General features: G+C 55.6%; 7 protein-coding genes across 12 annotated transcripts; 3 read left to right on the plus strand and 4 right to left on the minus strand.

The window, feature by feature from the left end:
* The first annotated feature begins 5,857 nt into the window (after window positions 1-5,857).
* Onecut3 (one cut homeobox 3) lies at window positions 5,858-20,707 on the plus strand. The gene is made up of 2 exons (XM_057773097.1): window positions 5,858-7,046; window positions 20,418-20,707. The coding sequence occupies exons 1-2, from the start codon at window positions 5,858-5,860 to the stop codon at window positions 20,705-20,707; spliced, it is 1,479 nt and encodes a 492-aa protein (XP_057629080.1).
* Window positions 20,708-25,460: 4,753 nt separating this feature from the next.
* Window positions 25,461-45,773, minus strand: Atp8b3 (ATPase phospholipid transporting 8B3). The gene is made up of 27 exons (XM_057771656.1): window positions 45,635-45,773; window positions 43,005-43,096; window positions 41,844-41,957; window positions 41,027-41,125; window positions 40,725-40,786; window positions 39,928-40,000; window positions 39,551-39,621; window positions 39,137-39,219; window positions 36,534-36,692; window positions 36,130-36,218; window positions 35,389-35,579; window positions 35,090-35,298; window positions 34,853-34,884; window positions 34,585-34,741; window positions 33,839-34,027; window positions 33,646-33,758; window positions 32,839-33,003; window positions 32,604-32,715; window positions 31,916-31,991; window positions 31,732-31,831; window positions 31,239-31,605; window positions 30,915-31,138; window positions 29,849-29,932; window positions 28,980-29,219; window positions 27,492-27,630; window positions 27,226-27,353; window positions 25,461-26,235 (listed from the first exon to the last, which is right to left on the minus strand). Exons 1-27 carry the CDS (start codon window positions 45,771-45,773, stop codon window positions 25,729-25,731), a joined length of 4,014 nt encoding a protein of 1,337 aa, XP_057627639.1. The 3' UTR covers window positions 25,461-25,728.
* Window positions 45,774-46,575: 802 nt separating this feature from the next.
* On the minus strand, window positions 46,576-67,188 carry Rexo1 (RNA exonuclease 1 homolog). Its single transcript, XM_057772382.1, has 16 exons — window positions 66,873-67,188; window positions 54,715-56,432; window positions 53,869-53,970; window positions 53,142-53,355; window positions 51,710-51,873; window positions 51,295-51,426; window positions 50,881-51,004; window positions 50,149-50,262; window positions 49,839-49,976; window positions 49,594-49,707; window positions 49,258-49,331; window positions 48,923-49,033; window positions 48,478-48,593; window positions 48,257-48,395; window positions 48,058-48,178; window positions 46,576-47,978 (listed from the first exon to the last, which is right to left on the minus strand). Exons 1-16 carry the CDS (start codon window positions 67,018-67,020, stop codon window positions 47,890-47,892), a joined length of 3,618 nt encoding a protein of 1,205 aa, XP_057628365.1. The 5' UTR covers window positions 67,021-67,188; the 3' UTR covers window positions 46,576-47,889.
* A 6,138-nt stretch (window positions 67,189-73,326) lies between these two features.
* On the minus strand, window positions 73,327-83,108 carry Klf16 (KLF transcription factor 16). Its single transcript, XM_057772042.1, has 2 exons — window positions 82,535-83,108; window positions 73,327-75,360 (listed from the first exon to the last, which is right to left on the minus strand). The coding sequence occupies exons 1-2, from the start codon at window positions 82,983-82,985 to the stop codon at window positions 75,059-75,061; spliced, it is 753 nt and encodes a 250-aa protein (XP_057628025.1). The 5' UTR covers window positions 82,986-83,108; the 3' UTR covers window positions 73,327-75,058.
* Window positions 83,109-90,934: 7,826 nt separating this feature from the next.
* Abhd17a (abhydrolase domain containing 17A, depalmitoylase) lies at window positions 90,935-97,534 on the minus strand. Its single transcript, XM_057773128.1, has 5 exons — window positions 97,373-97,534; window positions 93,688-94,209; window positions 92,824-93,018; window positions 91,421-91,600; window positions 90,935-91,343 (listed from the first exon to the last, which is right to left on the minus strand). Exons 2-5 carry the CDS (start codon window positions 94,017-94,019, stop codon window positions 91,118-91,120), a joined length of 933 nt encoding a protein of 310 aa, XP_057629111.1. The 5' UTR covers window positions 94,020-94,209; window positions 97,373-97,534; the 3' UTR covers window positions 90,935-91,117.
* Window positions 96,809-115,467, plus strand: Scamp4 (secretory carrier membrane protein 4). 5 transcript variants are annotated; one of them, XM_057773133.1, is made up of 7 exons: window positions 96,809-96,866; window positions 109,436-109,480; window positions 109,797-109,925; window positions 110,024-110,180; window positions 111,096-111,197; window positions 112,428-112,545; window positions 114,279-115,467. In XM_057773133.1, the coding sequence occupies exons 2-7, from the start codon at window positions 109,474-109,476 to the stop codon at window positions 114,453-114,455; spliced, it is 690 nt and encodes a 229-aa protein (XP_057629116.1). In that variant the 5' UTR covers window positions 96,809-96,866; window positions 109,436-109,473; the 3' UTR covers window positions 114,456-115,467. The 5 variants fall into 5 exon arrangements, with proteins under 5 accessions (XP_057629116.1, XP_057629112.1, XP_057629114.1 ...); XM_057773129.1 differs by lacking the exon at window positions 96,809-96,866 and adding an exon at window positions 103,475-103,534; XM_057773131.1 differs by lacking the exon at window positions 96,809-96,866 and adding an exon at window positions 103,868-103,890.
* Window positions 103,476-110,052, plus strand: Adat3 (adenosine deaminase tRNA specific 3). Of its 2 annotated transcripts, XM_057773127.1 has the most exons (6): window positions 103,841-103,890; window positions 104,468-104,532; window positions 106,917-109,041; window positions 109,436-109,480; window positions 109,797-109,891; window positions 110,024-110,052. In XM_057773127.1, exon 3 carries the CDS (start codon window positions 106,933-106,935, stop codon window positions 107,980-107,982), a length of 1,050 nt encoding a protein of 349 aa, XP_057629110.1. In that variant the 5' UTR covers window positions 103,841-103,890; window positions 104,468-104,532; window positions 106,917-106,932; the 3' UTR covers window positions 107,983-109,041; window positions 109,436-109,480; window positions 109,797-109,891; window positions 110,024-110,052. The 2 variants fall into 2 exon arrangements, with proteins under 2 accessions (XP_057629109.1, XP_057629110.1); XM_057773126.1 differs by lacking the exons at window positions 103,841-103,890; window positions 104,468-104,532 and adding an exon at window positions 103,476-103,534.
* Window positions 115,468-121,595: the final 6,128 nt, after the last annotated feature.

A 121,595-nucleotide genomic window follows, 5' to 3' on the forward strand; every position in this document is an offset into this window, starting at 1 on the left:
GGCTGGGCGGACCTGGGAGGCCCCATTTGCCACAAATCTTTCCTGAGTCTCTAGCAAGCATCCCCAGCGGAGGCTGGGACGGTGCTAGTCCAGAAAAGGAGAAAAGGAGGCTCCACAGGGGTCCGTGGTCTGGGCCGCCTGTGAATGCTTGACTCTCTGAGATCAAATCCTAGGCAGCAGGGACTCCTGCGGACAGAGCCTGCGGGTCAGCTGGAACAGTCTCCCCATTGTTCCTGCAGGGGTGCAGGGCTGTGGTGTTGTTCCCCATGGGCCTTCAGTTGAGAGGTACCTGCTCTAGGAAGCAGGTGATTGGGTGTGCCTCAGTTACCCACCTGTAAAATAACCAAGAGGTTGCCTTATGTGCCCTGTCCCCACCACCCTGCAGTCTCCTAGAGGTGGAGGGAAGGAAGAGGGGAGCCAGGGGTTTGTCACAGGGATTGCGACTTAGCCTAGACGACAGAGCTTGTTGGGGAGGAGGGAGGAGGGGAGGGGGAGAAGAGGGAGGTAAGATGGGTCACCAGCCCCCCAACATGCCCGTGGTCTGTCTCTCTGCTTGCCCAGTGGGAGAAACTGAGGCCAGGGAGAAGGACGGCCCTGCAGCCCACAGCTCCGGGGTCTGTCCCCAGGGCCTCCTCTCCACTCCTCCCCCTGTGGCTGTGGCCCCATCGGGGGCTGATCCACCTGACAAGCAGGTCCAGGACATGGAGACACTGGGGACGTCTCATTTCAGGCTGCTGTCTTCCGACTGGTGGGTGGCGGGAGGGGGCATGGTGCCAGCCGAGACTGACCCACCAGCCTGGGTCGACCTGGATACCCCAGGGGGCCAGCGGTCCACCCCTTGTCCTCTGTGTGAGCTCGGCACCATGCAGAACCTGGCTCTCCGTCTGGCCCACCCCAGTCTAGTTCCTGGCTTTATCTGATTGACTCACTCACCAAACATTTCCTGACGTGGGCCGGTAAGATCCCTGAACTAGGCTGCTGGTAGACCTCTGCTTTCAATGCTCTTAGCCCCTTCTGCGGACCCAAACTCCTACACACCCTACAAAACCCAGCCACTAGGACCTCTGGCTCCAGAAAGGGAAAGGCTGCTGTCCTAGTCCTCTGGGGTGGAGGGGTAGTGTTTGTCCTCCCCTCCCCAGCAAGGGAGGGGAGAGGACCGTTCTCTACCGTGGGTAGCGACCTCCTCCGCCAACTCTGCAGGTGCAGTTCCTGTCCCACCGAACTGTACCCCTTTCGCTCAATCCCAAAGGGAAGACAGACGTAGGAGCCTCGCCAAGCTGTCCTCAGGGACGCGCCTTCCTTCCCCACCCGCTGGGCCGGCGGAAAGGGCCGGGTGTGTTCTGATAAATGACGCGTTGATGGCGCGTTCCAGCCGGGCCTCACCCGCTCTCTGCCTCCAGCCAAGCTGTGGAGGCTCAGGGACAGACGCCATCCGGGGTGGCCCACGTGCGCCTGGCTGTGGGTCCTCTCCCGGGCTAGGGCTCCGGCAGACCTCCCCAGCCACTGTGGGACACTTCAGGGTGTCTTTCCCGTGAGAGACCCGCGGGGCCAAGCGGGGCAGGACGCTGTGCTTTATTAACCTACGGGAGCCTTGCCTTGGAGGTGTGCGCAGGGGGTCTCCGGAGTCCCCTCAGCCCGGCACAGCGCTTGGTCCCGGCCTGGCAGCACCTCGCCGCGGGGGTTCCTTGTCCAACCCAAGTGGACGCGAACCCCAGAGTGGGGGCATCCAGGAGGCCCCTACATGGCCCCTGCTCCTGCCCGCCCTCCGGTAGCTCCAGATCAGGCCTCTCTCAGTTTCCCAACCCCCACCGTAAGGACAGTTCATTTTCCCCAAGCTCATGGTGGTGAGATTGGAGACAAGCGGGATCTGCATGCAGTCCTCACCCCAGGAGGAGGCTGGAAGGTCAGGAGCCTGGTTGAGGGCAGCCTGGGCTACAGGAGACCCTGTCAGAGAAGGAAGCGGGGAAGGACAAAGGAAGAGCGATCAGAGGAGGGAAGCATCAGGTGGCTTCCCTCTCTCTCTCTCTCAGCATTGGGCCCTCTCTCTCCTCTGGGGTCCCACAGAGCCAGCGGCTGCTTTCTGGGTGGGAAACCGAGCAGCAGGGTAGCGCGCAGATCCGGGTCCAGAATGGGGAATCTCTCTCCGCCACTGCGGTCCTGGAACCTGAGAGGTTGAGGGTCCTTGCACCGGCATGCGGTCGCGCAGCCCCTGGGGCCGCTGCAAACAAGCGGGTGTTTGCGCAGCGCCGCGGCCCAGAGCGATGCGGATTCGATGGAGACGCGGGGCCTTCGGGGATCGATCGGGCGCAGCTGTCGCGGAGCAGCCCCGGGGAGCTGCCACAGGCGAAACTGGCACAGGCCCGGGCGGTGCAAGGAATCTCGGGGTGCCGCGTGCGCCCTGGGTGAGCCCCGATGCACCACACTCAGAATATGTGTGCAACCCCACACCCGACAGAGAACCTCGGGACCACCCCAGACCCGACACCTCTCGTCTGTCCCCATCACATGCATCTCACACCCACCCTCAGCACATCCCCAACGGAAGAAGCCAGGCGCTGCGCTGTGGGGAACAGAACCGCAAAGCTTGCAGGTTTGGGGAAGGCTGGCCCGGGGACCTGAGGGCCATCCAGCTCTTACTGAACTGGAGAAGACAGTCGCTAGCGTCCCCGGTGAGAATAGCGGGGACAGGTGTGCAGCGGGTGAGATTCTCATTTCCGTGAGAAATAATAAACCGTGGCCTGTCAGAGGAGACTGGGTGACCCGGCTCAAGGCACAACTTTGGGTGTTTCAAGCCCCTGCATCCATTTTTAGCTAAAATGAGGACGTCAGACAAGGACCGGTGAGGAGTCCTGGAGGCTGAAGGGGCAGCCGACTGCTCCTCCCGCGCAGCCCGTGCGGGTCCCCCAACACTCTTGTCGCTTGTGCTCACTCGACCTTCACAGCCCTCCCGGAAATCGAGACCCCGAAACCTCCCATACTTGGGCTGAGCACAGAGACAGCTGGCGTCAGCCTGGAGCAGCCCAGCACACCCCAGACACCCAGAGCCCATTTTCCAGGGCTCCTGGACTCCACCTCTGATTTTCCTACTGGGAGCTTCCATGAGTTGTCTTAGGTCCCCACGGATATGGAGATGGGGGCGCCCTGCCCCCCTCCAGCCCTCTCCTCCTCCACCCTCAATTTGCTAATGACCCAAGATCGATCAGGCCCCAGCCACTCGCACGCCCCCGTGGCCCCACTCAATTCTATTTTACTAATTACTAACTGGGGTGGGGCAGTTCTGGGGCGGAGGGGGGTGATGAAGCGGTGCGGTTCTGAAGGGACCCCTAGATTTTTATTCCATCTCTCCACAGACCCTGCAGAGAGAAGATTTAAGCACAGGCTGGACACACGCCAGAAAAAGTCCCTTCGTGGGGCTGAGAGGCCCCTTCTAAATCTAGGCAGTTCAAAAGGGGGTGTGTGGCACCCGAGGGTGTTCTGATTCAACAGAAATAACCCCCTCATCTCAAAGTCACCCGTCAACTTCTTTTTTCCCTCAAAATGGATCCCTCCCTCAACAGGAGGAAAATCCACCTTGGTTATTACTTAAAACAAGAACCAGCACAGGAGGGAATGAAGACGGGGTTGTATCATCCTGACCCCCTCCGCAGGAGCCCCCCACCGCAGGTGGCTAGCATCGTCCCAACCCGACCCGTCCACAGGAGCATCCCTGGGTGGCAAGCCTTTAAAAGGGCTTCTAGCCTCCTCTTGTTTCTCCATTCATAAACACCCCAGTCAGCCCCCTGCCTGCTAAGCTCCCACGGCTCTGCTCTTCGCTTCCTGAAGCCCTGGATGTTATCGGCTAACGGTGGAGGATTGATTTCCACACCCCACGATTATTTTTAATTATCTGTAATGTGGCAGAGTAGACTTGGGGACCTCAGACTTGACTGTGAGCCTGGCCACAGCCGGTACCCCCTACCTCATCACCACATGTAGAGGAAACCCAAGTGGTGAGATCGGTCCCTATCCTCGCCTCCGCCATTCTATCTGGAAGATGTGTGTACCCCAAAATTGTCTAGACACCCCAGATGAGAACACCCTCAGGCTTCTGACCTTTGGGGAGGTGGCTGGGTAAAGACAGAAAAGAGTACACTCTGCAACCCTGCCCCACAGGAACCAAGTCAGCAGCAGGCAGATGTGATGGGTGGGGACCGGGAAAATGTGGAACTCTACCTGCTGATCCTCTTCTGCCCTGTCACCTGAGTCTGTGAGCAGGAAGCCCTGGGTCCGAGACACACACACACACACTAGTGGCTGTTCCTTCCTCCACAGCTCCTCTGCTCCCACGGGGTCAGAGTGGAAAGTCCTCTGGTAGGACCTGGAGCAAGGACACAACGTAGCTGTCTCACATCCTCTATTGGGATGGTCTCTTCAGTCCAGTAGCCCAAGACCAAGCCATTGCTGGGGGCAGGTGTGCTCAAGTAAGTGGGTACCTGTGATTTTAGGGCAGGGAAAAGAAGGGAGAGAGAGCTGGAACAAAGTTGGGGTCCCCTCCTGACCTAGACTCTGGACCCCCTAGGACCTGGCTTGGCCATTCTAGGGACTCTTTTCTACCCATTCATGAGGGATTTTGTTTCCAGGTGCCTTGGGCCGGAAGATATGCCCCCTGTGAGCCCTCCTCCCTCCCTCTCTGTCTAAAGGCTGCGGAAAGAGTTCCTAGGCTCCCTTAGTCTCAGGAAAAACCCAAGCAGGTCTGCATGCAGGTGACCTCAGCCAAGATATTCCTAGAACCCAGGCACAGTGTGGGCAGGAGGGTCGTCACAGTCTAGATTTAGAAGGAATTTCTTCTTCCTTCCTTCCTTCCTTCCTTCCTTCCTTCCTTCCCTCCTTCCCTCCTTCCCTCCTTCCCTCCTTCCTTTTGCTTTCTTTTTCTCTTGTAGGGTTTCTCTTGTAGCCCTGGCTGTTCTGGAACTCACTCTGTAAACCAGACTGGCCTCGAACTCAGGGATCCACCTGCCTCTGCCTCCGGCATACTGGGATTAAAGGTGTGCGCCAACATGTCCCCCTACCCACTGGGAAGGTTTTCTATTGTTTTGATAGACGGTCTTACTAAGTAACCCTGGCTGCACAACAATTCGCTGTGTAGCCCAGGCTGACCATGGACTCACCGAAATCCGCCTGCCTCTGCCCTGCCTCGAGTGCTGGGATTAAAGATACACGCCCCCCCACGCCCCCCCCCTCGCTCCAGAGGGATTTCTGAAAGTCCCGAGGCTGGGCAGTTCCACAACTGAGGAAACTGAGCCCCAGACCCGCTTCTCCTTGTACTTGAAGTCAATATAGATCGTGATTGTTCTGAGAACCTCCGCACTTCCCCACTTCACCCCCGCAGGGGTTTATTATTATTTTATGCATACGGGGTTGAGCCTGAAAAAGAGCCACGTCTTTCTTGTGGGGTATCAACTGAGTTCGGGGTACGTGTGATCATACCCCAAGGATTCACGGGGTGTGCCAGAAGGGCCATACGGGCCAGAGATTAAAAGGCACAAAGATGAGACACATATACCCAGCCTCAGCTAGGGCGCCTCCCCCAATCCCTCGGGTTCTCTTGGCAAGCAAAATGGGGGGACCAAGGAGCCAGCCCGGAGCTCCAGGGGGTTTGGCGGGTGCAGGCGGAGCAATGGGCGGGGGCGCTGACGTCAGACCCGGGCCCGGGCGCCGGCGGCGGCCGCCCCGCCACATCCTGGTGGCCGCTGCTCGCAGCAGCCGAAGCCGGGCGAGAGCACTGAGCGACTGGGACAGCAGCCGCGGCCACCTGGAGCGTCGGCCAGTGGGTGGGGAACATGCAGCGGCCTTGAGCGCGCACGGAGGGGCGCCCAGGATGGAGCTGAGCCTGGAGAGCCTCGGGGGGCTGCACGGGGTGACACACACTCAAGCTGGCGAGCTGCTGAGTCCCGGCCACGCGCGCTCCGCTGCGGCCCAACACCGAAGCCTGGTGGCATCGGGACGCCCGGGCCTGGTGGCGGGCATGGCTAGCCTGCTGGACGGTGGTGGCGCCGGGGGCGGAGGCGCCGGGGGCGCGGGAGCTGCAGGGGCCGCGGGTGGTGGCCCTGACTTCCGTGGGGAGCTAGCTGGTCCCCTGCACCCGGCCATGGGTATGGCGTGCGAGGGCCCAGGTTTGGGTGGCACCTACACCACGCTCACGCCCTTGCAGCACCTGCCGCCGCTGGCCGCCGTAGCCGACAAGTTCCACCAGCACGCGGTGGCCGGGGCGCACGGAGGCCACCCGCACGCGCACCCTCACCCGGCCACCGCGCCGCCACCGCCCCCTCCGCAGCGCCTGGCGGCCAGCGTGAGCGGCAGCTTCACCCTCATGCGCGACGAGCGGGCGGCGCTGGCCTCGGTGGGCCACCTCTACGGGCCCTACGGCAAGGAGCTGCCCACCATGGGGTCGCCACTGTCGCCGCTGCCCAGCGCGCTGCCCCCGGCTCTGCATAGCGCCCCGCAGCCGCCACCGCCTCCTCCGCCGCCGCTCGCCGCTTACGGGGCTCCAGGCCACTTGGCCGGGGACAAACTACTGCCACCCGCCGCCTTCGAGCCACACGCCGCGTTGCTGGGACGCGCGGAGGACGCGCTGGCCCGAGGGCTTCCTGGAGGCGGCGGCGGCGCGGGAGGCGGCGGGGCGGCTGGCGGGGCGGCCGCGGGTTTGCTGGCTCCGCTGGGCGGGTTGGCCGCGGCTGGGGCTCACGGGCCTCACTCAGGTGGTGGTGGCCCCGGAGGGGGCGGTGGCGCCGGCGGAGGCGGCAGCGGCCCGGGAGCCGGCGCCGCGGCCGAAGAGATCAACACCAAAGAGGTGGCCCAGCGCATCACCGCCGAGCTGAAGCGCTACAGCATCCCACAGGCCATCTTCGCGCAGCGCATCCTGTGCCGCTCGCAGGGCACTCTCTCCGACCTGCTGCGCAACCCCAAGCCTTGGAGCAAGCTCAAGTCCGGTCGCGAGACCTTCCGCAGGATGTGGAAGTGGCTGCAGGAGCCGGAGTTCCAGCGCATGTCGGCGCTGCGCCTGGCAGGTAGGGACGAGGGCCCCAGAGGCTTGGCCCTGGGGGGGACACACTTGGCTTAGGGTGAGGGACTATCTAGGGCCCCCGGAGAGTGCGTTTCGGTCGGCTGGGGGGGGGAGTTCCCCTGGCCTAGGAGGCTGACCTCGGGTCTGCACCGCCAAGATCGCACCGTCGTCCCCGTCCCTGGTCTTGGGGGACTGTGTAGGGTGTCTGGTGTCTTTGGGGGACTGTGTAGGTGTCTAGTGTCTTTGGCGCTAAAGTAAAACAGCCCTCGCATAGACCCGTGTATGCGCGCGCGAGCGTGGCACACTCCTTCGGTTCGTGATCCAGTGTGTCCCCCGCGACCAGAAGGTGCCACTCCCCTCCTCATAGCCACCTGCAAGAGGGCCCACCGGCGCCTCCCTGCACCCAGTCAAAAAGCGCCCGGTGGCTGACTATGCTCAGCCAAGGCCTGGCCACCGCTCGGCCCCCAGCCCCAGCACCGATCTCTCTTCCTGTGTAGCTCAACCCCTGCCACCGATCGATCCGCTAGTCCCCTCTCCCTCCCCCCTCTGGCTGCTGGCAAAGGTCATTTGAGATTGGGGGAGGGGCGACCCATGGGACCCTGGGTTCCGTGGCATCCAGCAGAGGCCTTCACACCCGCGGTGGCTCCCCGGGCCTTGCTCTCCTTGGTTTCTCTGTCCCCTTCCACCGGGACAAATGGCAGTCGCTCTCTTTGGACCGGCGCTCTCTTTATTCTTTCCTTCCCTCGTGTCTTGCCTGAGACTCTCCCACACACGCATACCAGCCAGCCCCTGGGGAACCAGTTCTCTCCTCCTTTGGTCTAATCTATCTGCTCCCACCCTATCTGTGAGTGGGTATGTGTCAAGTACCCTACATCCCGTCTGTTTGCGGGGTGCCAGAGAGCCGGTGGTCTAGGTAGAGCATGATGGGGAGGGAGTTGTGTACCCCGTTCTAGGGACAATAGCGGTTTCCAGAGAGTCATCGATCCCATTGCACACAAACACAGAGAGGGGCGGGGCAGCCGGGGCTCGGTAAGGCGCCCCTGAGGCACGAGCAAGCCAGCTAGCTGAGCACCAGGTTGACTGTATCCCCAGGCCACCCTGCAAGCATGGGGGGGCGCGGTGCAGAGAAGCAGGAATACTGGGTGGTACAGGGTGGGTAGAAGCCGACCTGGTTGAAGCCTTAGACACCTGCTCCTATCCCAACATTCCAAGCCAGCCTCAGTTTCCCCTCCCTCGGGAGTGTTCCGTGTGATGACTACTTGAGATGGGTAGGTAGGCAGGCGAGAAACACAGGTTTATCTGAGGGCCCTTGCTGGTGACCTGACTGGGATATCGGCACGTCTCAACCACAGCCCCTCTCCTTCACCTCGCTGATTGTCCTCAAGTGGGATCGCCAGGGACCAGTGCAGTCAGGGCCACAAGCTGCTGGGTGACTGTCCCCTCGTTCTGTGTTCTGTGACACAGGGACACTCCCTGCCCTGCACCCCTCAGCGGCCATGCTGGCCAAGGTAGCGTTTCAGTTGGTTTTTTGTGGACACCATACAAAAGGCAACCGCACGGCAGGTGCCTTGGGACATCTCTTGGGTGCAGGGTCCCGGAGCCTTAAGTCTAAATTCACATCAACACCAAGGCCGCTGGCCCTCTGTATTATTACAGACAGGAAACTGAGGCCAGACTCATCCTTGTCTTCTCCTCCTGGGGACTATATCACGTGAGGTGCTGGACGCTGAGCACTGGGCGCGCACTGTTGCGGATAATGAAGCTGGTAGACTTGGCCTATCCCAGACCTACCTTAGGGCCCACACTCTGGCACTGCAGCCAGAAGTGACAGCCAGCCCGGTCAGGGTCATTAGGGCCCAGTCTTTAGTTCTGGTCCTGCACAAATGGAAAGCAGTTAAGTGGCGGTAAATTGTGGTGTTTAGGGAGTGGGGGAGGCGCCAGGCAAGTCCCTTCAACATACTGTGTCTTGGTGGCAGCCCGAGGCTTGCAGGTGTCCCCACACCAGTGCCAGACCTGGAGCATCACCCCCTTGTGTGTCTACTTGGGGCAAAATGGACCTTGCTTCCATGAGCCCATGAGGGAAATTCTCCTTGCAAGTCACAGCCTCACTAGGAAAACATTGTCCCCAATGCTACCAACCTAAGAGTATCCTGCAAAGCAAAAAACAGTGAGAGAAAGGGATGGTGTGGGGACAAGGTGTGGAGGGTAGATGATAGAGGATGGATGGATGGATGGATGGATGGATGGATGGATGGACGGATGGATGCGACAGATAGATAGATGATTGATAGATAGGCAGATAGATGGATGGACGGATGGACAGAAAGACAGAGTAGAGAGAGATGGAGAAGAAATGAAAGGTGGAAGAGAAGAGACAGAGAAAAGAGAAAGAGATGGAGAGAAATGAGTCAAAGAGAGAGGGAGAAAGAGAGGTGGAGAGAGCTGAGTTGGAGAGACAGAGAAAATATAGAGGGATGGAGAGAGGGAAAGAGACCAAAGCAGAAAGAAACAGAAAGGAAGACTGGAGACAAAGAAAGGGAGGAGCCATGGCGCCTAAGGTGGCTGAGCTCAAGCCGGGGTCCCCTGGCTGCTCCTGCCCCCCAGCTCCAGGAAAACATCACAGCCTTCTCTTTCCTCATTTGGAGACCACTGAGGGTCATTCCTTTCTTTGTCCTTCCCAGGTAACACAGCAAAGAGCCCCAGAAGCCCATCCCTACCTCACTGTGCATTGTCCTCCCAAGCCTCAGTTTCCCCAATGTAAAATATCCATTGTGTGTATGGGGGGAGCCACTGGGGTCCAGACTCTGCCCCCCTAAACACTTTTCCCACCATGCTGGGGGGACATTTGTATCTGCTCCCATCCCACCCCAGAGTCCCCTCTCTGAGCTGCGCTCCCCCCACAGATACCCCAGCAACAGCGACTGTGACTATGGGAGCCAGCTGGGGGAGGGGAGGCTCCTGGCGGGTGGGGCGGTCGATGAATTCGAATTACCGTCTGTGATTCATCACCGTGCAGGTCGATAGCCTCGGCCGGCTTCAAATATTGTTTAAATTGCAACTCTGGACTGAAAAAAAATTCTTTTTTTGTAACTGATCAGAAAAAAATATACATATATAATAAGACATTCAAAGAAGGGGACAGGAATTCACACACACACACTCAGGCACACACACCACAAATCATACTCATCACACACTCACCATATGCATGCACACATACATGCATGCGCACCCCCCCCACAAACCATACACACCATACACACACATGCATGCACACACACACTTGCATGCACACACCACAAACCATACACAACATACACACGCCATACATACACATACCATACACACTCTGTATACACATGCATGAACACACACCACACCACCATACTTACACATAGACACCATACACACATGCATGAAAACACACACCCTTCTTCAGCCTCCGCCTTAGGTCGCTACACACTGGGAAGGGAAACAGAACCTGTGTGTGGACAGGCGGGAAGAGCATGGAGAAGAAGTTGAGGCAGGAAATGATGGTGGATCTGTGGGATGCTTGATTCTCTGGGAGGCCACAGGGGGCTGGGGCAGAGGCAGCTGGCCATCAGCAGTGGACAGGAAGGCCTGCGACCCAAGGAGATGGGGCCAGCTGCAGGGTCCCTTGTGTACCGCGTGAGACAGGGTTTCCTGGTAATCCAGGCTAGCTGAGGCTGACCCTGAACTCTTGATCCTCCCTCCTGCCTACACCTCCTGAGTGCTGGGATGACAGGCATATGCCATCATATCTGGTTTATGTGGCGTTGGGCTGGGCCTAGGACCCCATGCGTGTCAGGCCAGGACGCTCCCCACTGAGCTACGGTCCTGCCTCTCTTTCTTAAAGGCCAGGAGTCCTTGTGTAAACATCAGATGCTCTGACTGACAGACACCCCCCCCAGGGCCCCCCCCCCGCAGGGGTTAGAAAGACTGTTTTGAAGACTGTATTCACCTCTGTCTCATCCTTGACCGACTGTAGACAAAGGTCTCAGCCTCGGTTTCCTAATCTGAGAAATGGGAACAGTCGCACAAGCGCCTGAGAGAGCGGCAGGGACTCTGGGAAGGTACCGGGTGGGTGGGTGGCACAAGCCCACATGGGGAAAAAGTGAAGACACTATTTGGGCTGTGGTGGCACACTCTGATACCAGCACGTGGGAGGCAGAGGCAGGCAGATCTCTGTGAGTTCGAGGCCAACCTGGTCTACGGAGCAAGTTCCAGGACAGGCTCTAAAGTTACAGAGAAACCCTGTCTGGAAAAACAACAGCAACAAAAGTGGAGCCATTGCAGGTGCCACAGAGAATACACAGCAGCTGGAGGTCATGTCGCCAGGGCTAACCATTCCCAAGGGGATGCTGGAAGTCCCGAATCTGCTCAGGATAAGGACCTGCTGACCTGCTAGTTCCGCGAAGATTGCAATGGAAAGATTTACAGCTTCTCACAGCACAGAGACCAAGGCCTCCTCAGCATGCTAACACCCGACCGCGCCCCCAGCCCCTCACCGGGGCTTCTGGGCGGGGCTCCATCCTGACCACGCCCCCAGCCCCTCACTGGGAAAGACGTGGTCCTTTACGGAGCAGTAGCTGGTGGTCCTTGACACGCCGAGCAATCACAGTGGTTTTGAGGCCTGTGTTTGGCCTCCAGCTCTCACGAAGGTGACAGTATCCAGGCACTGGTGAGTTGTCCTGGAACACAGAAACACAGGTACACACAAACACATGCGCGCGCGCCTGCCCCTCGCACGCACATGCGCACACTGCCCAGGAGTCCTCAGAGACCCTCAGGGGAGAAGGACACTGTAACTTCCTGTCCCCTCCTGATGCCAGTGTCTGAGGCCAAGTTCACACCTTCCTTCAGACCCAATAGCCACTTCCTGTGGCCACACCAGAGTCTGGTAGACAGACAGGTAGACAATTGACCCCATGACTGCTTGGCAAGAGGCTGGGCTGACTTGACGGGGAGTTTACATGGCTCAGTGGGGAAAGGCCAAGTCTGAGGACTTGGGGTCAATCCTGGGGACCCACATGGTGGGAGAGAACCCACTCCTACGAGTTTGTGACCCCAGCCACATTCACATACACACAAAACAAAATGTAGTTTTAGCTGAGCAGAGGTGGCTGATGCCTTTAATCCCAGTGCTTAGGATGCCGAGGCAGGAGGATTTCTGTGAGTTTGAGGACAGCCTGGTCTATAATGCGGGTTCCAGGACGGTCAGAACTACACAGAGAAACCCTGTCTCAGAAAACAAAACAAAACAAACAACAAAAAGAACAGAAAAACTTAAGCCCCTTTCAACTAAATTCCTCACCTGAACTAAGGCCCTGTAGATCTATCAGCTACCCCCTGTTCAACCTGAAGCACAAACGACGATTTTCTCCCAGCTGATCCCTTGACTGCACTCCCCACCGGGCCAGAGCCCCTAAGTTGCCTGAGGCATCTTCCCAGGACAGCCTTTTGCCTGCAGCTTCCTCAGTCCTCCCGGAGGACAGGGCTGGCATGGGACAGGTGAGGAACAAAAGCCAGGAGGCAGCAAAGTCGCGGAGGCTGCCGGAAGCTGGCCGGCCCCGCGGCCCCTTTGTATTAGCCTGCACACAGCCTGCTTTAACCAGGGAGTTCAAGCTGGTTTGAATCAAGTTTTTAATTAAAAATAGGCCGTGATCAATACCCTAGGCTGTGCTGGAGGGGGGAGGGGCGGGGCTGGGCCCGGAGGGGGGTGGTGACTGAGAGAGTCACGTGATCCTGAGGCTGCTCTGTGACACCTGTGGCCCCAGTTTCCCCTAGGCAAAGTGACCCGGACCCTCCCTCATCTGGGAGCCCTGCCAGTGGAGACAGCGGAGAGACTGACAGAATTATGGTCACGTTGAAAAACCATAGAGAGAAAGAGAACCGGCTAAAGAGGCGGCAGGAGGTCCCTGGTGTGGACACCCCAAGGGAAGAGGCCTGGGGACCCTGTGTTGTTGGGGTAACAGGATTGATTATTCTATTTGAGACGCTGTGCCCAGGCTGCCAGTAGGCGATCCAATCCTCCGTTTACACCCAGACGCCCCACTCTGAGACGGTGCCCCCCACTCTGAGTCGGCGTCCCCCCCACACGTCCAAAGCCCTGGGCGCCTCCCCACGTCCAGAGCCTGGGGCGCCTCCCACATCTAAAGCCTGGGGCGCCCCCCATGTCCAGAGTCTGGGGCGTCCCTCACGTCCAGAGCCTGGGGTGCCCCCCACATCCAGAGCCTGGGCATCCCTCACGACCAGAGCCTGGGGCGTCCCTCACGTCCAGAGCCTAGGGTACCCCCCACGTCCAGAGCCTGGGCATCCCTCACGTCCAGAGCCTAGGGTGCCCCCCACGTCCAGAGCCTGGGCATCCCTCACGACCAGAGCCTGGGGCGTCCCTCACGTCCAGAGCCTGGGACACCCCCCATGTCCAGAGCCTGGGGCGACCCCTCAACACCGCCCTGCGGCCGTGGGGAAGTCGCCAGCTCTGGAGCCCGGAAAGCCAAGGCAGTTAGTGCACTGACTGAGCAGAGAGCCTGGGGATCCCCGCTGCTGGGAGGGGGCACAGCCCTCAGCCTACCCTCCTCCCCGCTGCACCTGCCCTTCCTCCTCCCTTTGGCTGGGCCGCACAAATCTCTCAAAAGTAATTCCGATTTGTTTTTGAGAGAGTCTCCTATAGACCTAACCCTAACCTTAAACCCCACCTCAGTGCAGTTGAAGATAAACTCTTGGCATGTGCATTATTATTATTGTTATTATTATTATTACTATTATTATTTTACTTTTCCGGATTCTGCAGGGTCCGGATGGATGCTCAGCTGGGGAGCGTCCTAGGTTCCCCAGAGCCAGCCGCCCGCGGCTTCTCACTGCTGGGCTCCAGCCCGGCCCACAGTCAGGTGTTTGAAAACTGTGGCCACCCTTGGGTGCCAGGACGTACTTCCGGGGATGCGGAGCCCTCATCAGTGGATTAATTCACAAACAATTGATCTGCTCACTCACTGCCCAGCCTGTTCTGGGTCAGCTTTTCTTTGCCTTCCTAGTCACCTGTTTCCTTTCCAGCCATCTTTTTCTAATTCTTCTCCCAGCTGCCACCTTGCCTCCTGCAAATGACTCTTTAAACTGCGGAGCTCAGGCTGGCGCGGTGGCACAGGCCTGTCAGCTTTGGGGAGACCGAAGGATGGCCGGGAGTTCTAGGCTAGCTTGGGATACAGGCATGAGAACATATATATATAAATGTGTGTGTATATACATATATATGTGTACATATATGTGTGTATACATATATGTGTGTATATATACATGTATATGTGTGTATAGTGTGTGTGTGTATCCAAGTTTTGGGGGGTGTGCTCTTCGCTGACTCGGTTTACCCCTGGCTACTCCCGGTGGGTAATCCCGCCCTGTGACCCTTCAGCTCCCAAGTGCCCCTCATCCTGGAGGGGTAGGCCAGGTGGGTGTGGACTGTTGGTTCCAGATAAGAGTTTGAAAAATGGAGCCCTTAAAACCCTTTGGAAGGGAAGGAGTGGGAGAGCGCAGGGAGAGCAGGCCGGCGGGAGGGCAGTGGGACCGACTAAGGCGCCTCAAGAGCCTTTCTAACCGCCCTGGGGACTTGTGACCCTGGCAGAGTCGCCCGCCAGGCTGGGAGGGTGGGGGGAGCGCAGCCCGGCTGAGTCACCCTGATGGGGAGGGATCCTTGGTCCCAACACCTGCCCCGATCCTGCAGCTGATGGTGGGGCAGGACTTGTCGCCAAGGAAACCGGCCATCATCCCAGCCGGAGACCAGGCTGGTATTGAGTTGTCCGCTGCAGGAGTGTGGGGAGGGAACAGGCACGCCATTGCTGCTGCTCACAGCCTTGGTGGGCAGTTGGGGGGAGACGGTGTGGGTGAGAGTGATTTGGGGCACCTGTGGGGCACGGTGCACATGGGGGCCTGGGAAGGGACACCTGCTTGCTTTTTTTTAAAAAAAAACTGGATTATGAGGCAGGGTCTCATATAGCCCAGGCAGGCCCCCAATTCCCTAAGTAGCCAAGGATAGACCTTGAACTGATTTGTCTTTGTCTTCCTCTCCAAGACTGAGAGGAGACCAGACAGGCATGCGTCACTGTTTTATTTAATGCTGGGAATGGAACCAGGGCTTCATGCAGGCTGGGCAAGCACTCTTCCCACTGAGCCCCAGGCCTGGGACCAGTTTTTACAGCGATGGAGCCAAAGCTTTTCAGGCAGCGACAGAAAGAGCTTCCTGGGGCAGGGGCCGATGCGGCTGGGCTTTGGGGTGCATAGGAGCTGTCCAGTCAGTTCCTGCGACTCCTAAGGGAAGATCCCAGAAAGCTGGCAAGTGTGAGACCTTGCTAATAACTGGTCCTCACGGCAACATGAGATATGAGACCCAGGTCTCACCTCTTCTCAGACACAGCCCCCCTGTGAATCTGGGGGGCCTCTTCTCTTCCCCATTTCATTAAATATTTTTCTTCCACTGCCTAGCAATGGAAAAAAGGGAGTCCTGCCTGGGAACCCCAGAACAGCCATGTGTCGGATCTGGACCTGGGGTGATCTGTGCACCCTAGTGTCTCTAGAAAAACAAGAAACCCAGGCACCCTCCGTGCAAATCCAGGATTCTAAGCAGATTCCCCCCAAAACTCCAAGGTATTCCTCCAGGACACAACCCGAAAGACGGGGGCGGCTTCCCTCTGCTGGACACAATGGGAACTGCAAGACGATGGGCGAGGTGGATGGGCACGCGAATGAATGAATGAACGAACGTAAGAAGGAATGAATGTAAGGTTTAAAGCCAGGGAGTGGAGGCACTTGGTCGTATTCTGTGTTCTTTAGACACAGCAACAGGAGATGCTGGGCCGGTCTAGCTAACCTACAAACTCCAGGTCCAAATGAGAGAGACTGTCTTAAAAAATAAGGTGAGGGGCTGGAGAGAAGGCTCCCTGTCTAAGAGAACTCGTGGAGGGGGTGGGTGGATGAATGGATGGGTGGCTGGGTGGATGGATGGATGGATGGATGGATGGATGGATGGATGGATGGTGGGTGGTGGGTAGAATTTAAAAGCTGGGGCTATTGATGCTCTCCTCACCTTGCTGGCTCCAGTTGTGCCCTCGTCCAGGGATGAGCACCTGGTCTCCTGTGAGCACAGTAGCACAGTCAGATCTGGAGGAGCCTCCCGCGAGAGTGGCCCCTTCCGTCCACCCTCCTGCTCTACCGTGACCAAATCTATGTGCATACATATGGGGCTCACCACGCAGCAGCTTGCATTGACAGCAACACAGGACCACGTGGGAGGGAGTCTCAGTGGAGGACCGTGTGGATCAGGGTGGCTGTGGACCAGTCTTGAGGCAAACTCTTTGTGTTTTATTGCTGTCTTTTGTTTGAGTCAGGGTCTCTGTATCATGTGCCCTTGCTGTCCTGGAATTCGCTCTGGCCTCAAACTCAAACCAGCCTCTGCCTCCTGAGTGCTAGGATTAAAGGTATGTGCTACCACCACAGGCAATGGGATTGTCTCTGTCCTGTTGTTACCTTAGGTGGGAAGACCTGTCCTTTGTGAATACCAACAGTCACCGGGTTTGGGTCCTGGACTGTGGAGATGCCTCAGTGTTTAAGAGCACCTGGTACTCCTCCAAAGACAGGGATTCGGTTCCCAGATCCCACAGCAGGCAGCTGCCTGTAACTCCAGTTCCAGGGGAAATCTGATGCCCCCTTCTGGCCTAAACAGGCATTGCACTTACATATGCCCATGTGTGTACGTGAGCGCACAAATCTAAAAATGAAATAAAAATTTAAACACAAAGAGTGGAAAAGGGCATTTGAGCACAAGCATCTTGCAAGCTGGGTAGTCATGAACTCGTTTTCCCCTCGAGTTTATTTTTCTCAGGGTACTTTATTACAGCCATAGAAATGAACCGCAGAGCTCGGTGCTTCAGCGCCTAGGCGCGTTATGTTCGCGCATGCGCACGTGAGGTCAGAGGGCTGCCTGAATCCCTCGCCACCTTGTTTATTTCTTTTTTTTTTAAATATTTATTTATTATGTATACAATATTCTGTCTGTGTGTATGCCTGCTGGCCAGAAGAGGGCACCAGACCTCATTACAGATGGTTGTGAGCCACCATGTGGTTGCTGGGAATTGAACTCAGGACCTTTGGAAGAGCAGGCAATGCTCTTAACCTCTGAGCCATCTCTCCAGCCCCCCACCTTGTTTATTTCTATTTGATACATTTGAGTATTTTGCCCGCATGCATGTTTGTGCACCACATGTGTTGTTGGCCCCATCGGGGGTTAGAGAGGATGTCAGGTCATTGGACACTTATGGTTTGATCATGGTTCCTGTGAATGCTGCCCTCGGCTGAGCCGCATGGACTGTTAGGATTGCCTTTCTTTTTCTTTCTTTCTTTTTTTCTTTCTTTCTTTCTTTATTTCTTTCTTTCTTCTTTCTTTCTTTCCTTTCTTTCTTTCTTTCTTTCTTTCTTTTCTTTCCTTCCTTCCTTCCTTCCTTCCTTTCTTTCCTATAGAGCATAGCTTTTTTTAAAGATTTATTTATTTATTTATTTATTTATTTATTTTGGTTTTTCGAGACAGGGTTTCTCTGTGGTTTTGGAGCCTGTCCTGGAACTAGCTCTTGTAGACCAGGCTGGACTTGAACTCACAGAGATTCGCCTGCCTCTATCTCCCGAGTGCTGGGATTAAAGGAGTGCGCCACCAACGCCCGGTTAAAGATTTATTTATTATGTATACAGTGTTCTGCCTGCATGTATTCCTGCAGGCCAGAAGAGGGCACCAGATCTCATTACAGATGGTTGTGAGCCTCGTTGGGGCTGCTGGGAATTGAACCTGGGTGTTCAGGAAGAGCAGCCAGTGCTCCTAACCTCTGAGCCGTCTCTCCCGTTCAAGACTGCATTTCTTCTTGTAAAACTCTCTACAGACCTGTAGTCACTTGGAGCCATGCCAATTCCCTCGACATTCCCAAACAGGATCCAAAGCCAACTCATTAAGACTTTTGGAAATAGGGGCTGGTGAGGCGGCTCAGAGGTTAAGAGCACTGACTGTTCTTCCAGAGGACCCGGGTTCAATCCCCAGCACCCACATGGCAGCTCACACCTGTCTGTAAGTCCAGTTCCAGGGTTTCTGACACCCTCACATAGACACACATGCAGGTAAAACCAATGATCATAAAATAAAAATAAATTTAAAATAACTTATGCCAGGCCATGGTGGCACACACCTTTAATTTAAAGATCTGTTTTGTTTGGGTTTTGGTTTTTCTTTTTTTAAAAAAAAAAAATTAGCCGGGCGGTGGTGGCGCACGCCTTTAATCCCAGCACTCGGGAGGCAGAGGCAGGCGGATCTCTGGGAGTTCGAGGCCAGCCTGGTCTACAAGAGCTAGTTCCAGGACAGGCTCCAAAACCACAGAGAAACCCTGTCTCGGAAAAAAAAAATATTTATTTATTAAGTATACAGTATTCTGTCTGTGTGTATGCCTGCTGGCCAGAAGAGGGCACCAGACCTCATTAGAGATGGTTGTGAACCACCATGTGGTTGCTGGGAATTGAACTCAGGACCTTTGGAAGAGCAGACAGTGCTCTTAACCTCTGAGCCATCTCTCCAACCCCTGGGTTTTGGTTTTTCAAGACAGGGTTTCTTTGTGTAGCCCTGGCTATCCTTGAACTTCCTCTGTAGACCAGGCTGGAACTCAGATCCATCCACCTGCCTCTGCTTTCCTAACTGCTTGGATTTAAGGGGTGTGCCACCACTGCCTGGCTCTTATTTTAAATTATGTGTATGAGTGTGTCTCTGCGTGTGTCAGTTCTAACCAAGGCCAGAAGAGGGAGGAGACTCCCCAGAGCACCCGTCACAGATCTGGAGTGTTGACTGAGACCTGGACTCGGGTCCCTGCGAGGGCAACAAGTGCTGCCTCCAGCTCTGGCCCTGGAATTTTTTCTCCTAGATTCTGAGCTCCCCCAAAGCCATCCTGATTCTGGATGTTTCCCTGCCTTTCCTTTTCAGAAGCTTTAGGAAATGTCTGTCTGTTCCCAGAGATGTCTGTCTGTGTCTTGTCCACTTGTGTTCTTCAGTCCTGGAGTCCTCCTTGCAAAGGCCACTCCAGGGAGCAAGGGTTCATCACCACGGGGAAGAGAGACTGTAGGCGCTCGGGGAGATGCTCACACCACATCCACAGCCAGAAGTCAGGGAACGCATGCGTGCTGGGACTCAGCTCACTTCCACCATCAGCCAGGATCCAGCCCAGGGGCCGGACTACCCATAGTGGGCAGGTGTCACCCCCCACCCCCCCAAACCAAGACACTCAGCTCCTGGGTGATTCTAGGGTCTGTCGATCTGACAATACTTCAACCATCAGGCCTATATATTTACATTTTATCTTATTTATTACTGTTGTGGTGTGTGTGTGGATACACCGGCCATGGCGCACAGACGGAGCTCAGAGAACATCGTTCTAGGGTTGCTTCTCTTCTTCTACCTCTGTGCAAGTTCCAAGGATTGACTCTGGTCACTAGGCCTGGGTGGCAAGTTCTTTCACCCTCTGCGGTATGGCCCTCTTTCCTCCCTTAGCCGATCGTCTGTTTGATCTGGTTGTGAGTGTCATCGAGACCCGATGACAAGCATGCTAACTCCAATGTGTAGGCCTTCTAGCTCTGAGCCACACTCCCCAGCCCCCTCCCTGGGGGGTTCTAGGCTAGCAGAAGACAAGGGCCGGGAACTCAGTGTCATCTGCTCCTGAGGGGGTCAGGTCTGTGTCTTGCTTGCTGAGACTTGAGGCCTAGAGTTCAACCATCTCACTGTCAGGAATCCCATCCTGTCCCCAACAGTCCCCAGGTGGGATTGTAGCACAGCAGGGGGCTATGCCCTCGGCACCTGCATCCAGTCTTTGAAGGAAGAGGTCATGTTGGGATCGACTGGATTGGAAGGATTGGCAGTAGGAAGCTGGGACTGGTCACCCCGGGAGGGAGGCTTTGCTGTGACATGCTTGTGTTGACTAGATGCATTGCTTGGCTCCGTCCTCCGTTTGTGGCTGCATATCTCCCACCCTGGTCCTGTTCACACTACTAACGACCCTTCTCTTCCTTCTTCTCCCCTCCTTTTTCTCCATCCTCTGAACCTTTCCGATGTGCGCCCTCTGCGCCCTGACCAACCCTTCTGCTCTGTGTTCCCTGACTCGTCCTGGCTCCTGCACCCTGCACCTCCCTGGCCCTGGTACTCTGGTCCGCTTCCCTTCCCTTCCTGGGTGACCCACGCCCCCTTCCTCCCTATGTCCCTTCATCCTGCCCTGTCCCCGTGCTCCGGTCCCCGTCCCCTCACTACCCCGCCCCGTGGTGTCCTCCCTCGCCCCTGTCCCTCCTACAGCCTGCAAGCGCAAGGAGCAGGATCAACAGAAGGACAGGGCTCTACAGCCCAAGAAACAGCGGCTGGTGTTCACCGACCTGCAGCGCCGCACGCTGATCGCCATCTTCAAGGAGAACAAGCGACCGTCCAAGGAGATGCAGGCCACCATTTCACAGCAGCTGGGCCTGGAGCTCAACACCGTCAGCAACTTCTTCATGAACGCCCGACGCCGCTGCATGAACCGCTGGGCCGAGGAGCCGGGTGCCACTCCGGGCACCGCGACAGCCACTGCCACCTTCTCCAAAGCCTGAGCCTTCCACCCCCCACCCCCACCCCAGCCCCAGGGAATCGCACACCCCAGCCCCGGGCATGGGGACCCCTCCCCCACCCAACCAAAGGAAATCCCACCCACCCAGGGGACAGGGACCCACCCGAGCCCCCTTCAGTTTTGGACACTAAAGGAACCTCTAGGGAAGAGTGGGTCAAGAATCAAGCACACCTTACAAACAAAACCCGGGTATTTAAAAAAAAAAAAAAATTAAATAGAGAACCTTTCCTTCCCAGATCCCAGACCTCCTCAAAAGGGGGAAAGCAGACAACTGCCTATTTCTCCACCCCCCCCCCCCCGCCGCCCTCCTCCAGGCCAGGTCTCTGTCCCCTTGCCCCTTCCCAGGAACTGAGACTCGTCCCAAGTGGCCAAAAACTGACAGTAAGCCGGATCCTTACAGCACCCATCCCCAAACCTTGCTCCAAACCAAGCCCTCTCGAGGCAGGAAAGCCCCTCACCGTGGAGACCCTGGCCGCCACCCCCACCTCAGCGGCCTGCAAATCCTGTGCCAACAGTCCCCTGCCTTAAGCTGGGGAGGGGAGCTACGCAAGCCCCCTGTCTCCAAGGAGACAGTGGCAGATGTGGAGATGAGGGTCGCCATGGCCACCTCGCCTCAGCGCCCCTGGTTGAGTTCGCTATGAGCACCTTGCTACGTGAAGAAAGCTACACAGGGAACAATGTCACCAGAAAGCAAAAAACGACACCTCAGATCTTGGGGGCACATCAGAGTCTCCAGATCTGGGGGGCCCTTGGATGCAAAGCTCTGGAAATCTCTGGAACTCATCTCCTGGTTTCTGGTTGCTTGGGGGTGCACACCTGGGCACCCCACACACCAGAGGACATTCGGGGTAAGCCTCGCCTTGGTGACGCCTCTCTCAGAGGAGAAACTGCTTGCTCCGTTGTTTTGCCAAAAATGTACAATGGGGAAGGGTCAGAAGCAAGGGGGCACCCCCACCCCGCTGCTCAGTCCTCCCCTTGCCTGGGAGTCAGATCCAGGAGGCTGCCTCTCCCCCTCCCCCTCTGGGGGTTCAAGATCCTGGGAACTACTCTCTTCTGAACCCTATCCCATGGCTGCTCCCAGGAAGGGCATACCCTCCGTTTCCCTAGAGAATGCAAGAGACCTTTCTAGTGAGAAGAAGAAAAGGAACCTCCCGTCCTGTAAAGGCTACCTCACTGAGTCCATGCTGTGATTCAAATATCACGTCTGATACCAAAGATTCCCCCACCCCCCAAGGGTTTGTGCTGGAAGCCAGGGTGTCCCCACCCTCACCCCATGGCTGTCCCCACCCGAGAGAGAGAGAGAAAGAGAGAGAGAGAGAGAGAGAGAGAGAGAGAGAGAGAGAGAGAGAGAGACAAGAGGACAGCGAGGTCGGTGAGTGCCTTTTTATTGAACCAAAGATGTGTGTAGAGAGTCCTCTGTCCTTAATGACTGGCTGCTCTCCCATGGAAGCAACTTGGATGGATGCTTCTAGACCCTTCTGGTGTGAGACAGAATGCTCAGAGTGAAAAGAGCCCCCCTGTTCCCACTCAGCAAGAGACAGGTCTCCCCCCCACAGACACACTGAGACACACACACCAAACACACCCCGGCTGGTAGGCCGGTGCGCGCACGCTCACACACACACACACACACACACACACACACATAAAATCATCCGGAACTCTAGTTCCAAAGGACTCAGCACCCTCTTCTGGTCCTCCCAGGCACCTGCACTCTTACATACTCACACACGATCAAAAATAAAATATGGGTTTTTTGTTTGTTTGTTTGTTTGAGACAGCATTTCTCTGTGTAGCCCTGGCTGTCCTGGAACTCACTCTGAAGACCAGGCTGGCCTTGAACTCAGAGATCCGCCTGCCTCTGCCTCAGAGTCCTGGGTGTGCTACCACGGCCCAGCTAAAAGTAAATCTTTTAAAACACACCCGCTAGCTCCCATCTGTGAGGACTCAGGCGCCCCTCCCACCTGCACTAGCACTGAGTCCTCCCCTTCCCTCGCTCCCACACTTGTGATGCAGGGGAATAGACGGAGCCTGGTGTGGTGGTCACAACTTTAATGCCAGCATTCAGGAGGCAGAGGCAGGAGGATTTCTGAGTTCACATTAGGTAAGACCCTGCCTCAAAAGATCTATGACTCAAGTTAGAAAAGACCAATATATGTGTGCATCTGCTTCTGTATGTTTGAGGGCAAGGTCTTGCTCTGCAGCCGAGGCTACTGTTCAGGCTGAGCGCCCCCTCCCCCAGCCTCCTGAAGACTAGGACCACAAGCGTGGGGCAGCAATCAGACTGAGTTTTGTTTTTCTCTTTGTCTTTTGCTTTTTTGCTTTCCTTTCTTTTTCTTTTGTTTCTAGTGGTGATGGGGTTGGAATCTAGGAGCTAGTATATTTTAGGCAAGTATTTACCCTTGACCACGCCCCAGCCCCTCTACCTCCTGACCATGCCCCCAACCCACATTGGGGGATTCTAGGTGGGGCTCCACCCGAGCCACCAATGGAACCTTCCAAATACCATCACACACACACACACTCGCATGCACGCACGCACACATACACGCACGCACATCAGGACCCTCTCCAGGCCCCGATGGACCTCCATCCTCCCACTTTGCCCCACACACCTTTTGGTCCTTCCCTACCAAAGATCTTTCCTACAGAGGGAGCCCACAGTCCAGCACAATTCCTTCTAGCCTTTGACAATTCTCTCTGAAATACCTCAAAATATTTAATGTATAGTTTATGTGCTAAAAACAAAACAAAAAAAAAAACCTTAGCTAGTTTTGGGAACATGTGACTCAAAGCTTTATACCGTTAAATTATAATTTTGCAAATAATGGCATGTTTATCTCTGATCGGTTCCGTGGGAGACGCACTGAATGTCAGGGCAGCGAAGCCGGTGGTCCCTGTGAGGGTGAGGGGGGACCGGTGGCCTTCACAGATTTCCTATGTACAAGAGTCTCTTAGGAAAGAGAGAAAGGCGTGCTCCACGGCTGTACCTCTCCCTGGCTTCTTCTGTTTCCTTGTTTTATGGAGTCAAGTCTTCTAAGAGTATTTATGATTCTATGTGTTCCGTGTTCAAATGTAATTTAAGAAAAAAAAATAAGAAAAATGAAAACCAAAAAGGTGATGGAATTTGACTCATGTCTCATATATTCTGATGACGAAACGTGGAGGGGGTATTGCGTTATCATTGGCCCTGTCCCGGGACCCTCTGCTTATGGGCCCACTCCACCGCACTGGCAAGGCCCTGTGGCTCCTGGAGCAAGCCAGACCTGAGCACCATGGCCATCGCTTCCTCTCCTCCGATCCCGCCAGCTGTGTGTCCATCCTGGCGGAGGGAGGGCCATCGCTTCCCCTCCTCCGTTGCACCCGGGGAGCGCGTGGGTGGCTGTGGACCCCTTGCCCCACCCAGGTGGGGTTCACTTGAGCACAAACTTCCCACAACTAAAAAATTTGTAAGTGTAGTCAAGAAGCTTGGGTGCACCCCAACTTCCCCAGATGCAAAAAGCCTTCCAGAAGCCCAGTCACCTATCCTGAGACTCAGCTTCCCCAGCATGAGTAGTACCTTTCTGAAGTCACGTGGGGACCCTGGAGAACAGGGCTCTGTGCAACCCCATCAGTGGAGAAAGAAGTGGGGTGCAGGCCACCTTGTGATTCCTGTGCTTTTTGCTCCGACCCTTCCCAGGGAGGTCTCAAGGATGTGGGACAAAAGGTGACTTCTAAGGACAGATCCCATGTCATAGGATTGGGGTGAAAGAAGAGCTCAGTCTCCCACCTGCAGGATTACCCCAAAATGGTTCAACCAAAGTTTGGCCATCAGGTATAGGGCTTATCCTGGGGGGCCTGTACGGCTCCCCGAGTGTGGTGTTGGGAGTGATCTCAGGCCAGAGTGGTGTGAGGGTATTGAGAATTCAGTATTCAGTATTTTCAGAGAAGGAATCAGTCAAAGGCTCCAACCCCTAGAGGAAGACAGAAGGGCAGCAGGTCCCCACCCTGCCCTTGGGTGACAGGCATCCACCATTAACCATCCACAGGGAAGAGAAGCCGTCTGCCATTAACCACGCTGTGCTGCTTTTGTTCTTTTGGTTTTTCCTTCAATAAAGTATTCCCTGGTCATTCAGCTACATAGGTGTGCTGCCCAACTGTGGACTGGTACAGACCGGGAAGAATGGGGCGCCGCCACCCAGAAGGTAGCAAGGCAGGGGAGACCTTGAGGTGGGCACACCACACCAGGACCTGCTTCAACAAGGGAGGTGGCCTGGAGGAGGAAGGGGCCCAGGTGGGTGGGGTAGAGACCGAGCGTTTTCCTTTCTCAAAAGCAACAGAGCCCCATGAATTTAGAAGGGGGATAAAAGAAAAGCCCACAAAATGTTTCCTGAAATTTAACTACTTGACCAGTAGGGGTCAGTGTTTTGATGATTTGGGGGTTGCTGGGGTTGGTATTTTTGTTTGTTTTTCAAGCCAGGGTTTCTCTGTAGCTTTGGAGCCTGTCCTGTAACTAGCTCTGTAGACCAGGCTGGCCTCGAACTCCCGAGTGCTGGAATTAAAGGCCTGCGCCACCACTGTCCGGCGGATATTTCTTTTTTAAGTCTGGAAAGGAATGTTCCCTGGCTTTTACCAAAAGAGGAGTTGGAGAAGGAGAGAGCCCAAAGCAGCCCTGGGGTCAGAGGGACCCTGTTTTATTAGAAAGGCAAGGGTGCGGCCCCCCTTGTCTTTGGATGCTGTTTGTTGACTGTCTCTGCCTACTCCTGTTGGGGCTGGGACGGGGGTAGTTGCTGTATACTTGAGCAGGATGGAGATCTGACTTGAAAGGTCCCTGGCGCCCGCCTTGCTGCCGGGGCTGTGCCTTGGCCTTCTGCTCACTCCCAGGTGACGGTTCCACTGTACTGGATGACTGGGGATCTCCCAGCGCCGGACTTCTGGTCAACTGGAGGTGTGGCTATGTTGCTTCTTGGGGACTTCCAGTTGGCTCGGCTTAGGAGAGGGTGGGTCCTTCCAGGGAAGTCCCTTCTAAGAGGTGGACCTGACGTCCAAGCGCTCTGGTTGGCTCTCCAGGGTGTATCTTGAAGGTACACTGTGGAAGGCCTGGTCATCAGAGGAGGACACCGACGTGGCGCTTGGGGAGGAGGGTGGCTTCAGAGTGTCAGAGGGGTCCAAGTGCAGAGTGGCCTGTTTCTCTGTCTGGAAGCTTGTGTCGGGGTGGACCTCCTCCTGGGATGCTTTAGCATGATGCTGCAGTTTCATCTTAGCAAGGATGGAGATCCTTCGCGGATTAAATATCGACTCCCTGTGGTGTGGGGATTGCTGTGGGGGTAGGTCTTCTTCAGACGGGTTCGGGGACTTGCTGATGGGTTCCTCCATGGACTTGCGCAGGATGGTGCCCTGGGTGATCAAGTCTGCGTAGCCCTCACGGTGGGAGAAGGCATAGCTGGATCGGCGGGCAGGGATGCCGCGGCGAAGATGCCTCACGGCGGGCTCCACAGCCACTTCCTCTTCCTCACTCGGGACCTCCTCCTCCTGTACAGCAGAGCCAGGGGCGCAGAGCGGCCATCATGCTCCCATCCCCCGACACACACAACACACAGAGATGTAAATTTAGAGAGAATCCTTCTGTGACCCACCCCCACTGGGCAATCAGCAGTCTTTCCCTGGGACCTGACTCAGAATTTTATATCTGATAACAAAATTTTAGATGGGCTGTGGTGGCGCACACCTTTAATCCCAGCACTCTGGAGGCAGAGGCAGGCAGACCTCTGTGAATTCGAGGCCAGCCTGGTCTACAAGAGCTAGTTCCAGGACAATCAGAGCTACAGAGAAACCCTGTCTTGAAAAACAAAAAAAGAAAGAAAGAAAGAAAGAAAGAAAGAAAGAAAGAAAGAAAGAAAAGAAGAGAGCCGACGCCTCCAGCCTCTGTGGGTGCTGGGCCCACACATGGTACACATAACTGCACAGACAAAACATCCACACACACTACAAATAAAAAAATAAATAAATCTTAAAGTTTTTTTCCCCAATTGCCACCTTAGCCTCATTTAAGGGCGTTTTCTGGCTCTAAACACATTCAGAAAGTTGTCCACCTGTTACTTCCAGAACCTTCCATCATCTCCAATGAAGCCTCATTCGGCTGCCTTCTCTGCAGCCCTCGTCACCCAGTGATCCACTGCCCACCATTCCCCTGCATAGAGTCCCACACTGTGTGTCCTTTCTGTCTGCCTCTCTCGCTGACCACAGCGTCTCTGGGGTCCTTCTCTTTGGGGCACGTGACCAGGCCACATGTCAGACCACGGATGGATACGGGAGCCTACTTCCCTTCTGGCCTAAACTACGCCAAAGCTGTCTTCCTACCTCCCGGGGCTCTTAATGACACATGGCAAAGACCCCAAGGTGTCAGGAGTGTTAAGATATGGTTGTGCTCAGGGATTTGAGCCCCCAGGACACTGTCCCAGGCAGGACACGGTCAGTGTCTGTGACAGCTGGGAGGGGCTGGGGTCCCCTGCTCAGCCTCACCTTGGGACGCAGTTTGGAAACAACTCTGTGGATGACACGCAGAGCCAGGACTGGCAGTGTGCTCAGGGCCACGTTGAGGACAATCACCAGCAGGCTGCTGGGGTGGCTCAGCACGTTGTAGTCAGCAACTGGAGACGACGGAGAAGCAGACGGGTGGGGCGAGCTCAGGCGTCCCTCCCACCCCTCAGGTTCCTCCCTCCAGGTGACACCAGGGGTCCCTGCAACCCTCCTGGCCAGGCCTCCCCATACACACGAAGGAAGCTCACACAGGAATGGGAAGGTCTTTGGTGAGATCTTGAACAACCATAGACTCTGAGTGAGGCTTGTCATGATGACATAGGAGCCAAGGCTGATCACGATGCAGCCCACACACAGGAGCGTCCAGTACTTAATGACAAGAATAACCTGACGGGAAGCCAGGAGGTCAGTAACAGGGGGCAGGACGCAGAGCCCCCAGGTCAGCACGTGAGTCTGGGCTGAGGACCCGAGTTCCAATCTCCAACACCCATGTGGAAGCTGAGAGTGTGCTCTGCATGCTGAACCCCAGGACTGGGGCAGGGGTGCCTGAGGATGGGCCAATACTCAGTGCTCAATGGGAGAAGCGGTCTCAGACTGGAGGCTGAGGAGTCCCAGGAGACATCAGCGAATAAAGCACTGGCTGTGTCAGCCTGAGGACCCGCATAGGGCTGCTGGCTGGGTGTGAGCACGTACACCTGCCGTCCTGGCCAGCCCGTGGCTAGATGGGAGGCCGTGGCCAGGCGACCTGACCATGTCTGCAGCTGTTCTGTAATTGTTTGCTTCCAGACAGAAGTGCTCTATCCTGCAGGAAACTCCATGAGCAGGAAGCCAGACAACACAAAAAGCTTCAGGAAGTCCCTGAAACTGACCAGATTCACTAGGTCCCTGCCTCCCAGAGTGAGACCAGCAGCCAGCCTGGAAGACACAGACACCTGCTGAGGAGTCGGCCTGTCTGCGGTGCACTCCAGCTTTCGGGAGCTGTCACCCAGACTGGGGTGGGCTTGCACTGGTTCACCATGCTGGACTTCAGTGGAATCTCTACTCGGGCCTGTTGGGGCTCCCTATCTGGGGCGAGTAGACAGGTGTCTTCTCACATGACAGTAGCAATGAGCAAGACCATGCCTCAGTCAGAGCACACGTATGCACAGCCTCTAAAAGCTTTTCTGAGTTGGGCATGATGGTGTATATATTTAATCCCAGATGTCTGAAGGCAGAGGCAGTGGATCTCTCTGACTTCAAGACCAGCCTGGTCTATCTACTGAACCCTAGATCAGTCGGAGCTACATAATGAGACTTCATCTCAATAAACAAATAAATAAAAGAGAGGAAGAAAAGAAATAAAAACTCAATATATATATATATATATATATATATATATATATATATATATATATTTCTAGAGAGCAGCCTGGAGAGATGGCTCAGCAGTTAAGAGTCCTTAGTGCTCTTGGAGAGCACAGCTAAAATGAAATGCATCTATTTGTTTGTTTGTTTGTTTTCTGAGACAAGGTTCTCTGGGTAGGCCTGGCTGTCCTGGAACTCCCTCTATAGACCAGGCTGGCCTTGAGCTCACAGAGATCCACCTGCCTTGGCCTCCCAAGGTCTGGTGCACCAACCACCATGACCCTGGTGAAACACAACTTTTTTGTTTTTAATTTTTTTTTTTTTTTTAAGGCTAGAATAGTCAGTGTGAGGCAGATGCCTCCATGGTTTCTCAGGTGTCATGGTCCACCTACCTCCAGGGTGATAGACAGTAGCCCAGATATCGCCACCAGTACCCCAAAGGACTGGTAGTCACTAGAACTGCCAAACTTGGAAAAGTCACTGCTGACGAGCACTGGCAAGAAGAAGTTGATGAGCGATGTAAGCATGCCGTGGACGATGGCTTGCAGAAAGATGCTATAGTTGAACAACTCATCTTTCTGGCCGGCCACGTACAACTCAGGCATCTTTAGGCTCTTCTCCGCAGTCACATCCTGGACAGGAGCCAGAGGCTCTTAGTGGGGTCTGGAGTCTGCTGGCTGGGGTGTGAGGGGAGGGAGTCCGCGGGTGGGGGAGTCCGCGGGTGGGGATTCTAAGAGTGTCTGTAAAAGTTCACTCAGCATGTGGAAACACATATTCATGCAAGATGGCCCAATTTGGGACTGGAGAGATGGCTCAGAGGTTAAGAGCATTGCCTGCTCTTCCAAAGGTTCTGAGTTCAATTCCCAGCAACCACATGGTGGCTCACAACCATCTGTAACAGGGTCTGGTGCCCTCTTCTGGCCTGCAGGCATATACACAGACAGAATACTGTATACATAATAAATAAATAAATATTTAAAAAAAAAAGATGGCCCAATTTTCCTCCCACCAACAACTAAATATTTCAATTTTAAATGTGAGATGGAACTGAAACTCTTGCTCCAGTCTCCCTGTTCCTCACCCAAATTAACCCCCCTGGCGGTATCACTCTGGATCATGGAAGGGAGGCACAGCATGGGCTCTTCCTTCTGGTACCCCCTTCTTATTACACAGAAGGCCAGACACAAGATCTGGTTCTTGGGGTGCAGGAACCTCTCCAGCCAGAAGTCCCCCTCCCGCAGACCCCCCTGTGTGCACTCACCTGCTCAAACAGACCGATGTACAGAACCGGGAGTGTGGAGTACAGCAGATTAAAGAGAGCCAGGAACCAGCCTTCATACAGGGGCTGCAAGAGAAGTGACAGCTTCACTAGGGGCCCTGCAGCCGATGGCTGGCACCCGGGACAGGCGACCAGCAAAGACAGACACCCAAGTTTGATGTCTGCACTGTGTAAAGCTTTGGAGAGAGGATGAGCTTCTAGATTGTTTTAGAATTGCATCAGATTTGATTCTGATGAGGGGAACTAGAGGCTAAAGAGCTAGGAGAGACCCAGCCAGACCAGTTCTTCTCTTGGAGCTAACTGAGCTAAAAACAAACAGCAGGAACCCAGAGTCCAAGCATCCCAACCCTGCGGAAGCTGATACAGGAGGATGTCCAGTTGGAGGCCAGCCTGGTCTACGGCTGGCAAGCGCTCACCTGATTCCGTGTCCAGCCGCACATGAAGAGGCTTGGTTCCTCCCCCAGGTTCTCTGCACAGCTACAGCCCCGCCACTCATTTTGTAGTTCTTTTTTTTTTTTTTTAAATATTTATTTATTTATTATGTATACAATATTCTGTCTGTGTGTATGCCTGCAGGCCAGAGAAGGCACCAGACCCCATTACAGATGGTTGTGAGCCACCATGTGGTTGCTGGGAATTGAACTCAGGACCTTTGGAAGAGCAGGCAATGCTCTTAACCTCTGAGCCATCTCTCCAGCCCCCCATTTTGTAGTTCTGAACCAAGGTCTAACCAACTGCCTAGTTATATTTTATTTTTTGGTTTTTTAAGACAGGGTTTCTCTGTATACTCCTGACTGCCTTGGAACTCACTCTGTGGACCAGGCTGGCCTCGAACTCACAGAGACCTGCCTGCCTCTGCCTCCAAGTGCTGGTATTAAAGGCCTGCACCACCACCAGACTTAATTTAGCTATTTTGAGCCCATGGTAATCTTTGTGCCTCATAATCCCCCAAACTGTCATGATAGGCGTGCACCACCACACCTGATCTGCCCAGGTGGTCTTAGACTAGTGGCAATCCTCCTGCCTCAGCCCTCACACCACCACACACCTGTGCTGTAAAGCCGTTGAACATGGAGAACCATATCTGAGCCATCATGCTGGCAACCGTCTTGTAGAAAAAGTAACGCAGGAACTTGCAGACGCGCATGTAGGACCAGCGCCCGTGTACAAGGAGCAGTCGCTGCAGGTAGCAGAATTGGGCCAGCACGTAGTCGCTGTTCTGAACCGCCTGCATGCCCTCCTGACCTGCCAGCCCCACGCCGATGTCTGCAGCTGCAGGGGCCATGTCAGCCCACGTCAGCCATTGGGGGGCCTAATCCCCAGGCTCCAGACTCTCCCACCCCAGCCCCAGCTATACAGGTCCGCCACCCACTCTTGATCATGTTCACGTCGTTGGCTCCATCTCCGATGGCCAGCGTCACCACCTGCTGGTATTTCTTCACCAAGGCCACCACCAGGGCCTTCTGCTTGGGCGTCACCCTGCAGCAGATGACAGCTCGGCACTTGGAGGCCAGGTCCACAAAGGCCCTCTCCCGCCGGACCTCGGGGCTTTCGTGGGTCTTAGAGGCAGCTGACGGGGACTGTGTCAGGGAGGATCCAATGTTTCGCCACATCTGGGAGATCCTCCGCGCCTGGAGGAAGTCCATCCTGGACATAACCGGCTCCTCAGGGGCCTCATCCACCACTGCATTCTGGACCAGAGCTCGGGGCTCCTTGCGCAAGGACAGGAGCAGCTGATCCTAGTGTCGGGTGTAGGGGATGGGAAGGGGGCGAAGGGGCTTGGGTCACTAGGCCTGCATCCCTGTTCTTAGTATGCCCCCCCCCAGGTTTACCCAGCCCCACTGCTCCTGGCCCCCACCACTCACCAGGAACTCCCCGTTGATAACCAAGGCTATGTTGTGGTGGGTCATCATCTTGAACGCCCTCTGCTGTTCGCTTTCGTTCCAATAGTTCTCCAGTAAACGTCTGTGGGGACAAGGATAGTTGGAAAAGTGGCGCCATCGTCCTAGCCGTGGGACGGCGTGAGAGTGCCGGAGAGCGCCTGCTTACTTGATGTCCTTATCTTCCAAAATGAGCATGTTCTCCGACAGCAGCCTGCACGCGAAGCCGATGTTCACCGCAGTCTCTGTAAACCCATCCGGGTGCACGCACTCTGTCTCAGCACCGGGTCCAGGAGCCCCGCCCCGCAGGCCCCGCTCACCGTGGAGGTCCTCGTCCCTTGCAGCCTCCCCCGCCCCACCTCCTGGCTGGCCGCAGTGATTGGCTCGAAGCGGCTCCATGTCATAACAGAACCGGCCAATCAGAAGTAGCCGTGGGACTTTGGCTGCTGGGCTTGGATGCGAGGGGTACCAGGGAGATGGGGTGGAGCCGGGATCCTGAGGCCCACCACATTTTAAGCAAACACGAAAATGTCAAATTTATTTGAAAGTCAGAAGCGAAAAGTCAAAAAGAAAATTGGAAAAAAAAAACAAAATTAAAAACCTCAAAAATTGTCAGAGGGGACATGTCTCTACATGGGCCCTAGGGAGCGCCTCAACGCTGACCTGGATGGAGGCCAACAGGTCACCTCAGGGCAGGTGTGTCTCCAAGGGTGTAAGGGGTCCCCACCCGGCTGTGTGATGGTCACGATGAAACTCTGGGAGCGCAGAGGTTGTGCGAGGCACGTGTCCCACTCCTGCCGCGGGTGCAGTACCCCAGGTGCAGCACGTATTCTGTGGCAACAGTGCCAGGGACCCACCTGGCTTGTCCCCGGTCAGCACCCAGATTTTAATGTTCCCCTTTTTGAGGCACTTGATGGTCTCAGGGACACCGTCTTGCAGTTTGTCTTCAATGGCTGTGGCTCCCAGCAGCTGGGGAAGGCGAGCATGGGTTCAGGCACCAAGACCCACACAGCAGGAGCCCAGTGGCCGGTCCGGTGTCGTGTCCTGTCCCATCCCGTGTCGTCATCGTCGTCGTCCCCCCCCATCACCCACCTGCAGGTTCTGCTCCATCTTGTTATACACCTGGTGCAGGGCCTGAGCCCGGTTCTGCAGCAGGAGGGTGGCCTCCTGGTGCTCCGGTTCCCATTGCTTATAGGCCTCCTCCGCCACCTTCTTGTAAGCCAGGCACAGGGTGCGCAGGGTCTGCTCCGCGAAGGCCTGTGGGCACAGGCGACCGACCACCGGTCCTCAGGGCCCTTCTCATCCCAAGTCACCAGTGCCTTGGTGCCTCTGGACCTTTGCACAGAGGGCGCCCTCTCTCATACCCTCTGCATGTATGTACGGCTCAGCCAGCTCTTTCCTAAGACTTGATAGCCCAGGCTAGACTGAGTTCCTCACCCTCCTGCCTCAGCTCTGCAGAGCTGGGCTGGCAGGTATGTGTCCACACCCCAGCTGCTCAGTGATTTTAAGGTCCTACCCCCTCTCAGGGTCCCTGTCCCAAGACTCCTCCTAACATCACCATGGGGAGGGTCCTCCTCTCAGGCCTCCAAGCATGTCTGGAACATGTCACTCCTGAAGGCCAGGGCTCCAGGGAAGAGCGCTCACCCTTCCCATGGCCTTCTGTCCCTGTCCTGTGATGGCCCTGGGAGCCAGGACCACGGCTATGGCTGACGGGGATTTGGTTAGGGTGGGAGCTTAGGCTTGACTGTCACACTGGGTCACTTCAGACAGGCTGGTGCTCTTCACTGGACCTCCGCTTACCCACCCGCGCAGGAAAGTCCATCTATCTGATGGAGCCCTGGACTCTGACTACGCCTGTCTATAGCCGTGCACACTGGCCTCCCCCAGCAGGAGACTCACGGCCAAGGCTTCCTCTGTGGTGGTCTCCACGGCGCCCTTCTTGTGAAGCCGCTCCAGGATGACTGTGTCAGCACCCTTGGTGTAGAGGCAGATGGAGCCCTCTGGGTTTCGGACTGCGGGGGGCGGTAAGGTTCTGACGTCTGCTTGCTACTGTGCAAGGCACAGGAGTAGCAGGGAGAGGCCTGGGGCTCACCAAGCACTGACATCCGTTTTCGAATGCTGTTGAAATCCATCATGGCCAGAACCTGGTAGACCCGTTCCTCCCCCAGCTCCACCAGGGTGATGGTGTCCTGGGTCCGAGACCGAAACACGTAGCCAAAGTTCCGAGCAGCAGTGACCAGTGCCTCCTCATCAGGGGAGGCTGCCTGATACAGCAGCTGGTCTGACAGAGAAAGGGAGCGTGGGGGTGAGAAGGGGAGGGGTGGGGTGAGAAGGGATGGAGTGAGAAGGGGAGGGGTGGGGTGAGAAGGGGTGGGGTGAAAAGGGGGAGGGGTGGCTGGGCGGTGGTGGCGCACGCCTTTAATCCCAGCACTCGGGAGGCAGAGGCAGGCGGATCTCTGTGAGTTCGAGGCCAGCCTGGTCTACAAGAGCTAGTTCCAGGACGGGAACCAAAAAAGCTAAGGAGAAACCCTGTCTCGAAAAATCAAAAAAAAAAAAGGGGGGGAGTGGGGTGAGAAGGGATGGAGTGAGAAGGGGAGGGGTAGGGTGAGAAGGGGAGGGGTGGGGTGGGAAGGGAAGGGGTGGGGTGAGAAGGGGAGGAGTGGGGTGGGAAGGGGAGGGGTGGGGTGAGAAGGGGAGGGGTGGGATGAGAAGGGGAGGGGAGGGGTGGGGTGAGAAGGGAGGAGTGGGGTGAGAAGGGGAGGGGTGGGGTGAGAAGGCGCCGTCTCCCAGCCCCTTGGATGGGGCAGCAGGCGGAGAGCAGGCTGCCTGGCCACTCACTGTCATTCTCGTGTACCATCACCGTGTGGCAGATGGCGAGCAGACGCCAGAACTCCTGTACGACTGTGTCCTGCTGGCTTTGTACCATGTGTTCCAGCTCCTTATTGTAGAACTGGAGTTTGCCGTCGGCGAACGGGTTCCAGGCATATGGGTTTCGCTGAGAGACGGCAGGGTGCAGGCAGGGTTAGGTGATCTGGCACTCACCTCACCTAGGCCTACTAGGCTGCAACAGCGGCAGCGGCAGCGAGGCAGGCTCCACAGGGCTCACCTTCCGGAGAATCCCATGCTCATCATCCGAATCTGGGGAAGAAACCTGCTTCAGGATTTGGCTTCCCTGGAGGCCACACTTAGGATTCCCTGGTTCCTGCTCCAACTTCAGACTTCCGGGGGGGGAGGGAATACCTTGGGACCACGTGACCATTGGTCTGGTTCTGAGCTCAGGTGCTCATTAGCAGATCCCCAGGGCACCCTGGGAAGCTGGGGGGGGCGTGGCTGGGGGCGTCACCGTAGATGCAGCCATTGACACAGCACTTCTTGAAAGTCATGATGTTCTGGGTCAGCGTCCCTGTCTTGTCAGAGAAGATGTACTGCACCTGCCCCAGCTGGTCGTTGAGACTGGTGCTGCGGGCCTTAGCCGGCATGTCCAGGGGCTCGTAGTACATATTAAGGTCCCAGTTGATGAAAAAGCTGTTGCCTAGGTAGATGAACTCGGCACTGCGAACGGCCAAGTCCACGTTCAAGTCAGTTTCGCTTCAGGTTCCACACCCTGTGGACAGGGCCCCCCAGGCCTGCCCTGAAGCTTACATGATGAACATGGCCATGGGCACCATGACGCTCAGCAGGATGAGGAAGCCCCAGAAAATGAAGAAAGACTCCACGACCTCCGTGCGCGCATGCAGCGCCAACACATAGTGGTGTTTGCCTTTGAATTCCTTCACCATGAAGGCGAAGCCCAGTGTTAGCAGCAGGGACACAATCACGAGGGATATGAAGATCTGTGGAGTGGACGGAGACGGGTGGAGGACCTGCACGTGGGGATTTATCCAGGGGCTGCCCGGGCTAAGGGAGGACAAGACAGCAAGAGGGCTCTCGGAGTCCTAGTCTGGCTTTGGGGCTCTTTGTCTTTAATCCAAGCTGGCCTCTGAGTCCTGATCCTCCTGTATCTGGGCTACCATAAAGCACAATACAAAAGGAGCCCAGGGTAGGCCTGTCACCTTAGCGCTGGGTGCAGACTGGAGGAAAGTTCAAAATTAGTCCAGAGGGGCTGGAGAGATGGCTCAGAGGTTAAGAGCACTAGCTGCCCTTCCAGGGGTCATATGGTGGCTCACAACCATCTGTAATTTGATCAGCTTCCCTCTTCTGGCACGCAGACAGAATATACATAATAAATAAATAAATTAAAAAAAAATTAGCCCAGAATTTTTAGAAAAAAAAAAAAACAGGAGGAAAAGGAAGGAGGATGGACGGAGAATGAGGAGGCCACAGGGGACTGGAAGCATCGTCTCCCTCATTGGGAGTCCCCACAGGCTCTCCCGGACGCCTTACCCAGATCACCAGCTTGTTCATCAGCAGGTCCAGCTTGGTTCTCTTCATATGAATCTTCCCACAGTTCTTCATGATCTTCGTGTCTAAACCTGCAAGATTTATTCCCATCTATTATCTACCTCATAACATTCAAACGTCCATGCATGTACCCATCCACTTCTCCATGCATCCACCCATGCACCAATCCACCCATGCATCCATGCATCTATCCACCCATGCATCCACCCACCCACCCATCCACCCACCCACCCATCCACCCACCCACCCACTCATCCAACCAGAGTGCTGACCACTAGCCCATCTGACAGCACCCAGGGCCCACATTATGTAGGCGTTGAGGTCCCTCACCAGCTTCACAGTCCTCCCTTAGTTAGTTCCCCATGCAGAAGCCCAGTGCGCTGTACCAGCGTAGATGACCAGGCCGTAGCAGGTGTCTGTGTTGCGGATTTTGCAGCCACGTAGGAGGAGGTTCCCGATGTCCAGCGAGTACTTCCTGTTGTTCCACTCAAGGCTCCCCACGAAATGATGCATCCGGCTGTTGGGTTCCTCACAAGTCACTGTACCTGTGGGACCCAGTGAGCGGCAGCCACATGGCCTTAGCACTGGTGCTGGTCCTGCAGTTTCCTGCCACATTGCTGTCACCATCCAACCCAGGCCACCCTCCCGGCACCCAGCACCATCTCCCAGCTTCCTCGAAATGCACCAGAGATGACCCATCATGGCCTCAGGACTTTTGCATTTCCTACTCTTCTGCAGCCCAATTTCCTGCCCTCCCTCCCTCTCTAGCCCCCTCCCCTGTGGCTGAAAATTGGATGGACATTGCTGCAATGCCCATGCCTTTGATGACATTGGTGTCTGTGACCTTCCCAGGCCTGCAGAGAGGTGACCCACAGGAAGCAGGAAGGCAGCTCTGCTCAGTGCGACATCGTAGCCAGAGATGCTTCAGACTTCTCGAGTCTCACCCATGGAACCATTTATTTTAGGCATATTTAAGTATGGCACAATTTGGTGAAAACTTATTCTGGTAGTAATTAACTCAATTCTGTGTGCGCGACAGTGCATAGATAAATGTCCTTGAGGAGCAAGATAGGTCTGCATTCAAACTCTGTGAAGCCCATAAAGAGATGTTCTAGAAAGATGACGGCACGCACCTTTAATTATGGCACTCGAGAGGCAGAGGCAGGCAGATCTCTGTGAGGCCAGCCTGCTCTACAGAGAGTTCCAGGACAGCCTACACAGAGAAATCCTGTCTCAAAAAACTAAAAGAGAGAGAGAGAGAGAGAGAGAGAGAGAGAGAGAGAGAGAGAGAGAGAGAGAGAGAGAGAGGAGTGCCTAGTAGTCATGTGTTTCGTAAGGAGGAACAGGTAGAGATAATAGGCAGGGACTCAGTGTTTGGCATTTTCCCTGGAACCCAGACACCTGAGATGTTTGGCATGGACGGTTTCTTAGGGTCCTGACTTGTTGATCACCAAACATTCCAGTAGGGGGCAGCTCTGTCCTTCAGAGAAAGAGACCCAAAGACGGGGCGATCAATGGCGTGCTTCAGCCACCACAGAGGGTCTCCTATGGAACTTTCCCTTCTCACCTGACACACTAAATGAGCGTGTACTGTGTGCCAGGTGCTAGGCCTGCGGGGCCTGGGGTCACTGCCTGATGGAGGGTGGTAGGAGGCAGAGGTCTTTGTTTTCCTAGATAAGCACCAGGAAGGCCTGGAATGTGAAACACAGCAGCCGGTTCCTTCAGGGGAGGGAATTCACACAGTTTTCCCAGAGCTGGTGACCTTTGCGCCCTGAGGCCAAAGGCCACTCTGAATCCTTTCCCAGACCCTTACTGTAATTGTTTTTTTTTTCCTTAGTCAATTTATAGAACATATCTTTTTGTTCTGTTTTTTGACTGACATAGGGTTTTTCTGTGTAACAGCCCTGATTGTACTGAACTCATTCTGTAGACCAGGTTGACCTTGAACTCACAGAGTTCCACGTGCCTCTACTTCCCCAATGCTGGGATTAAAGGCATGCCCAACCTTAATATATATATATATATATATATATATATATATATATACTTTATATGCACATATGCACTGGTGTGAAGGTGTCAGATCCCCTGGAACTGGAGTTACAGATGGGTGTAAGCTACCATGTGGTTGCTGGGAATTGAACCTGGGTCCTCTGGAAGAGCAGCCTGTGCTCCTAACTGCTGAGCCATCTCTCCAGCCCCCTCCCCCGCAACCATAAATTTTAAATTACACATCTATGCACAGGTATGTGCACATGTATGCACAGATGTGTGCACATGCATGTACAGGTGTGTGCAGCCTGTGCATAGGTGTGTGCACATGTGTGCACGGGTGTGTGCACATGTATGCACGGGTGTGTGCACATGCATGTACAGGTGTGTGCACATCCACGCACAGATTGTGCAATGTATGTACATGTGTGCACATGCTGCGCACATGTGTATACACATGTGTGTGCACATGCGTGCACAGGTGTGTGCACAGGTGTGTGCACATCTATGCACAGGTGTGCGCACATGTGTGCAGGAGCCTGTGGAGCCCAGAGGCACTGGGCCCCTTGGGGCCGGAGTTACTGGCTGTGGTGAGCCAGTGAGAACCAAACCTAGGTCCTCTGTTAACCCGAGTCACCTGTCCAGCCCTCAGTCCTGGGTTCCTCCTGCCTCAGCCTCCTGGGTGCTAGAATTATTGCTAAGTTCTGAGGAAGGTTGGAGAAAGCCAGCCGGGGTGCTGTGCTTTGAGAGAATGGCTGAGTCTACACCACTTAGCGCTAAGACAGCAAAAGGTCAAACCTCCTAATTGGCCTTTAAGATAGAACCGTAAAAACACCTCCAGCAGCGTGGGCACTTTCTGAGGTAGAGGAGGAACTGCAGAGGGGCAGGGGTCCCTCTCCATGGGTGGCACACTGAGCTGTGCAGGGCCCCACCCACCATTCATGTGGACCCAGCAAGGGAGGCGGAGAGAGGCACACAGGTTGCCTCCTTCCCTCACCCTGGAAGGAAGCCATCTTCTTCGGGCTAGTAAGCTCCCGGTGTGTGACCATCAAAGCCTGTCTGAACTTCAAGTTGGTCTCCCTGGGGACAAGAGCAAGGTGTAGAGTCAATGAAAATACGGCCGTGGATGACACCCTGTGTTGAGAAGTTGTACTTCCTCCAGACCCTTGACCACTTTTGCTAAGTGCCTGCTGTATCCACAGAAAGATGACGCCCAGAGAAGGAGAGGCCTTGTCTGAGGTCACATAGCACACCTGCTCCCTGAGTCAGGGCTGCGCTGTGGTTGTCTGCCCTGGATACAGACACACTGGTACCCTGAAGGGTTAGCTAGACTACCTGGCTATCTCTTTCAGCCACAGGAGAAGAAGGGTTGCTTTGTCGCCAAGCCCCCAGGGAAGCCATGGCCTCTTACCCATCAATGTCTGCGGTTTCCACATAGCACAGGCTACTGGGCTCTGTACTGGCCAGCAGGAGCAAGTCAGCCTGTGGTGGGGCAGAAAGGCTCTGTTGGCAGACCCTCCCCTAGGGGCGCTCGTGGGGGGGCTCACCGGGACGATGCTGTCTTTGCTGAGACACACCGCATCCCCCACAGCAGACCCTCCCCTAGGGGAGCTCGTGGGAGGGGGCTCACCGGGACGATGCTGTCTTTGCTGAGACACACCGCATCCCCCACAGCAGACCCTCCCCTAGGGGCGCTCGTGGGGGCTCACCGGGACGATGCTGTCTTTACTGAGACACACCGCATCCCCCACAGCAGACCCTCCCCTAGGGGCGCTCGTGGGGGCTCACCGGGACGATGCTGTCTTTACTGAGACACACCACATCCCCCACACACAGATTCTTCCATTTCCTCCACAGGAAACTGCAAGGAGGGGGTGGAGTCACGGCGTGGGCGTGGCTTACTCCCCCATGTGCCTCTCCCGGAGCTGCAGCTGCCACCTCTGGAGCCCTCGATCTTACTGAGTCACCACCCTGCAAGGCCCAGGTCGGTAGCCACTGCCCCAAGAAAACCTTCCCCAACCTGCTTCTGCCCTCAGCCAGGGTCATGTCTCCGTGCGATGTGCTCCAGCCCCACATATGTCCTTCCTAGCCTTCCTTCAAGGGGAACCCCCTATGTTTCAACTCCACAATCTACAGAGCAAACTGCCAGGTCCCCATCCGAGAGCCACCTCCCCTCAGCTGGGATGGACTAGCTAAGAAAAAAGCACCCATCGTATTGGCCCACGGGCAGGTCTTTATCTTGATGGATGATTGATGTGGGAGGGTCCCCCGCCCCTCCCCCCGCCCCGGCCCGCCCACTGTGGCTCTGAACTGTGCAGGGCGGCAGTCCCAACACGCCCCGGGAACAGGTCCGTAAGCAGTGTCCTCCGGGGCCTCTGCTTCAGCTCTGCCTTGAGGCTCTGCCCGCCTTCCCTCATGATGGGCTGGAGCCGTGAGCTGAAGTGAAGGCTTTCCTCGCAAGCCGCTTTTGTCGTGGCCTTTATCACAGCCACAGAAACCCAACTAGGGCAGTGTGGGAAGGTGTTAGCCGCTCAGCAGCTCCCCCAGGGTTAGTCTCCTTGTCCTCAGATGTCCCCAGCCCTCACCTCTTCCCTTTCAGGATCTGGCAGGGCCTGTTGTTGATGATGTTATCACTCCTGTGTCGACCCTGGACCAACAAATGAGGATCTGAGAGGCAGTCCTGTCCCCTGTCCCCACTCCACCCCAGAGCAGATCCCCAAGAGAGGGGTAGAGGCAGAGGGTACCTGTCTACAAGTGCTCCTGGTCGAGCCTGGAGGCCCAGCACACCCTGCCCGAGGCCCCCTGGGCTCACTCTGCTCCCTGTGTGTGGTCTGGGGACAGTCCCAACCTCCCATACCCTGGCCCATGCCACCCTCGCCTCACTCACAATGTCATCAACCAGGTCACGGGTGGCTCGGATCAAAAGCAGACAGACCAGAGGGGCAAAGAGCGTGAACCAGGGCAGTGTGGAGATCTCAGGGATGCCCTGGAGGGGCCAGGAAGTCACACTAGCCTCTTCTCTCCCCAGATCACCCTAACATTCCCTTTCTGTCTTGTCCTCTCCCAGAAGCCAGGTTCCTCTTCCTTCAGACCTGAGCCTGTCCTCTGGCAAACAGAGGCCATGACGGACAGGGCCTGGCTGACTCCTGCACACAGCAGGTACTCCATACATGTTTTGTAATTTGACAGGTTAAAGCAGAGCAGAAGTGAGGTGCCGGACTAGTAGGGGTGTACCCTATTCACAGCTGGGAGGGGAGGCACCTCCACCCAGGGCGCACCCCTAGGCCAGGCATCAACCAGGTGCCAGGACCTGTCCCAGTGGAGGGCGCCCACGCCATTCTCAGAGCCCTGGCAGGTGGGTGGGGCCGCGGGAAGCCTGTGAAGCCCCACAGTGCTAAGTCCTTCCTGATCCCGCAACCAGCATGTACTGAGTGCTTGCTGAATACAAGGCCCCAGGACAGTGTTTGCTGAATACAAAACCTCTCTCCCGCACCCACCTTTGGCTTTCAGCATACATGATACCCCTCCTCCCTGCCCGGGACTGTTAGCACAGAAGAGGGGAGGTGGAGCGACTTTAAAGCCGCCCATCACACCGTCTTCGGAGAGAAGCCCCCACCTAAGGTGGTTCCTGTGACCCTGAGGTCCCACTTCACATCCGCCCACCACCTCGCCCCGCCCCACTCGCCCCACCCCGCCCCGCCCACCTGTAGGATGATGATGAGAAGGAAGTAGAGATTGGACATACGATGAAACTGCTCAAACAGGTTCAGAGGCAGGAAGGTGAAGAAGTTGTACTTGGCTGTGTGGATGGCGTTGCTCTAGAACGAGAGCTATCAGTTGTCGGCAAGCAGTACCTGCTACCCCGGTACAGCAGCCCTCGCCGGCCCTGCCCACGGCACCTGGCTCCCCACCTGTCCCACCCTGCAGACTCCCCCGAGGCCTTGGCAACATCAACAGCATACACCATGCCAGTACCGAATGCCTACAGGCCTTGGGGATTAGGAAACCACGAGGCTTCCAGCCAGCATCTACTGAGCACCTCCTGAGGGCAAGGTCTTGATGGAGTGCCAGCTGAGAGCAAGGCCTTCAAAAGGCATTGTCTGAGGCTCTACTTAGGGCGTGGAGCTGAGTGAGACATAGCGAGGGACTGTGGGTAGGCCTGGTGGGAGTCCTGAACTGGCGGCTGTTGGATTAGCACCAGGAAGGAAGTGGAATCAGGGACTTAGAGTGACATCACTGTCATCATGGTTAAAATAAGTGCGGCAGAATGCCTGGTAACACAGGCATGTCATCCCAGCACTCAGGAGGCTGCGCAGAAGGATCCTGCCTGGCTGACAGAGGGAACTGAAGGTCACCCTATATTTGTATAAAGGGTAAATGTGTGCTCTAGTGTGGAGCCCCGCCTAGAATCCCCCAGTGAGGGGGCTGAGGGCGTGGTCAGTGATGAAGCCCCGCCCAGAATCCCCCAGTGAGGAGCTGGGGGCGTGGTCCGGGTGGAGCCCCGCCTAGAATCCTCCAGTGAAGGGCTGGGGGTGTGGTCAGGGTGGGGCCCAGCCTAGAATCATCTAGTGGGGGGCTGGGGAGCGTGGTCAGGGTGGAGCCCTGCCTAGAATCCCCAGTGAGGGGCTGGGGGCGTGGCTCAAGGGATTCAGAGGTCTTTGGTTCCAGTTCTAATCCTACAATAAATTCCCTAGTACTGGAGAAGCTGAGGCAGAAGGATCCGGAGTTAAAAAGTGCAAGTCAGGGTACCTAGTGAGATCTCCTTTCAAAAAAACAACTCTGAGACTCTCAGGGTGGATCCTGGCTCACCATAGGGTCAGGTGCTGGGCGGGGGCCCTGGGGTGCAGCTGTCAGGGACGACTCACCTTGTACTTCTTCTGTCTCCAGCACAGGAAGCCTTTCTTTATGAACTGCTTGTGGTAGGCACGGTTGTTGGCCTTCACCTCCCAGGTGAATGCTGCGGGGGAGGGGGGAGAGGGCGGGATGGCTGGTGCTGCTGGGGTTCCACCAGGGACAACTGCTAGCGTATCACCTTGGAGCCTGAGGGCTAATAGGCCCCCGGGGGCTCCAGGTACAGTGATGCCCATCTCAGGCCTGGAACTTGGTAAACACCAGGCTGGACAGGGGAGCCACTGGGAGCCCAGTGGTCTCTGTGCCTAGAGGCGGGCTGTAGGTGCAGTGACAGATGGCTTACCCCCAAGCCATCAGGGAGTAGGGTCCCAGGAACTCCAGCCCTGGCGGCCCACTCTGGTATGTGGTACGAGCTGAGGGTATACCCGTCACCCAGCGCCTCCCTCTCCACACTGCCTTACTGGGGACACAGGACCGCACCTGTGTCTTTATCCTCTAGGTCTTCCCCAAGGTGAACATCATCCATGCTGGTGGGGCTGTGGGATTGGGAGGAAAGAGCCCTAAGTCACAATCACTCTGTCTCGTCTCCACACTTCTTCCGGGTAGTGTCTGTCACTGCTCAAGGACCTCGAGGTCTCCTCTCTAAGAGTGCCTCACCCAAAATCCCCTGCCTGGCGCTGAAGCAGAATTGCTTCACGGTCCAGCTCAACGTGGGTTGCATAGCAAGCCCCTGTCTTGGGCGTCGCTTAGGGGAGACATTTATCTCGCTCACCCCTCTTGTCCATCTGAGCAGTCGGCCTTACGTCCCCCATCTATCCCCAGCACCCAGGATGAGGGACAGCATTGCTGAGATGCTGTGGCCTCCAGCCACAGCAAGGCAGCCTGGCTGCCCTCCAGTCTCCCCCATGCCCCTCTTGTTCCACTTGCTCCCCACACATGCTCAACTCATGTTCATGGGCTGACCCAATGGGGCCGAGGCATGTGCGTGTGTGTGTGTGCGTGTGTGTGACATCACCTCACAGTCCGTGTATGTGAGCATACAGCCATTTAAACATAGATCTTGCCTGGTGTGGTGGCCATGCCTTTAATTCCAGCACTTGGGACATGGAGGCAGGTGGATCTCTGTGGTCTGACTGCTAAGTGTAGTGACAGATGTCAACCTGATAACCTTTCTCATGATTTATTTATGTTTTTTGAGACAGGGTTTCTCTGTACAGCCCTAGCTGTCCTGGAACTCTCTCTGTAGACCAGACTGTCACAGAGATCCGCATGCCTCTGCCTCCCAAGTGCTGGGATTAAAGGCGTGAGCCACCACTGCCCAGCATGATGGTTTATTTTTTGAGGCAGGGGCTCACTACACTGACCAGGCTGGCCTTGAACTCATGATTCTCCTGCCTCAGGCTCCTGGAATAGCTAGGGCGAGAGAGGGATGCTACCACACCTGACTGGTTTGGAAACTTGAGCCTGGTGTTGTAGCTAGGGACCCTAGTTCCCACTTAAGTCTATACAAATTGTACCTAGGCAACCAGCAGGTGACCCCCCACCCCGGGAACACTTCACCCCCATACCCCCACACTACAGCAATCTCCTAGCTTGTCCAGGTGTGCTGTGTACCCCCCCTCAACATCCTCCCCTCCCTGATAGGTTCCTCACCCTTCACTTCTCACTCTGTACTTCCCAGACCAGCCAGTTGGGATCCTGCGCCTCCTCGGGGCTTCCTGAGTAGCTGGGGCATCCCCCATCCTGCCTCTAGTCACCTCTTCTAGAGCTTTCACAGGCTGAGTCAGCTGCACCCCGCTTCTCTCCAAGGGACAGGGACTGTGGACGTCTGAGTCACGTGTGTCCCCAGGGCATCCTCCTGGCTCAGTACCAGGTCTGTCCTGGGAGACTGAGTCCTGCCTTTCCCTGATCATCAGAGGAAAACTGAGGCTAGGGAAGGATGTGGGAGGGATGGGGTGAGGAGGCCCGCCAGGCAGCTGGGATTCTAGGGGACCCATAGGCGAGCGGTTCTCAACCTTCCTGATGCTGCGACCCTTTAGAGTAGGTTCCACGTGTTGTGGTGACCCCAAACCATAAAATTATTATTATTATAGTATTATAATTTTACTGGTGATAATAATACTAGTATTTTTGTTTTTTTCGAGACAGGGTTTCACTGTGTAGCTCTGGCTGTCCTGGCTCTCAGAAATCCTCCTGTTTCTGCCTCTTAGTGCTGGGATTAAAGGCGGGCGCCCTCACCTGGCCCAGCTCCATTATTTTGTTACTATTTCATAACTGTAATTTTACTATTATTATGAGATTGTAAAGTTAATATCTGTGTTTTCCGATGGTCTTAGGCAATCCTAAGGGGTCCTGACCTGTCCGAGTCAAGAGACGCCCTCTCCAAAGAGCATCTAGGGCAGGAACACTGCCCACTTTTACCAGACACGCCATTGGTGGCCACAATGCACAGTCCCAGTAAACTCCATCTAGTGGTCACCAGACTGTCGGGTCAGTAACCCCCAATTCGGTGTCTGATTTTATGAGCCTCTAGGGGGCACCATCTCCTGCACCCAATGCTGACACCCCAACCCTGTGACCTGCAGAGCCCTGACAGGTCACACATATGTCCTGGGATGCACAGCTCGTGAGTATCGGTGCTTACCTGCGAGGGCCGGGCTTGGTGGGGCCGGGCTGCCTAGGGTGGGCCGCCAGCGGCGTCCAGGGCCACCGATGTTGTGGGAGCTGTTAGCCTGGTGCCAACGGGTCTGAAACGGGCGGCACGGGCTTGGGGGGCGGAGCATTGAGAAGGGGCGGGGCCTACCAGGGCCTTAAGGGAGGGGAAGGGGGCGCAGGCAGCTGGACGGGGCCTGGAGAAGGTGGGGCTTAGTCGAGTGGCATGGATGTAAGGGCCGGGCAGTGTTGTGAGAAGGACCAGGTCAGTGTGGTGTGGCCAGGTCTTGTGGGCACGGCCATGCTTGTAGGTGGGCCAAGAATGGACTGGACCATCATGGGTGGAGGCCAGGTTTCGTGGGCTTCTATGGATTGTGGATAAAGCCACGCCTAGTGGGTGGTGTCATGTCTCATGGGTGGAGCTATGCCTCATGGAGAAAGGCCCACCATGGGCCTGAAACCAGAGCGGGGGTTTGGGCAAGGAAGCTTTGCTGAAAGGTCAGGCAGGGGTCTGCTTGCAGCCTCTGAGGGCGAGGCCAGACTTAGGAAAATTGTGAAAGGGTGACGTCATGGCCCAGGAGGCAGGCTGCAAATGGACGGGGAGCTACCAGGGCAGGGCATCCCTGAGATATCAGGAAGGGACCCGATGTTGGGGTCAGTGGGCTTCGTTCTGCAGGGCCTCAAGACCCAGATTGAGAACCACTGGTCTAACTATGGGATGCATTTATACCCTTTTGGATGGCCTTTATCTGGGAGACCCCCCTACCTGACTCTCCAGGGGAAGGGGTAATTACAGTGAGGCAGGGGCTCCTCCAATGCAGAGCCAGGGTAGGCTAACAAAAAGGGGCGAACCTCCAGGGGACCTTGACACGTCCAGGCAGACACATACACCAAAGCACCCAAGGCAGACACTTGGACTTCTGTGAATACATCGGCACCATTTATTTTTTTAAAAAAACTTGTTTATAGAAGGTAAAAGGGGACAAATTGGTCAAGAGAACTCCTGAGGGTAGACTGCCCAGCTTAACCAAGAAAGCTCCCATAGATCCTGCAGTTCCCTGTCCACCAAATAGACACACACACCCCCAGGCTGCTGCCGCCATGGGCCTGGGGAGCATTTGGACTAGGCTCAAACAGGGCTCTGACCATCACAGTGGGGTGTGTCCCTACATGGCTCTAACTGCAGCCGAACCAGGGCCTGCCCACTCCAGATCTCACTGTGCTGCAGACAACTGCCAAGAGGAGGCCAACCAACCAAGGTCATGTGGAAAATTGTTTTCTGGTCATAGAAATCAGAAAACCTTGATGGTTATAGGCCCCTTCTCAGGAGGCAGGGGTCCCTGGTCTCCACCCTGGGACACTGAGTAGCTGGGTTTATACCAAGCAAAGAGGCACGGACCACACACCACCAGCCTGCACCAGGGACACTCAAGAGAGGGCTGTCTCACAAAGGTCCCCAGAACAGGATGGCAAGGGCCCTCTTGGGCAAGGGAATAAATTGTTTTGTCAACCCTGGCCAATAGGACAGGGGCCACAAGAAGGTGTCCTGCCTGGCCAAAGCACCACACATATGAAATCTAAACTTCATACAAACATTTATTCTGTTTGTACCCATGGAGAGAGGCAGCAGGCGCCCCCTCCCGGAAGACGGCCTTGGGGCTGGCGTGGCTCTGAGGCTGGAGAGCTCTGGTGGATTGGGGTGAGTTCTGGAAGCTACCCCACAAGACAGGGCAGACATCCAGGCCCATGGGACTGACTGTGTGGATCCCAATGGCACCAGGGCTAAACTCCTCTGCTGAGGAGTTGTGCAGGTCAGCAGGTTTAAATTAAAAATTAATAAAAATAACAGTATAAAGTAAAAAAAGACAACCCCCTGTCTCAAACCACGAGGGCTTGTCCTGTCGCCTGTGTTATATACAAAGGAGGGAGGGAGGGCCACTGCCTCGAGCAGCAGGAGGGGTGGGGGCTGACTGGGCACGGGGGCCAGGCCAGCTCTATCCTGGGCAGCTGCAGGCTCAGGGACAGAAGTGGGGGGTGGGTGACACGTGGGACTGTGTAGGGCTCAGGGCTGCTCGGTCTCAGCCCCAGCTCAGGGCCACTGCAGACCTGGAGCCTGAGCTCGGAAGCGCATGGTCAGCTGTCATGTTTTATTACACAGTTTGAAAAGAGGCCACGGGGCATAGGGGCTAAGGGCAGCCAGGGTCGTAGGAAGGGAGGGGCACGGTAGTGGCGGTGGCGGGTAGGGAGTCATCGCTTGGTCTTGGCGTCTTCTCGGATCTTCCAGATGACAAGGTGCATGCAGGCGCTGGCGTCCTCGCTGGAGCTGTGCCCATCCACTGCAGGGCAGACATGGCAAGCACAGTCCTGACTTTCTGTATGTTCCCCCAGCCCCCACCCTGGACCCAGGCTCCGCACCATTGTCTTGGATGATCTGTCTGAGGTAGTCGGCCATGAGGTTCCGCAGGGAGCGCTTGTAGGGCAGGCCCAGGCGGTGTGGGAACAGCACTGACGTGTCCACCACCGTGCCATGGATCACCTACAGGGAGGAGGGTGGATAATGGATGGGACCTGGTAGGCATGGCCTTCCATCCTTAGCCACAGAAGGCACAGATACCTTGAGGGCCAGTAGGTCGCTCTCCAGGCTATGTCCGATGAGGATGGTGTCAGCACTGAACATGCTCAGCAGGACAGCCTGCACATCCCGCAGTGTGATACTCGTGTCTACAAGGTCGGCCTCAGTCACCCCTGAGAACCTGCAGAGGGCCGGATGTGAGAGGGGCATTGGGCCAGGCAGGACAGAAGCGAGGCTGAGCCCCGCGGTGGGCCGGGACACACCTGGTGTTGTAGTCAACAACTTCATTGTCTGGCTTGACAAAGGTGTCGTACACGACCTGCATGTCTGTGTCCACGACTGTGACGCGCGTCAGCTCCAGGCCGTATGTAGTGTAGGACTGCGGGCATGAGACGGACACCAATGCAACACCAATGCAGTCAGCTGCCCGGCTCACCTCTCCCCGCTGTGGCTAGCCATGGCGGCTGCTCAGACCCCAGATGACGCCAGGAGGGCAACACAGCAGAGAGAGGCGTGGGCTGGAAACTCAGAGAAGCCTTCTCAAGTGGGCTGAGAAGACTGCCCCGACCCCAGGTCACTAGCCTGATAGTGCAAGACAGCCATTGAGACAGGGCATCGGTGACAGCTCTTGGCCAGCTTCCCTTCCTCACCTTCCCAGAGGGGACCTAGCCGCACAAAGCACCCAGGTTCCTGAGACCCCAAACTCACCATCTCACAGTCGAGGGCGAAGACCCCTGCGTGGGAATCTTCCGGCAGCTCCTTCTGGAAGGTGCGCACAAAGCCCTCCAGGTTCTCCTTCCGGCCGTCCTGCACGTGTTGCTGGGGAATAGGGGAGTGAGCAGCAGGGCCAGCACAGGCCACAAGCGAGGCTTGGGGACTTCCCTGCCCTGGCTAGGCCTGGGACCAGGTGCCTGTGGAGGCGGGTGGGCCCAGTGTGCTCCTCACCGGAAGGGCCACATAACAAGCCCGTACATAGCGCTCAGATGTGTCCCTCAACCCCAGTGCAGAAGCTAAGAGCAGGGCGTGGCCACAGCAGGCCTTACCTTGGCGACCTGACAGCCCACAGAGCCAACCGCAGCGGAGCAACACACATACTGGGTCTCCCAGCCCCCAGCCACTGCAGAGAGAGAGCAATGGTGTTCAGGGCCCCGGGCAGGGAGCCTTGCGCACCCAGTCAGGGAGCAGGATCCAGGGAAGGCACCTGGCCAACAGTGTCTCAAGCTGCTGCAGGCCGGGGGAAGGTCCCCCTTGGAGCCAAAGCAGAGCTGCTCTGGAGGAAAATCTAGATCACAGAAGGCCAGGGCCTTCCCATGGAAGTGGGGTGGGGTGGCCAGGAGGGTGTAGGCAGGGCTGTCTGTGGCCCAGTGGCCCAGCCTCACCTCGGTTCCGCCGCAGTCGCCCCCAGTGGTAGTGACACTCCTCACTGCGCACACAGCGGCCTGAGGAGGACACAAGGTACTCGGTGCCACAGCGACAGCAAATTCTGCAGGAGGCTGGGGGTGAGGACAGATGGACAGAGAGCACGTGGGCGAGAGGCTGGCACCTAGCACCCCTGATGCCCCAACTCGGCGGGCAGCTCCCCACTCAGTGTTCCTGGCTGAGGGCCCAACAGGAGGAGACTCACGGTCTTTGGGCTTCTTCTCCTCAGCTGTGAAGATGACAGCGCCCCCTGGGCGCTCTGGGTGGGGGAAAGGATAGCCATTCTCCTTGAGCTGCTCCTGGGTGAGCAGGTATTCCCTGAGACGGCTGTACAGGGCATTCCCTGTGGGGACACTGGGTGTCGGTGCTGCAGGGGATAGGGGACATGCGCACACACATGCATACACACTGCTGCACTGGGCAGTCCCTACTGCAGAGGAGGGGGACAAGATATGGAAGAGGGCAGGGTCAGGACGCACAGAGGGAGGTGTGCGTCAGCAGAGGTGCCAACTCACCTTTCAGATCCTCCACCCGGGGGCTGCTGGGGCGGCTCAGTGAGAAGCTGGTCTTGGCTGCCAATTTGCCCCCCAGCACCACCTCATGGGACACAACCCTGCGGCCACTGGCTTCTAGAAGGAAGTGCAGAGAAGGCAGGGGTGGGGGTGGGTGAGCCAGCTGCACTCAGCCCTCAGTCACCTCACTGCTGTCTCCTAGCCAGCACCCATCACATGTACACTACCTTCTCCTGCCTACAGAGTCCCCGCTGGGAAGGGAAGGCAGGACAAGTCACCCCAGGACTGAGCAGTTTCCCAATCCATGCTCCGGGTGGACAGGACGGGCCCACTGTTCCTAACGGAAGGTGTGAGGCAGGGGCACGCTGCAGTTACTCAGGAAGATAACTAATGAATCGGCTTTGAGCTGTCACTGCCTCCAACGGCCACCCAGACCCTTCCAGTGGGTAGGGGAGAAGCTAGCGGAGGCTAGGGGCTGTACAGGCAAGCAAGATCACTGTAGTGACTGCTTTACGTGGCCTCTCAAGGGACGGAATGAAACATCTTAACCCTGTCTCCCAGCAAAGGCAGTGCTCAAGCACTCCCTGTGAAGAGGCCGCACACCATTAGCGGAGGCCCTCGGTGAGTGGGTGGGAGGGAGGGTGGGAGGGAGGGGGGGGGACAGAGGGAACCTCAGGCGGCAGCCTCCATGTGGGGTACTGGGGACAGTCCCCTCCCTGCAGAGCTGCCACTCACTGCTGAGGCTGGGCACAGTGTTGGGGACCAAGCCCCGCAGCTTCTTGAGGGTGTTCACAGCCACGTTCAGGTATATGTTCTTGCTGGGACTGCGCTCGTAGGCCACCTTTTCCTCGTTCAGTGCCTGCGGAGGACACAGTGGCACAAGGAGCATGAGCAGAAGGTGAGCTCAACTGGGGTGACAGCAGGGGCTGCAGGGCCAGGGTGCGCCCCACACAAGTCTCTGCCGTGGACTCAGGGAACACTGGCTAGGAAGAACCTGCTGCCCACGAGGAAGTAGTACAGGCAGTCAGTCTGGACCGAGATGCCTGGGTGAGAGCCAGGGAGACAAACAGGCCTTCCTGGCTCCAGCTCAAGGCCACAGTGCCCAGGGCCCCGTTCCGCCTGCTAAGGGACATGCACTCCAGGGCCCACCTTCTCAATGGCCTCCTGGTTGGACGAGCAGAACTTGAGGCACTCCTCGATGAACAGGTTGAGATAGCGCTGGCGGACCACAGTGGGGACCTTGCCGCCAAATTCTTTTGGGATAATGGGCTTCTTTAGACTCTGGAGGAAAGAGACCCAGGAAGGGGGTCAGGGTGGGAGTGGGGTTAGGACACAGAGCTTCTACATAGGAAAGGGTTGTCCACAGCACGAGGCCAGCATGAACTCTAGACGACAGGGCTGGAGGATTGCAGTTTGCATGAACTCTCGCTCGCCCTCCCTACTAGGAAACAACACACTGTAAGGCCGACACGGAACCCTACTGGGGACAGTATGAGCCAAGAATAGCCCTTGGCCCCTCAGAGTCCCGCAGTGAGGTCGGGAGGCACCAGCTGGTGCACGGTACCTGGAGTGACGGGCTGTGGGCGATGCGCTTAGGGGTGACGGTGGTGGTGGTCTTGGATGCCATTCCTGACAACGTACGTGTCTTTAGCGGCTGGCTGCCAGGCTCAGGACCATGGGACACCTGGCTGCTGCTAGTAGGTAGCGCCCTCTTGGCACCTGTCGGGGCTGGTGGGGGACAGGGGACATGAGTACAGGAGGACAGCAGGCCCATGACGGAGCTGCGGAGCACCAGGAAGCTGCGGTCGCTGAGTGTGAGCAGGATGCGCATCTCGCAGCGCAGCGGGGGCCGGGGCACCGGGCTTGGGGTGCGGAAGGACATGGGACTCTAGCTGCTCTGGAGCAAGTCCATGGAGGTAGGGAAGGGCAACACGGCTGTGGAGGCCGGCTCAGGCAATGCCACGGTCGGGGCAGTCTGGCGAATGGCGTGGCGTGGCTGAGGCCTCTGCCGCATGTTCCAGTCCCCAACTCTGAGGCATTGACGTCTGAGGGGTAACCCTGGCTCCTAGGCACAGGACCAGAGGGCCTGGGATGCCCTGACCTGTTCATTGTGACAGGCTACCTGCCTGTCCCTGTAATGAGGTCACAAACCATACATAGTCTCCGCCCTGGCCCGAGGTGGTCAGGGATGCCCCCTAATTGTCCATGCAAGGGGTGTAGGGTGCCTGACCATCAGAGTCCCTGTCCCTAGTCGGGAATGTCTCTGGATAGGGCTCGGAGGCAAGACCAGGCTACCTCTGCTATCCTCTCTGGAACAAGCCCAAGGCAGTACTTGCCAACCACGAAGGGGTTCCCTAGGGAGGAGGGTTCCCCCGGGGAGGAGGGCACACCTACAGGGGTGATGCCCAGCCCTGTGCACAAGCTATAGCGGGAGCACTGAAGCAGATCAAGGTGCACCCCTGGAGGACAAGGAGAGTAGCAGAACCAGAGCAGCCGCTAACAAGCCATGCTGTGGCTGGGCCAGGACATGAACAAGAACAGAGAATTCCGGGTGCTGTAGCCCTGGGGAAGGAAGGGGAGGCCCAGGCCAGGCAGCTCTTCCTGACTGGTCACAGGTGCACACAGTGACTAGTGAGACCTGGTCTGTCCTGACGGCAAGACCCGCCCTCGGAGCCGGAAGACGATGGTGACACCTCACTGTCCCTCCTGGATTGGGACCACCACTCGGCACAGACAGGACTATCCCACACCTGACCTTCAGAGTTGCTGCCCACTCCACGTAGGCCCAGGCAAGTCCCACCAACCACTGGCTCCAGTGTCCCAGGGGACTGGATCTGGGAGGAAGCAAGGAGGCTGCCATTCTGTCCCTACTCCACAGTAAGTCGCCAAGGTCCCAGGAGGGCAGTGCGCAAGTCTATCAGGAACTTCTCAGGGTGCTGCCTCTTGTACCTCAGATGCTGGGGTTGGCAATATAAGAGGGTGGGGCCAGGACTTACCGGTGGCTAGGCGGGGGTTGGGTACGTGAGCGATCCTCCTCTTTTCCCCAGGGGCCGAGATATGCACAGAGGAGAGCCTGTCTGTCGGTTTTGGGGCACCCTGTAGCCAGCTAGCGGAGTCCCTCTGTGCCTGCTGTGCTCGCCGGTAGCACACCTCCTGAGCAGTGGGGGGCCGTGCTGGGGGAGCCACAGGAACCCTCCTTGAGGCCTCTGTCTGAAAGAACACAGGTCCTGGAGCCCAGCTCTGAGTCCAGAGCATTCAAGGTGGGTTGAATGAGGAGCAAGTCCCAGGGTAGGGAGGACACCCCCACCCCAGCCTCCCTTGGCTTCTGCCCAGCAGTGCAGGGCAGCGGTGGGGCCTGTGAGCTGTCGGTACCATCTCCTCAGATGAACCCTTCCTTGTTTGCACCTGGGACCCTGCCCCACCTCCTAGGGAGGCTCTAAGAATGAGTCCTGAGCTTGTCATCACAGCCCTGGGCAGGCTTCTCTCTCCTGGGTCCTCGTTGCCTTCCGGCCACAGCTGGGGCAGCCTGGCCTCGCCCCACACTTCCCTACACCGTCCCCATGACCAAGTGAGGGACAGCAGGACAGACAGGGGTCAGGACATGTTTCTCTACAGGACACACCAGCTTACCAAAGGCCAGCAGCAGGGGGCCTGGGATCTAGACTGGGGTGGCAGACCTTCTCCCTCCAGCTGCCTGCCCTTATCCCCAAATCTGGGTCTTACCTCCTTGCCTTGCTTGCAGAGATGTGAGACCCTCCTCTTCTGCCCCGGGAACAAAGTGGTCAGGCCGGCATGCTCCTTCTCCGAGGCTGCCTCCTTGGGGGTCTGAAAACACACATGCATTCCTCACTCTGGGTGCCTCTGTGGGTCACACTCCTGCCTTTCCACCCGGCCTCATGTCACCACCAGATCTCAGGCCCAAGGCCCACCCCAGCACCTGTCTCATAGGCTAGGACAGCAATTCTGTGAACAGGAGAACAAGTGGGCATGGCCCCTACTGCTGCCCCACACCCAGCCCAGGATGATGGCTCAGATATGGAGTGCCAATCAAGGGCATCCCATAGGCCTGGTGCTGGAGGGAACTGACCAAGTCCATCTTTGTCTGCTCAGGGTGAGCACCCCCTGGTGGCCAACATGGGGACATAGGAAGAAGGACACCCAGATGGATCAAGGTTGGCCTGAGCAGGCAAGCCAGGGAGAAGGGGAGAGAAGCGGGACAGAGGCCAGAAAAGGAGCAAGAGTTGGGGGGGTAAGAAAAGCCAAGGAACTGGGGACAGGAAGTGTGAGGCAGGCTTGGGGCGGGAGGGCCCGGTACCCCTTTGCCGGTCAGTCTGAACAGTCAGTCGGACGCTGCCATGGGAAGCCGGCTGGGTGGGTAGAAAGCCAGCATCCTCGTTCTGGGCAGGGTGCAGGGGGGCAGCAGGCGGCCACCGAGGGTTCCTGAATTTTGGATGGAGTTAAGAGGCCGGTGCTGAAGGAATGGCTTCCGCCTGGGTTGCAGAGGCTGGAGCTGGCTGGAGCTGGCTGCGGGATGGAGTGTCCCCTTGCCTGCAGGGCCAGCGCCCTCACCTGCCGGGCCAGCCGGCCCTTGTCCTCTGCCTTCACACTGGTGGACTCATTGAAGATCCGCAGGCACTCCTCCATGGGGTCCGCATCGAAGTCCACCTCCTTCTCCAGGGCCGAGTAGTCCACATCCTCCTCTGCACACTGGCTGGCGCCAGAGGAGGAGGAGGACAATGGGGAGGGCGGTACAGGGGATGTGGGTGGCACGGCCTTGAGACGCTTGGGTACCTGCGTCTCCCCCAGGCCCAGGCTGGAGTCAGAGTCTGAATCTGAGTCTGAGCTGAGGTTGGGCAGGGTGGGGGGCCAAACCCGGAGTGCCCTGGCCCCCAGGCCCGAGTCCTCCTCCTCCTCACTCTCATCCCCAAACAATTCAGCGTGGCTCAGGGCCCGTTTCTTGAGCTTAGGGGTGCTCTGGGAGGCACCCTCATCCAGGGAGCGGGTCTTGCGGTCCATTAACTTCCCCGATGATGACTTCCTAGCGCTGCTACCTTTACAGGCCAGTGGCGGGTGAAGACCAGGCCCAGAGTCTTGGGGTTGCGGCCCTCCACTGGAGGAGCGACCTGGTCCCCCTTTTCCTGAGCTGGCTACAGTGGTGGTGTTGGATGGCTTTTTCTTGGTCCCTTCAGAGCCCTGGGTCTTGCCCCGAGGGCTGCCAGCTTGTGATTTCTTCTTGTCTGCACACAGCTTCTCCTTCTCCCGGGGCCGTCTTGGGTCCTTGTCTTTTTTCTTGTCTTTTTTGCGGGCCTTGTCCTTGTGGCTGAGGCTGGCCAGTGTCCCACTTTTCTTCTTCTTGGCTTTGCCATCCTTGGGGACCCCAACATCTTGAGATGCCCTGGCTGGGGAGCCAAGCTTGGCCAAGGCCACTGTATCTGCTGCTTTGGGAGGCTGCCCAAGGTCTTCCACGTCATACTGCACAGCCATCTCCTTGGTGCCCCGCAGACTGCCCTCCTCGGAGGCACGTTTCCCAGGTGCCTTGCTTTCAGAGTCAGCTTCAGCCTTAGGGCTGCCTGCATCAGCCTTCGGTGGGCTGGCCACATCGTCTTCTGAGTCTGAGAACCTGGCCTCACAGCCACCAAAAGGGTCACAGGGCTTCTTAATGGCAGGTGTGTAGGGCTCAGCACCCCGGGAGCCTCGTGGTCGCTTGGTAGCTCTCTCATCCCTGGCACTGACCCTGCCAAGGTGCCGAGCTGAGTAGTTGGACAGTGGGTCATACTCCAGATCTGTGGATGGCTTTGAGCTGTCCACTACGTACTTGCCACCAGACACGGGTCGGCCACAGCGGCGCGGCTGGCTCACAGCCTTGGGGATATACTCCAGGGCACTGGTGCCCCCTCCAGCTCTGCTCTGACCCCTCTCTGAAGGGGCCAGTGAGTACTTGTGACCTGGCTCAGCAGGGGCGGCCAGTGGGGTGGGCTGATAGCCTGAGTCTGGGCTCAGCAGGCCACCTGGTGTATAGGTGAGGGCCAGAGAAAAGGTGTCATCGTCATCCAGGCTCATGGCAGGGCTGCAGGGCACCAGGGTTGAAGACCCGGTGCTGTGCCCCCGTGCTGTCTCCAAGAGCTCCTGGTAGCGCCTCTGCTCCAGCTCCACCTCACCACGCACAGCCTCAATGGCCTGGTTGACCAGCTCCAGCTCCAGCATGCCATCACCTTGGCCCAGAGTACCATTCTCCCTCTGTGCAGGAGGCTGAGGCAGCTCTGGGTTGTACGGGTCATAGCCAAGCCCTGGAAGGTAAGAGAACATGGAATAACCACTGAGCAAGCCTGCCAGAGATGGGCAAGGTAAGAGAACCAGGTTTCCACAGCCTACTGCACACCAGGCTTGGGCCCCCAGGACATCCCTACCATGACACCGTGATGCTGCTGTGTTGGGAATCACCTGCCCTATGGCAGGACCTGTGCAGAAAATGACAGAAGGGTGCCGGTACGTGTGAGTGTGTGGGGTGGGTCTGGGTCTTTGCGAGCAGAGCACTGCCAGGAATGCACAGGCTTCACCCCAGCACCACGTAGACCAGTCATGGTGGCTCACGCCCATCACCCAGCTCTAGGAAGGTACAGGCAGGAAGGAAGAGGGGTAGGAGTTAAAGGTAAGCCTTAGCTACATAATTCAAAGCTAGCCTGGGCTGCATGAGATCCTATGTCAGAAGGGGGTGCAGAGAAGCGAGGTTCCCAAGGACCTCTTGGCATGGCCTGGAGACCCCAAGGTGGACACACTACCCACAGGGTCTACCAGGAATTAACCCCACAGCTAAAGGCTCTGGCCGGCCTGCAGCCCTGCTCTTAGCCAAGTAGGTCTCACTTGGTTCAACGGCCAACTCAAGCTCCTGGGGCTCCACCTCCCCAGTGCCATGGTCACAAGTGCACCCCACTGCGACCAGCTTTTCTGGAGTGGCCACCCTTCACTGAGCCCCTCATGCATTGTACACCTTTGTAGAGGACCTGAAGGGAGGAGTAAGAACTCCTCCGCACTGCAGACGGGTCTAGCTGACCCTACCCTCCATGGGGGCCTGACTCACACAGCCCACACACACACTCACATATGAAAAGTAAAAACCATTTTTAAGCCTTAATAAAGCAACTATGTAGTCCCACCAGTAAAATTGTACAACCCAATCATTGTTGGAAGAGGTGGGGCCCAGACACATCATTGCTATCCCTCTCCAGGCACTGTCCCCAAGTGAGCTGCAGGGTCAGGGAGGGCAGGTTGTCACAAGAGCCCAGACAGCCCTGCAGAACGGTCACGCATTCAGACACGCTCAGTTCACGAGGTGACCCCATGGCAGTTCCTTGTGGCTGCCTCCAACTGATATCCTGTCCTGTCCCCAGAGCCTGTGGCTGATGACCCTGAGCTGGGAACCATCCCTCATCAGCAAGGGCCTCATGCCTCCACAAGGTGGTCTCAGGGGACACGGCAGGGGACTTCACATCTGCAACTTGAAGGACAAAAGATGGGGTGCTCACTCTAAGCCCCTGTTGCCTAGAAAAGCAAGGGCTTGGGGACAAGAACCCAGCACACACTGGGACCCAGCCAGAGCCCACTGGCCTTGGAAGGGACTGGGGAAAACCAGGAAACAGGTGAGCTGCCTTCTCACTAGTCCCTTAGTTATCTGAGGTGGGATCTCACAGTGGTGTAGCCCTAGCTGGCCTGAATATGCAGCTGAGGATGACCTTGAACTTCCTGTCCTCCCGCCTCCACCTCCTGGGTGCTTACTTTTTCAGAAAGTAACATTCCAATGATTAGAGGTAGTGGGCCAGCAGCAGGAGACTGAGGTAGGAGGATCAGAAGTTCAAGGACAGCTTAGGCCAGCAAGGCCCCATCTCAAAAAGATTAAAGTGGGTGGGGGGTTCAGTAGCAAAGAGCCTGCATAGCACGCCCCGAGCCCCTGGGAAAGGGGAGGAAGAGGGGGGATGAGGAGAAAGGGGTGGGGGTAAACTACAAACTAAACCATTCAGCCAGGGCTAAAATGAATGTTATTGCCCAGGGCCTCCTGCAAGCAATGCCCTATTTAAGCCCAGTGAGCATGGGCAGGGAAGACACCCGGATGTGGGATACTCTGCCTGGCTTTGTTATTTGGAGAATGGCTTCTTATTTTGCAAGTAGAGGTCAGAGGACAGCTTGAGTCCGTCCTCTCCCTCCACCAAGTGGGCTCCAGGGCTTCAATTGGCTTAGTGGCAAGTGCTGAGACATCCAATGTTCATCGCATGGGCTGTGAGAAGACCCGCCCTACACTTGGGGACACCACTGCATGGGCTGGGGCCCCAAACTGCCCCCATGCCTGCCTGCTATGGTGGACCGCAGCTCCAGCTGTGAGCCAGAATAACCCTCCTAAGCTGTCGCCGCCAAGTGTTTTGTCACACACATCACTAATACAGATGTTGACTCCAGGAGTAATCACACCTGTTATCCCAGTTGAGGCAGGAGGATCACACCACCCTAGGCTTCATAATGAGATGGCGTCTCAAAAATCTACAGTGACAAAGGAGGAGCCTTCTGTGTAAATGTGGTGTACATGGTGATCTCTGGAGAGTGGGCTGGGCTCTTGGAAATTCCCCACCTGCAGGGGAGGGTCTCGAAGTCCTAGATGGGGTAGGATTCACACAGCACCTGCACTCCCCACCTGACAGACCGCTGGACAGGAAACTGGGTCCTCAGGCTGGAATAGGACGCCTGGAGCAAGTTCGGACTGTCTGTGGGAGGAGAGACACAGAGAGGCCGAGCCAAGCAGCATTCTCCTGGGTGACCGTCAGGTCACACCATGGGCAGCCAAGTCTCACTGGGCCTCTCCTGCTAACAGGAAGTCAGCCCTCAGCCAGCACCTGGGGGCTTCCACTCAAGGCCAAAGGACTGCTAAAGCTAAGGGACTGCTTAGCGTCCAGTCCAGCCCTGGGGTGATAAGAGCGTCCAGCCCTGCAGCGGAGAAGGACAGTCCATATACACCTTAGGGAGAAGAGGCATTGTGGCCAGTGCTGGGTGCTAAGTCCACTCTGGGCTGTCTCAGATGGATTTGGATTCTGACTGGCACAGTTCTGAACAGCAGCTCCAGAATAGATGGCCACACTGCCCAAGGCCCCCACTGAGGACTGTGAGCCATCTTTCTGGGCCTTCCCACATACATTCCAGGCACCTACATTCCTCTGCGCTCAACACCACTTGATGGAGGAAGGTCATTGGCTAATAAAGAAACTGCCTTGGCCCTCATAGGTTAGAACATAGGTGGGTGGAGTAAACAGAACAGAATGCTGGGAGGAAGAGGAAGTGAGCTCAGACTCCATAGCTCTCCTCTCTGAGGCAGACACGATGAAGCTACAACCCAGGATAGACGTAGGCTAGAATCTTCCCGGTAAGCGCACCTTGGGGTGCTACACACATTATTAGAAATGGGCTAGTCCAGGTGCGAGAGTTAGCCAAGAAGAAGCTAGATATAATGGGCCAAGCAGTGTTTAAAAGAATACAGTTTGTGTGTTATCTCGGGGCATAAGCTAGCCATGTGGGCGGCTGGGTGCCGGGGATGCAGCCCCACCGCTCCACCAACAACCACTGGACGGATGAGGTCACTCAAGCAGGGTTAAGCTCCAAGGCTACCTTGGACTCACGCACAGAAACCACACACATTGCAGCAGGACACCAGAAAAAAAGCTATGGGAAGCTGCACACAAGTATGAGTCTGGCCAAAGAGGGTGACACCAGGCTTAAGGAGTGCCCCTCAGCCTCAGATGGGTGCACAAGTCTTTTCCTAGGCAGTCACCTTTAAGGAATGTGCCCAGGATCCCTGTGTCCCCAGGTCACCCTCTAGAACCTTCTCGTGACTCTACAAGGTCAGTGCTTTAGGGTGATAGCTTCCAGGCAGGTGTGGTCACTCAGTGGGGTAAAGGAGACAGCTGCCTTGAATTCCTAGGATGCTGGGCTCTCTGGGGCAGGGACAGGTATGAGCCACTGTGGGCACACACACACACACACACACACACACACACACACACACACACTAGAGCTCAGAGGAGCTGATAAGCAGGCTAACAACACCCTGGGCAAGGTTAGATAGAGGTGGCCTTCCTTTCCCGGTAAAGTACTTTCCAGTACAACGAAGAAAATTCTAGATTCTTAGCTACTCTTTCCCAGAAGCAGACAGAGCCAGTATGCAGGCCTGCCTGTCCTCTTCCCACAGGGTCCCATAGGTATAAACTGAGTCTATAATAGCCAGAAAGATCTTCAGAAAGCCTCGGGGTACACGTGCCCAGACCACTACCACTCCAGAGTCTCTGGCAAAGTGAAGCAGGGCCGGAGAACACCCCCAGGCTGCTGTGGGGCAGAAGTCCATTCTTGGTGGGGAAGGGGCTGCTTCCAGAAAACACTGGCGCGCTATAGGTCCCAGGGACAAGTCACCCTCAAGGGATGGAGTGTGCCCTAATTCTCTCCCATGGGTCTCCTGACACCACAGGCCCTGTTTAAGGCTTGGCAGGGAAGAAGTCCCTGCAGAGGCCATACGTCAAGGCCTCCCCCTTGCAGGCCTACCAATTCCAGACAGACTCAATCCAATGCCCCCGCCTCTGTGAGAGGGTGTCCTCAAGAGAGGGTGTCAGCGTTACTAGTGCTACTCACTAGCAGTCCCTTGTGTAAATTCCAAATCTCTTGTGTAAACGGCACCAGGACAGACAGGCCACAGAACCAGGTCAAAGGGGCCAGCTGAACTCGCAGGGAACAAAGTGGTCATGATGAACAGAGAGGAGCCACGGCCAAAGGCAGGTATAGGACAGGTGCAGGATGGGTGGCTTGGGGACTCTTCTACACTCATCAGGCACCCACAAAAAGCACTCTAAAGACAGCACTGGTTGGGGCTGGAGAGACGGCTCAGCAGTTAAGAGCACTGCCTGCTCTTCCAGAGGTCCTGAGGTCAATGTGATGAGACCTGGCCCCTCATCTGATATATAGGCGCACAAGCAGGGGAATACTGTATACATCATAAATACATAAATCTTTAAAACAAGACAGCACCAGGCACATGTGCCAGCTGAGCAGCAGGAGGAAGCATTCTGTCTTGCTTTTACCACAACAGCCTTCTGCCCTCCAAGCCACCTTCCCCTGCAATGCTGGACCAGTGGAGCCAGCTGCCCAGCACCAACAGGTGGCCGTGAAGGGCAGGACTGGGCCTGGAAGAGGCAGACGGGAAGGCAGTCACCGTGCAACTGGAGTACGGTGGCCGGGGAGTGACGTCTCACCTTCTAACACACAGGTGTACCCACACACCCACAGTGCCAACTACCCCTGATTGGACCTTTTGGAAGGCACAGCTGGCTAGATGCTCTGGCCTGGGGCACCCTCTGCTGGCGTTTCCTGGCAAAATGGATCTTCCCCTAGGAAGGAGCCCAAGTGGCAGGAGTGCAGGCTGCCAGCGGCTGGTAGAGGTCCCTCAGACAAGGAAAGCTCCCTGGCAGTGAGCCAAGGCTGGTCTGCCAGGACAACAGGAAGTCACAGGTCCCATGTGTGGGTAGCCGAGGTCAGTGGGAAGAGGCCAGCAGCGCTTGGCCCCTCTGACCCTTACTGCTCAAGCATGTACTATGGGAACTGGACTGGGATCCAGGAGCCCACAGAGGCCATAGCCACGGCCACTTTCCTGTCCCTCTCTCCACCCCCCCCCCCAGGAACATTCTCCTTCTCCTTTGCTTGAACAAACCCTACTCCTTCTAGAAAGCTCCACAGCTATTGCTCTGGACCTGTCCCTTGGCACCTATCTGGGAATGATTCCTGCTGGGTGTGTGTGTAGAATCCCGGCACTTCATTCCTGGCTGCCACCCACACCACACGGCTGGGGAATCTCAAAAGGAGGTTCAGGTGCCCTGAAGACATGCGGTAGCAGGGGTGGGAGTAACTCTCTAGCCCAGACACCCTGATTTCTCATTTCTGCTCCTCTCACCCTACCGCCCTTAGCAGACGGTAGCTGTGAACATGGCATCTAAATAACTTAGGCTGCTGTTGACATGAGACAGGATTGCTCCTGACAGCACTGATCTGTTCTTGAGAGAATGTTGAGCACCAAAGACACTCTTCTTGGCACAATTGGCCTTCGGGCAAGGAACTGCCCATGCCTTGACCACTGACAAAGTGAATGGTGACTGGACTGGGCAAACAAGATGCAAGAAAAACTGCCACACCTAGCCAAGACAGAGTGAGACGGTTCTGGAGACGCTCCTGCCTCTGAAAACGGTCTGTCAGTTACTCCAGGCCTTAGCCAAAGTTGGTCGCTTCAACATTGCAAATGAGACTTTGGGTGATTGCCCAAGGAGCCAGTTGTCTCTGTCATCTACTGTGCATTTTGGAAGCTGCTTGACTGCACTTCCTGCCTACTCAAGTAACATTATCTCCTTCTCAGGCCTTCGATGGGGCTGGAGATGTCATAGTTACCTTCCTCTCATGATCAAGTCAAGTCATCTCCAGTACAAGACTTAGACTCCTTAGGATAGAATGTCTGTTAAAACATTTAGCATTCCTTCCTTGCTTAATATTGTTTATGCTGGTTGTGATCCTAATCCTATAGCTGGTGTCTGTTCCTAGTGTATGTAGTTTGTATGGGGTTTGGAACTCTCCTGTGTGTTCTGTTTGGTTTTTCTGAGGCGGGGTTTCTGTGTTGCTCAGGAGGCAGTCCTGGAATTAGCTTGGAGACCAGGTTGGCCTTGAACTCACATAGTAAGTTCTGCCTCCCAAGTGCTGGGATTAAAGGCGTGCACCTGGCTTGGTATTCTCTTATTTAGAAAAAAGGGGGAGGTGATGGGGAACCTCTGTCAGTCAGTGACCTTTAAGAGATTAGACCAGGTTAGAGCATGACCTTTTGGTACCCAGAGAAAACCACAGGCCTGCCCTGTGCTTGCTCTCTGATTCTTGTGTCACACACCTGAGGTTGGACTCCTCATCCTATTCTGAGTTTGTCCATTATAATAAGGGAAATATAAGGAAAAGACCAGCGTCCTCACCTCCAACAAGTGAAGCCAGCGGGGGGGGGGGTGGGGGGCGGGAGCGGCTTGGCTCTGTGAGGCCACTGTACCAGTCCCTCTATGTATACCAGTCAGACCCAAACAGCCCAAAAACCCAAGCCATCATGAGTCCCCAGAAAAACCCAAGCCCGGCCCTGTCACTCAACTCCCCAGCTCTAACCTGCCTCACTGGTGTCCCTCAGCCTGTCTCCCTGGCACAGCACTCAACCATGTCTCAAAAGGCTAACCATGTCTCTCCAGCTGAGCAAAAGACCAGCCCAGCAGGGCTGCATGGCCAGTTGTCTCTGTGGTACCTTCAGCTGCAGTTCTGAGCCGCTGGAGGCCAGCCACATGTGGGTTTGCTTTGCTGTGGGCACAAAGGCCATGGAGGGCTACTCCAGCGAGCCCAAAGGAAGCCACCAAGGTTGAGGCATTTGGACCCTATCCTAGCCCAGAGTCGCCCAGGCCCAGGCCTCTTCAGAGGGCTGCTGTGGTGCCCCAAGGAGAGGACAGCAGGTCACAAAGGTCCCCAGAGCAGGAAGGGCTGGGCTGGGCTCTGTCTGGGTTAGAGACAGTAGAAGATGCCTGTCCTCAAAACCAAAGAGCAGGGTGTAAAGGGGACGGTCGGGTGCATAGGACAGACCTCCAACACGACCCTCTGTGGCACAAGACAGCATGTGAAGAGCAGCATGGAGGGAAGCTGAGGACCAACACTCTGCTCAGAGATGGAGCTGACTGGGTACAGCTCGGCACACAACGGCCATGCAGGAGGCTCTGCCTTCCATCCTCACACAGGAAAAAAGAAGTAAATGCTAAAAGTCAAGATATCCCTAGACCAAAGGATGTGTCGCATGCTGACACAATGGTCCCTTGAGGTCCAGAACCTGCATCTTTAACCCCAGCACTCGGGAGGCAGAAGCAATCCAGGCCAGCCTGGTCTACATAGCCAGTTCCAGGACAGACAGGGCTACACAGTGAGGCCTGTGGCTGAGTAGTTAGGAGCACTAGCTGCTCTTTTGGAGGGCCTGAACTCTCAGCTCTCATGTCTGGAGGCTGACAAGTACCTGGAACTCCAGCTCTAGGGGATCCAATACCTCCCTCTGGCCTCTGCAGAAACCACCCAGGTGACAGACACGGAGACAAACAGGAACATACATACATATAAAAAGGAAACAAAAGACACTGCATGCCACGTACACCAGACACTCAGTGTCCACCCCTGGGCTAAGATCTGCAGAGCTGTGTCCTTGCTCCTCCATGGCAGCTTCCCCAGTGCCTGGGTGGAGTACCCAGCTGAGGGCCAGATGAGGAGCCTAACCACTAAGGACGAAGACCACTGCAGGTGCTTTAAGCCGGTGTATGCATAAAACTGGACTCAAAAACAACAGGTAGATTTGGCAGTTCATGCCTGGCATCCCAGTGCTCAGGAGGCAGAGACAGAAGGATCACAAGTTCATAGAAACACACCAGCAGGGCTTAGAGAGATGGCTCACGGCTTGAGGACACCAGCTGCTCTTGCAGAGAACCCGAGTTGGATTCCTAGCACCCCACATAGCGGCTCACCACCACCCCTAACTCCAGTGCCAAGGGATCCAATGCTCTCTTCGGCCTCTTGGACACTGCACACATTTGGAACACATACATACATACATGTTGTTTGGTTCTGGTAGAGACAGGGTTTCTCTATGTAGCCCTGGCTGTCCTGGAACTCACTCTGTAGACCAGGCTGGCCTGGAACTCAGAGATCCACCTGTCTCTACTCCTGAGATTAAAGGTGTGTGCTACCATCAGACTTATTTTTGGGGGGATTGTTACAACACTTTCACTGATTTTTTGTTTGTTTGTTTGTTTTTCGAGACAGGGTTTCTCTGTGGCTTTGAAGCCTGTCCCGGAACTAGCTCTTGTAGACCAGGCTGGCCTCGAACTCACAGAGATTCGCCTGCCTCTGCCTCCCAAGTGCTGGGATTAAAGGCGTGCGCCACCACAGCCCGGCTTCAACACTTTCAAATAAATATTTACTTAAAGAAAAACAGACTGCTGGGCGGTGGTGGCGCACGCCTTTAATCCCAGCACTTGGGAGGCAGAGGCAGGCGGATCTCTTTGAGTTCGAGACCAGCCTGGTCTACAAGAGCTAGTTCCAGGACAGGCTCCAAAACCACAGAGAAACCCTGTCTCGAAAAAACCAAAAAATAAAAAATAAAAAAAAGAAAAAAAAAAGAAAAACAGACTGAGACAGACTGGTATCTGAAATCAATCTGGGAACTGGAGATGAAGCCAGTGCTGAGGCTCGCCTCTCACATGTGAGTGTGCGCCTGTCCCCAGGGCTGCAGCAACAAAGCAGCTGGAATGATGCACTTGTCATGTCAGCAGGGGGCATCCTTGGCTGTGCAGACTCTGAGGCCAGCCTGCACTACATGAGACCTGCCGCAAATGTATAAATAAAACAGAGGAGAGGCCCTCTGAAGGGACAGAGGTCACCAGGGGTCTAAACAGAACTCTATTCAATAAGCCCTTCTCCCAGCCTTTTCCTCCTAATGTCTGCCCGTCTTTCTGTTTTAGAGATGGCCACATATGTAACTCAGGCCAGCCTTGAACTCAAAAGAAATTCACCTGCCTCTGCCTCTCTGGTGCTGGGATAAAAGGTCACGATGCCTGGGGGCAGTGCCACTTTTTAAGTTTTTTGTATTTTTTTATTAATTTCGTGCATAAGAGTTTTGTCTGGATGTATGGATTTGCACCACACCTGTCTGGTGCGCAGAACCGGACTGCATCAGGTACTGGAACTGGAAGTTATATGGATGCTGGGAACCCAATCCCGGGTCTCTGCAATAGTAGCAAGTGTGCTCCCCCTACCCAACCCCACAGGATCTCACTATCTATGGTTTTTCTGGAACAAATCCTCATGTAGACCAGGCTGGACTCAAACTCAAGAGGTCCACCTGGCTATGCCTCCTGAGTTCCGTGGGACTAAAGACGTGCCCCCGCCCACGCTCCCAGTCAAAACGGCAAATATGAGCCATCTCTCCAGTCCCACAATGTCATCCCAGAACTCGCTAGATTGGAACTGAGGATCCTGGGTCCCAAGCTAGTCAGGCCTACTCAGTAAAAACAAACAAAACACTAATTAACAAAATCCTAATATCTCCCACTGTTTCTTCTAATACAGTACCTCCTCCACACTGCCTAATCCTCGAGGCCTTCAGAAGCACCATCACACCAGTCACTGCAACACGCTCCCCAACAAACTGAAAGTCTACACTCATCCAAGCCAAGCGGGTTTTCAGCTTGACAAACAGCAGGTGCCCCTAGGGCCTTGTGTTTCCAACTACTGGAGACGCCCGAAAGTGTCGCGATCATAAACAAGATGTACCACAAGCGCATAGGATTGGGTGTTCGGTGACAGGACGGAAATGACATCCCGTTTCAAACAATGAGGACGGAATGAGGACCGGGGGAATCGCACCGACTGCACCAACGGACAAGGCAGGCTCGGACGCCTACACTGTCTCTCCCTCCCCCGAGTCGGGATTTACGTTTTACTCAGTGATCAGAGAGGCCTAGACACTTGCACAGCATCGCGACAGCGACTAGAGGAGGAGGGACAGTACTTGTGAGGGTGTGCGACCAGGCTGCACAAGGGGAACATGCAGCACGGGCGCGCTGGTCAAGCTGCGGAACCGGGCGCAGTCGTGCGGGCTTTACCTGCTGCGGGAGACGCCGCGCCTCCGCTGCCGGGGCCCCGAGCTCCGCGGTGCCGGAAGTGGCAGTAGGGCCGCCGGCAAGGCCCCCCGGGAGCTCCTGCCCAGTATGGGCAATCGATGGAGCGGAAGAAGCCGGTAGAACGTAGCATGGTCCGTTCCTCAGCGGGGCCCCGGCCCGGAGCTACCCGGGACCCCGGGACCCCTCCTCACACTCGCTCCGGAGGCCGCCGCTCGCGCCTCTTGGACCCCGTCGCCGCCGCCATCTTGCTCCGAGGCCCCCAGAGGCCCCCGGGACGCTGTCGCTAGGGACGCCGGGAAAGGCTGCCCGAAGTGCGCCTGCTTGCAATATCGGCTCCCTTGGAATAGTCGCCGACGCAGGTCTAAGACAAGCGAAGCTCTAAAGAAAGCTTAATTATCTGTTCCTGGTCCCTAAGAACCTTTCGGCACCCGTCTTCCGCGGATACAGCCTCGTTATCTTGAACCTCAAGGCCCTGAGGAGCCTGGACTGTCCAGAGCGCGCCTGACTGAAAATGTTCCTCGGGTCGCGGCTGTGTATTTATTGGGCCCGGACTGTGCTTATTTTCATTTCGCTACATAATGACTTCGTGCGCCCCATGGAGGACGGGACGAGAAGAGTATTACGGTCGAGTCTCTCTCTCCCTCTCCCTCCCTCCCTCCCTCCCTCCCTCCCTCCCTCCCTCCCTCCCTCCCTCCCTCTCTCTCTCTCTCTCTCTCTCTCTCTCTCTCGATTTACTTTGTGTTCGTATGTATGTGCAAACATGACTGTACCTGATGCTCGCAGAAGACAGAAGACGGAGTCTAATCCCCTGGAATTGCAGCTACAGATGGTTGCGAACGACCATGTGAGTACTGGAAATAGAACCCAAGTCTTCTGCAAGAGCAGCAAGCAGCAAGTGCTCTTCACCACGGAGCCAACTCACTAGCCAGGGTCTTAGTGTTGAGAGACCCACGCCTGTCTGAGTTGACGCTCAAATATTCACCTAACCGTGAAACGGGACATTTCTTAATTTTGCAGTGCCTGGATACACTAGACTAGCACTCGACCACTGAGCCACTCCGGAAACTTTTTTGATTTTTTTGTTTCGTTTTATTTTTGTTGGGTGGAGAAGTGTTTTGAGGGGTGCAGTTGAGGGGTGCAGGACTGTGCGCTCAGATGCAGAGGCTAGGAAGGTATAGCTTTCCACCGTTTGTCCCCCCCCCCTCCTTTTTTTCTTTTGTCTTCTTTTGAGATAGGCTTCTTACCAAAGTACTTCCGCTACTCTATCTGGCCCTCGGGCTTCCAGGATCTGCCTCCATCTGCCGACGAGGCTAGGGTTGCCTGCACACATAAACAACCAGCTTTTCTTTTTCTTTTCTTTTCTTTTATTTATTTATTTATTATGTATACAATATTCTGTCTGTGTGTATGCCTGCAGGCCAGAAGAGGGCACCAAACCCCATTACAGATGGTTGTGAGCCATCATGTGGTTGCTGGGAATTGAACTCAGGACCTTTGGAAGAGCAGGCAATGCTCTTAACCTCTGAGCCATCTCTCCAGCCCCCTCTTTCTTTTTTTTTTCTTTTTTTTTTTTTTTTTTTTTGGTTTTTCGAGACAGGATTTCTCTGTAGCTTTGGAGCTTGTCCTGTAACTATCTCTTGTAGACCAGGCTGGTCTCGAACTCACAGAGATCCGCCTGCCTCTGCCTCCGGAGTGCTGGGATTAAAGGCGTGTGCCACCACTGCCCGACTTCCAGGCTTTTTAAATTCCATGAAATCCAACAACCAGCCTCAGCTTCCAGGGCCCCGGGATTACAGGCATGAGCCAACACATGCAATTTTGAAAGGCTATTTCAACACTCATGTCACCTACCATTATTTAAAACATCTCACAGATAGAAATAACCTAGATAAGTACTGATGCATGACAGATACACGTACTAGAATATTACATAGCCTAAAAAGGAAATTCTGCCGGGCAGTGGTGGCACACTCCTTTAATCCCAGCACTTGGGAGGCAGAGGCAGGCGGATCTCTGTGAGTTCGAGGCCAGCCTGGTCTACAAGAGATAGTTACAGGACTTGCTCCAAAGCTACAGAGAAACCCTGCCTCAAAAAGCCAAAAAAAAAAAAAAAAAAGGAAATTCTTGTGGTCCATACCTGTAATCTCAATACAATGGCATTCAAGATCATTCTCAGTTACCTAAAGAATTCAAGGCCAGCCTGGGTTACCTGGAAACTGGTATTTAAAAGTAATTAAATTGCTGGTCAGTGTGGCGTAGGAATGGAAGAGGAGAGAGAAGAAAGGGAAAAAAAAGAAAAAGAAGTAAATAAAGATTTGTTGTTTTAGACGGCATTAGGCACACTTAGATGTACTACGGAGCTCCACTCCCAGGAGCCAGTAAGACAGAGAGTAGTGTGGTGGGTGGGGACTAGGGTCGGGACAGCTTCAGTGTGGGAGGTAGGAGTGTGGGGACCGCCGCACAGCCCTGTGCGTGGGTTCCATGGTCCAGGCCATGTGTGGAAGTGAGGGTTAAGTGTATTTTCTGCAATAATTATAAACAAATAGGAAGCAGAGCAATGAGAGGGGCATAGAGAACCCGGGGTGACCCCACACCCAAAGCCTGGCTCCGTGGGCATAGAGAACCCGGGGTGACCCCACACCCAAAGCCTGACTCCGTGGACATAGAGAACCCGGTGTGACCCCACACCCAAAGCCTGACTCCGTGGGTATAGAGAACCCGGTGTGACCCCACACCCAAAGCCTGGCTCCGTGGGCATAGAGAACCCGGGGTGACCCCAGACCCAAAGCCTGGCTCCGTGGGTATAGAGAACCCGGTGTGACCCCAGACCCAAAGCCTGACTCCGTGTGCCATGTGCCCTAGGACAGAAGCCGTAGTGACCCCCATGTCAGGGTGCCTGTATAGAGCCACAGTGAGGTTGGCAATGGGGTGCTGGGGTCTACAAGAGAGGTGTTCCAGGAATAGTCTTTTTCTCACAAAGTCCTCAGGTAAAGCAAGGCGGGGATGCTGGGAGATTGCATGTCAGCCAAGGCAGGAGAACGATGGAGAGCCTGAACTGTCCCTGACAGGTAAAGCTCTCAGCTGTGTTTCTCCATCTGACAGTTTGTATCCCTGGGGACATTACTTCTCAGCACCTTCCCAGACATCTTGCCATCTGAGAGCATAGTTAACTCACTAGTACATGACTCCTCTCCAACGCCCTCCGAGCCAGCGTTCAAGTCCTTGTGTCCCAGGGTACTCAGCATCCATCTGTTCACTGAACCAGCGACTACAAAAGTCCACATCTGGTGTGGCTGTGATTAGGGACAGGACAATATTTTCCTTTTGTCTGGCCTTGAACTGACAGCCATTCTGCCTGGCCTCCTGAGAAGGAAGATGGCAGACCTGTGTGCAATTACACATAACATTTTGTTTTGTTTTTGTTTTTGTTTTTTGAGACAGGGTTTCCTAGCAGCTGTGGAGCCTGTCTTGGAACTCACTCTGTAGACCAGGCTGGCCTCTAACTCACAGAGATCACCCTGCCTCTCCCTCCTGGATGCTGGGATTAAATGTGTGGTCTGCACATCCCTAGCCCACTTTAGCCACATTTATGATTGTGAGAAGAGCCGCAGGCAGAGAGAACAACACAATGCCTCCAGAGCCAGCTTTTCTTTTCTTTTCTTTCTTAATTTTTCCCCCAGGAAAGAAATTGGCATGCAGGGACTTATTATGTAAGCTAGGCGGGCACCACTCAGCCACGCACCCTGCCCCTCTGAGGGAGTCTCAGAAGGGTATCTACGAAATAAGCTCAGCAAGAGAGATGGAGAGGGTACCATAAAGTCTTGCCAGTAGTTCCTTAGATGCTTACCAAAGAGAAATAAAAACACACTTCTATCCAGGAACTTAAGTATTAGTGTTCTTATCAGCATTAATCGCAGGATTCAAACTTTGAATAGCACCCACAATCCATACATGGGTAGGTGATGAGCACAGCACAGTCCTCCACACTGGAGTCTGGCGGTCTAGAGCAGGCTCCGCAGCCTGCCTGATCCATCCACACTGGAGTCTGGCGGTCTAGAGCAGGCTCCGCAGCCTGCCTGATCCATCCACACTGGAGTCTGGCGGTCTAGAGCAGGCTCCGCAGCCTGCCTGATCCATCCACACTGGAGTCTGGCGGTCTAGAGCAGGCTCCACAGCCTGCCTGATCCATCCACACTGGAGTCTGGCGGTCTAGAGCAGGCTCCGCAGCCTAATGCAATCATCCCTTACTTGTATTCTGTTTTTTAAACTTTTTATTTATGTATGTATCTTTTTAGGTGTGAGTGCTCTGTCTGCATGTGTATGCCTGCAGGCTGGCAGAGGGCATTAGATCCCATTACAGATGGTTGTGAGCCACCGTGTGGTTGCCAGGAATTGAACTCAGGACCTCTGGAGAGGCAGCCAGTGCGATTAACCATTAAACCATCTCTCCAACCCCTTGTTACCACCCTTTAATATAGTTCAAGTTGTGGTGACCCCCAACCATAAAATTATTTTTGCTGCTACTCCCTAACTGTAATTATGCTACTGTTTTGCTTGTTTGTTGTTGCCTTTGCCTCCTGAGTGCTGGGATTAAAGGTGCAGGCCACCTTGTCTGGCTAATTTTGCTACTCTTAGGAAACATGATGTCGATATGGGCTCTGGAAAACATGCTCAGCGAGACAACCACGCGGAAAAGCAAAGCGTAGTGTGGACCACACAGAGAACGGCCAGAGCTGGGAGTGCAGATCTGAGATGAGCATCCGAGCATCGTGCTGCTGAGGGGAGGCGATGGCAGTTAGAGGGGCAGGGGCTGATTTTCGCATAAAGAATGTTCTTGGCTAGGCACTGGTGGCACACACCTTATTCCCAGCACTCGGGAGACAAAGGTGGGTGGATCTCTGAGTTCATGGCCAGCCTGGTCTACAGTTAGTTCCAGGACAGCCAAAGGTATGCAGAGAAACCAAAAAGAAAAAGAAAAAATAAACCAATTAGTGATGATGCGTGCAACAAAGCAGATGTGAAGACGTGTCTGGGGCACCAGTGATTGGTGCTGGCCTAGAGTACCTCAATGAGGGGCTGGGGCGTGGTCAGGGGAGCCCCGCCTAGAGTCCCTCAATGAGGGGCTGGGGCGTGGTCAGGGGAGCCCCACCTAGAGTACCTCAATGAGGGGCTGGGGAGTGGTCAGGGGAGCCCCGCCTAGAGTCTCTCAATGAGGGGCTGGGGCGTGGTCAGGGTGAAGCCCCGCCTACAATCCCTAGTGAGGGGCTGGGGCGTGGCCAAGAGGTAGAGCCCCCTCTAGTATATATGCAAGGGATTGGATTCCATCCCCAGCCCCGTCAAAATAGTTTTAAAAAGACGAAGAATTTGGATCGGTATTTCGTGGAGCCTCAAAAGCGCTACTCAAGCTCTCCGCACTCAACTGCACAGCACGAAACTGTGGAGTGTTACAAAGACCATGGGGTGAACATTGTGACAGGCATGGGGCCAGCGTGATAAGGGCGGGGCGATGAAGTTAACAGTTGGAGGCATCTAAGGAGTTGCAGGTGGACATTCAAGGAGTCAAACAAAGATGGTGTCTTTTGGTCTTATGAGGAAGCTTAAAACCGTTGGGAGCATGCACTGCTAAAGTACCAAGGACACTAGAGAGGTCAGAGAACCATGAGGAAGCTGGAGAAGCCTAAGTGTTCACGAATGCCTGGAGCTGGGGACGTGCTCCGCCCAAGTTCTCCAGGGAGCCAGTTAAGCAGACCCCCTAGGAGCAATTCCCCAGCAGGCTCCGACCCACAGTACTAGCTCTGGCCACTAGGTGGGGTGCAGCGCCTCCTCTGGCACAGCAGGTGCACCGGGGCAGCTCAGCCCCGCCCTACCCCTCCCCACCCCCAGAGCTCTGCAGACCCCTGGGATCTGGTGTCCTCTCCAACAGGGATTTAAGCTCCCATCAGCTCCTGAAAGCTCCCAGCCTCTCGAATCCCCACTCACACCCGTCCTGCACCAAGAGGGTATGCAGTGGGCCTTCAACTTGTGGACAATGGGATGACATAGCAAGGCCGGTGTGGCGGGAGAGGTCCCAAGGCACCTTTTGAGCTTGAGTTACTCCACTATGTTCAGCTCTAGGGGGTCTATCCCCACCCCCACCCCTCCTGCTGGCTCCGGAAGGGGGCGGTGGCCGACGCCCCCAGGAGCCCTGTCACCGATCTCTGGTTGCTGGGTAACGGGTGTGCAGCTGCACCAGGCGTGGGTGACTTTGTGTTGTGCACAGGCTGCGCAGGCAGCCCCCTTCCAAGGTCTCAGAGGGTCCTAGGCCATTCCTCAATATATCAGCAGGCTCCCTCAGTTTCCCCAGAATGTAACTAAGAACCTTGAAGGGCATACTGATGGGGGTGGGACATGGGAACCAATCAGACAGACACCAGGGCAGGTTTTCTAAAAAGGGCTTCTTTAATTAAATACATGGGTGAGAGGCCAGGCGGGATGAAAGAGGAGTGCCCCTCCCAGAAAGGACAAACCCCTTAGGACTCCTGCCTTGCCTGTGTCACAGACACTACCTCTCAATGGTTAGACCCAAGTTCCAGTGACCTACCAGAACCTGAAGTGAGGGGGAGCTTCCTCCCAAAGTCCTGGGACCCTAAGACCTTTCCCCTGTTACAGGAAGGGCATGGGACCAGGAGCCGGGATGGAGCAAGATACATCCAAAAGACACAAAAAGAATAGGGTCCCAACCCCTACTCCACCAACTAAGGCATCTCATTTCTGTGTCCAAAGAGAAGGGGCAGATGGAAGTACCTGGGAGGGTGGCTGGCCTAGGACCCTCCGAGCCCAGCTCCAGAAGGGAGGCGTCCCTCCAGGTAGGCTCAGGGGAAGGTGGCTGTACCTACAGTCTCCCTCATTGGATAATGGAAGGTTCTGGAACAAATGAAAATGCCAGAAACCTCCTACAGCCAATATAGGGCAGCTCAACTTTCTCTGGGTTCCCAAAGAACCCTAAGAGAGATTCTTCCGGGAGAGACCACCCAACCAACCCTCATGTTCAGGTGAGACCTCCCCCCAACACTCATACCCCTGAGGATAGTGGCCACACAAGGGGGCCCCTGAAACAAGGAACTGGAGCCTGAAAAAATAGTCTATCCCAGCAAAACCAAAACAAATAAAAACAAAAACAAAACAAAAAACCCGAGCTGTCCCAGAAGGCCCAGGAGCTGAGCCCCTGCTTCCAGTCCTGGAGTCCAAGACCACCTCAGCAGACACCCAGGAGTGTGGAGGACATGAAGGGCGGGGCAGAGCCCTGCAGCTCTCGCCTGATGACCACACAGTCCTATAGAAGATTGTCTGAGACGCAAGGCCACAAAGGCCCAACTCAGGGACCCTAGTCCAGCGGGAGTAGGGAGGCAGGGCCCCAGGCACCAGACGCCCACTGTCTCTCTCACACATACACACACCCAGATGGGGGGCCAGGCCCCCCATGCCAACAGTCAGAGAGGACAATAAATAATTTGTTTCCCACCTGCCCAACAGCACACCCCACAGTGGGTGCTGACGCTCGATGAGGGCACCTCCACACCCCACCTACGCCCTCAACCCGAAGTCCTCTGAAAACTGCAGTGCCTCCTATCTTCCCAGGGCTGGGGATGTGGGTGGCCCTTAATGAGGGCAGAACCTGTGGACACCTGAGATTTGAGTACCCATGTTGGAGGGTCAGCCAGGCTGCACCCTCTCCATTTCCCTGAACTTCCGCCAATGGCTTTCAGTGGGGTGCGGGCAGGTCGGGGCCCACGGGAAGCCCCAGTCACCTATGGCTGTGTACCTGTGTCCCAACCTGGAGGAGTGACAAGGGGGCTGAAGATTAAGGAGTGGGATTGTGGCCAGGCTTCATGCCCAGTGCCACCCAGGAGAAAAGGCAGAAATGGCAGCAGGGGACACGGACCTGCTGACTGCCCATTTGGGGGTTCCTGCAGAGAGGATGGGACAGTTAATCATGGTTATTTACACAGAGCCCGAGACCACCTCCCAGGCCCCCTGGTGACCCAAGTCCATTCTCAGTCCCCTTGAGGCTTCCTTGATATGGGCTGGGACTCCAGAACACGGGCTCTCCAGAGGGCAGATGTCCCTCGATGGAAATCCCTGCCGAGGCCTAGCAAGCAGGCCACTCTCAGGGTGGACAGACCAGGGCTCTATAAGCTGGCAGGAGCGGGGCTAGGGACAGGGCTCGGTGCAGGACTGCCAGTCAGGCTGCGGGGCAGTGAGTCGCTGGGCGAGGTGCTCCGGGCACCAGGTCGTCGCAGTAGTTCCGGGCGGAAGCCGGGGTGGCGTCGGGCGTGCTTGGTTAGATGGTCACTGCGGGTGAAGCGCTTGGTACACAGGGGACAGGGAAACCGCTTCTCGCCTGTGTGCGTCCGGTGGTGGCGGGCCAACTCATCCGAACGAGCAAATTTCTTGTCGCAGCCAGGCCAGTCACAGGCAAAGGGCCGTTCACCTAGACAAAAAGACAACATGGTGGGTGGGAGGGGGCAAGGAGGGAGTTCCTATAAATCCCAAGGCTTCCACCATCTACAGAAGTGGCCCTGGCTAACATGGTGTGTCTAGCAACTGGGCCGAGGGCCTCTCCATTATCTGATTTCCATCTCCTGCTCTGAAATCACAGGCATGGGCCACTGGCTTATGCGGTGCCAAGAACAGTACCCAGGGCCTTCTACATGCTAGGGGAGCACTCGCCCTGAGCTACAGGCCTGTGGAGGCAGGGTCTTGATATAACATACATGACCCCAGCCAGCCAAGAATAAAGGAAATCTTGCCTCGGCCTCCCAAGTGTTGGAGCTACGGAGTGGGCCGTGTCCATGGCTGACCTATGTCCATTTATGAATGCCCACCCTAAAGAAAGGTCCTCGGGAGTCCTAGTCCTCAACGCATCCTTTCTTCCAAATAACCGTGGGGCACTGAAAGGAGCCATTTTCCGGGTCCTTGTACACACAGATATGGGGCAGGCCCTCCCCCATACCATGGGCCATCAGCAGTCTCGAATCAGACAGGCTAGTTTCCGTCTGGGGTTCTGAAGCGGGGGTATAATGCAAGGCTTTTGTTCCCCCACAATCCCAAGCTTAGCTTAAATTAAATCACCGGGTGTAGAGAGAGTGCCCAGGAGTGAGTCTCACAGGGGACTCAGTCACAAACAGGTGCCTTTGGGCCGAGGCGAGACACCACTAGGCCGCTTCCTCCACTGACTGCTCCCACCGTGACTTGAGTGGCCCCCTGACCCAGCCTAGGACCCACTGGCCACAGCTCTTGTCCCCCAGAGACACCCCCAACACCAGACTTCACTGTGTGATTAGCACCTTCCAGGCCTCCATGGACCAAGAGGCCCAAGGGACTCACCCGGGGCCCCCATGCCTTGGACCTGGCCTGTCTGGCCCTAGGCTTCCAGTTCTGGGGACAGGGCCTGGGTGCTCTGGACACCCAGAAGCCTGGAATTCTGAGGCCCAAGGGTTGGAAGGGTGGTGCGCACACACAGAATGTGGACCTGAAACCCTGTACGTTTCTGCCCGTGAAAGCACGCAGACTCCGGAGGCAGAGGGCAGAACCAAGTCACTGGTGACCAGAAGGCCTAACCTCTGCTAACTCACAAGGGGACGAGCACCAGGTCACCTGGTCAACAGGTACTCAGGACTCATGTCCCTCAGAAAGTGGCCAAGGGGCCCTCCAGAGAGGATTCATGGAAGTGAGGGAAGGAAGTGGGGAGGCGACCAGAAAGGGGAACAGATACCAGACTGGCCGAAGGCCCAGGGGATCTGGTGTCATCTTCGCTGTAAGCAGCTCAGGGGATCCCAGGAGAAAAGGACCGAGGAAGGGGAGGGGAAGTGGGCGGGTCCAGCACTAGGCGGGACACAGTCAACCCCCGCCCCAGGAAGCAGCCAGAAGAAAACTATCTCCATCCGGCCCCCTGCAAACCACACCCCCACCATGGGGGTGCAGAGGCCAGGAAACTGCTTCTGGAGTGCCCATGTGCCAATTTTGCATGTCATCCAGGCAACCTGAGGCCCCAGGAAGTTGCGACCCTGAGCAGTAAAGGAAGAGAGAGAGACCATTGTTTCTAGACGGCTGTCCTTAGCATTTCCAAAGTGTCCCCTAAGTGATTCGAAATGCCAGGTCCCAATAAAAATGTTTGTCAGTGGGTCCAAAACAGTCTCAGAAAGGACGCCTCCCCCTCCCCTACCCCAGCTCCAGCACAGTGCCCAAGGGGCTCACTCTAAGGGGGAGGGAGCTTGGTTATGGGGTGAGGTTCCTAGCTTTAGAACAGATCCTGGGCGAGGAACTACGTCCTATGTCCGGCCAAGGGGGACATGTAATCCTGTCGCCATTTTGCGGACAGAGGAGAGGAGGGAGGGGGTGTGAGAAAAGGGGACACCCCTTAGCATTCAATCAGCTTATTTCCCCTTTCAGAGCCTCCCTGTGGGGCTGGCTCCCACATCTCGCCACCTAGTTCCACTTAGCCAGGAGCAGGTCGCAGTGGAGGCAACCGCTGCCAGGTCGCCAGCCCGCCAGGGATTCAGCTGCTGCACTAGCCCGGCGGTGGCGAGCCGGAGACATAGGCGGTCCTGACCGGCTTTGCTCACGTGGTCTCAGCTCCCGCCCTGGGGGAGGCGGCAGAGGCCGCGGCCAGGGTCGCCTTGGTGTGTGTGTGGGGGGGGGGGGGCTCGCTGAGCCGGGAGCCTGCCAGACCCCGCCGCACGCTAGGGTATTGGGGAGCGCACGTGTGCACACCGGTGGCGACAGTCGGCGCACGGGCGCACCCACCCCACCCCACCCCCCACCGCAACGTCGGGAGAACACTTGCCAAATACCTGGCCTGGCTGTGCTACTTTAAGTATCTGGATCTATCTAGAGGGCCAGGAGCTGGAGTTAACTTGGGGGAGTTGCAGGCGAGTCCCCGCACAGCTCCAGGCTACTTGACTGCTGGGAGGAGAAGGGTCAGGTGGGTGGGGACCATTCAGGAAGGGCCCTGTGGGCTTGGCTGTGGACTTGACCCTCTGACTCAGACGGTGCTGGGGTGAGCTGGGGGACAACTCCGGAGCCTCTGAAACATGGAGGTTGTGACATCCTGTGAACTTGTTCCAGGAGCGGAGTGGCCAGCAGAGGGGGACCTGAAGGTGTAGTTTCCATCAGCCTCACCCTGCCTGAGTCTGACCTCCTCGGGGAGGGCTGGACTGCTGTGGAGGCTGGCTGGACCTCCACCTTGGCTGGGAGTAGATGGTGAAGTCCAAACCTCGGCTTGCTACCCCTTCCCTGTGGAGCATCACCCCTGCAGTGGGCCCCCTGACTCTGATGGTGGTCTCCCCATGTTTCTCCTTCCCCAACACGCAGCTGTGAGCTAGGTTCCTAAAATGTCACAGCCTGAGTTTGGCATGCACCACGACACACACATATGACCCATATCACACACGCGCGCGCGCGTGCACACAGCAAATAAAAAAAAAAAAATCATTGAACCAGGGGGCGGCAGCGGCAGAGTCTGCCTTTATCCCGGCAGAGGCAGGCAGATCTCTGACTTTGAGACCAGCCTGGTCTACTGAGTGAGTTTCATGCTAGTCAGGGCTACTGGGATAAAACTGTATCTCAAAGCCAGGCAGTGGTGGCGCACGCCTTTAATCCCAGCACTCAGGAGGCAGAGGCAGGAGGATCTCTCTGAGTTTGAGGCCAGCCTGGTTTACTGAGCAAGTTCCAGGGCAGGCAGGGTTACACAGGGAATAAATAAATTCTCCAACTAAAGGGTGGCAGCAGGGCCTCGCATCCCCTTCTCCCTCCCAGAGGGCCAGGATGTCTGGCTACTCCCCACGACACACACCAACCCACCCCCTCAAAGGGCAGCCAGGCCTCTGGCTCTGGTATCACTTGCCAACTCCCACCCCATCTGGGCTGCTTTTATCAGAAGCCTGGGTGGGGGTATGGTTATCACCCCCAGCAATGTAGCCAGCCCCAGCTGCTGTGTCCTCGAAGGAGGAGTTGAGTTGAGGATTTGAGTAGGCTAGCACCCCCAAAGGCCACCTGAACCCCTTTCTACAGGGCTTCAAATCACACTGGGAATCTTTCCCCTCTGCCTGCAAGTGACCAGGCTCCTTCCCATTTCAGGCCTCAGTTTCCCATCTCAGTTTCCTCCTGGAAATAGCTTCAGACAAATTAGAACCGCTTCTAGGACTGACCACAAAGTTAGAGGTGGCCCTAGCCTCTTGGCACCCCACCCCCTCAGACACCGCCCGACTCTTCCATCCTAAGCCCTTCTCTATAAAGAGAAAGGCAAGTCAGCCCGAGACACCCCAACCTTCAGTAGTCCTCAAAATCCCAGTCCTAGGGCTAGCCTGCTGTTCCCACGCCAGTCACACTGTTCCCAGCCCCGCCCACCTTCAGACTTCACGTTTAGTGGGCACAGGGACAGAAGGCGCCCACAGTGACCCTACACAATCTCAGTAACCATAAATACTAACATTTTTTCAGACGTATGTAATGTTTTACATTACTGTGGAGGTCGGTCAGTGGCAATGGGTGGACTTCCTTCAGTGATGCAGGCCTCTGGGGTGCAGCAGACTCTGCAGTTAGCACCCCCATTACCCTATCGCTTCTCAGACCTAAAGAAGCAGATTTCCAAATAATATATTAGAGGTGACCAGAGGCCCTCCAGCAGATACTGGGCAGTATCAGGAAACGTGTGAGGCTGTCCCAGTCAGGGGGAGCCCATGGCATGGGTAGTAGGCTGAGGCCATCCTGCAGCACCCAGGACACCTTACTGAGAACAACCTGGACCCAGAGGGTGAGATCCTGCGTGGATGAAGTCAGGTCTCTCAAGCTTCAGGGACCGGATCAAGGGACGCCCCCGGCTCCTGCCCAGGTCTAGGGAGAGAGGGTGCTAGAGATGGAGGGGGCTTGATGAGCAGAATCAGCAGCCAGCCTCTCCTCCCGCCCCCGCCCCAAGGCTGGCTCGCTTGCAGTATCCATGGCAACCACGTCAACATCTCCCACAGCCTCTAAAGTCCTTCTCCACCCCAAGCAGGAGCTGGGGTAACTGTGACGTTCAGGAGTGCCAAGCTCTGCCTACTGCCTATAGTCCCTTGGATGGGGGTGTTCTGTAAACCCCTAGGTCTCTATACCCCCACATACAACGGGGTGGACATAACGGGGTCCTTCGCCCTGTTCTGTCTATCTAGATCCAGTCTCAAGGCAGACACGAGTGGGTGTCTGGAGACGCGGCTCCCCCTCCCAGTGCACAGCCTTGGGGCATGGCTCTGCCTCTGCAGGGGACCAAATCTATCTATCCCTGCTCTGCAGCAGAGGTGAGTCCCACTGGCCCTGAGGTGGGTCCTGTGCCAGCTTCCCCTGCGGTGTACAAGAAACAAATCCCCTTCCACGGAAGAGGCTGGTTAAGTCAAAGGTGGCTCTTGCTTGTAATCAGGAGAAAGCTGAAGCAGGAGGATTGCCTCAAGTTTCAAAGCCAGGCTGGGCTACAGAGCGAGAACTTGTCTCAAAAAAAAAAGGCTTTTAAAGGAGCCCACACCTTTAATCCCAGCCTTCAGGAGGCAGGATCAGGTGGAGCTCTGTGAGTTTGAGGCCAGTCTGGTCTACAAAGCAAGTTCCAGGATAGTAAGGGCTACATTAAAATAGATAGGAGTCTATCAAAACAATCGTTTAAATTAACTATATAACAACTCAAGTCTATGTGATCCCCAGACACCCCCAAAATGACATTAAGGTGCCTGGATTCAACACGGCTCTCCTGGTCGCACAAATGGTTTTCTTTTTTTTTTTTTTGGTTTTTCGAGACAGGGTTTCTCTGTGGCTTTGGAGCCTGTCCTGGAACTAGCTCTTGTAGACCAGGCTGGCCTCGAACTCACAGAGATCCGCCTGCCTCTGCCTCCCAAGTGCTGGGATTAAAGGCGTGCGCCACCATCGCCCGGCTACAAATGGTTATTATATGGGGAATTGCGGACATGGGACCCAGGAAGGCCATTGCATCCTCCCCCACCATAAAAACTGCCTGTAGTGTAGTCATCCGTGGACTTCACTTCTTGGGCCTCAGTTTTTCTGGCATATCAGACAACAGGATTGTCTCCTGATGTCCCTGTGGTGGGGGAATGTGCTGGATTCCTCTTTCATAGACCCCAAGAAGCCAAGTTCTAGGAGCTAGGAAGAAAGAACACAGGTGTTGGCCATGCAGCCCTGGCTCAGCCCATTACCATACAGCCAAAATCAGTAGTGAGCCAGGACACCCTGGACTGCAGTCTGTGGGAAAGAGAGGTCTTTCTCAAGAGTCAAGAGGAAAAAAAAAAAAAACACACAAACAAAATCTACCTTGCTATCGCTTTGCCCCCTTGAAATGTTCCATAGAGATAAATGTGTAGCTGCACAACAGACTGGGGAGCTGCCCGGCCCAAGTTCTGTCCATTTGCACACCAACATGGGGACTAAGGACAGCAGCTGAGGGACAGAGTGAGAGGAGGCACCATCCATGCCTACCCTCTGGCTCAGCAGACACCAAAGATGGCGCCTCCATCCCACTACCTACCCTGAATATGCCTGGAGCCACCCACACAGCTACGGAGGCTGAGACTCTCTCAGTGTGACCACAATGGGAGCCCCTGGACCAAGTTCTCTTTGGGTGCCCTGTTGCCCACAGCAAGAGCGGGGCAGCCTGTATCTTTTCTGTAGACAGGAGATGGCAGACCAAAATCAGGTAAGTTAGGCGAATGACAGAGGCGGGTCGCCCTACCCCCGACCAGCGCTAAAGAGGTGGGTTTTCAAATCCTAATGCACATTCCCAGCTAAAATGGATAAAGCCTTGGGGCGACCAGGACGGGGAAACATCCAGTGCCTAGCAAAAGGTTTCCCCTAACCAATCCCGAGGTACTGGACTTCCCAGAAACCCTGGTGTGGCGAAGTCTTGCTGCCCACCGTGGACTTTGCGCAGATCCATCACAGGTGTGTGAAGAGCGCAAACACGGGGTTGGGGTGGAGATTTTAATTTCCAGTTTTTCATTGGACTGAAGACCCAAGCCCCTAACTTCAGGTCCAGACCGCGGCCTCCCTCAGCCACAAGTACACAGAATGGAAAGGAAACCACCCCTCACCCCCACCACCTCCTGGCCCGGCGCCAGGTACTTCGCCGCCCTCCAGAGGGAATCCGCGCACATACCCCGGAGGCAGTGACCAGGATCCTCCCACCCTCTTCACAGATAAGGAAACTGAGGCTGGGGGTGGGGGGACCGAGGAAGAACTACCGAACCGGATGTTCTGACCACCTAGCGCAAGAGACTATGAGCGCTGAGAAACAGATCAAGAACACGAAGCGGGATTGAAGGGGTGAGAAGCTGGGGGACACGATCGCGCGCGGTGGCCCCACCGTGCCGGGGTGGATCCCCAACAGCTACCAGGGCCGCCCCTCCGCGCGCAGCCCGACCGCGTGGCCGCCACGCCCCCTGCGTGCGCCCCACCCACCATGTCCCCGCCTTCCCGGTCGGCGGGGTGGTTGAGGGCCGGGCGCGCCCCCCTCCCCGCCCCCCACGCGCCACGCAGTTTCGGGGTTCCCAGCGAGGTGGGGGAAGGGGGCTTCCCGAGAGCGCTCCGACGCTCCCCCTGAACCCCACGGGGGCTAGAAACGTGGGGTTTACCTGTATGCGTCCGCAGGTGTGACTTGAGGTGCGAAGACTTGTAATAGGCTTTGGCGCAGCCAGGGAAGGGGCAGCGGTGGCTCTTGGCGGCGCCGGGGGCGCGGCCCGAAGACGGCGACGAAGCGGCCGAGGAGGAGACCGGAGAGGTGCCCCCCGCGGTGCTGGCTGCGGCGGCGACTCCGGGCCCGCCTCGCAGATCAGCCAGGATGCTGGCGGCCAGCAGGTGGGGCGCAGCAGTGGCGCCTCCCGGCCCCGGAACGGTGGCTGGCGGTGGCGGTGCCCCAGGGGTCCCCGGCGGCGTGGCCTCACGGCGCGTGGCGCGCACATCCAGGCCGGCTGTGGGGCCCGCGCCCTCGGGGCCGGGTCGCCCGCGATGCACCACGGCTCCAGAGGAGATGGCCATGAGGACGTCGGCGGCGAAGTAATCCACGCACGCCACGGCCGCCGACATGCCGGGCAAGGACGCGCGGGCGCGGGATCGGCGGCGGGAGAGAAGCGGAGGCGGCGGGAGCTGCGCCCGTCCGGCCGGCGGCGGCTGCTAGAGTGCGGGAGGCGGAGGAGGAGAGGGAGGAGGGGAGGGAGGAGGCGGCCCCGGCGCGCCGCCGCCACCCGCGCTCAGCCCCGCCCCGCCCCGCCTGACGCGCCCTGACGCACCGGAGCCCGCGGGGGCGACCGCGGCCCGCCCCGCCCGGAGGACGCCCCCTCGGGGCTCAGTGGCCACGCCCTCCCACCGCGGTCACGCCCCCTCCTGCCGCGCCCTCCACCGTCCGGAGAGTCGCGCGCCACCGGGGGTGGGCGGAGCTCACTCTGCCAGCTGCCGGTCCTTCCCCACTTCCACACCCTTGTGCGCTGGCAAAGCACCCGGCGACCCCCAGCACCCTAGATCGTGCCCTCTCCACACGAGAAAAAGCCAAACAGAGAGAAACCCTGCCCGCGGCCTGATACGCACTACCCCCACCGGTGCCCTTTCCGGATTGCCACCTCCCCACGCGCTGAGAGTTACGCCCACTCGGCGACACGCCCACAAGCCCTACCCCAGTCTCGGAAGCCCCACCTCCCTCCCCAGTGCGCGCCACGCCTTCTCTGGGTCCGCGCTCCTTCTCCTCCTGGACGCGCCCACCACGCTGTGCCGGGTGCGCAGACGCCGGGAGTCCTCCCCTCTCCAACTTGTCCCTCCCCCCACACACAAGCACTGGGGCGCGCCCCTGTCCGCGAAGGGGAGGGGACGGCAGGGATCCGCACGTGGCCAGGGTGGGGGTGCGGAAGCCCGCGTCCCCGCCCCCGGGCCACGTGCGCGACCCTTCCCCCCCCTTCCTCGCCCTGGCGCCTGGCAGGAACCCGGCAGCCCTGATTCCCCACTTCTGGGGTCCCCATTGCCATGCATGTCTTGGGATCAAAATATTCCGGCGGTGGGACTTTGGAACGTGCGGTGGTGCCCTACACCCCACTTGGCCGAGCGAATCTGTAGAGTTCATTTTTGCGCACGGAGATTCGGGAATAATCGGGATGGCAAAAGTGAGCGGGGCTGCAGTGAAAAGGTCTGTCTCGGTCACCCGCTCGAAGCTAGGGACACCGGAGTTCCTGGCGTTCCTTCCCTTCCTCGGTTGGGGCCCTTGAGACTGGAGCAGGGAAAGTGCGGCTAGCTGATGGAGTGATTGGAAACTCCCGTGGATGATTCGGCCAAGTTGTGAAATGAAATGATGGTCCCCTAACAGCCCCAGGCCCCAGTCGCCCAGTGCGCGGAAGTCAGCGCCCAGGCTCCCGCCCCTTCCTAACTCCCGCCCGGTTGTGGAGGCCATGCAGTGGCCCGGACGGCCTCCAGGGGGCGAAGCACGTCAGCAGACAGCAGTCTGTCAGTCAAGGCTCTTCACGGTTGTTCCCAGCAAAGGCTAGACGGTGACAGTGATCCTGAGTGTCATCTCTACCTTCCCCACATTGCACCCCCAGCTGACTTCCCCAGGTTCTATCTCTCTGCCCTCGGGTCGGCCATGTTTCCCCAAGAACCCTCTGTACTTGGTGGTGACACCTATGTCCCTCAATGACTGAAGTTGGATACTCTGCGGGGGGCAGCAATACTCTAACTGGACAGGAGTGGGCCAGGAGGACACACCCACCTTTCTTCCTCAGGCTTGCACTCCAACAACCAGAACCATGTAGGTCCTGGCCCAGCTTCTGTGTCTTCGAAGGTAAGGGCGGTATCCTTCCTGCAGGAATTTGTTGCCCTCCCTCCGCACCCTTGCACCCACCCTTGGCATCCCCAGACAGACACACACACACCTGAAGAGAGGAGCCATGAACAGTCCTTTGCTGAGAACTACAGCCAGGATGAATGAAGATTAGCGCAACCCTTGGCTCAAGAGGTCACACCTAACAGCCCTACAGTGATAAGTTTTGAAAGGCCACCCACCAGGTGGTGCCACTTAGCATGCCCCAACCATATATCCTTAGACCCCAGTAGCGATCCATCACCCAGAGCAGCCCCAGAGGGTGCTCATATACAATTCCTGCATATTCTCCTTGCATCCCAGCCCCCCCCCCAAGTCAGTTTGATACTGTGTGTCAAACCATGGCAGCTGCTGCTGACTCAGGAGGGGCCTTACCTTACAGATGGTACTGTCAAAGCTTGAACCCTGTGCACGCGATTCTGGTGCTGAGGGTGGTTCTGGGAAACTACTCAGCTCGCTCCCACAAGGCCTGACCGGTGAGAATTGCCTTGCTCCTTCTGTGATAGTACCCCTGGGGCTCAAGCACAGGTCCCTGGGGCTTCATGGGTGATTTTTATCTCCAGACAGGATCTAGGTGGACCACAGGTCTGAGCTACTGTGACTACCTAGTTAGCTATATGTATTTTAAGGCTTTTTTGATATGGGGTTTCTCTGTGTAGCCCTGGCTGTCCTGGAACACACTGTGTAGACCAGGCTGGCCTCAGACTCACAAGAGATGCACCTGCCCCGTGTCCCAAGGGCAGGGATTAAGATGTGACCACCACAGCAGGGCTCAAAGGTGAACTATTAAGCACCCTGTTGAGCACTCTGGGTTCCATTTTGAGGGACAGGATGGACCCCAGAGGTCTGTCACCTCCTGGAGTCTCACAGTGTGTCTGCTTTGTCTGTTCAGAGCTGTACACAGACTTGGGACAGGTAAGACAAAGCACAGACCCAGGCCATTGCTGCTTCCAAGCCCCGTGGCTGAGGAAGGTTGACGCCAAACACTTCAGCACCCAGACAGCCACTTCCTAAGACTGGCTTGATCCATGGCAACAACATCCAGCAAAGTGGAAGTATGAACAGGGCCGTATGGGTCCATGCTCTGTTTCTGTTTGTTTGGTGGGTTGTTATTAATTATCTGGCCGTGTAGTACATTCCTTTAATCCTAACACTCCCAAGGTGAAGGCAGGACATCAGATTATTCTAGTCTATATAGTAAATTCCAGACCAGCCTGGGTTTTATAAAATCCTGTTTAAAATACCAGCACTGAAGCCGGGCGGTGGTGGCATACGCCTTTAATCCCAGCACTCGGGAGACAGAGGCAGGAGGATCTTTGTGAGTTCGAGGCCAGCCTGGTCTACAAGAGCTAGTTCCAGGACAGGCACCAAAAACTACAGAGAAACCTTGTCTCGAAAAATCCAAAAAAAAAAAAAAAAAATACCAGCACTGAGGCCAGGCGGGTGGCACAGGCTTTTAATCCCAGCACTTGGGAGGTAGAGGCAGGCAGATCTGTGAGTGAGAAGCAAGCCTGGGTTACAGATAGAGAATTCAAGGATAGTCAGGGCTACACCAATAAAATAAAATTGCAGTATTGAGAAACAAAAATCTAAAATGAACAAATCTGAATCACAAACATGTACCATCTCTGTGGACCCTCAGCCAAAAATAGCCATGTGCTTAACACATCCTTGTCCACTGTATACCCTAGTAAGGGAGATAACTGTCAGAGACCTATTCCAAGTCCAAAGAGATGATGCGTTCAGGAGATGGGAAGGTTCGTGTCCCTGCTCGATGGGTACATCTAGGGCACATCTGATCCTGTATACTCAACTCTTTGGGGGCCACTAAGTCACTTAGGAGGTAAGCCATGTATCGGGAGCATGAGGTGACGGCAGGACCTTGTGGCCACATACTGGACTGGGAAACCACTGCAACTGGGGTGTCAATCAGTGTGGCTGGGAAATTCACAAAATGGAGAGCTAAGGTAGTCCCCAGGTGGCTTCCTGGGGTGGACAGTGGCCTCTGGGAAAGGGGTGTGTGTAAAAATGAGCAAGACCCTCAGACGTAAAGACAATAACCTAGAAGCTGGGGTGACTGTCCAGTCCGAAGTCCCCAAGGCTCAACACGCTCCATACTCCATACAAGGCTCTGGCTGCTACACGCTGCATCTTGTGGGGAACGCGTACACAGGTGCACACACGCCCCAGAGGCCTGTGGTTGCTGCTGACAGAGACACGGGGTGAAACTACAGCACCGCACCGGCAACTAAGCTGTGAGGTGGGAGCCCCAAGTCCTCACTTAATATCAGAGGATCCAGCAGCAGGAGCCAAAGGGAAGTTAGGACTGTTACTTAACGAAAGTTTCATCAGAATTTTATCTCTGGATGTGAGCGATTTGCATTCATTTCTTGTTTGCTTTTGCAGCTGCTCACAGGACAATACTAGACGGGGCTCCACCCTGACCACGCCCCCAGCCCTACAAAGATTATTAGAATGAAAGGAGATCTTTTGCTGTTCATGAGAAAAAAAAGAAAGCCGGAGCAGAGGGGAGACAGGACCTGAGAGCATGAGTTGCAGGGCAGTGGTGGCACGAGCCTTTTTTTTTTTTTTCTTTTTTTTGGTTTTTCGAGACAGGGTTTCTCTGTGGTTTTGGAGCCTGTCCTGGAACTAGCTCTTGTAGACCAGCCTGGTCTACAGAGTGAGTTCCAGGACAGGCTCCAAAGCTACAGAGAAACCCTGTCTCGAAAAACCAAAAAAAAAAACAAAAAACAAAAAAGAAAAGAAAAGAAAAGAAAAGCTGGTTGTTTATGTGTACAGGCAACTCTAGCAAAACCCTGTCTCGTAAAAACCAAGGGGGGGGGGCAGACTTTACTTTTTGCAACACAGTGAGATGGGTAGAGATCTAGAATCCTCCAATGAGCTATGTAGGGAGGTTGGGGCATGTGGATAACAACCGTCAGGCCAACCTGGTCTATATGGCAGTTCCAGGATAGCTAGGGTTACACAGCAAGATCTTGTCACAAAGAGACAAGATTGGGGGTACCCTAGAGACACTGCCCAGGGGTTAAGGCACTTGCTGGTCTTTCCAGAGGATCCGAGTTCAGTTTCCAAGCCCCATAGTAGGCGGTTCACGATCACCTGCAACTCTGACTCCAGAGGACTTGACCTCTTCAGCCTCCCGCCCCTGTTCACACAGGATTTGCTTACACAGACACAAATTAACTTGTGTAAAAGAGGAAACTACCCCAGTTGTAGAAGAAAACAAAGTATCTTATGCACTTGAAAGTTCAGATAAACTGGGCGGTGGTGGCGCACGCCTTTAATCCCAGCACTCGGGAGGCAGAGGCAGGCGGATCTCTGTGAGTTAGAGGCCAGCCTGGTCTACAAGAGCTAGTTCCAGGACAGGAACCAAAAGCTACGGAGAAACCGTCTCGAAAATCCAAAAAAAAAAAAAAAAAAAGAAAGAAAGTTCAGGTAATGTTTCCTTATATGTCTGACTTGCAAGACATTGTGGCACATGCCTTTATTCCTAGCTCTTGGATCACGGTGGGTTCCATGGGAGGCAGGCACATCTCTGTGACTGAGACCAGCCTGGTCTACAGAGAGAGTTTCAAGACAGCCAAGGCTACACAGAGAAACCCTGTCTCAATAAAACAAAAAACGAAAGCAAGATAAATTACCAAGCCGGGCGGTGGTGGCGCACGCCTTTAATCCCAGCACTCGGGAGGCACAGGTAGGCTGATCGCTGTGAGTTCGAGACCAGCCTGGTCTACAAGAGCTAGTTCCAGGACAGGTTCCAAAACCACAGAGAAACCCTGTCTCGAAAAACCAAAAAATAAATAAATAAATAAATAAATAAATAAATTACCAGATATATTGGTGGCACACGTCTGTCATTCCAGCCTCAGGAAACAGGCCAGAGGATCAGGAATTTACGGTCAGCCTAGGCGACAGTGAGTTTGAGACGCTCTCAAAATGCCAAAATAAATTTTTAAAAATACAGATTTAAAACCACCACAAAGTCACTGGTCCACACCTCTAGTTGCTGCATTCTCAGGCAGAAGCAGGAGGGTCTCTGTCAGTTCCAGGAAAGACCCTGTTTCAAAAAACAATGGGGGGGGGGGCTAGCATGGTTCAGAGCAGCACCCATATGGGGCAGCTCACAGCCACCTGGAACCTTAAGGGACCTGAGACCCTCTTCTTGCCTCCCTGGGCACCTGCCTACAGGCCAAGCACCCACACACTTAAATGATCTGTGTGTAGGAGCTCAGAGTCCACAGACTTTGGATGCCCTGGAGCTAGAGTGACAGGAACTGGGCCGGGTCCTCTGCAAGAGCAACAAGTGCTCTTATCCACTGAGCATCTCTCCAGCCCCAGTTTCCTTGACGTATGAGTTGCTTTAGCAAACAACAAAATCAACTGGGTAGAAAAAGGCCGTAAAATACAGACTATTTAAATATACGTCTTTATAATAAATGTACATTGATCCAACTTTTAAATAACTATAGTGACAGAAATGGCTATTACAAAACAGCATACAGAGCATTTTAAAAGCTGACTGGAGGGAGTTCGAGGTCAGCCTGGGCTACAAAGGGAGTTCCAGGACAGGCTCCAAAGCTAGAGAAACCCTGTCTCGAAAAAACAACAACAAAAAAAAGCTGATTGGAGGGCCAGCAGATGGCTCAGTGAGTAGACACTTGCCTTCAAAACTCCACATGGTGAGAACTGATTCCTGACCTCTGCACATGCTGGGGCACATGTGCCTCACCCCAAATAAATGTGGGTTTTTTTGTTGTTTATTCATTTGAGACGGGGTTTCTCTGTGTAGTCCTGGCTGTCCTGGAACTCGCTCTGTAGACCAGGCTGGACTCAAACTCAACAGAGATCCACCTGCCTCTGCCTCCAGAGTGCTGGGATTAAAGGTGTGTGCCGCCAAGCCCCAGCCTGGCTGGTTGTTTGCACTGGCTATGGCTCCTATGCTGGCTCATTAGGTCTCACTCCAGCAGGGAGGAGATAGAGGTCATGGGACTGCCTCTCGTTGGAGGCCAGTTACATGGCAAATTTCAGTCTGCCAGGCTAAAAACAGAGATTCTGTCTCAAAACAAAAGAGGGGGCTGTGAGGAGTTCTCTTCTGGTGTGCCCTGCACCAGAATCCAAGTGTGGCAGGCCTCAGGGTAGGTTCAAGATCACAGCGAGCTACAGAGTAAGACCATGACTACTCAAAAAGCAGAAAGAGGGTTGGGGCCACAGCTCAGCAGGTGGAACGTTCTCCCCCACAGGGAGAACCTGGTTCCAGCACCCAGGAAACCAGACTTTGTGGCCAGCAAAAGCTGGGCTTGAGAAGGTCTCACTCGCTCTGTACCCTGTGCTTCCCTCAATATTGGTGGCAATCCTCCTGCCTCAGTCTGATTCCAGGATGAGCGGCTGGGGACGAGGCTTGCTAACTGTGTGCATTCTGGGTTCGGGGCAGCTGCTTTTTCCCCAGCTGTGCCAGGATCACAGGAGACTTAGTCCTGGGGCAGCCTGGGTTCTCAATTCAGCATTTCAGGGGGTGGAAGGGAAGAAGCGGGAGAGACACAACTCTGCAGCAGGTAATGGAGAGGAGGTAGTCGTGGTGGGGAAACAAGCGGTTGGACTGCAGACAGGGATCTGGTGAGGGCGGGGGTAACCTGAGGTCGGAGAGGAGTGGCTAGGCAGTCAGGGATGCTCCACTCCGACCTGGGGAGGCTTTCAAGGGTCATGGACTTGGGAGTGACAACCAAATGTCACTTCGGCTACAGCCACACCCCACATATTCCAGCCCCCAAATGTACCTTGCGGCATCAGGAGTCAGTTCAGAGTGCTGGCCTCCTGCAGACAAGCCCTTCCTCCCCCCGAGGGACCCTACGGCTCGAAGAGTCCCTAGCTAGGGCTGCCCTGCAGTCCTGAGGAGATCACCTCAGCTTCTTTGGCACAGAACATGGCCTGGCCCCGGGGTCTACTGGGCCTGTCATCTCAGCATCTGAAGTAGGAGCTTATGCTCTGTCCACAGTGGGGGTGGGGACTCCTGCAGAGCAAGGCGCTGCCCTTCAGTCCCAGTGCAGGCTAGCAGGGAGGACCTGACATCTTCCTAACAGCCCCACACCCGTCTGGTCCTTGCCATCTCCCAGCCCCAGGAAGGCGCACTGGAGCCATGAAGAAGCCAGGGCAACCCTAAAATCTTAAAACTTTTAATTAGTTTCCCTCTTTCCTTCTCTTTGCATCCACGAGCAGAAGAGGGACCTCCTTCGCCTGCACATGGCTCGTGGCCCGTGGGGTACCGGGAAGGGTCCTAAGCGCCGGGTCACATGCAGCCCCGGCAGGAGGCCCGTGTGCTGCTGAGGTCCCTGCGGCTTGGCTAGGTGCGTTGGCTGGGCAGCTCCTGGGAGATGAAGCGGCGCAGGCGCTCCAGGTACTGACTGTATAGCTCAATGTCGTTGTGCCCGGCGCCCTCTACCCACAGTGGTTCCACGGCCTTTGGGCAGCGCTCATACAGTGCCAGCCCGTGTGAGAAGTCGATCACCTCATCTTCCGTGCCGTGGATGATGAGCACCGGTGATGTGATCTTCGACACCTTCTCGATGCTGAGGGAGAAGATGGTCAGGCTGGACCCGCCCCCCTACCTCAGACCCCGCCCCCAGGACCCACTTGCCATGCTCACTTAGGGAAAGCATCAAAGCAGTAGGTCTTCTTGGTGTCAGGGAAGGCCACCCGCATGCCCGAGGTGAGAGGCGAGTGCAGGACCACTGCAGCACACTCATAGCGCGACGCCAGGTCCACCGTGGGCACCGTGCCGATGCTCTGGCCATACAGGATGATGCTGTCCGGGCTGATGCCGTACCTGACCCACAGCAGCGGCAGGGTCAGCAGGAGGCCTGGAGGAGGGCAGCTCCCTGGCTTTTCCCTCAGCCCCTCTGACAGTGCCTGAGTGAGCAGGCTGGAGACCTAAGAGTCCAGACCCAAAGTTCTGGTTCCCTCCTGACCCCAGAGAAAAAGCGAGTCTGTCTCTTCCCATCGCTGATTCTCCACAAACTTGGGTTCTGGGAATTTAAAAGACTGTGTCCCCAGATGGCTCGGCCCAGTTTAGGGTCCCCTGAGTTCCCTGCTGCCAAAATAGAAGCTTGCACAACACAGGCAGTGTGGCTGTGCAGGTCCTGGGAGCCAGCCGTTCCCAGCTACCCTGCGGCCCCTCCTACCCCAGCAGATTGCTGTGGTCACTTATCCTGGCTGAGCTGGCCTAGTGCAGCCCTGACTGCTGTCCCTGTCAGAATTCCCACCTGTCTGTCCACAGACTCCTCCCCTGATACCAGGCAGGAGCTGGACCACCTGGGGGCAACCTACACTGCCCATGTGGGCTGATCAAGACCCCCAGCTCTGCCTGTTCAGCACTAGGCACAGCTCAGTCCTAAGTTCCCCTCACCACGGGGGCAGCCCCTCCAGAAGTCACCCCCCCTCCCCTGAGGCTTAGCTATGGTGCTGGCAGAGGCCCCTGAAAGCCAGTGCCATGGTGGGGCAAATGGAGAGAGCTAAGAACACACGGAGCACTCTCCAGGCTGGACAGTGTCCACAGGGAAGCCAGCCCAGTGACACCTACTATCTCCAGGGTAACCAGGGTCCCCACTTCCCCAGGGCTGTCAGAATCCCAGTACCACATGGGACCTCATGGCAAGGTTGAGGGCCTCCAGAACCAGAGACGACTCACCTCTTCTAACCCCTGTCAGGGCTCTGCTCGGTGACAGAGGAACAGGAGCTTTCGTGAGGGGGGAGACTGGGATGACTGGGATGTACGGTGTGACAGAGGAGCCGAGACTAAAGGTCTGGAGTGCAGGCTGGCAGTCTAAACCTGTGACTGCTGTCACCTGGGCACCCTCTGGTCCAGCTGCCCCAGAGCGAGCTGAGCTGACAACACGGAGTCCTAAGGTCTCCTAGCCCTTGGGCCACCAGGTCCCTCAACAGCCATCTCCTGGACCCAGTGGACAGCAAGGATCAAGGACAGCTGTCTTCTGGGCCACAGGTGCCTATCCCGCTGGCCCTACCCCTGCCCTAAGGGGCCAGGGCCCTCACCTGGTACGAAGGGCCTGCCAGGCCGCATCAATGTCGGCATAGAGGTTCTTCTCCGAGGGCCGGCCAGAGCTGATCCCATAGCCAGAGTAGTCATAGGAGAAGATGTTGCAGCCGATGCGTGTGCCTAGGCCAACATAGAAGCTGCACATCTGGCCCAGGTCCACCGCATTGCCATGCGAGAAGAGAACTGTGTACCTGGTGGTCGGGGAAGAGGGGCATGGGCACAGACAGGCTGACCATCTGTGCTGGCAGCCAACAGCACTCGCTATCCCATCTGCTCAGCTGCTAGACTCCCAGAACAGAGGCCAGTTAATCCTGCACCCCTGGGTGTCATCAGCCAGCAGGCCTTAGGATGCCCATCTACAGGGGACACAGAGGGACCCACAATGAGTTCAATCTTTAACAGGAGGGCGATGGTCATCTCCCTAGTGGCATGTACACTCCATGGTGCTGGAAACTGCACCAAGGAAGAGCCTGTTCCCATGCACTCCACGAGTGCACAGTCTTGCTAGGGGAGGACTGGGACCCAACCCTGGCCACTAGCCAACTCTTAAGGGCCATCCTGTTCCCAATTGGCCTCTGCCCAACCCTGACAGGACTATAACAAAACAGGGCCTGCACAAGGTCAAGGCCATGCACCTGTGTGGCCCTGCCCCTGAAGCTTCCAGAAGCACCTGCCCGGCTCCTCAGTAAAGGACTTGCCCTTTGGACTTCAGACTCCAGCTGAGATGTCACCCACACACACACACCTCACCCTCTGCTGGGGACCAGAAAGCATGAACCCAAGAGCAGGCTCTTCTGTCCTTTACATGAGGGGTAAGATGGGCATGCACCCCCGGGGAGCCCTGGGACCCCTCGGCTCACCTGGCACTAGGCACGCAGCGCACGTACATGCAGGCGATGCGGTTGGCGCGCGCGCTCTTGGTCAGGAAAACCTCAATGGTGTCCAGCTCGCGCTGGCCGTACTGGAAGTCAGCGCGCTCAGTCAGGTGGATCTTCCAGCGCCCGGGGGTGGCCGATGAGGTCCGCAGGGGACCCAAGGGGGCAGCGCCAGCCCCGCCGGGCCCCGGCTCCGGTTCAGGTACCAGCGAGTAGGTGGACTCAGGAGGCAGGAAGGCGAGCTTGGCGGCGATGCGGCCCGGGCAGGGTGGGCAGCAGAAGAGGCAACAGAGCTCGCTCACCGACAGGCCGTTCATGGCGGGCACCGGGCCCGCGCCGGGCCAGGGGAGGGGCAGGGGTGCTCCGAGACGCGGGCAGCAGGCGGCCAGGCTCGCGGGCCGCACACCTCAGTCCGGTTAGGAGGCCGCAGCCCGGCCCCATCGCGGTCCAAGGCGAGCCCCCAGGAGCCTCGCAGCCACAGGTCTCCATGTCCTACATTGGGACACCCTGTAGGGGACACCAAGATGTGGATTCCCTCTAGGAAGCTAGGGTGGAACTAGGTGCTAGCCCGTGCCAGGCAAAGAGGAAGGCGTGTCCTTATATCCACGGGCTAGCTTGTTCCTCTTGGTCTGCCCACAGCCCTAGCTCACCCCGCAGCCTCTCCTGGCCTCTGATGCACAACTCTGCGGTGTATGTCCCCAGCCTCTGCCATTCCACCACCCCATGGCCTATGTCCGGACTGTCTTTTTTTATTTATTTTTATTTCATGTACGCTAGTGTTTTGTCATGGTGTCCAGTTCCCTGGAACTGGAGTTGCAGACAGCTGTAAGCTGCCATGTGGGTGCTGGAAATTGAACCCTGGACCTCTGAAAAAGCAGTCAGTGCTCTTGTCGCTGAGCCATCTCTCCAGCCCCACCCCTCAGTCCTTTAAGGAGTTCTATGCTCCAGGAACAGGTGACAGAGGCAGCCCAGCCCCGGGCTTGAGAGGAGACCCAAAGGCTCCCATGCAGGGGGAGGGGGAGGGACACCACAGGGCCTTGGAGCATGGAGACAGAACCCAGGGGAGGAAACAGACACAAAGACCGGGAACAAGGACAGGATGCGTCTCAGAGGCAGGGCCCCATTGGCTGGGACAATGGTTTGTCCCGGTGCTTGAAGCCAGGTGGGTCTCCCAGGGGTCAGGACAGCTGAGGCCTCCTGCAGCTGAAGCCTCAGGGTTGAGTCACCCAACCTCCTGGGTCTGCGATCCTTGCAACTACTAATGTGCACACTGCTTGCCTCAGAGGCAGCCGGTGACAAGTGGGAGTTAGAGAGGGGCCAGGGCCTGACTCCAGGGGAAACTCAGGTGCTCCATTTCTGCAGGATACCCTGAAATAAGTTCAGCTGACACTAAAGCCATGACCACTGTGTGCAGAGCTGCCCAACAAACAGAGACCTTTCCAGAATAGTCCGCCACTAATCATGCCTACCATCTCTCACTGCTAGGGAGGAAGCAGGAGACATCACGGTTCAACTTTAACAAGAGGATACCCATGGGTTTTAGGTCACAGCATACAAACCCACAGGACAGATGGACAGGCAGTTGTGGGCTCACCTGTGTACCTGAGGTGTGCAGCCTGGGGCTGGGTAGAAGTCCCAGCAGGAGCACACAAAGAGAAGAGAGAAGAGCCAGAGCAGGGACAAAGATGTGTCAAAAAATCCCCAGTTCCCAGCAGGCTGCCGTGGCGCACGCCTTCAATCCCAGTACTAGGGAGGCAGAAGCAGGCAGACCTGTGAGTTCTAAGCCAGCCTGGTCTACAGAGTTCCAGGACAGTCAGAACTAAACAGAAACCCAGTCTTGGGAAGAAAAAAAAAAAAAGTCCCCAGCTCCCATGTGGCAATTCTCCGATGGAGGTGAAGCTGTCTCTTAAGAGATACGAGGCCATGCCTGCACATCTATAACCAGGAACACTCCTAGCATGGAATGGGTGGAGACTGGGGACTCTGTCCAGGACCCTGAGGAGCCCAGAGCAGCCCTAGAAGGCAATGATCCTGCCCCAAACACCCACAGCTTTATAGTCCAGGCCTCATCAGGGAACACCCTGTAACCCCCGTGGTTCCAGAGTTTGGAAGGATCTGCAGCCCAGGGAGAAAGAAGCCCGGACCATGCTGGAGAAGAACAAGGTGAAACAAGGCCCTACTACCAAGGCCAGCAAAGTGGGTGCTAACACGAACACTGCCCTCCAGTCCGCTCCAATGGCTCCACCTGCCAGCCCACCTTTTCCCTACTGCACTCTAGCCTCCTTCGTCCTTGCCCGGGTCACATCTCAGTCCCCATCATCCTTTGCCAGGCTGCTCCCCTAGCTACTATGACAGCTCCTTCTGCCCCACACACCCATCAAGTGACCTCCCTTTAGGGGTGTCCTCCTCCCTGTTCACAGACAACATCCCTAGGTGCAACCTCTGGGGTGACATCTTGCAGTACACTTTGTAGACAAGTCAAACAATGGTAGGCCTCAGTCTCTCTCCTGAGCCCTCCACAAGGCGAGGACCCCACATATTCACTCTTCTACAGTTAACCAGATCTCAACCCTGCAAGACACTCCATGCGGAGGGGGCCAGCAAGACCAACAAGCACCTGCCTCACTCAACAACCATGTGTTGCGCAGCCGGAGAAAATAAGGAAGTTGTAGGAGAAAGACATAAGCCTCCAACATCTGCCAGTGTTATAATAGAGGGGAGAGACAGCATGTGGGACCTCATTCACAGATGGGTGCCACTGGGGAGCGCAAGCCAAGATATTTCACTCAGTGCCACTCAAAAACCCAGACACTGTGATCACAAACATAAAACCTGGCCCCGGTGTTACCCGCAGCCAGTAAGTAAGTAAGTAAGGGCTTTAGGACGACCTACATATGCCTGCCTGCACTGGCATGCCTGACCCAGCCAGTCAGGCTAGGGAGGCAACCCCCCTAGAAGCAGCGCAAGCCGAAGACTGCAAGAATGTCGACGGGCTGAGGGAGGTGGAGCAGTAGGTAAAGGCACTTGCTACCAAGGCTGAAGATCAGAGCTGCATCATGGGGACCCAGAGTGGGAGCCGACTCACTCCAGAAGGCTATGCTCTGGCCTCTGCGTGAGCGCACCATGGGAAAAGGGAAACAGCCAAGAGACACAGGATTGGAGAGGTAAACCCCGACGGCGACAGAGGGTTCCCGGGGGAGCAGGGACGGCTCAGCTGCACCTTTGGGCTCTGTTGCAGGGTGAGGACTTGATCGTGGGGGTGAGGGTGAAACCTGGAGTCCTGGGCTGCATAAGGGAAGTCTGATGTGGGCCCCAGCTGTCAGGAAGAGACCAGACATGGGGCAGAGGTGGACGGGGAGTGTCAGCAGGGAGATGCAGGCGGAGGTGGTGTGGGATAAGGGCAGGTTCCGGAGCTGGCTCAGGGTCGGCGGCTGGGCCCGGGCGTTTCTTGGAGCAGAGCCGCGTCCTGAGGAGGTTAAGTGATTGCTCTAGGATCGCTGCCCGGGGACAGAGGGACGCGAGGGACAGGGTGGGTACGCTGGCCGTGCTGCCATCCTCGGAGGACGCAGAGGTGTCTCTCGGACGCAGGGCCCCCGCTCGCCTCGGCCCCGCTCCGAGGATCGCCGCCGCCGCCCGCCCGCACTCCCGGCCGCCGCACGCCCACACTCACCGCCGCCCGCGTCCGCCGGCTCCGGGGCCGCACTCCATGACTCCCGGCTGCCCGCCCTTGCGTCCGTCTGTCTGTCCCTCGGGACCGCGGCTGGGGTACCTGCGCCGCCACCACCGCCGCTCCGCCGCGGGCGGAAGTGAGCTTCGACCTAACACCGCCCCGGAAGTGATGCGAGTGTGTGTCGGGGGGGGGGGCCCGCGCAAGCCAGGAGGCCTTAGTGTTTATGGAGGCGGGGCAAAGAGACCAGAAGCGGATTGGGTGGATTGTGTGGGAGGTGCATATTCTGGAGGCGGGGCCACGGGCTGGAGGAGACGGATAGAGTCCTGTGTAGAAAGCGGGGCCTGATTGGGTGAGGGGGCGTGGTCACCACTGGAGAGGCACCTGGCGCTCTGGGGGCGGGTCCTGAAATGTGGGCGGATCCGAGTGGCAAAAGGCGTGGCCTTGGTAGGGTGTGGCTCTACTGGAGTGGAGCAGATCCCTAGAGGCGGGGCTTAAACGGGGAGCAAAACTTGGTGCAGTGGGCGGAGTCTGCATCCCCTGTTGGTTTGTTTGTTTTTTTTGTTTTTTTTGTTTTTTTTTTTTTTTGTTTTTTTTTTTTTGGTTTTTCGACACAGGGTTTCTCTGTGGTTTTGGAGCCTGTCCTGGAACTAGCTCTGTAGACCAGGCTGGTCTCGAACTTACAGAGATCTGCCTGCCTCTGCCCCCCGAGTGCTGGGATTAAAGGCGTGCGCCACCACCGCCCGGCCCCCCTGTTGGTTTTTTTTTTTTTTTTTTTTTTTTTTTGGTTTTTCGAGACAGGGTTTCTCTGTGGTTTTGGAGCCTGTCCTGAAACTAGCTCTTGTAGACCAGGCTGGTCTCGAACTCACAGAGATCCGCCTGCCTCTGCCTCCCGAGTGCTGGGATTAAAGACGTGCACCACCACCACCCGGCCGGCCTGGGTGCTTTGTTGGCTAGCTGGCCTAGCAGATGGCTGAGCACCAGGCCAAAGAGAATACTGTCTCAAAAAAGGTGGAAGACCTTCCCTAAGGTGTCTCCTATTCCTGCACATTAACATGCTTGCATGGAAAGATGGATGGGACTCAGGAAGTGGCTGAGCAAGTGAAGCGACTTCTACCAAGCCTGACCATGACCCGAATTCAACCCCAGAACCCTCAGAAAGGTGGGTAGAGAGAAGTAAACCCACAGATCTGAGCTCTGCCCTCCACAGGTGTAGCAGGATGCAAACACACACAAGTAAATGTAATTTTTTTCTTTTTCTTTATTTTTCAAGATCAATAATAATAATACTTTAATATTTAAATTTACATTTAGCTGGGCGTGGTGACACACACCTTTAAGCACCATGTCATGAATAGACTCCTTCCTTCAAACCCAGGACTTCCTCCAGGCCATTCCAATTTAGGGCTGTGAGAAGCCAGGGCTGGCTAAGCCAGAAAGCCAGGCTATATGTGGGATGAATCATAGGGAGTGAAGGTAGCCCTAGGGCTGGGGGTGAGAGAGTGGCCAGGACAGGACTCTAGTTGGTTGAGTAAAACTCAGTTCTTCCCTGTAGTCTGTCCTGCTCTCTCTTCTGTACAACGCTGCCCACATTCCCCAGTAACTTTGTAAAAGAAAAAACCCATTGTTGTAGCCAGACATTGCCATAAGCCCCTGTAACAACACCGTAGGAAGGAAGCAGAGGCAAGAGAGGACCACCAGGAGTTCAAGGCCAGCCAGTACTACACAGATATATCAAAAATTAAAACACAGGAGCTGGTGATCCGGTGCGGCGAGTGCGCGTTGTCCAGCCCTGTGATCCGGTTCGGCGGGTGCAGGTGCAGGTGCGCGCTGTCCAGCCCGGTGATCCGGTTCGGCGGGTGCAGGTGCAGGTGCGCGCTGTCCAGCCCGGTGATCCGGTTCGGCGGGTGCAGGTGCAGGTGCGCGCTGTCCAGCCCGGTGATCCGGTGCAACGGGTGCGCACTGTCCAGCCCGGTGATCCGGTGCAGCGGGTGCAGGTGCGCGCTGTACAGCCCGGTGATCCGGTGCAGCGGGTGCAGGTGCGCGCTGTACAGCCTGAAGAGCTGAGTTTAATCGCTAGGACTCACAGAGTGGAGAAAGACACAGAACAGATCCTGTAAGCTGGCGTCTGACCTGCATTCACCCACCCACAGACCAAACCCCACACACAAACTAATACAAGCGCACTATTTCGCCAGGTGGTGGTGGCAAACACCTTTAAGTCCAGCAGGAAGGAAAAGCTAGTTATGTTAATGTGGGAGGAAGCTGTGGAGGACAGCTAACACATCCATTTCAGCACTTGAACTCAGGAGACAGGCACTACCCAGAGTTCTGTGCTACCTTAACCCAAAGAAGACAATGTCTTAAAAAACTAGCCAAGCAGCCGGGCGGTGGAGGCAGAGGCAGGCAGATCTCTGTGAGTTCGAGATCAGCCTGGTCTAGAAGAGCTAGTTCCAGGACAGGCTCCAAAACCACAGAGAAACCCTGTCTCAAAAAACAAAAACAAAAACAAAACAAAAAAAAAAAACCTACCCAACCAACCATTAAACAAAGAAAACAAGGCTGGAGAGGCAGCTCAGCAGTTACTGGCAGGGGCTGCCTCTCAGAGGACCTGGGTTGAGTTCCAAACACCACAGGGCACAATCACCAGTAACTGCAGCGCTGTGATCTGAGGCCCTCTTCAGGCCTCGGAAAGTAACACACACATACACACACACACACACACGCACTCACGCACGCACATGCGCACACACATGCACACGCGCACATACACACACGCATGGTGCACACACACACTCACGGTGCACACGTGCATTATAGACATACACTCAAACACATAAAATCTTATTTTAAAAAAGGAAAGAGTAAGCCAGAATTAATTAAGTACTATTCACAAAACTGCTAAGATGGAACCGATCTTAGGGCCAAGCCAGCTTTGTTGCCTGAGACTGTCTCGGACACCCAGCAGGCGCCTGCTCAGACGGCCCCGTGTTTGAGAGTAGTCAAACTGCAGAGATTTTTTTCCTGAAGCTTAAGTAATGACACCACATAGTATCTTTTCTTTTTATTTATTTATTTATTTTGAGACACAGTCTCATGCAGTCCAGGCTGACCTCAACCTAGCTATGTAGCCAAGGATGGCCTAAACTTCTTGCTTCCTGCCTCTGCCTCCCCGTGCTGGGGTAACAGGTGCACCTTGCAGGTTTCTCTGGCTTTCTGCATGCCAGGCAAGCCCTCTACTCACTCAGCTACAGGAGTGTTGCTACTTAACCCAGGCTAGTCACCGTGTAGTGGTCTTCTCGTCTCAGCCTTCTCAGCGCGGGGATCATAACGGCGCCAGCCCAGGCTTCTTTCCCAATTTACGAAGCAGGTTCCAAATCTCGGTGTCACAACTGCACAGCCCGAGACTGTGCCTTGAAGACAGCTGTATTTGGCAAATGCATGCCCAGATGTGTCCAGATGATGGCTGATTTCAAGGGGCTGGGGCAGAGAATGGTTTCTGTGGAGTGTATAGGCCAGGCAGGAAGTAGGGGATTCTTTTTTTTTTGGGACAGGATTTTTTTTTTCGAGACAGGATTTTTCTGTAGCTTTGGAGCCTGTCATAAAAACTCACTCTGTACATCACCACCGCCCAGCTAAAGACTGATTGATTTAATATATATGAATGTTCTATATGCCCACACACCAGGAGAGGACAGAAATTCCTACTATAGATGGTTGTGAACCATCATCGGGTTGTTGGGAATTGAACTCAGGACCTTTGTCTGGAAGAGTAGTTGGTGTTCCTAACCACTGAGCCATCTCCCTAGCCTTGAATCTCACTTTTGTAGACCAGGCTGGTCTCAAACTACTGAGATCTGCCTGCCTCTGCCTCATGAGTGCTGGGATTAAAGGCGTGTGCCATCATTGCCAGGCAAACGTCAATCTTTTTTCAATTCTTTTTTTTTTTTTTTTTTTTTTTGGTTTTTCAAGACAGGGTTTCTCTGTGGTTTTGGAGCCTGTCCTGGAACTAGCTCTTGTAGACCAGGCTGGTCTCGAACTCACAGAGATCCGCCTGCCTCTGCCTCCCAAGTGCTGGGATTAAAGGCGTGCGCCACCACCGTCCGGCATTCAATTCATTTTTTTAATGTTCATTGGTGCATATGTATCTGTGGGAGGGTGTCAGAAGCCCTGGAACTGCCACGTGGGTGTTGAGAATCGAACCTGGGGCCACTCGAGAGCACAGACGTCCAATTAAAGCTGGATATCTTTTAATTTGGTCTGATTTGGTCTGACTGGGATTATTTGTGTCAGCAGAGAGGCTCATCTCTCCTTGGGGTCCACAAAAATAGTACAATAACTCGCATGGCTTTTCCAGTGTAATGACCCAAAGTCTTGGCTTTTCTTCGGAGTCCCCTGGCTCATGTGGCCTCCTGTAAGTTAGACGCAGCACCTAAGGTCTCTGGCTTTCTGACGTGAATCACATCACGTCCACACTAATCTCCCACTTATTGGTCTTGCAAGTGACCATAAACTGATCCTGTGGAACCTATTCTGGTCTGATAGCTGGTCACAAGACACTCTTTATTCCGGAAAGGTCCTGGCAGACAGTCCGAGAAGATTGCAAAGAAGCTGATTCTGCGGACATTGGCCAATCCAGGCTCTCTGGCGCCTGTGTCTACCTTGCTGGCAGCCACTGCTCAAGCTAGACAGTCTGCAGTTTAGTCAGGGCTGCTGCACGAGGTCCCCATGAAGCATCAGATCCTGCCTCCTTAGTCAACAAATCAATTAAAAGTTATTGCCTGTTCTTAATGTTAAACCATTTCTCCAGTCCATACTATTTATTCATTAGTTTTTTTTTTTTTTTTTTTTTTTTGGTTTTTCGAGACAGGGTTTCTCTGTGGTTTTGGAGCCTGTCCTGGAACTAGCTCTTGTAGACCAGGCTGGTCTCGAACTCACAGAGATCCGCCTGCCTCTGCCTCCCGAGTGCTGCGATTAAAGGCGTGCGCCACCACCGCCCGGCTATTCATTAATTTTATTTCATCTTTGTTTGTTTGTTTTCAAGACATTGTCTCATGTAGTCCCGGCTGTCCTGGAATCTGCCTACCACTGCTTCTGGAGCAATTAAAGGTATCTCACATAGGTCAGCCTAGGTGGAATCATTTGTGATCCTCCCGACTCAGTTTGCTCATGCTGGCGTGAACCCCATGCTGCTGGCATGAACCCCCATGCTTGGCTTCACTGTTTTATTTTGTTTTTTTAAATGTCTGAGTGTTCTATCTACATGAATGCCTGCATGCCGGATGAGGGCATTGGATCCCAGTACAGATGGTTGTGAACCACCATGTGGGTGCTGGGAATTGAACGCTGGACCTCTGGAAGAGCAGCCAGTGCTCTTACACCCTGAGCCATCTCCAGCTCCGTTGGCGTCACCGTTCATCTGCATCCCCGGAACTTTTGTTCTTTGAGACACGGTTTCTACCTGCCTCTGCCTTCAGAGTGCTGAACTTTTTCTTCTTTTTAAGATTTATTTATTTATTATGTATACAGTGTTCTGCCTGCGTGTACACCTGCGAGCCAGATTACATCACAGATCGCTGCGAACCACCACGTGGCTCCCCCACCACAGTTTGTCCCCTGAGCGGCGGGATGAATTCTTATGTGCACTAGCCGTGTTGGGGGATGGAATCAGGGGTCTCCTGGATGCTAGGCAAACACCTTACAAACGTGCTATAGCCCGAGCCCTAATTTTTATTCAAGAGTCTACATATTTGCTTCATCCACTGTAGGGATGGGGAAAAGGAGGACCTGAGTGGACCCGGAACCCGGGGAACTTCCCAGTAGTCTGAGGGCAGATGCTCTTTGAGTGAGTTTCCTTCTGCCTCAAGTCTCCCCTCTGTGGATGTCTCAGTGTCAAGCAGGGTCCATGTTTGGGTCATCTATTCGCGGGTCTTGAACCGGCAACACAGCGCTCTGGCCCCTGCAGGACACAAGGAAAAAGTCCCCCAGATACACTAAGATGGCGTGAACGGGCACGCGCGCGGCCTTATGGGAATTGTAGTTAGGTCTCCGCCTCGAGCAGGCCCCGCCCACGAACTACGTTCCCGTCGTGCCCTGTGGCGGTAGGCGGGGCGTCCCGGTTGCTAGGACTTGGAGCGGCGTGGCGGTCTCGCGGGTGTCCCTCAGGTGAGCAGCCGCCGTAGGGACTCGGCTTCCACTGTTCCGGATACGCCACCGGGCAGCGGGGAGAGCGACACGATCCGGTCGGTGGACGGGAAAACTAGGCATTGCCGGGGCCGACCACGTAGGCTCCGGGAGTGCTGCGCGCGTTCCGGGAGGTGGTGGGCGTGCTCGTGCGTTCAGTCAACGCGAGTACGCGTGCGTCGAGGGCTTTGGACCTACCGCACCCTACGCCGTTGGTTTGCTGCGCACGCGTGCCCCTCTTCTCATTCCGGAAACTCGTAATTTCCAGTTGCGTCTGTTCCGGGTCATCGCAGTTAGTCCCCTGCCTCAGGGTTGTCCAAACACCGTCTAAACAGCAGGTGTGCAGTTTCCCTTTAAGCTATGGTACCCTGTGGGAATTGTTGAGATAGTTCTGGCGATACCAGGTTTCGAATCCTGGCCTTTGGTCCTGTTAGGTGGGCACCACTAACCCACGTCCCTTCCCTTCGGTAGCTGATTCCACCCTTAGCCCCTTACTGGAGGTGGGTAGGTTGTCCACCGCTGCCCTCTGCCTTCAGTCCTTTTTATTTTTTATTTCGGAAGGTTTTGCTTTCTGTCTCAGACTGGCCTGGAACTCAGCATCCTGCTTACTGAGGGCCTGGTGTTTTAGGCTTGTGCGTTCAGACTTGACGCCGTGATGCTGCTTGCTGTCCTCCCCTGTAGCCAAGCGAGTCGACTTTTCGTGGCCCCTTTCTGTGGGACCTTGGACCCAGGGCCCATTGCTTGCCTGCAGTTCTTAAGTGCGATGTGCTGAGGTTCCTCGGAGAGAGGCAGACTTCCTAAACCACTGTAGGGAGTGTCGGGGGGCCCCAGGTCCCTGTCGGGGGCTCATGGGGCAGGAGCTCCTTTTGGGACCTGTCTGCATGCTGACTCCATTTTTGCTGGTGTCCGCTTCAGTCCCAGCACGTGGGAGGCAGTGACATGAAGATGACCGCAAGTTTGAAGCTGATCTGATAGACATGGTGAGCTCTCGGCTTGCTTGGGCTACACGGGGAAACCTTGTCTCAGAACAGAACAAGAAAGTAAGCATACAGAATGGACCTTGAAGAACCCCTCTGGCCACAGCCTTGGCTACCATCCTGTGGCTTTCAGACTCCTCCCCAGAGGTCTGTAAAGCCAGGCACCTGTCCCCAAGGCCTTCTTTCTGCGTCCCTTGTTTGTAGTCTTGAGGGGACAAACGCGGCTGTGTCTTCTGCCCCGCAGACAGTAGTGCTTTGTGGTCCCCACAGTTGGTGGGGGTTGTAGGCGTGCTATGTGCCTGGGAAGGCCAGATGTCACCATGGCCCCTTATGGGCTCTGCCTGCCCTGGGGCCTGTCAGAGGCAGCCATGGTGCCACTAGGCTCTCAGACATGCCTGGCACCATTCTCCCCTGTGGGAGCTCTAGAAGCCAGCAGATGCCCACCAGGCCATCACGGAGAGTATTCCCGTGGCCAGGGGACACCACAGGGGTGGCGGTTTGTGGGTAACACAGACAAGGCCCCTAGGCAGCCCTGCAGTCGGCTCCCTCGCGGGAGCTCTTGTTCTGTCTTCTGGTTTGTTTCTTTGATGCTCAGTATATAACTCAGGTTTCAGTGTGGCAGCCATGTTCCTGCCACCTTTGAGCCACACTCGCAGCCCGTCCATGGCGGTGCTCTGATGATTGTGAAGAATGTGGGTGTCTAATCATTGCCTGTAGGTGGCAGTTAGTCAGCTGGCACAGTGGGGCAGAGAGGTAGGTGACAACTCAGCTGACATAAGGGTGGCAAGTGGTTTTGGGTAGCAGGGTCTGTGTGGAGCCTGCGGTATGGCTGCCCTCGGGTCTAGCGCCTGACGTCCTGCTCTGGCTGACTGTGACTCCATGGCAGTGTGAAGCAGTTGTCTGCGGCCAAGGGGATCCTCTGTGGCCTAGCCCTCACTGTGCCTCTCACAGCCTGGTGTTTCTTCATGTTTTTATTTTTTCTGACAGGGTTTCTCTGCATAACCTCCCTGGCTGTCCTGGAACTCACTTTGTAGACCAGGCTAGTCTTGAACTCACAGAGATCCGCCTGCCTCTGCTGGGATTACAGGTGTGTGCCACCACTGCCCGACTGAGCCTGGCTTTTCTCTTGTGTATCACAAGGTGGCGCTGGTTTTGGCTGTCAGCTCAGGTTTCTTTGGGGTGCTGGCAGAACAAAGCTCAGGTGCCATGGATAGGCAAGTCCCAGGCTAGCCTACTGGAATGGGTCATGGCCACGTGCCTGCCTTGTTCAGCAGGGTCTGTATTCTTGGGATAAATACATCTTAGGGGGGCTGGAGAGATGGCTCAGCGGTTAAGAGCATTGCCTCCTCTTCCAAAGGTCCTGAGTTCAATTCCCAGCAACCACATGGTGGCTCACAACCATCTGTAAAGAGGTCTCGCGCCCTCTTCTGGCCTTCAGGCATACACAGACAGAATATTGTATACATAATAAATAAATATTTAAAAAAAAAAAATACATCTTAGGTCTGCTGCCTTTTTCTGGAGTATTGAAGTGGGGTCTTGCCCTGTAGCTCTGGCTGGCTGTCCTCCAGCTTACAGCCATCCTCCTGCCTCTGCCCCACCAGTGCTGGGGTGACATTTGTGTGTCTACTCTGGTCCACTGTGACCCCAGTAGGCGCCACCTGGGGGGGGGGAGTGTGAGTGTGAGGGCTATGCTCTTCTGTGGGCGGTCCTCCACCCTACCCATCAGCCCTGGGGCCATAGCCAGGAACATGTGCTGTGGTCGCATCTTCTGCAGGTAGAGGTCCCCGTGGGGCTGTACTCACATACTGGACAAGGCACGTCCACACCTCGTACTGCAGGCAGAATTCTGTTTTTCCTGACTGTATGCCTGAGCTCTTCAAGCCAACCAAAGCGTGGCTGTAGCCCATGCCAGACCTGTGACCTCTGAGGCACAGATCAAGTATCAGTTGTCTGTGGGTGGGTGACCGTGGGCTTGGTTAGGTGCCAAGGACTGGGTTTTGTTTTTCATGGACTTTTTTTGTTAGAGACAAAGTATTATGTAGCCCAGGCTGGCCTCAAAGTCACCATGAGCTCCTGATGCCCTGGCCTGCTCCTCCCAGGATGACAGGTAGTGCCACTGGGCCTATGCATGCTGAAGGGTGGGCTCTGGATCTGATAGTAATGAGTGACTGTCTCCACACTGTGTCCGTCCTGTGCACGAGGACTGGTCAGAGCCCTGAAGAGCCTGGCACGGTTATTCCTTGTGCAGCCCGGGAGTCAGCTGATAGTACCTGGCACTCTGGCTCCTCCTTCCCAGACCTGGCAGGATCCATAGCATCCCAGGACAGACCCCGAGCCACTGAAGCTGACGGATGACACTCCAGTCGCATCTTTGTCTCCCACAGTCAAAGCTCGCTGAGCATGGATCCCACCGCGGGCCTCGCAGAGCAGCCTGAACCTGAGAAGACTGGAAGTGAGGAGCAAGTGCAATGGCAAGCCCTCCCTGTCCTGTCGGAGCAGCAGTCGGGGGCCGTGGAGCTGGTGCTGGCCTATGCTGCCCCCGTCCTGGACAAACGCCAGACATCACGCCTCCTCCGGGAGGTGTCTGCTGTCTACCCGCTTCCAGCCCAGCCCCACCTCAAGCGGGTGCGCCCCAGCCGCAGTGCCGGGGGCGCCCACGCATCGGATCTGCTGTTGTGCCTGGCAGGGCCTTCCGCGGGGCCCCGCTCACTGGCCGAGCTCCTCCCCAGGCCGGCCGTGGACCCACGTGGCCTGGGCACACCTTTCCTGGTGCCAGTGCCCGCCCGGCCGCCCCTCACCCGGAGCCAGTTTGAGGAGGCGCGGGCCCACTGGCCTACATCCTTCCACGAGGACAAGCAGGTGACCAGCGCACTGGCCGGGCAGCTCTTCTCTGCGCAGGCGCGAGCGGCCATGGAGAGCCACATGCGAAGGGCCGTGTGTGCCGCCCAGAGAGCAGCTGCGCAGGGCCTGCGAGCAGTGGGCGCTGTGGTGGTGGACCCAGCCTCTGACCGCGTGCTGGCCACGGGCCATGACTGCAGCGGCACCGCCAGCCCCCTGCTGCACGCTGTCATGGTGTGCATTGACCTGGTGGCCCAGGGGCAGGGCCGTGGCACCTGTGACCTCAGACGCTACCCAGCTTGCTCCTTCACCCCGGCCTCCACCGCCCAGGGTGCACGTCCTGGCAGCGTGCGCAAGCTGGAGGAGGATGAGGACAGCCTGCCCTACGTGTGCACTGGCTATGACCTGTATGTCACCCGTGAGCCCTGCGTCATGTGTGCCATGGCCCTCGTCCACGCCCGCATCCAGCGCGTCTTCTATGGGGCGCCCTCACCAGACGGCGCCCTGGGCACGCGCTTCCGTGTCCACGCGCGGCCAGACCTCAATCACCGCTTCCAGGTGTTCTGTGGCATCCTTGAAGACCAGTGCCGCCAGCTGGACCCCGACCCATAGGCCTGGTGACCTTCTGCTTCCAGACCTCTGCGTCCCCTGAAGCTCCACGGCCTTGGACCCGGGGAACCCACCCTCTGTGTCTGTCTAAGGACACTGACCGCCTGTGTCAGCGTGTGTGGGACGCTTTCAGCCCCAAGACAGCGGCCTCCTCTCTGCTGACTGTGGCGACCATGGGCGACGCTGGTTACAAGCCCAGTGGCTGTCTTCCAGTCCCCGTGGTCCTCCAGGCTCGGGGCAGGGAGCAGCCATCGTGTGTGAAAATAAAGCACCTCAAACCAAGTTCCTGTTTGCACCGAAGGGCCAGGCTGTGTGGCTTTGAAGGGGAAGGTGGCAGCCCTGCTGAGTGCAGCCAGCTCTGGATGCTTCTAGGGGCTGTCTCTGCAGTTTGTCTGGACACCTGTTGGCCTGGGCTGTTCATGGCCCTTCTCTGTATCTCTCTGCTGGGGAGGCTGGGGCTTCATAAGGGTCCGCCTGAGTGTGGTGGGCTGCTAGGCCTCTGAGGAGGACACTGCTGCCCTTAGGAGACCCGGTCTGGGGGCCCTCCCAGGCTGAGGGGACATGGGGCTTTGCCAGTGGTGACGGCCTGCTGTGCGCCTGCTCGCCTCGGGCAGATGTGGACAGCGGAGCCTGGCTCAGCCTAGACGTTGGGTTTGGGTTCCTGCTTGCATCTTCATGTCCATGTCCTCCCTTACAACCTTCCTCCTCCAAGGAAAGCCAGGGCCTGTTGCTACTCAGGTGACCAGGAGGCAGGGTGGGGCAGGGCGAGGCTGTGAGGTGGCCCGTCTTGACACTGTGGGACTGTGTCCAGCCAGTGGCACCTGGTTGAGCAGGGCCTGGACTCTGAGACCAGGGTGGACCTGCAACTTTTCTCTGTGGCTTTGGAGTCTGTCCTGGAACTAGCTCTGTAGACCAGGCTGGTCTCGAACTCACAGAGATCCGCCTGCCTCTGCCTCCCGAGTGCTGGGATTAAAGGTGTGCGCCACCACCGCCCGGCTTGACCTGCAACCTTTTTACTTGAAACCTCAGGGGTGCTTCCCTGGCCTCCTCAGAGCCATTCAGGTGACTGGGGCTGTGCCAGGGCCCTGTGAGCTCTCATGGGTGAATTCCACACCCACAGCTGCTGTGACCATGTGATTGTCACATGGCAGGAAGCTCTGTTCTGGGTGGTTCCCTTGAATAGGGGTCCCCAGGGGTGTGTCGGGAGCACTTAGGGTCATCTGTGGGGCCACAGTTGGGTCAGTGTTGGGAGGACAAAAACTGGGAACATCCTTGCCCCAAGGCTGCGGGTAGAATCAGCTGGTGGCTTTACCCTTCCCCTTCCAGACTTCTGTGTGGGGAGCTGACATGCAGCCCCACACTTGGGCCCATCACCTGCTGGGCAGCAGCCATCAGGGGCCTGTGTGGGCGGACTGGGCCTGGTGGCCGCGGGGCCCTGATAGTAGTCTCCTTTCAGGTGGCCTCTGCCTGGGTGCCAGGCCAGCTGGTACAGCAATGGCAGGTGAGACGTCCTGTCCCCAACTCCCACTGGAACCCAGGACTGTGACACATTCAGTGCTGCAGGGGGGCATAGAGCCACCACCTTCCAGCGTGCAGATGAAGGGTTTGAAGTGCGGCTCGGAGGGGTGTACAGGTGACCCTGGGGCTGTGGAGGGCCTCTGGCTGCCCGGTCTTTCCTGCCCTCCCTGGCCTGCCAACCTAGGCGTGTGCACTGCTTGACCACTCCTTAGTGGTGTGGCCCTGGCCGCAGCCTACGAGGGGACGGGAGGGTGACCCTGCAAAGGTCCGCGTCCTGTGCAGCCTCGGTCCTTCTGCAGGAAAGGAGAACAACTTCCCACCGCTGCCGCGCTTTGTCCCGCTGAAGCCCTGCTTCTACCAGGACTTCTCTGAGGAGATCCCCGTGGAGCACCAGGTGCTGGTGAAGAGGATCTACCGCCTGTGGATGTGTGAGCCTCGCGGGGCTGATGGGGTCCCGGTCCCTTCGTGCGGCTCCTCCGTCCTTGCTGATCTGCCCCCACTCTTCTCTACCTGTGTCCCCCTCCAGTTTACTGTGCCACTTTGGGGGTGAACCTGGTGGCCTGCCTGGCCTGGTGGATTGCGGATGGGACGGGAGCCAACTTCGGCCTGGCCCTGCTCTGGCTGCTTCTCTTCACTCCCTGCAGTTATGTGTGCTGGTTCCGGCCTGCATACAAGGCCTTCCGGTAAGGCTGGTCCAGGGGCCCGGCAGGCCGTAGAACCTCTCTGACCTGCTGGACTTTCTGATTCATGTCCAGGACAGGCTTCTGCCCAGTTAGCTGACATTTGTCCTCCACTCATCCAGTGTGGCCGCTTGGGTCATGGGCAGCAATCTGTGACCGTAGGCCACAATCAGCTGCTGGGATGGAGTCCAGGGTGTGAGACTAGAGGCAAGTGGCACTGGCTGAGCCATGTCCCCTTCTTTGGTGCTTTGAAGTTTGGTGGAGTTACACCACAGGGAGGTCTGATCACAGCGCCCCTGCCTCAGCCTAACTTGAGGGCACCTTCTAAGTCGTCTTTTGAGTTCGCACCTGATTTTGGGTTTACAGTTGGCTCGTGCACTATAGTTTCCTGAGCATAATGCATGCTGGGATTGCAGTGTGGTGAGTTAGCCTTGCTGGTGCTTGCTTCTAGAAGATTCCATCATGCAAAAGTCTGCTCTCCGGCCTCTACAAAGCCACTTCTGTCTCTGGACAGTGTCTGTTATGGAGTCACACACGTGTGTGACCTCCCGTGTTTGTCCCACTGCGGTGTGTGTTAGAGCCGCGTGCCTGGGTGTCCGTCATCCATCCACCTTCAGTTGTCTGTCCTCAGCTGGCTTCTCCCTTCTGGGACAAGTGTGCCTGAGTTACAGACAGAGGCTGGAGTGGGGCAGGGGGACTCCACCAAGCCAGAGCAAGGCTGTCTCCTCCCACTCCCCAAAGCCCCCTTCCTTTGCCGTCAGGGTGTCTAGGCTTTATCAGCTCTCCCTGTTGGTGGAACCCCCAAGTTTCTCCCGGCCGTCCCCAGGGACACTGGCTGAGTGCCGGTGGAGGGTCCGTAGGTCCATCAGGGACCAGGGGACTTGGTGCTTCCTCCCCACCGTGTTCTTTCCCTTGCAGAGCCGACAGCTCCTTTAACTTCATGACGTTCTTCTTCATCTTCGGAGCACAGTTCGTCCTGGCCGTCATCCAGGCCATCGGCTTCTCGGGCTGGGGGGCGTGGTAAGCCTACTGAGGGAGGTACCTGTGTGTGAGTCCGCGTGGGGTCAGGCTCAGACTGTGGGCCTTATCGCGAGCGACCAGCAGAGGGTGCTGCCGAGCTGCTCGTGGCCCTGCCAGTGCCACCCTCTTAGATTTCATCGTAAAGCGACCCTTTCCTGCCACTCTGCCCAGGGCTGCCTTGGACAGACACGCTCCATTTCTGGTTGTGAGGGTCTCACTATATGGCCTTGACTGGCCTGGACCTGGTAGTTGAAGTTACGAGTTTTTATCTGCCCCACTCCTGAGTACTGGGATAAAGGCATGTGCCGCTGGGTCTGGGCCCCCATTTCTTTCTCGCGTGTATTACACCCCAACAGTTTCTCCTCCGCTCCAATCTTCCCAGCACCTCCCTTTCTTCCAGATCCATTTACTCCTCTTCCCTTTCTCTCCCAGGGACGTCAGCCGAACAGGAATAATAAGTTACAGAGGAGCAGGCACAGCCTCGTGCACGGCTGTGAGACAGCCCAGGACAAGGCTTCCGGGCTCCATGGTTGTCGCTTCAGTCTCTGGGAGCCCTTAGGAGCCCTGCTCAGTTGATGCAGTGTGGCCTTCGTTTTTTTTTTTTTTTCTTTTTTCTTTTTGGTTTTTCGAGACAGGGCTTCTCTGTGGTTTTGGAGCCTGTCCTTGAACTAGCTCTGTAGACCAGGCTGGCCTCGAACTCACAGAGATCCGCCTGCCTCTGCCTCCCGAGTGCTGGGATTAAAGGCGTGGGCCACCACCGCCCGGCTTGGCCTTCGTTTCTTTTGTGCGCCCTCGGGCACCCTCTTCCCCTCCATGTTTCTCATATGAACCCTGCCCCCGGCAGCTGGAGTCCACAGCCCTGGAACGGGCTGTCACCCACTCCATCCCTAGCCATGGCATCTCCAGGATGGATGGCTGCTGAGGAGGGCTGTTCAGCGTGTCTCACCCAGCCCCACGTACTTGGTCATTTAGTGGTAGCGTGGAGAACGACCTGGAAGAATCAGCAAGGCCTTAATACTTTTTTGAGATGTGTTTGGTGTGTTTTGTTTTTGTCAGTCACTCTTTGGTCCCTAACTGAGCTCGGGCTCCTTTACCTCTTGATCCGTTGGAGCTCTGTACATGTGAAGGATGAGACCTATTTACACATTCCTTGTTTATTTGTCAGAGCTCTTTGCATGTGAAGGACATGCTGGGCCCTCCTTACCCCTCGTCTCCCTTTTCACTCTGCAGTGGCTGGCTGGCGGCTGTTAGATTCTTTACGGTCAATGTTGGGGCTGCCGTGGTCATGCTGATCCCGGCCATTCTGTTTTCCTTGTCTGCTGTCATGATGGCCGTTACTCTTGTGAAGGTAAGTTGGCAGGTCTGTCTCCACAGAGCACCTGTGTCTTCAGGTGTGGCTGTGAAGAGTTTTGTCACCTGGGAACTCACAGGCTTGGTTGGGGAGGACACATGGCCCCCTGCAGGTCCTGGAGGAGGTTCAGGACTGGGCATCACGGGTGGCACTGGCCCCAGAGCGGGGTGCGCGGGAGACCTGGCCGGGTTCCCCAGACACCACTGTGCCCTGTGGCAGCTCTGCCTGGCTGGACACATCCTCAAGGCAGAGCTCAGGTTCTACTGTAGCCAGCTGTGTAGGGGCAGGAACCTTTTAAAAGGCCTTTTTTTGACGCCAGGCAGTGGTGGCGCACGCCTTTAATTCCAGCACTCGGGAGGCAGAGGCAGGCGGATCTCTGTGAGTTCGAGGCCAGCCTGGTCTCCAGAGCTAGTTATACAGAAAAACCCTGTCTCGAGGGAAAAAGCCTTTTTGGGGATTTCTTTTCTAGAGGATAAACCCAGCCTTGTGAGCTCCGGGCAGCCCTGCTTCCATTCTTGAAGCTGACGCGTGTCTAGGAGTGAGCAGCCCCACGTCCCTAGAGCTGCGTCTTATCTGCAGCAACCCCGGCGTTCCCAGGACAGTGTTGACAATCCAGGGCCCGCGTGTCATCCTTATAGTGTCTACCCAGCCCTATCTGGGTCACACTCCCCAAGTGCGTGCTGCTGCCCTCCTCCCAGTCCCTAACTAGCCATGGAGGAGCGGGTGTGCTGTGAGGAATTCTAGGGACACAGCCCCCAGAGCTGACATGAGCCCTGCACATGGAAGAGAAGCTGCACATGGCCACTCTGGCCTTATGGCCTCTGCGGGTTTTTGTTTGAGTATTTTTTGTTTTGTTTTGTTTTAATTTTTAGAGACAGTATCATGTAGCCCAGGCTAGCCTCAGACTCACTGTGTAGGCTAAGACTGACCTTGAACTCCTGATCCTCCTGCCTCAGCCTCCAGAGTGCTGGGGTGACAGGTGTGTGCCACCACAGCTGGTTTCTGTGGTGTGGAGAGCAGGATGGAACTCAGGATGAGTGTGCCTTACACGCTGAGCTACATCCCAGCCCTCAGCCTAGCTGCCCTGGCTCTGATAAAGATCTGCCTGCCTCTGGCTCCCACCACACCTGCCTTTTTGTTTATTTATTCATTCTTACTTTTTATTTATTTATTTAGTTTTTTCAAGACAGGGATCCTCTCTGTAACTCTGACTGTGCTGGAACTGGCTCTGTAGCCCAGGCTGGCCTCGAGCTCCAAGCCCACCTCTGCCTCCGAGTGCCGGGATTGAAGGTGTGCGCCAGCACACTATGCTTTCTTGTGTTCTCAGACAACGCCTCATGTCGCCCAGGCTAGCTCCTACCTCAGCCTGAGTGATGAGGTCTACACCACCCTGCCCTGCATTATCCCCCTTTCTTCCTCAGGCTCCCTAAGAAAGATGGTCAGAGGTCACACACACTAGTGACAGTGAGGTATCACAGTAGGGTGACGCGTACCGCCCTGAAGAAGCTGTTGTTGAACTGGTGTGTCCTTTGGGGCTGCGGGGACAGAAGAGTGGAGATGAGGTACCCAGGGCACAGCGAGGGAGCACCCAGGGCACAGCGAGAGAGCACCCAGGGCACAGCGAGGGTGCAGGGTCTGTCGTGCCTTGTGATGTCACCTGAGGGTTCACAGTTGGTCTCTGTCCCTGCCAGTGCCCTGACCTGCTCTCTGCTCTTGTCCTGACCCTTCAGGTGCACAAGATCTACCGTGGGGCTGGTGGGAGCCTGCAGAAGGCACAGACGGAGTGGAGCGCTGGTACCTGGAGGAATCCCCCGTCGAGGGAGGCCCAGTTTAACAACTTCTCTGGGAATAGCCTGCCTGAGTACCCCACTGTCCCCAGCTACCCCAGTGCAGACCAGTGGCCTTAGGCAGCTGGCTGGCCCCAATATCGTGCCTCTGTCTCCTGCCATCACCCTTGGTCCTGAAGCCCGAGCATCTCCCCAGGGTCACAAGAGGTCCTTGGCCTGTGTTCATCTTTGTCCGACCCTCAGCAAGCTCTGCCCGACAGCTGTTGTTCACTGCCAGCCCCCAGAGCCAAGCTGTGTTACTGCCCCTCCTGTCCACGGAGCAGCCTCGAGGGCCAGGCTCCTGCCCATTGTGTCCCAGAGCACTGAGGGTGGAGGCAGGAGCGTGGCTGTTGTGACCGCATCCTTAGCACTGCCATCGGGTCTACCCCTGGGACAGGGTCCTCCAGCTTCTGTGGCCCATCCCTAGTGGCAGTGACAGCCTGCTGGCCCCACAACCATCCAGGATTCTGAGTAGACCTCTGCCAGTGCAGGCAGTGATCCACTGGGTTGGGGCTGCTGTGGCTCCAGGAGGCCCCCCTCTCTCCGGGAGGAGAGACAGGCTCAGCTACACAGCAGGCCTCACCCCTGCCAGAGGTTAGCCAGCACCACAGGCCCTTGGTCTGCTGGGAGCAGAGCCAGGGACAGAGAACTGTGCCTTAGAGAGAACCCCGCTTTCTCTCACGCTTTGCCTTCCCAGGGTAGCTGTGGCCTGGCCAGGAAAGCCACCTGAGTTGCAGAAGGTCCATGGCACCCCGATGACATTGGACTCAACATTTCCCCTATGACCTGCTGGTACCACCAGCTTAGCCACTGCGGTCCCCAGGCCTCCCCACAGAGCCATGCCCTTCCTGCCAGGGTCCTGCCAAACTGCCTGGGCACCTGGATGCCCAGAGGGGGCCAGAATAGAGAGCTGCAGGCAGGCGCGTGGGGATCAGCCTCGCACACTGAGGTGCAGAAGGGGCATGGGGATGGAGCCCAGTACCCCCAAGACACCTACAGCTCTGCCCTGCCATCCCGGGGTATGTGTACCCACATGCCAAGTTGGTTTTGTTATGTGAGAATATTCTGGAAATAAATTCTCTTTCTGCAACAGGGCCTGTACTTGTGTGCACATGTATACGTACCCGTGTGTGTAGCCTAGAGGTTGGCGTAACAGGCAAGCACCACTATAGCCTGCTGTTGACCTGGGTTTGGAGCAGAGGCGGGTGGATGTCTTTGAGTTCCATGCTGGCTAAGCCTACATAGCAAAATACATATGCCCCAAAACAAGAGGATTATCCTGGGATACGTGGGACTCAGTCTCAAAAGGCTTTAGAGAATGTGGCATCATGGAGGACATGCTCCAGAGTGGACCAGCATGGTCTGCTTTGTGTCTCCTGTTCTCCCTGCACTAAGGCCCTTCCCCCAGTGCCTTGGCGATGCCCACAAAAACTATATCTTGCTGGGTGGTGGTGGTGCACGCCTTTAACCCCAGCACTCCAGAGTCAGAGGCAGGCAGATCTCTGGATGTCAGAGTTCAAGGCCAGCCTGGTCTACACAGTAAGTTCCAGGACAGCCAGGGGCTACACAGAGTCTCAAAAAGCAATTTAAAAAAAAAAGGGGGGGGGGCTGGAGATATGGCTCAGAGGTAAAGAGCACTGCCTGCTCTTCCAGAGGTCCTGAGTTCAATTCCCAGCAACCACATGGTGGCTCACAACCATCTGTACTGAGATCTGGCGCCCTGCTCTGGCGTGCGGACATACATCGAGGCAGAATGTTGCATACATAATAAATCTTTAAAAAAAAAAAAAAGCCGGACGGTGGTGGCCCACGCCTTTAATCCCAGCACTCGGGAGGCAGAGGCAGGCGGATCTCTGTGAGTTCGAGACCAGCCTGGTCTACAAGAGCTAGTTCCAGGACAGGCTCCAAAACCACAGAGAAACCCTGTCTCGAAAAACCAAAAAAAAAAAAAAAAAAAGATCCAAAAGCACAGATACCTGCCAAGGGAAGGCCATGGAAGGAGAGATGGGCAGATGTATCTAGAGGCCAAGGACACTGAGGTCACTGGCTGCCACATGCCACTGGGCAGGACTGGACTCCCTACAAAATCAGTGGGGCCAGCCCTCCTTGTTGACCTCAGAGTTCCGTCCCACAGAAGGGAGACGAGCTTGTGTTAGCCCTGGTGTGTGGGGCTTTCCCTGTAAGCCTGTGTCTGCACACAACTCACTACCACACATAGGGTGGCAGTTCTTTCAGGAGAGGCGACAGTGACCCCATAGTTATGAAGTTCCTCACCCGGCATCTCTTCGACAGTTATGGTGCCATTCTGTCTTCAGCCACCAGGGGACACTCTGGGTTTCTCGTACCCATTGTCCTCTGCACTCTCCAATGCTGTCCGCACAGAAGACAATGGCCGGCCACGGGCCCTCTTTGATTCACCCACACTGGCCTCCCACACTGAGTTCTGTCTCCAAAGTCCCCAGTACAATATCACATGGTGTAACCCGTTCTCTGCTTTGGCTCTTTTAATCTTTTCTAGGTTTGTTGTTTGGTGGTTTTTTTTTTTTTTTGATTTTCGAGACAGGGTTTCTCCATAGCTTTTTTGGAGCCTGTCCTGGAACTAGCTCTTGTAGACCAGGCTGGTCTCGAACTCACAGAGATCCGCCTGCCTCTGCCTCCCGAGTGCTGGGATTAAAGGCGTGCGCCACCACTGCCCGGCCGGTTTTTGATTTTTTTGAGACAGGGTTTCTCTGTGTAGTACTGGCTGTCCTGGAACTCACTCTGTAGACCTGACCTCTAACTCACAGAGATCCTCCTGCCTCTGCCTCCCAAGTGCTGGGATTAAAGGTGTGAGCCACCACCGACCGAATTACTGGTTTGTATTTTTTTTTTTTTTTTTTTTTTTTTGGTTTTTCAAGACAGGGTTTCTCTGTGGCTTTGGAGCCTGTCCTGGAACTAGCTCTGTAGACCAGGCTGGTCTCGAACTCATAGAGATCCGCCTGCCTCTGCCTCCCAAGTGCTGGGATTAAAGGCGTGCGCCACCACCGCCCAGCACTGGTTTGTATTTTTAATATGGTCTCCTGTACCACAGGCTGGCATTCAGCACGCTGCATGGCCAAGGCTGGCCCTGAGCACTCTTTACTCCACCTGGTGTATCTGAGCACTGTTGCTAAGCTCCTTCTCTCTACTGGTGCGTTCTGGGGTCCTCTTTACTTCCCCTGCTGGCTGGAGGGGATGCTAGGATGTAGTACAGAACATACTCATCTCTGAAGCCAGGAAGAACTTGGAGCGATTGTGCCTCTAATCTTCAGAAAGTTCTGGAATGCTTTAAAATGGGGAAATAGAGGAAAATTATAGAATCACTGTTGTCAGAATCTGGAGGCAGGAGGGCTGCCCTGTCGAGTTCATCTACCTGGTAGGTAGATAAAACTGCACTGCCTCTTCCCTCCCATGCAGACATCACCAATCGATTGACAAATGAATGATTTCTTCCATGTTTTGCACAGGACAGGCATTAAGCAATCAACATTAAGCAATCAATCTGCCAGCCAATGGTGCGGCCCATTTTGTGCACAAGTCAGGAGTCAATAAGACAAGTCTTACCTTCTCAGCACACAGCACTCACCACGAGTCAACGTGTCAGCAATGGCCTCCTCCATCTATACATAGAGAAGTGACATCAAGAGGAAACCACACAGCATCTTATTTCCAACTCAAACTTCCTGAAAGACACCTCTAAGCTCATCCTGGGACAAGGTGAACTCAGGCAGGGCAGCCCCTCCTGCTCCCACAGCTTGGACTCTAGCCTCTGAGGCAACATCAAGAAAACATCAGCGTGTGCCTTCCAAGGTCGGTTCCTGCTTGATGACTGTCCTGTCCCCTCAGAGGGAAACTACCAGGCCTGGCTGGAAAGTGTGGGCACCCTGCCACTCAGTGTGAGGAAGCCATGTGTAACCGGAGTCCCCGTGGTTACCAGCGCAGGGATGGGCAGCTGTCATCTCTTCAAGTCCTCCACCTGCTGCCAGGAACAAGATGAGCTCCCTTGGCCCAAAGGGGGACTCTTCCTGCCTCCTTCAGCCTCTGAGGAATCCTGGCACCTCGCCAGCAGGTGATTTAGCCACCTGCTCTGTTGGAACTTTCTCGGTGTGGACATTACAATCTCAAGTCCGGGCTGGGCTCAGTGGGTAGTGTTCCCTAGCTCCCAATGCTCAGTAGATCAGGAGTTTTTAGATCACCCTTTGCTACATATTGGGTTTGAGGCTAGTTTGGACTACATGTGACCCAGTCTTTAAAAAAAAAATTATTAGTCATGAGATGGTGGTGCACGCCTGTAATCCCAGCACTCGGGAGGCAGAGTCAGGCAGATCTCTGTGAGTTTGAGACCAGCCTGGTCTACAGAGGGAGTTCCGAGACAGGCTCCAAAGTTACAGAGAAAACCTGTCTTGAAAAACCAAAAAAAAAAAAAAAAAAAAAAAAATCCCAGAAGAATATATTATTACCTAAGTTAACAGGAAGTGCATAGTAAGCGACTTCTAAAACTCTAGAATTGACAGAGACTTCTCACTGCCTGGACAGTCACCCAAAGTTCTTATGTAACATTGGGGCACCCATCTTCAGCCTACAGCCCATAGTATCCAGCAGACTTTTCCACGAAGCAGGAAATCTCAAAGACCGTTCCGCCTATATTGACAGTTTGTCAGTCACTATTTTTTTTTTTTTTTTTTTTTTTTTGGTTTTTTGAGACAGGGTTTCTCTGTGGCTTTGGAGCCTGTCCTGGAACTAGCTCTTGTAGACCAGGCTGGTCTCGAACTCACAGAGATCCGCCTGCCTCTGCCTCCCAAGTGCTGGGATTAAAGGCGTGCGCCACCACCGCCTGACTGTCAGTCACTATTTTCTTTTTAATTATTTTTTTAAGATTTATTTATTATGTATAGTGCTCTGCCTGCATGTACACCTGACAGCCAGAAGAGGGCACCAGATCTCATTTGGTTGCTGGGAATTGAACCCAGGACCTCTGAAGAGCAGCCAGTGCTCTTAACCTCTGAGCCATCTCTCCAGCCCTGTCAGTCACTTTCTTCTGTGTCCTGCAGAATGTCTGGCAGACTCTTTCATGAAGCAGGAATCCCGAGGGATCATCTCACCTTTAGGCAAGTTCAGCTGCCATTTTTCTGTGGGTCCTGCATGTCCAGTTCACACAGCATAGCATCAAGCAGTCCAGGTTAGGGCAGTTTCTTACCCAAATGACTAACCGAGTCCATAGGAGCCTCTCTCATGCCCATCTTCCTTTTGATGTAAATGGTGCTCCCAGGATCAGATGTGTCTAGTTGTCATGAAAAGTCTTAAGCTCTTAAAACATTTTAAATACCATCCATTGGGGCTGGAGAGATGGCTCAGTGGTTAAGAGCACTGACTGTTCTTCCAGAGGACCTGGGTTCAATTCCCAGCACCCACATGGTAGCTCACAACTGTCTGAAGATCCAGTTGCAGGGGATCTGACACCTTCACACGAATGAAAATGAAATAAAGTTAAAATAAACCAAAAAATGTATTTTAAAAAAAATAAATACCATCCATATTCTGAAGGTCTCTGAAAGATTCGAAGACTACCTATCGAACTGAAATATATAGCTAGAAAACCTAACTAACATGACTACAAGCTTGACTATTATATACATAACTTTTTTTTGTTTGTTTGCTTTTTGTTTTTCAAGACAGGGTTTCTCTATAGTTTTGGTGCCTGTTCTGGAACTAGCTCTTGTAGACCAGGCTGGCCTCAAACAGAGATCCGCCTGCTTCTGCCTCCTGAGTGCTGGGATTAAAGGTGTGAGCCACCACTGTCCAGCTTACATTTATTTTTTTTGAGAACAGAGTTTTACTTATTCTTAAATTGATATTTATTTATTTTTTAAGATTTACTTTTTTTTTAAAGATTTTATTTATTACATATACAGCTTTCTGCCTACATTATGCCTGCAGGCCAGAAGGGGGCGCCAGATTACAGATGGTTGTGAGCCATCGTGTGGGTGCTGGGAATTGAACGCAGGACCTTTGGAAGAGCAGCCAGTGCTCTTAACCTCTGAGCCACCTCTCCAGCCCTAAACTGATATTTATTGAGCTCTACATTTTTCTCTGCTCCCCTCCCAGCAGCTCCCCTCCCCACTTCATTTTTTTTTTTTTTTTTCTGAAACAGGGTTTTTCTGTGTATCTCAGGCTATCCTGGAACTCACTCTGTATGTCAGGCTGACCTCAAACTCACAGAGATCCCCTTGCCTCTGCCTCCTGAGTGGTGGGACTAAAGGCTGCGCCACCACCACCCATACATTACATTTTTAAATGAGTTGCACAAACACAAAACCTTAATCAAGAGCAGAAATATATAACAAAATTGACCTTAAATTTGTATCAATAGACCAAGATCCATAGCAATGCAAATCTCTATAGCATATCCCCCTTTAAATGTAACCAAACATTTATAGACATATAATATTTGGGAATATGGGCATAGTTCTCTCCAAACTGCTTCCTGGTTTTTGTTGGGCAAACTATTTTTTTTTTTGTTTTTGTTTTTTTTGAGACAGGGTTTCTCTGTGGTTTTGGAGCATGTCCTGGAACTAGCTCTCGTAGACCAGGCTGGTCTCGAACTCACAGAGATCCGCCTGCCTCTGCCTCCTGAGGGCTGGGATTAAAGGTGTGCGCCACCACAGCCCGGCAGGGCAAACTATTTTTGAGGGTGTTCATGGCGACCTTTTGGGGGATTTTTGTGCATCAAACCACATTAGTCTGGAATTAATTCCTGGGTTCTCATCTTCTGTGGAAACAAGAGCAGAACCTCTTTTCCAAAGTCTAATTCTTAGACTAAAATTCTGAAGTCAGCACACCTTTATGCTGGTCTGATTTGGCAGTCCTCACAGTGAAATGTCTTTCACTGTGTAGCTCTTTAACAGTCACAACATTCACCCGGTGGCGGTGGCGGTGGTGGTGGTGGTGGCGCACGCCTTTAATCCCACCACTCGGGAGGCAGAGGCAGGCGGATCTTTGTGAGTTTGAGGCCAGCCTGGTCTACAGTGGCATCTGGTCAAAGCATCCACCCTCAGGCACATTACCACCCCATGAGGTCATCTGACCCCAGGACTGGGGACTCCGGGGGTAGTCCACCGCTTTAGCCTGGGAGGCTCTGCGGATTTGTGACTAGATAAGTCTGCTTCAACGGAATAGAGAAGCCGCGGGCAGGGTTCACGGGCG

The sequence above is a fragment of the Chionomys nivalis genome, chromosome 6, assembly GCF_950005125.1.
Source record: "Chionomys nivalis chromosome 6, mChiNiv1.1, whole genome shotgun sequence".
Taxonomy (NCBI): Eukaryota; Metazoa; Chordata; class Mammalia; order Rodentia; family Cricetidae; genus Chionomys; species Chionomys nivalis.

Bases quoted from the DNA above. Each gene is read 5' to 3' on its own strand.
- Onecut3 (XM_057773097.1), top strand. From the start codon at position 5,858: ATGGAGCTGAGCCTGGAGAGCCTCGGGGGGCTGCACGGGGTGACACAC. The intron at 7,047-20,417 runs GTAGGGACGAGG...TCCCTCCTACAG, and splicing joins GTCGGCGCTGCGCCTGGCAG to CCTGCAAGCGCAAGGAGCAG.
- Atp8b3 (XM_057771656.1), bottom strand. From the start codon at position 45,773: ATGCTCCGCCCCCCAAGCCCGTGCCGCCCGTTTCAGACCCGTTGGCAC. The intron at 40,787-41,026 runs GTGAGTGAGGCG...TTGTTGGTCCAG, and splicing joins GTGACCTGGTTGATGACATT to GGTCGACACAGGAGTGATAA. The intron at 40,001-40,724 runs GTGAGGGCTGGG...CCCTCCTTGCAG, and splicing joins CAGATCCTGAAAGGGAAGAG to TTTCCTGTGGAGGAAATGGA.
- Rexo1 (XM_057772382.1), bottom strand. From the start codon at position 67,020: ATGCTACGTTCTACCGGCTTCTTCCGCTCCATCGATTGCCCATACTGG. The intron at 48,179-48,256 runs GTATCTGTGCCT...TCCTCCCTGTAG, and splicing joins GCGACCTACTGGCCCTCAAG to GTGATCCATGGCACGGTGGT. The intron at 47,979-48,057 runs GTGCGGAGCCTG...TCTGCCCTGCAG, and splicing joins ACAGATCATCCAAGACAATG to TGGATGGGCACAGCTCCAGC.
- Klf16 (XM_057772042.1), bottom strand. From the start codon at position 82,985: ATGTCGGCGGCCGTGGCGTGCGTGGATTACTTCGCCGCCGACGTCCTC. The intron at 75,361-82,534 runs GTAAACCCCACG...CTTTTTGTCTAG, and splicing joins ACACCTGCGGACGCATACAG to GTGAACGGCCCTTTGCCTGT.
- Abhd17a (XM_057773128.1), bottom strand. From the start codon at position 94,019: ATGAACGGCCTGTCGGTGAGCGAGCTCTGTTGCCTCTTCTGCTGCCCA. The intron at 93,019-93,687 runs GTGAGCCGAGGG...CCCGACCACCAG, and splicing joins CGCTGCGTGCCTAGTGCCAG to GTACACAGTTCTCTTCTCGC. The intron at 91,344-91,420 runs GTGAGCATGGCA...CTTCTCCCTCAG, and splicing joins TGCTTTGATGCTTTCCCTAA to CATCGAGAAGGTGTCGAAGA.
- Adat3 (XM_057773126.1), top strand. From the start codon at position 106,933: ATGGATCCCACCGCGGGCCTCGCAGAGCAGCCTGAACCTGAGAAGACT.
- Scamp4 (XM_057773133.1), top strand. The intron at 109,926-110,023 runs GTGAGCCTCGCG...GTCCCCCTCCAG, and splicing joins GATCTACCGCCTGTGGATGT to TTTACTGTGCCACTTTGGGG. The intron at 111,198-112,427 runs GTAAGCCTACTG...TTCACTCTGCAG, and splicing joins TTCTCGGGCTGGGGGGCGTG to TGGCTGGCTGGCGGCTGTTA.